At 38.0% G+C, this 144179-nt stretch overlaps 1 pseudogene; it reads right to left on the bottom strand.

The window, feature by feature from the left end:
- Positions 1-141689: 141689 nt before the first annotated feature.
- LOC101529456 (Y-box-binding protein 1-like) overlaps positions 141690-144179 on the bottom strand; it is a 6384-nt pseudogene continuing 3894 nt past the window's right edge.

The following is a 144179-nucleotide window of genomic DNA, read 5'->3' as shown; positions in this document are numbered from 1 at the left end:
ATCTAAAGATTTATTTTGTCTGTTCATTAAAGTAATTTTGTTTTACATTATTTCAAAAATTGCTGTGAAAAAAGAGGAGTTCTTGATTCCTTTTTGCTTTCTTCTCTCTTTTTAAATGACCATATTGTGGAAGCCCTAATGAACCAGCAGATGATTTATGAGCGGAGAGTAAAAGAAATTAAAGCCCTGGATAATTCATTCACTGGGTATAATGCCTCCTTTCCAAATCAGGGGCTGACAAAATTTGGTTGCTCCAAAGAAAGTTGTGAAAGTATGCCCAGACTTAACTTTTTTTTTTCTGAACAGGACCTGATAAGTAGAACTCAAAAATCTGAAGTGTTAGATAATGCTGATGAAAGGAATTGACAGCGTGTAATCCTGTAGTATTGCATGAGCTTTTATTTCCTTGCTACAAAAGCGTAAATAAAGATGTAAAGAGTGCTTTTCCCCCTCGCTAGATTTTTTCACACGGCCTAAGTCCCAGAAATCGATGACAATTTTGTACCTATAAATGAATAATCTAGAAACATCCATATACTTTTGTATCTATAAATAATCTAAAAACATCCATATACAGTGAAATTGACAATCTCATGTTGATACAACGTTACATGTCTTATTTCCTCTTTTTGTCCAACTTCTTAATGGCAAATTTATTTTGCAAATTCTGTTCCATGTTCTCTATGGTCAGGGTATGGATGTTTCATCAGATTTTTTTTAAAGATTTTTTATTATTATTGGAAAGCCGGATATACAAAGAGGAGGAGAGACAAATAGGAAGATCTTCCGTCCGATGATTCACTCCCCAAGTGATTGCAATGGCCGGTGCTGCACCAATCCGATGCCGGGAACCAGGAACCTCTTCTGGGTCTCCCACGCGGGTGCAGGGTCCCAAAGCTTTGGGCTGTCCTTGACTGCTTTCCCAGGCCACAAGCAGGGAGCTGGATGGGAAGTGGAGCTGCTGGGATTAGAACCGGCGCCTATATGGGATCCTGCCATGTTCAAGGCGAGGACTTTAGCTGCTAGGCCACGCCGCTGGGCCCATTTCATCAGATTTTTTTCAGTGGATGTCAAACAAGTCTTATTGGTCTCCAGTTTATCATTTCACAATTCAAAGGCGCTAATACCAAATAATGTTCAGAGAATATATAGTATAATAATCCAATAAAAAATAGTGATGCATTTTACAGGAGAAGAAAATACACCTCAAGTATTTAATTCCTAGAGGATATTCTCCATCATTAATGTGTTTATGTATAATCTATAGCAGAAGCTAGTTTGATTTTTAAAATATTTTTCATCTCAACATGCTAATGGCTAAGAAATTATAATACCCTGCCGTTCAATTCTTCATCTTACTGAATAAATAGGAAAAGTATTTTTCTGACGGAGAAATAACACTGCTCATTGTTGTATATTTAATGCTGAATTTTGGTTGAAAACTAAATTAGCATTACGCTCCAGGAGGTAATAGAAAAACCTGTAAGAAAGAAATGGTTTTGCTGATTTGTACAATGTATACCTGCATTTGTGGTTATATGACACACACACATCTCAGGACCAGACTGCCATAAAATCTGGTCAAAGCTAAGGAAAAGTACAGTTTACCATGCCAAAGAGTCTACTTTGATCACTTCTTACTATCTGGTAATATCTGGAAGATTATTACCTGACACAGTGTAACTGTCAAACAAACAATTTTAATACAAATTTTGAGTCAGAAAGTATTACCTGCTTAGCAAATTGTCTTAAAGCTAATATAAGACTGGTTTGAATAGGTGTGCCATCTTAATGCATACTATTCTTAAAATCTAAAAATTAACAGAGCCTCGTATTGATAGATGGTTCATAGGAAAAGCTAAACTTGCATTACTCCCATAAAGCTGTGGCAACAATACTACAAATTATTGCAAAACAGGTGATATTTTTTATGCAAGAAAAGCCGAACGTGTTTTGGAGGTGTGGTATTTTCTGTCTCAAGAACTCAGATTTATTAACCAGTCATTTACAAAACCAAACATGAATATTCAAATTTGCATTATTTTCAAGAGTTATGAAAATGAATGCTTATAGGCACCTGCCATTGTTTGGTATTTTTGCTAGGAAAAAAATAATGTGCTAAAGATAATCAATGTTTAAGTAACTCTCCTTGTTTTGTTAGAATTTGGAAAGAATTTGAAATTATTTTCTTAAAAATGAAAATATCTATGTTGGCTTAATCTGATACCTTCTTTCTCTTTCTAATAATTTCCCCCGTGACATACTGAAATCTTTCCGTTGACATAGAGCAACACTTTGAAAAATAGCCTGGAGTTGTTCAGTTTTGCTTTTAGATGAGAGAATGGCATATGAATAATCTGTTGAGTGACTGAATAAAGACTTTAAAAGCAAAAATGGAACACTAAATGGAGCAATACGCATCTCCTATAAGGAAGAAATTCAAAGTTGCAAAATTTAGAAAATTCCTCTACTTGACAAGTATTGTGGGAAACTGGAAGAAGGCACATTTAGGACCACTGCATATAAGCAGTTATTTGAATACTCCACCCTGACCCGGCGCCATTTCATCTTTCTCACAGCTGACGAAATTCGCGCCAATCCAGCCATCCACCAATCAGACATAAATTGGCATCTCACTTGAGAATCCCACCCCCAATCTTCCAGCCCATCCCCAACTCCGCCCACTTACCAATCATTTTTAGGCAATCACCTGTGACAGTCTCAGGGACCAATCCCATGGGGCCTGCCCTCAATCCCTCCCAATCCCCGCCCTCCACACCAAGCAGCCTCACCTGAGTGACCAAAAGACCCCAGGTGCGGCGCGCTCTCTCTCTTCCCCTTCCGGTCTCCCTTCCCGCCTTCCCGCGTTTCCTGCCCTTTTTCCCGCTGATCTCCACCACAGTCACCCTGTTCCTGCCCCGCTGGAATGAACCTCGTACGATACCTCCTTGCCTCTGGGGTTTTCAGCTCACGGTAAGAACCAGGTTGCGGGAATTAGCTGCGTGTAATAATATCGTAATATCGTATGAACTAGAACTCTAACTGTTTTAAATAACTAACACTACATACTGTGTGAGTTCTTACAGTGCCACGGTTTCACTCTGAAATGACTGTTACACATGCCATGAGAAAAATTAGGGTGAACATTAGGGAGGTCAAGACTAGAATTTAACGTAGATTCAACTTTCCTTTGGTGCAGTAATCTGTAGCAGTGAAGTGAAGGTAATTTTACCTAGAATCTTAGTATAGTGAACGGAAAACATTTTATGGTTACCCTGGCAGAAAGAAGGAGGAGCCATTAGTTAACACTTTCCCATGATTTCCTATTCAGAAGATGGGATTCTCAGGGATTCCACTATTCTCTGGCGTCCTGAAGAGGTGCAATGAGGTGTTTTTCAGCATCTTTGGTGAAAGAAAACTTCTTAGTGAAATGAGGCCACCTTTTCTAATTAGGAGATATTTTTGATATTTATCTTGAAACGAATATGCTTCCTTTTAAATCTATGTTACTTTGACCCTCCCATTGTGACTTACACAATTAACTTTTCTCAATAGCAGCACTTGAGATATTTAGCAGTTTGTCTTGGAGCTAATGTAAGGATTTACTTCTCCAGCAACATTTAGGAAAAATTGAAGTCCTTACATATGTAACAGGTAACATTTATATTCTAAAAATATTACAGGCCTGTTAATCTTAAAATATAAAGTAACTGCTATCATTTCACAGTTAGCTCAATTCCCACACATCTTTGATCCTAATAAATATGGATCTACCTGTAAATTGAGAGGTTTCTTTTTCTTTTTTTTTTTTTTTGCACCAGATTTCATGTAAATACCACTATGTAACATGTGCTCTTCTGTGTATGGTTTAAGTAAACAACAGTATGCTCTTTCAGAATTAGCCATGGTACTTTATGTGTCATTATGTCATTATTATTTTTCCCCTTTTTATTGCCAAGCTGCCTTGGATTGTGTAAGTATACTAAAGCTGTCTTTTCATCATCTGTTAGTAGATATTTAAGTATTTCATGGCCAGGAACTACCACACTGTAATGCAATGACAACAGCACCGAGGTAGTAGAAAGTATTGAGATCCTTTGGGGCATTGAAGACCCTGCTTTTAACAGTGACTTTCCCTCCAGGTAACAATCTTTGATGCAGGGAGTAACATTGATATACATTTCTAAGTTTTGGCAGTGGTCATTCTTCTATTATGCTAAGAAATAGCATTGCATTTCCCCTAAAATAAAGCTTATTGGAGGAAAGGTTGGAAACACCTTTAGAACTCTCTCTGGAAAATGATATTCATGAAAACAACTTGCTTAAGTAAATGATTTTCCAAATTTCAAGGTTTGCTTTTTTTTTTTTTTAAAGATTTATTTACTTTGGATAAGAAAGCTATGGTTCATCTACTCCATGGAATACTACTCAGCTATTAAAAAAAACAAAATGCAGTTCTTTGTGGCCAAATGGGCCAAACTGGAAACCATAATGCTAAGGGAAATGAGCCAATCCCAAAGGGTTAAATACCACATGTTTGCCTTAATTTAAGATGATATGATGTTATGTATAACATGTTATGTTATGAATGTTACATGTTGTGTATAAACTAAAATTGAAATGTAAGTGAGGTGGTCACAGAAGGTGGCTAGGAACTCGCATTTACTTTTAACATATTGGTTACTCATTACTATGTCAATTAATTCCATAGTGATGTAAATTTTTGCTGATGGTATGTTGGAGCTTTCAATTGACTGGGATGATACTCTGCTGGCTCTGTCTTCAGACCAGAAAGGGTATACCTAAGAAGCCGTTGAACTTGACTGGACAATAAGATGCTGGACTCTATGTTTGGTATACGCTTTCAATGGGGGAATCTCAACTGAACTTGAGCTGTGGTTATGCAACAAGGTGGAGGAATCCACCATGGTAGGAGGGTTTGGGGAGGGGTGGGGAGAACCCAAGTACCTATGAAACTGTGTCACATAATACAATGTAATTAATGAATTAAAAATAATAAATACTAAAAAAAGTAAAAAAAAAAGATTTATTTACTTTTATCACAAAGTCAGATATACAGAGAGGAGGAGAGACAGAGAGGAAGATCTTCTGTCCGATGATTCACTCCCCAAGTGAGCCGCAGTGGCCGGTGTGCGCCGATCCAAAGCCGAGAACCTGGAACCCCCTCCGGGTCTCCCACGCAGGGATGCAGGGTCCCAAGGCTTTGGGCCGTCCTCGACTGCTTTCCCAGGCCACAAGCAGGGAGCTGGATGGGAAGTGGAGCTGCTGGGATTAGAACCAGCGCCCATATGGGATCCCGGTGCGTTCAAGGTGAGGAGTTTAGCTGCTAGGCCACGCCGCCAGGCCCCAAGGTTTGCTTTTGTTTCAGCTAAAATTTTATCTTTGTATCTCTTTTTGCATTAAAGAGAAACAACATCATACCCTCAACAAATTCTGCAAGACTGCATCACAACGATGCTATTCTTCCAGTTGCCAATGTGTTGCTTATTCCCTGAGGGTCTGATCTTTACTAGGGTGACAGTTGAACTTAACAGGAAGGTAGAATTAGCCACCTGGGTACTTGTACAAGCAGGGTTGTGTACAGTGAGCACAGGTGGAGCAATAAAGGAGATGAGCAAAACCGTGAGTAGCAGATGGCACCTCGGTGTAATGACCTGATGCTTCTGAACGCAGTGGAGCCCATTTGATATGTGTGTATCAAGGAGCTCTATCTGACTCACTATCCTCCACATGTCAGAGAACTGAGTTATTTAGAAGTTTTTACTGAAGGAGTTATAATTATTTCAGTTGGAAGACCTAGCCAACTATGCAAAGCACTGCTGAAGCAGAAAGTAATATGAACATTAAGAGTAAATGTTGATGTCTGTAGTTGATTTAAGACAGTGTTGATTCTGGTAAGAGGGTATTTGATTAAAAGGTGTAGAAAAAGCAAAATTGTAATCAAATTGAAGAGGGAAGAGAAAGGAAATGGAGACTGAGGCATAGACATGTATTGAAGTATTTTGTACAGAAGAGCTGATTAAGAGGGAAACTAGTGACGTGGGTAAGAAAAGAAATTGAGGAAGCCCTTGAAAAGGGAACATTAAAGAAGTTCAATCAATGAATGGAGAGGTGGAACATGAACTGAAATACTTCTTTCCCTATAACAGAAGGTACAACTAAATGTGTGGAGAGGATTGTACTTTGGATACAATTGTTGATATTTTAAGATGGGATGTTTCTTATCTGCTGACTTTATTTTCTCTAAGATGTCTGTAGATAGTCATTAGCTGAGAATGCAGTAGAATGCGGTGTTTGAGGCGAGGTGTGAAACAAACATGCTAAAGAAGAAACCGTGAAGTTGCCAGAAGTAACACTGATTTGTGCTGAGTACCAAGTTAATGTTTGTATCCAGAAACTTGTCCAATTCAAATTTTTTGTTCAGGAACTTATCTTATGATGCATTTCCACAAACTCTGCTTATGTACATATGCAGATAAATAAATAGCTCATTTTATCTGCAAATAGTCATTGACACATGTTAAAATGTTGCCGGTGGAATATTTTTAGTGCATTAAAATTGATTTGTTATTTGAAAAACAGAGAAAGGGAGGATGTAAAATGAAGGGAAAGGAGGAGACGGAGAGAGATTAATCTTCCAGTCTTTGATCCATTCCTTATATGGCCCCAAGACCAGATCTGGGTAAGCCAGGTATCAGGGAGCAAAAATTCTGTCCTTGTTTTCCTCCTGGGTGAAAGGGACGCAAATATTTGGGATATCTTCCATTGCCTTTCCGGGTGCTTTAGCAGGAAGCTTGGTAGGGAGTGGAGCAACGAGGACTCAAATCCAATTCTGATAAGTGATACATCAGCCTAACCTCAACATCAGCCCCCAAAAAGTAATTTTGGTAATGTGTAATAAGCTGTGCAAAGAACTCAAAGAAGAGCAGTGGGGAGTGAGATGAATCAGAGTCTTCTTTTTTTTAAGATTTATTTATTTTTATTGGAAAGTCAGATATACAGAGAGGAAGATCTTCCGTCCAATGATTCACTCCCCAGGTGAGCCGCAGCGGCTGGAGCTGAGCCAATCCGAAGCTAGTAGCCTCTTCCGGGTCTCCCACATGGGTGCAGGGTCCCAATGCTTTGGGCCGTCCTTGACTGCTTTCCCAGGCCACAAGCAGGGGGCTGGATGGGAAGTGGAGCTACCGGGATTAGAACCGGCGTCCATATGTGATCCCGGGGCGTGCAATGCGAGGACCTTAACCACTACGCCATCGTGCCGGGCCCTGAAAGCAGTTCTAATAAGTAAGAAAGAAATGTCTCATATTAAATCTTTGGAACAAGTGCCATGCATGAGAACCTGAGAATTAGCCAGCTTAGAATACAAATTAGAGAAGATTTTGCAAACAAAAATTGAGGTCATAAGGCCGTCTTTGATGACAAACTACTGATTTTAAAAGACAGAATGTAAGGTTTGGAAAGAAGGCCATGACTAGAAATAGAATTCGATTATAAGACATGCAGACAAATGAGAGATGTTAATTTGATTTTCCCATATCACCTGCATTGTCTGGGGATTTTATAATAGTTTCAAAAACTACCAATATTTTAACGGTAGATAGTTGTTGAGAGTCACATGTGCCTATTTCACTAGCAAGTATAGTGTGATGTGACAATGTTTTTACAAATTGAATAATGAAACCCTTATGGTCTCCGGTTCTAATCCCGGCAGCCCTGCTTCCAATCCAGCTCCCTGCTTGTGGCTGGGAATGCAGTTGAGAACGGCCCAAAGCTTTGGGACCCTGCACCCATTTGGGAGACGTGGAGGAGCTCTTAGCTTCTTGCTTCAGATTGGCTCAGCTCCAGCCGTTGCACTCACTTGGGGAGTGGGCCATCAGACAGAAGATCTTCCTCTCTGTCTCTCCTCCTCTCTGTATATCTGCCTATCCAAGAGAAATAAATAAATCTTTCAAAAAATGACATATTCTAGATATAATGATTACTGCAATTATGTGCACACAAGTTCAACATAATTTCTAATTAAACAAATATTCCCATATGATTTGCTAAATATAAATTAATGTTTAGTCTCATGATATATTTACTGCCCCAGAGCAAAATAATTAAAAGCGCAGTTAAGTCAGCATAAGCTGATTTAAAGCACAATTTTGTTTTTTTTGTTTGTTTGTATTTATTTCTTATTGGAAATTCAGGTAGACAGAGAGTAGGACAGACAGAGAGGACTATCTTCTGTCTGCTGATTCACTCTCCAAGTGGCTGCAACGACCAGAGCTGAGCTGATCTGAAGCCAGGAACCAGGTCACAAGCATGGAGCCATTTGGGAAGCGGGGCTGCCAGGATTAGAACTGTGCCCGTATGGGCTCTGAGTTAGATCAAGGCGAGGATTTTTTCCACTAGGCTACTGCGCTGGGCCCAAGCCCAATTTTCGTAGAATCAAATAGAGTGATGTGGCACTAGAGTTTACTATGTGTGATTGCCTTTGCTCTAGATTTATTGGGTTTAAATCTCACTTTCACTCTTTACTAATTAGTGACCATTACCAAGCCTCTTAACTGCCCTTGACACGGTTACCTTACCTATAAAATGAGGACATAAGTTGGATTCAGTCTCCAATGAATAAATAAATAGAATGCCTAGAATTTTACTGGTAATGAAACAGTTTAATAAAGGGGTTGGATCATGCAAAATGACCAATGGTGCAGGAAGTCGCGACTTAAGAAGATTACAAATGAAGTGTTATAGCAGTGTCTCCAAGAGCTTCAGCCTGATGCGCTGGATGAACGGGAAAGTCGGTGTTCACGCCAAGGTCTGCGAGGTTGCTGCATCCAGTCCACACAGACGTGAGGAGGGAACACGCAGCAGCAAGAGAAAATACCAGACCTGGCTATTACAATCGCAGCAGAGAAATTCACGAAGAGATTTTGTAAGCGGGAATATGAAAACACCTGTAATGCCTACTATTTTCTTCTCAGCTGTAAATTCTACCTTGGAATCATCCTGAGAACAGGATTTCAAGGACTTCAGGCCAACATGGATGTTAGCCAGTCTAATCCACAGCTTGTTTATATTAGCTATTTCAGAAAATTCAACAGTTAAAGACACTTTTGTACTTGGAGATCCAGAATAATGAGTATCTTTAACACATATTCCTTATATTTTACAACCTTTTTTTACAACACTTGTGATCCAATTGAAGGTACTTGATATCTCTGAAATTTTTTCTTTCTTTCTATATATACTGCAAATCAGACGAAACCATGACTTCTATACAAGGAACTGCCATCCCGGCAATCCTCTTAGCCTTAGCTCATCCTTGGGACTGTGCCTATTTGTAGCCCTCACTTCACTTGTGACTTCTCTTCCCATGCATTTCTTCAGCAAATATTTTCTTTAATTGCACACACACACACACACACACCCTAAGTTATTATATCTTTCTGGGCATGCTGGATATAAAAGCCATGTGACTGTTACCATAAGACAGTGTTAAGACACAGAGAATTTTCTTGTCAAGGGACATTGTGCCAGTTATGTGCTCAATATCCTTATGGGGAAAAGCCAGCACAAGTTGTCCACTATGAAGAATAACAGGTCCATAGAGATAAGATTTTTCAAATAAACATTATTTAGCAGAGCAGTAATATGAAATCTGGAGAAGCAGTACATCTTGGTGATTCATGTAATTAGAAGTTAAGGTCCTAGGTACGCCACTTAGTCATAGAATGATAGGTAATTGCTTTATATGCTGCCTTGGACTCTGTGACTTAGAGATATAAATAGCAATCCCCTCTCAGTATTAAGGAGAAAAACCAGTATTTTTAGATCCTTAAAATAGGTGATAGCATATACAATTCTCCATTACAATATTCTATGTAAATTTACAGGATGAACTTACTTACATAAAATAAAAACTTATTTTCCCTAGGGTATATAGAAAATGCCATGAAAGAATGACAGTCCATGGGAATAATAAATTATGGTTGGTGTTAAGGGAGATTTTTCAATAAATTCTCAAATTGTTTAAATAGATGTTTCAGAATGTAAAGCAAAGAGAACATTCTGAAAGCAGAGCATTGGTTGACTAACAAACTAGAGAGAAAAGGGTAGTAAAGATAAAGAGGTAAATTAACAGAAAAATCATTCACGCTTTGTGGTGGGAAGGCTGGCGGTATGGACAGCTTTCAGAACTTCTCCTGCCTCACTAATCCTGCCACTGGGTAGATGATAATGACCCTGGTTTTTGGTGAAGTATGACTGTGTTATTCTGTAATTTCCAATTTTACCTTACTTTCCTAACAGCCTTTTTTAAAGAGTTCTTTTATTTTTATTGGAAAGTTGTATATACAGAGATGAAGATCTTCCATCTGATGATTCACTCCCCAAGTGGTTACAATGGATAGAGCTGAACTGATCCAAAGCCAGAAGCCAGGAGCCAGGAGCTTCTCCTGACTCTCCCACATGGGTGCAAGGTCCCAAGGCTTTAGGCCGTCCTTGACTGCACTCCCAGGCCACAGGCAAGGAGCTGGATGGGAAGCAGGGACCCCCGGATTAGAACCAGCATCCATATGGGATCCCAGCGCATACAAGGCGAGGACTTTAGCTGCTCAATATTGCTCTAGGCCCAACTTTCCTATCATCTTTATGCAATTTCTCAATTATATGTGATCAACTTAATACTTTTGCATTTCTAACAATATAGTGCTACATATTTTAAAAAGAAAAAAAATCTATGTGCAATGAACTAGAATAATGCAAAACAGATGGACAGAAATACTTATAGTTGAATACAGAGCCAATTTCATTTATCCTTTTCTATCAATCCTTCAGTCTCACTCCTGCCCCTCCATCAACAGTTTTAGTCAACATAGATGCCACAGCTATTCTAAATGCAAAATTTGAATTATGGAAACATTATTTGTATTATTTGAATACACAAAAAAGAATGTTATTGTTCAATGAACTATGATGCTCATAGAATTAGATACTTCTGCAAAATTTGTATTTCTATTAATTCATTATGACTGTTATTAACTTTATTATTTCCCCTGGGCTTTTCATTCTCAAATATCAGAGATTATTATAAATTACTTTCTCATGCTGATTCTACTACAAATATTATAAATTATAATCATGTAGTTATACGAGCATAATTATACAATTACAAAATAAGTTCTTCAAGAATGCGATCTAAACATATGATCATTTACAGAAACGAAGGCTTTGGATTATAGACTATAATCTACTCCAAGAAGAAAAAAAAAAGCATGTACTCTTTCACTGACTGGAAAAGGTAAATTACAATTGATTAGGGTTGTTAAAATTGTTGTTTAAAATGTTTAGCAGCCTTGACAATAATATACTCTCCTGGTTCATACATTACATTTAAAATGCATCCTAACTGGGCCCGGTACAATAGCGTAGTGGTTAAAGTCCTCACCTTGCACACGCCAGGATCCTATATGGGCACTGATTCTAATCCCAGCGGCCCCACTTCCCATCCAGCTCCCTGCTTGTGGCCTGGGAAAGCAGTCGAGGATGGCCCAAAGCTTTGGGACACTGCACCCATGTGCGAGACCCGGAAGAAGTTCCTGTTTCCTGGCTTCGGATCAGCATAGCACCAGCCTTTGCAGTCACTTGGAGTGTGTGTCATCGGATGGAAGGTCTTTTCTGTCTCTCCTCCTCTCTGTATATCTGACTTTCCAATAAAAATAAATAAATCTTTTAAAAAATGCATCCTAACCATTAAAGATTAGGTACACGATGATTACATAACTCAGTCTCTACTGTGCTCTCTCATAAATTCAACTTTGAAAAAAAAAAAACTGTAAGACCCACAACAGGAAAAGAAGCAATAAAAAAACTGTGCTCAAGGGACAAAGCTATAAATGAAAACAAATTCAGAGCAATTTGGACTATCAAAGATGGCTTTTTAAAATAGCCATGATTAAAATGTGATTACAATGACAATGCAAAGGCTCAGATGGAGAACAGCAGCAGAGAAATAGCAACTTAGAAAATAACCAAACAGAAATGATAAACTAAAAACCATGGCACCCAAGAGAAAAGAGATGTTTTAGGGACTCATCACACAGTGAGACTGTTAGAAAACATAATGCATAAATTACAATTAGGTTAACAGAAATAAGCTAAGAAACAAAGATAATAAAACAAATGAAATTGTATGGGCCCAGCGTGGTGACCTAGCAGCTAAAGCCCTCGCCTTGAATGTACTGGGATCCCATATGGGCACCGGTTCTAATCCCGGAACTGATGACACCTAAATGTGACTTGGGAATTTGTGGGCCATACCACACTGATGAGCGTGGGTTACACAAGTAATTAATCTGGTGGTTTCTTATCTATTTGCATCCTACAATATGCAATTAAATCGATTCCTGATGTTAAAAATTCCTGCAATGGAAAAAGTGTAAGATTGATATAAGGAGACATTGGTCCCACACCAGCTCATATTCATGCATTCATTTCTTTATCATTATATTTCTTTATTGGAGACTGGATTTTGAAAGTTATATCAAAAGCTCCCTTATCTGAAAAACAAAGTGTGCAAATAATTCTATCCTTGAAACATATTTATCAACCTAATTTTAGGAAAACATCTTTTATGATTCCTGGTGTACACCTAATCAGTTAACTCAAGTTCTTTCATTCCGAAGCAGAAATTTCATGTTGCCTGAATGTAGTTCAGTTTTGAAATTATGGCTAAAGCTCATGTTTGGAAGAATTTTAGTACAAAACTAACATTCATTAAAAAAGGACAGGTGAAAACAAGGATGACTTGGTTATCTGGTATGATGAGATTCAGCGTATCTGTGCCCTGATCCTTCGTGTGCTCTGCCCAGTATAGATTTACATATCTCAGGTGAAGTCTCCCCAAGCAGAGCCATGCATATCCTAACAGTTACCACAATATGATTGTTCCTAACATCCTGCCTTCTTTTCCCTTTGCTCATTTTTTTTCCTCTCATCACTCATTAAAAGACTGAGACCCAAGATAGAGTAAGAATGAGATGGTTATCTGAGTTATTCATTTTAATCTTAGACATTTCCACGTTGTCAAAGTTTTCACTTTTGTTTAGAACACTTTAAAATATTTCACTGATAGAAAATACAATGGCTTCCAGGGGCTAGCTGAGCCCAATTTAATTCCACCCCCCTCCTTCTTTAATAAATGGAAGAGATTAACTCTGGATGCCTGAAAATATTTTAAATGCTTAACTTTGATGTAGAAGCATCGATTTTCTTAGATCCAATAATCTACTAAACAGTGATTCTTCATTTATGATTTGGCAGAGAATGCACTTTAATTTTATAACTGTCCTATGTGATCCACATCAGTCATACTGCTCAGACTTATTTTATATCGCCAAGCATTTAAAAGGTGAAGGTCAGTGCTGTCTCTAGCACACAGAGCCCTTGATTCATAGCCTACAAAGTGCAAGGTCTTCTTTGTTGCAATCTATTGTTTACTGCCTTCAGCCTATTGACAGCACTGCCTTTAGTTTGGGTTTGGTTTCTTGAATGATGGTTCTTATCAATAGATTGCCTCCTCTGAGTTTGCCCTGTGGCTCTATCCTCAGTTGCCTAATTATGTAAAAAAAAAAATCTGCATATACACAACTTGATTTTGGTCTCTCAATATAGTGTTACTGCCGAAGGAAGAATAAGATATGTTACTCCTGTATGCCTTTCACTGAGGATTTCAATTTTTTTATATAATGACTCCCATCAGAGCAATAAGGTAATTTACACCTTTAAGGCTCTATATAATGTGTCTCTCCTTTTCCACAGCAGAAGTTCTGTGCTTAATTGTCATGTGCATTAAGAATTACATCCTCTTGTTACATAGGAGGATGTACAATGCAAATTAGTTAATTAATTCATGAAAATAGGCTTTATAATGACATTCCAATTACTTCTATGTGCTACATTTTCCAGTTAAAAGGATGGGTGGGGACTGAGATATGATTTGTTTTCAGGGAATCTAACTTTTTTTTCTGAAATTCTCTTAGCCTAATTTTCCTCTAGGAAAAGCAAACTGATTTTTCCTCATAGTTCACTTTTCAGATTGCTTCTTCACAAGAAAAAAAAAACCTTTCCCCAAAGTTCCACAGTTAACTTCCACTGATGTTTAATCAATTCCTGTTTTGCTCAGGGTATATTTTGCTTCTGTTATTGCAAGCTTTTGGGAGCAGGAACTCCGCTTTTGTGTTTCATTCATCTTCATATTCACAATTTAAATACAACAACTACTGCAGGGAAGATGCTCAATAAAATGAATGAATTTAAACTTTATCTTGATAGCACTAGTACAATCCATCGATCAAGAAGCTCTGGGGAATTGAAATCATTTGTTTCCAATGAAACATTATTAAAATAAATGCACTACTTAATAAAACAAGAATTTATAACATTCCAACTTTTTTGTATTATGAAGACCAGGGTGATTCAAATATTCTCTTGCCCCAACTACCTCATTTCAAGTTGTTCAATTTTCCTGCTCATTCTTGGACCTATTTTATGGTGGTGGATTTTTTTTATGTACATTATTATTTTTAAAAGATTGATTTATGGGCCCAGCGGTGTGGCCTAGTGGCTAAAGTCCTCGCCTTGAAAGCCCCGGGATCCCATATGGGCGCCGGTTCTAACCCCGGCAGCTCCACTTCCCATCCAGCTCCCTGCTTGTGGCCTGGGAAAGCAGTTGAGGACGGCCCAATGCATTGGGACCCTGCACCCGTGTGGGAGACCCGGAAGAGGTTCCTGGTTCCCGGCTTCGGATCGGCGCATACCGGCCTGTTGCGGCTCACTTGGGGAGTGAATCATCGGATGGAAGATCTTCCTCTCTGTCTCTCCTCCTCTCTGTATATCTGACTTTGTAATAAAATAAATAAATCTTTAACAAAAAAGATTGATTTATGTGTACATTATTTTTGATAATACAAGTATTAATTTATCATACATCTTAATCACATTTTAAAACACTTAAGTTATAGCACCAGTGAACTTAAAGCATAGTTATTGCTGTTACACTATAGCATAACAATAGGCATCATATGGCTGGCTGCTGCCTTCTGCTGGAGCCTGGCCATCGTGGCCATAGTGAAGCAGTAAATGAAAGCCCTCTTTCTCTTTCCTTCTACTTTTCTCTCCCCCTCTCTCTTTCTGCAACTCTTTCAAATAAATACCCACATGTTTTCAAAAGTAGAGCACAGAATTTAGCTAGAGGAAATGTTTTTAATTTAAATTAGATTGACGAATAGGTTGAAGATGCTTATATCCCTGAAATTATGTTTGAAATTATATGACACAGTTTTCAACAGTGTATCCCAAAATTTCAAGAACTACTGCCACAAAATAAAAAAAAAGTCTTGATATTTCCTTCCAGGGCACCCCCATGGCTCCCTGAGGAAAAATTGATTATATTCAACCTCAATATAATCTCATAATGAGATCTATTACACAGGTGATAACCATAAAAACATTTTACAGAACTATTTGATGTGTTAAATTTACTATAATTGACTTGAGAGAGTCTTTCTCGGAAATATCCTTGAACAGGAGAAAAGCTGCTGTCAAAATTTTTTTCGCTTTCATATACACTGCCAAAAAATGACAAAGATGGTTACATGCAGAAATATCTTATTTCCAATACTGTTTCTAAAACAAAAAATGTTTCTTGAACATCGGAGGTGACTCTTACACATTAGGGTTTACCGTGCAATAAGGAGCGTGTCTGTATCGTGGACAGTGTGGACGTCAGGAAGTGTGAACATGCCCGGGGCATGTGCCCTGCTCTGTGAGCTCCCTCTCCACAGCAGCAAGCTCAGGATGCCTCTCGGGCTTTTCCAGGGACAGCAGCCACAGTTCTGTGACACCTCCCAGAACAGCTGCAATTGCTCTCTGGTCCTGCCAACTGCACCATCTGGCTCTCAGGCCTAGGCTTCCTGCTCCTTGCTTGGAATAGCACAGGGTACGCTCACTCCAGGCTTCCCTCTGGGCTCTCTGTACAACACTCAGCCTGTTCTCATTGTGTACCTAACACTCCCCTTTGGACTTTTACAGATTTTCTGCCATCACATTATTTCATGAGAATGACTATCTTTTATCTGTGTCTGTTGGTAAGCACTCTTACCTATCTTTTGAAAGGCTGTTTGGGTGGTGACAAATTCTTTCCATTTTTGTTTGCCCTTGAAAGCTGCTTTCTGTTTAATCTTCTTTTGTAAATGAGACCTTTGCTGGGCACAGTGTTCTGAGCGTCTTTTTTTTTTTTTTCTTTTAGTACTTCAACTATGTCTCTCCATTTTTCCTTTGCTTCTAGGGTTTCTAATGAAAGAATCAGCTGTTAGTCTACTGATATTATCCTCATGCACATTTTAGAATATTTTCCTTGTTCAGAATGTGACTATAATGTGTCTTACTGAAGCTCTTTTCTGATCATATGCATTAAAAGTTCTATCTGCTGTTTGTACTGAGTCTCTTCACAGTGAGGCAGTAGTCTCTATTATTTCACGGAATAATAATCTTTTCTACACCTTTAGGAATTCTGAAGACAGTTATATGTGGTTACTTGATAGTATCTTGTAAATTTCAAACACTATTTTCAATTTTTAAATTTTTTCTCCTTTTTCTTCTCACTGAGATATTTCCAAATATATGTATTCTCTTTTGGATATTAGTTCTTCCGTCTCACTAGTCTGTGTTAAGAATTTTCAATGTGTTTGACATACTTAATTCTTAATTTCTAATATTTCACCTTGCTATTTCTTCAATATCTCTATCTCTTAGTAGATATTATATATGGATTGCTTTAACTCATTTATTGGTTCCTCTGTTTTTTCATAATTTTATTATCATTCTTTTGATTTCCTGTTCAGGGTGTCTGCCAATCTCTTTTTCTTCACATTTTAATACTGAGGTTGTTGCTTTGGAGTAGTCATTATCTTTGTTCATGTTTCTTGTATTTCTGCATGAATTTTAATGCTTTATAAAAACATTTGTAGATAGATACAGATATAATCAAGTCTGTTGTAGTCTTCTGAATTTTCTATTTTTTGGCCACTGACCAAGGATACTAAAGTGTCTATTTTTATTTATATATTCATCTTCATTTGTTTATTTTTTTCATAGTCACTACTTTTACTTTAATTTCAACGAAAAGATTATTAATGTGATCATGGAAAGATAGGAATATACAAAATAGCATGATTGATGTATGTGTGTATACATTGCATCCTCACAGTAAAGATTTAGTATCACCAATATTGTCATAAGTAAAATGTATATAATGCTTATGTAATTAATATTGAGGTTTTGAAGGGTCCAACTCTAGTAAGCCAAGCACTATCTGGTAACCTTGCAACAAAAGCAATACTGAAAACTGCTATTTGTATTATATACATTACATTAAATGATATTACATTAACTGTTTCTCAAGTAACACTTTCCCTCTAACACACTAAAAAGCTAAAGCCACTGATAACATTAGTTACTTATGCTTTTATCTTGACAAAAGTCTACTGATGCCATTAGTCTTACACAAAGAGTTCAAGGAAAAGAGGTCAGATTAATAAAGAATGCAGAATTCAGTATAGTTTGGACATAAGAGAAAATATGGGCTAAAGCAAGTTGTATTTTGTGGCTGAGAACAAATAATAAAAGCAAATCAAAATAGACATTTAAATGATAGGAAATATCTATTAATTTGCAAAAACAAAATCCAAGTAACTCTGTAATATAAATAGTATAAACTGTATCGTGTTTCAAGGACAAAGGCTAGTTAGAAATTTGCTCATTTGAAATTCCGGAAATGAAACAAAATGTGTTTTCTCAATGTTAAGTAGCTTCCAATTTTTTTCACACAAGGAGCTCTCTAGATTTCTTTTATTCTTAATGTTCTGTGGTGCAGATGTTTCTACCTCAGGGCTAAGATCACTGATTACAACTTTCCAGGGCACCATTGTCATCAAATATGGTTCAAAGTCTGAGACTGGTGCTATGTATGTTGTGTAACTCCTTCAATATCCCACACCAACTTAATTGCCTGAATATTCTAGTGAGGAAGAATCCAAGTTCTACGACAGTAATAACTCTACTATCTTTAACACTACTGATGCTCAAAACGGTGTATGTATTGCATTTATGTTTCTTTAAGTCTATATTAAGAAGCACTCACTGTAATCTTATGGCATCTTACAGAATCATGTTTAAATGATCCAAAATCATCTTGTTATTTCTACTTGTGATCCTTAAAATTAGTGATTCAACAAAAGAAAGTTTTACTCTTTTCTGGAGCCACTGAGTGTGTGTGTGTGTGTGTGTGTGTGTGTGTGTACATATATGTAATTTTTTCATTGTTCTTATCATTTCCCATGAAGCAGTTTGTAGGTAAAAGTGTTCCCTCCACTGCTTCTACTTTCTCCTCCCAATTTTCCCAACCACCATTTTTTCCCGACACTGTTACAATCAAATAGTCCTCCAGTAACTGTTGCGTGTTTAACATTCTGCTATGTAAGTTATTACGGCATTGTAGGTACGCAAGGTAGAAAATCAAGTATCATATTATCAAGATACATTTAACTGTTACATTGGGAATTCTCTTATCCAGGAGTAGAGACGCATGGTGCAGTGTGTCTTCACTTCCTGGCACCCACTATTTAGTTCATGTAAGAGAATGTATGTGTACACTTGTTTGCCTATATAACTATTTCTTTTGAATTTTCTAAGTCACTGAAGTTGCCTTATATGGTGGTGGCACCACTATGGAAGTCAGTATTGAGAGTATTCAGACAACTGGAAATTGATCTACCATAAGCACTAGCTATCTCACTCCTGGGAAATCTGCCTATGAGAAAGTGACGTGTAATCGTATTTTTACAGAAACACAGTTCTTAATAGCAAAAACATAGAAACAACCCAGATAGCCTTTGCAAGAGAAATAGATAGACACGAGACAGCTGAATAGTACCCTATAGCCATTTTAAGGTATATAGCAGCCGGTCCTGTATATAAACTAAAATTGAAATGTCAATGAGCTAATCATAGGATTGGTTAAGAACTTGCATTTTTTTCTTTTTTTTTTTTTTAACGTACTGGTTACTCAAAACCACGTCAATTCCATAATGTTGTAAATTGCCGTTGATGTTATGTTGGGGCTCTTAATTGATTGGGGTGATATTCTGCCGGCTCTACCTTCAGACCAGAAATGGTCTCCCCAAGAAACTGTTCAATTCATCTGGACAATAAGTTGCTAGACTCTATGCTTGGTATACGTTTGCAAAGAAAGAATCTTGATTAAATTTGAACTGTAATACTGCAACAAGGTGGAGGAATCCACCATAGGGTACGGGCATAGGGAGGGGTGGGGGGATTCCCAGAGCCTATGAAACTGTCACATAATGCAAAATAATTAATAAAAAATGCGAAAGATTATAGGCAGTCAGGAAAATGCAAATATAAACCACCATGAGGTTTCACCTCATCCCAGTTAAAATGACTGTCACAAGAAATAAAAATAAAATAAAATAATAATAATAAAAAAAGAAATTGTGGTGTATCTACTCTATGGAATACTACATGACCCTGAAAAAGCATGGCATTCTACCATTCACAACAAAATGGTCCCAAATGGAGAACATTACACACAGTGAAATAATCCAGTCTCAAAAGGAGAAATACCATTTGAGCATATCTTTTTAGTGCTTATCTATCTTTGTTAAATTCTGGAAATAACAAAAGAAACACAGTGCTATGTGGTCATTTAGAATTTTACTGTGAATAAGTAAATTTCCTGATTATACTGTTTGAACTGTTAATAACTACTGCTACTGTTCAAGTGGGTTTTTTTCAGCTACGAATGGTACCTGGTTATTTACATATATATATATATATATATATATATATATATATAAATATATATATATATATATATATATATAAAAGTGTATATATACTTAACAGTTTTTTGGGGAGTCCATTTGGGAGTCCATTTTTGCTTTCAAGGTAAAACTGCATACTGCATTTTATCTTCACATCTGAATATGATAGTCTGTATTATACATTCTCCATACCTACAATGTCAGGGTACACTATATCATCAGAATGGTGGATTTAGTGACAGTTTTCTGAAGGACTGTATTATTGTAATAAGATAGGGGAAATTAGTGGGGTTAGGGAGGGAAAATCCCAGAATCTTTGGATCATAAAATAAACTAATTTTAAAAAGAATATATGGATTTCTTCTTACCATTGAGAAATCATGGAGTGTCTTGATAGTTAATGTTGTTTAAAGAAAAGCTGAATGAAATTTTAAAATGGAAGTTCACCTTATTTCTAAAATGTAGGAAAAAAGAAGCATGAGCGGGCATTTGAGCTATTAGTTAAGATAGTGATTAAGGTGCACATTTTGGAGTACTCTGCTTTGCTATCCAGCTCCAGCCCCTAATCCTTGCTTGGCATTACTGGTTCAACTGGCTGGATCCCTGACACCCATGTAGGAGAGCTTTATTGAGTTCCTAGCTTTTGGCTTTCACACAGCCCTGACCAATTTGCTGTATGTATTTGAAAAGTGAACAACAAATGAAAATTCCTTCTCATTCCAATTATGAACAAGTAGACGAATGAATAGATCAATGAATGAATGAATGAGTGAAAGCAACCTCTGGTAGCAGAAAGTAAAAGTGAATGTTTACTCATTTCTAAAGTAGCACTGGTGTGAGGATTCAGTCCTGAGAAGAACAAAAAAAAATGTGTCTAAGTGCAGTAGTTAACAAATAAATTAAGCTTTTTCTATTCATCATTTTGGAAGAAGAAGTAGTTTCATTGAATAGATTATAAATTCTTGTGTTCTTTTATGATCATAGTCAAAATATTCCCAATAACATAGAATGGATTTTTTTTTGTGCTACTTCTGTTGTTTTTGTTTTTGTTTTCTTATTTTGTGTGTCCAAAATCTTTAATGCTCCACTTGATTAAATTAAAGAACAGATATTTTGTGTGTATCTGTTTTAATAGTTCAGTTTCATAGTGTGGGCTGTAGGCAGATGAGGGAGAAACAACTGATGTGGCTTTGCCGCATTTAAAAATAAATGTGCTTCTGAAAATTCACTTGGATAATCAGTGTTTAATGAAGGACAAATCCAATGTGCACGTCGAAAGTTTACAGCATATGTAATTAATTAAATACTACACACACAAAGAACACAACAGATGTTAATTGTGCAAACACAGCAACCTAGTAGTGTCAGAAGCAGAAGAAAAATAATTTCAGGGGAGTCCTGCGTATAAATTGTTAGATTGCATTGCACAAACTTGTACTCAGGATGTTAGGTGCTTTTTATCATATGGGTAAGACAAGTTTTTATAATAAAACTGTAGACAGAATCTGAGCTCTGAAATGTGGAGTCTTTATCCTCATTGGTGGGACAATTTTCATGGGATGGGTTGTGCAGGGTTTCTGGCCGGAAGGGAATTGAGATGTTACAGTTACTGGAACAGGGTATCTAGTGTAAGCCTGGGAGTAGTTTCAGACTGTAGGGAATGTCAGAGACAACTGCTGATTGTCTCCTAGAAGCCATATGTGTCCATCTGGGACACAGTTTTTGTATGCAAAAAGTTCTCAGAGGCAATACTGAGGGTATTGTTGCTTATATTTGATTATACTTAGCTCTGTGAATAAACTAATTGGAGGTCCTGAAACACTTATAAAAAGGACAAAGATTGACAAAGCCAGATGAGCAATTTTTACTGCTGTGGAGTATGGCAGACAAAGTGCTAACAAGAGGTGAGAATTCAAGTGATAATTTGGAGCACCTCAGTTCTTCTTTCTGTTTTGTAGTCAGCTGTATGTAAAGACCGGAAATCCATGTAAAAGGCTCCCCTCCACAAAGTATCTTCTGCATTTATGAATCTTCCAAAATTAGCAGGAGGAAAAAAAAAACTCAGCTTAATTACCTTTGTACATGATTTACATTTTCTTCTTATTTTTCTTTGTCTACATTAACAGAAGTGTCCCACCAATAGTAAATGTTCTATTCAGACCAAAGGGATGTGCAATTTTGTCCTAATCCTTTCTACCCAAAGTTGAGTCAAAATCAGCCATGTTTGCCTAACTCACGAGTTAATTAGAAGTGCAGAATTTCTAACCACAGCAGATTATTTATCTGCACCTAAAAGTGTGTGAATCACTGCTATAGTTCTAAAATGTGCTTAATGGTCTGTTTTACCTTTGCAGCAGTAGAAAGCGTAGAAAGGCATACTTCTTCAGGAGGATTGTTGAGCAAACTAGAGCATTGAAAGTCAAGGAACTAAAAAAAAAAAAATAGCGCCAAGGAGGTCACATTTCATTTTTGGTTCAATAATCAGTGTGTGTGTGTGTGTGTGTGTGTGTGTGAGAGTGACAACTAACTTGCACTATTAAATCATTCATAAGAGGAAGAATTGAACTACGCTTCTATCTTTATAGGGTCCACCATTCTGTGGGTCACTGACCAAATCAGTCTCAACAAGTATCAGTATGGTGGGATTCCAGGGCATGGTGGGGAGGGTACCCGCAGCAGCACATATGAACCTTAAGTGTGTTTCTTGTGCTGAATCAAATATCTTACACAGAACCATTAGATGTACTGTGTTTAAAATTTGAAAGGACACACACAGTCACACACTCTTAAGTCCACACAGTTAATGCACAAATGCTCACATAAACACCTCTTCCCAATGTCAAAAGCGAATGAAGGGCAAGTCAGAATAAGTTTGTTCTTCCTGAATTATCAGAGAGCTAGCATTTTTAAAAAGCATTATACATTCAACATATGTACATGCATTTATTCATGCGCATTCAGGGGTTGGCAGCTCATCAAATGTTCTAAACCTAACGGACTTTTTTTCAAATGAATTTAAGAAAGATTGTAAAAATAAGCTAGTGGTCCTTATGTTCAAGTTCTGATTGCTTTCTCTCTTGGGAATTCTTGAGACGTAATGTAATTAACTTCACACACACACACACACACACAGAAAAAAAGAAGACTTTCAGGAAGACAAGTTGATAATAATTTTACGTTTAGTACAGTTCAGGGACAGTTTTGTGGCATTGGGGGTCAAACCATCTCTTATGATAATTGTATCCTATATGGGAAAGAGAGTTTGAGGTTATATTTCTCTGCTTCTGATCTACGTTCCTGCTACTATGCACAAGAAGGTAGCAGAAGACCCAAGTATTTGTGTCCTTGCCACCCATGTAGAAAATTAAGGTGGAGTCCTGACTTAAGATGGAATTCCTGCAACAATTCCTTGGGGAAGGAACAAATAAAGATAGAAGATATAACTCTGTGTGTCTTAAAAAAAATAAATAAATAACATTTTAAAAAGTTTTTGCTGTAGACCTGTCCCCAGCATGAGTACAACATCAACTCCTCAGTTTCTGGAGTGCAGGAATATTCAGAGATAAGAGATATAACGGAAAGTTACAGGAAAACAATCAGTATGGTCAGCATTGCCCACAGTTTTGACATCTGTGCAAAATGGAAGTTACTATTGAAGAAACTTGCAAGGCAAAATAGTTGTTTATATAATTCTAGCAGTTTTCACATAGATATGAATCTCAAGATCACATAAACAATGAGATTCTAATCCATTTTACATATTCAAAATGTTATACAAAGGTTTGGTATATATGCATCATGAAGCAAATATGTTAAAATGATATACAGAAAGCACTTAATGACATAAAATATGCTCACAATATTGTTAACTTTACAAAAAAGCAATCACAAAAAACATACTGCGCCAGAAACCTAATCGCTTCTTTCCACCATTTCCTACACTACAGCCAGCTTGACTGGTTACATATTTCATCCTTTGGCATCAACAGACTGGAAGTAAAATATGGACAATAAAATTTAGATCAGCTTTCATTATGGCTAAACATTTTCAGAGTCTATTGTAATTGTCAGGTATCCCAAAATATAAAATCATTATAAAAATATGTTTAATTCTACTATTGGCAATAGTCTCAAAGGTAAATTTGAGGTCATTTGCATAAAGCTGAAAAAATGGAAAGTTAAATGAAACAAAGGATCTCAGGAAGCAACAGAATCTTTTCAATAATAAAGTGCAATTTTATGAGATAGCAGATAAAAACAACAGTAGGCATTGGTAAGCTTTCCATTGGGCATTTTGTCATGTAAGAGTTAAAAGAAAACGGAACTAGAAATAATTAATGTGTTCATATTTTTCTACCTATCTTTTTGATGCTTTTTGAATCTATCCACATTAAGACTATTGGGTCATTAGTGGAGATTATGGAACTATGACATCTAGTCTCAGCAACTGCTGTCATGAAGATTCTCCCACAGTAATGGACTTAGCATGGCCCTGCAGGTACCACTGTTTGATGCTTACTTATGATTATAAAGAGTCATCTTTTCTTTTACATTACTTTTTAAAATAATTTATCAGAGTATTTTTTTCATTCCCAAATTCTACATTAAACTTTTGCAGGGTGATTTTCAGAATTTAATAAATTCTGGAGCTTTATTTATATTTTATTTTGGAAAAAATGGCAAAATAACACTGGTTTATGTATCTAATGAGATATCATTGAATAATATGATCAGTGTTATATCACTGACAGCTATGAATTCCAAAATATTAATATGAATTATTCATGTAGGATAAAGTTAAAATGATAAGAAGATAATGAAATCTGAAACTGTTCCTCAAGTTAACTCAACAGTTCTGGAGCAGAGATAAAGGTACAGAAACAAAACTTGAACTGCAGTCTTGTCTGCGTTTTAAGACGCCTCACTTGTGCCTAGCTTTGATTAGCATACTCTCCAAAAACCTGTGAGTTGGGTTTGGAAGCACAACACCTGGGTGACACTGAGGCCCTGCAGGCAAGGATCTCCTACCTTCTGCATGATGTTTTAGAAGTAGAATTTACCAAATGCTGAGGAAATACCCACAGCCTCAAAAGTGACTTTCTGAGCCTTAATATGAAACAGTGGCAGAGTTATGCAAAGTTACCTGTTTTCTCAAGGATTGTATAATTGTTGAGATTTTTACAAGAATTTTGATTTCTTTCTCCCTTGCGTAAATGTATGAATTTGTCAAAATGAAATATTACCAGCTTCACACATGCATGCATACACACACACACACACAAAGTGTGTGCGAGAGAGAAGTTTTGTCTTTTTCTGCAGTGAAACGTTTCTGTGCAGGGAGCATTCACGGCCCTCAGAGTGTCTTTTCTGATGGCTTTCTTAGCCCTCCAAGAGTAAACCTATTCTTATAAAATTTAAGGTGTTATTTTCCCAGCTGATTGGGGTGATGAACTATGCCGGGCCCTGTACTTGCTAGTACACACAAGAATCTGGTCTGGGAACACCTCAGACAAAGTCTCTTTGGGGATCTCCCCAGTTGAACTGCCGGACTCAGAACCCTAACCATGAAAAGACAGAGGACAGAAGTAGTCAATCAACTACCTCAGCTACATGTTGGCACTGAAAAACTGGGCAAATGGAGACTCTTAAGATGGACTGTGTCAATCAGTGGATTCTTCAACGACTTCATTGTGCTTGGAGCGGCGAGGTTGGCAGCAATTCATAACTGTTGAACTATCAAGACCACTTGAGCAAGACCCCCGGAGCATGCCCTACATCCGGGACCTGTGGTGGGTGGGAGACTGGGTGGGGCTTCTCCCTTAATATCCCTTTCTACATCAGAAATATTAAGGAAACAATAAAAAAATTATATATAAAAAATTGAAGGTGTTATTTTAAAATGATTTAATGTGTTGCTTGTAAAATAAATGGTCCAAAGCTTTTTTCCTGATTTTTATTCATTTTTGCTAAATATGAAGTTTCAAACTTCGTCTCCCTTCAATCACTGCAATGATATTCACTCATACTTAAACCCAAATACTCATTTCAAAAATATGTAAATCTATGGACACATTTCTAATTCGTATGTAAAATGAGCTTGTAATGTTCATTATCCCCCGTAAAATCAAGGGATTCTTTAATGATGATTGTCAACACAACAGGGATCTCTCTTATCTGAAGGATTCTCTGTGTCTCAATTATTTCATGCATGTGTGTGCCAGTTTCTGGGAGTTCCACTGATATTAAGATTCTAAACAAGACAGAGGAGGGAGGTTAATAAAAGTCCTAACACTATATAGGCTTACTTGTTTACCAAGGCATTCTTTAATGCATACTGAGCTTTTTTCCCTTTATATCACCACTCATTATATCAAAGGTGATCTTGGTCCTATGTTAATAATTTACATAAATAGTCCTTCAGATTATACAAACTGAAGTGAAGTTAAACTTAGTAAACACACCAGGCATTCAGATTTCTGAAATAATGGTAGTAAGTGTTTTCATAGATTTATACTAAAGACTAATTTTTTTTTTATTCCATGGGACAATAGATGAATACTGTATTGCTGAAGCAGTTAAACTTAAATTATAATATTTTAGAATGGTTAAGTATCTGACATTGATCTTACTTAACATCTTCATTTTAGAGACAGTGAAATGAAGCCTACAGAAGTTAAGGAATTGGCAAGGAGATATAAAAGTCTACACAGAACCAACCTATAATGATTAACTTTATGTGTCAAATTGGGCCGTGAGAGTAACCAGATATTTGGTCACATGTTATTTTAAATCTTTTAATAAATGTGTTTTTAGTGAAAGTGAGATGGAAGTTGAGAGTTTGAATAATGTAGACAGCCTACTCTAATTAAAACGAGTATCATTTCAGGTAGGTTATATATTAGTGGCACAAGGACTAAGAATGCAATTTTACAGCCCTTGAGAAAAGAGAATTATTCTTGTCATGTAAGTTGCAGGGTGAAACTCTGGGTCTCCCGGGGTTTTAAACCTGCTGGCCTCCACAGTCCAACTGTCTTCTAGGGCTTACAGATTTGCCAGTACATTCTGATCATTCGGAAACTATCAATTCGCAATCACATGAGTCAATCATGTATAACAGATAAATATTCACATATAATTATAAACACACACATGTCCCATTGATTGTGTCTGTTACCACATGATGACACTTAACAGATTAAAAGATTCTTGCCATGCTTTCACTGTGTGCTTATCTTTGTTGGTTTTTTTTTTTTAAAGATTTATTTTTATTACAAAGTCAGATATACAGAGAGGAGGAGAGACAGAGAGGAAGATCCTCTGTCTGATGATTCACTCCCCAAGTGAGCCGCAACGGGCCGGTGCGCGCCGATCCGAAGCCGGGAACCTGGAACCTCCTCCGGGTCTCCCACACGGGTGCAGGGTCCCAATGCATTGGGCCGTCCTCGACTGCTTTCCCAGGCCACAAGCAGGGAGCTGGATGGGAAGTGGAGCTGCCGGGATTAGAACCGGCGCCCATATGGGATCCTGGGGCGTTTAAGGTGAGGACTTTAGCTGCTAGGCCACGCCGCCGGGCCCAATCTTTGTTGGTTTTTGAAACCCACCAGCCTGTATTCAGTCAGTTTCTCTCAGCTAAAGAGACCAGGTGTCCAAGGAGGTCTGAAGAAGGAGTGGGAGAATTTGGTAGTGTGATAAATGGTATAAGATTTATTTCATCTCTGTGATTGGGTTGAAAGTGCATGTAGAATCTCTAGCAAGAAGCTTCTATTGTATTACAAATCTTTAGGCTGCATCCCAGTGCACTAGTCAACATGTGTTACACTGTTGCGGTAGCACTGTGAAGACAGAAATATGGGGTGAAGATTTGTCTCACTGAAATGTGCACTAATTTTCCAATATTAATATTTAATTTACCATTAGTTTCAAAATATGTGAATCTACTTTAGTGCATTTATAACAGGTGTTACAGTAACATGCACACACATACAAACACAAGAGTACTTCAAACTGTTCACAAAAGCTAGAATTAAAAATATGCTTATTGTGACACAAAACATTTTGGAAATTTATTCCTATGGGGTGCTTCCAAAAGTGAATGAAATATGTCTGCTAAAAATTACACAGACTTAAATTATTTTGCAGGAAGACAAACTTATCTTTTAATTCTATTTTTGAATGAAAATTTCAAAACTCAAAGGTTTGATGCTCCACTAAAAGTTCAACAAATAAAAATGAAAAGGATCAGGTCTGGTGCAGTGACCTAGTGGTTAAAGTCCTTGCCTTGAAAGCCCCGGGATCCCATATGGGCACCGGTTCTAATCCCAGCAGCTCCACTTCCCATCCAGCTCCCTGCTTGTGGCCTGGGAAAGCAGTCGAGAATGGCCCAAAGCCTTGGGACTCTGCACCCATGTGGGAGACGTGGAGGAAGTTCCTGGCTCCTGGCTTCGGATTGGCATAGCACCGGCAGTTGTGGTCACTTGGAGTGTGTGTCATCGGATGGAAGGTCTTCTGTGTCTGTCCTGCTCTCTGTATATCTGAATAGATGTCAAATAAGCATCAACAGGTTGGGATGAAAAGAGGGGAGAGAGAGGTTTAAGAGGTGATCTCTGGTGAGGCAGCAGTTTACTCTTCAACAGGCCCAGTTTTTGCTTAGATTTAAGTGCCAGTTCAAACCATTACTTAAAAAGAAGCCCAACATATAGTTACCATAGCAACCAATACACCACATGACATTGAGATTTTTTCCTCCTGAGAGGAAGAACGTTCACTTTCAAAAGAACTGTCATACACAAAAAGTGCTTTTTGATAAACTTAAATTTTAAAATGCTTCAGCAAGGATAAAAAAAATAATAAATTTAACTTTCAGTAGTTACCCATATAGTTGAGATTGTGAGAGACCAAGCAAAAATTTCAGGGAGATAGCATTGTAGTGACATAACCATCATTATTTAGGTCATCATTAAGTGTAATAATTTACCAGGAATGAGTATTTCTCTTTTTTTGTGTAGGAATCCTATATATTTGTTTGATTATACTAGCATGTTTCTGATGCCTAAAATAAATATAAAAATCAGCAAAATCAGGAAAATAACTGAGCTATAAAATATTATGCACTACAATATGTAAATTCTCCCATATGATTAAACCGGAAGATAAAATCAACCCTTACTAATTTCTTAATAAAGGAAAAAACTTAGGGCCCTTATCTTTTAACAGATTACTGGTATACTTGAAAGTCTTCAAAATCTGTGACATCTACTTCTGCCATAAATACTTTTTTTTCTAAATGCTTCCATTTTACATGGACCGTACATTACGCTTTTAGCAAACTATCTCATTTAGCATAAGCTTGCGCAGAAATCAGAATGTTCCCAATTTCCAGTTATTCTGTTTGGAAGAAGTACAGCAGTAACTCAAAACTGTGGATTACGGGCGTGACCTGATAGTCTATGGCTAACGTCTACACCTCACATGCTCCAGGATCCCTTATGGACAGCAGTGCATGTTGTGGCCACTCACTTCCCATCCCGCTCCCTGTTAGAAGGCTGGGAATGCAGTCAAAGATGGCCCAAATACTGGGGCCCTGCACCCACGCAGGATACCCAGAAGAGGCTCTTGGTTCCTGACTTTTATCTGCTCAGCTCCAGGCGTTGCAGCCACTTGAGGAGTGAATCAACGGATGGAAGATCATTTTGTCTGTCTCTGCTTTTCTTTGCAAATCTGACTTTTCAATAAAAATAAATCAACAAATCTTTAAAAAGAAATTGTGGATTATTGCTGAATCATTTATATAATTATTTTGCTGACTTCTTTGCTCTGAGAATATTTTTGCTAACTTGGCAATCACAAAAAATAGGGAGAGAGTCTGTGAGTGAGAAACAGAAAACTGAGGACTGCAGAGCTTCCATCTGAAGAGGAACACACACAGCCTATCAGCCAGCAAAGGAGAGTGAGATGGAACCCAAATATTATGCAGAATATCCATTAGCAGTATTTAAAGTCGCTGAAAAAGACAGCACTCTCCAATGACATCAGCAACAGGGACGTCAATAGCTTATCCCTGGGGAGGGCAATAGACTGATCACAGTAATTTAAGAGAAAAGTAAGACAAAGTAGAGTGCATCTCATAGACATTCGTAGGCGTTGTTGCACATGGGATAAAAGTGATGAGCCAGAACTCATAGAATCAACAAAGGATTTATTGTTGTTGTTGTTGTTGTTGTTATAGAAAAGCAGATATACAGAGGAAGAGATACAGACAGAATGATCTTGCCTCTACTGGTTCATTCCCCAGGTGACTCAACAGCTAGGGTTGAGTCAATCCGAAGCCAGGAGCCAGGAGCTTCTTCCAGCTCTCCCATGAGGGTGCAGGGTCCCAAGACTTTGGGCCATCCTTAACACTTTCCCAGGCCACAAGCATGGAGCTGGATGGGAAGTGGACACAAACCAGCACCCATATGGAACCCCGGTGCACGCAAGCTGAGGATTTAGCCACAAGGCTATTATGCTGGGACCAGCTTTTTTTTTTAAAGGGAGATTAAAAACGTGTGTTCATGCAATAAACAATGATGGAAGGGATGAAATCTACCTATACTAGGAACAACTGATTTCATAGATAAGCAGTCAAACTCAAGTACAATAAAATGCTAAAAGTAAAAAAAAAAAATAGATGCTGGATAAGAATATGTGTTGGTGTAAATCTGGAAATTTCCATCTGTTTGTGGTAATTTTTTTGAAATAAGAAATTAAGTCACTACCTAAAAATATTTTTATTATAGGAAATGTTTTAGATTTTGAACTGAAGTGAATGGGTTATTGAATTAAGACAATTTCTAGGTGGCCTTAAGGACTCACCTAGGGTATGTTGTCATAGATACTAAACAAATGTGGATAGTATAGATGCATGTTCTTAAAAAGCAATTCTCAGCTAAGTGATAGCAGAAATGAAGCAAACCAAGTCAGATTTAAGGGTGTGAAAGTCAATTAAAATATTGGAAATAATTATCATAGTTAACTACAGAGCTAGCCTAATTTTAATGGAGATAAAAAGCATCTAGGTAGTGAGGGACAATGAAAAGTTCCAAGATCAACAGAATAAAATCCCTAATGAATAAGATATTGCAGCTTCGGATTTACAGAAAATGATTTTCTAACAGAAAACCATATGGCATGTTACATATTGATGTGGGGTGCTATAGGAATTATAGTGCACGATTTATAGAATATCTGCTTCAAAATCCAGAAGACAGTTATGGCATGGAAGATTATCACATAGTTGTAAACATTTAAAATACAGGTACTTCTTTGCTTATACGCACTCTGCAGAGTGCACAATTTTCAGCATGTCCCTCGTCAGGAATTAAATCGATGAATTCTTGATTTCTCTTTGCTTTTCCTAGAGAGTCTCAGGTCAGTTCAATATGGGCATAGATTCATTTAAATCTTAAACCATAGGCTATAAACTATAGACAAATGAAAGACAGATGATCAGATGGATTAATAAAGCAGCCAAAATAGCTAGTGAATTAGTTTCTAAAATCAGAATCCTTATCTAAGGCCAGGAAACAAACAGTATTTTTTTTTTTAAAAGAACCACTGGTGTGGATCTGTTTTTTTTTTTTAAAGATTTATTCATTTTATTACAGCCAGATATACACAGAGGAGGAGAGACAGAGGAAGATCTTCCGTCCGATGATTCACTCCCCAAGTGAGCCGCAACGGGCCGGTACGCGCCGATCCAAAGCCGGGAACCTGGAACCTCTTCCGAGTCTCCCACGCGGGTGCAGAGTCCCAATGCATTGGGCCGTCCTCGACTGCTTTCCCAGGCCACAAGCAGGGAGCTGGATAGGAAGTGGAGCTGCCGGGATTAGAACCGGCGCCCATATGGGATCCCAGGGCTTTCAAGGTGAGGACTTTAGCCGCTAGGCCGCGCCGCCGGGCCCCAAACAGTATTTATTTACCTAATTGCTATAAAATAAAAGTAAGGTGAGGGCCCAACACAGTAGCCCAGTGACTAAAGTCCTCACCTTGTATGTACCAGAATCCCATAGCGGTACTGGTATGTGTCCCAGCTGGTCCACTTCCCCTCCAGGTCCCTGCAAGTAACCCAGGAAAGCACTGGAGGATGGCCCAAAGCCTTGGGACCCTGCACCCACATGGGAGACCAGGAGGAAGTTCCTGGCTCCTGGCTTCAGATCGGTTCAGCTCCGGCACTTGCACTCACTTAGAGAGTGAATCATCAAACAGAAGATCTCCATCTCTGTCTCTCCTCCTCTCTGCATATCTGAATTTGCAATAAAAATAAATAAAAATCTAAAATAAAAGTTTTAGTAAGTAAGACAAAAGAAAATTTTACTTATTCTTTTCTTAGCCACTTGACTGACTCTCCCCCACTCCCCAGATGATAGTGTCCTTTTTTTAAGATTTATTTTACTCTTTCAAAATGAGAGTAACACAGAGATGGAGGGGAAGAAAAAGTAAGAGAGAGAGTGGAATGGGAGGAAAGAAGTTGGGAAAGACAAGAAATATTTAGAGAAATGTAACTTCCCTTTGCTAGTTCAATCACCAAATGGCTACAACAACCAGGACTGGGCTAGACCCAAACCAGGAGTTTTTCTTTGGTCTTTCATGATGGTACAGAGGCCTTAGTGGTTGAACAATCCTCTACTGCCTTGCTAGTCACATTCATTTGCAGCCTGACTCCAACCAGCAACCATTAGATATTCTAGTGTTGCAGGCAACCACACAACTCTGGTCATGCACTATGGACTCACAGCTATACAAGTTGTCATGAAGAAGTACAGGGTGTAATGTGGGGCCTGGCACAATGATTGAGTAGCTCAATCCTCTTTGCAACCACCAGGATCCCATATGGTCACCAGTTCACGTCCCTACTGCTCCACTTCCCACTCAGCTCCCTGCTTATGGCCTGGGGAAGCAGTGGAGAATGTCCTGAAACCTTGGGATGCTGCACCCTTGTGGGAAATCCAGAAGTCCGTGGGTGCTAGCTTCAGATTGGCTTAGCTCAAGCCATTGTGTCCACTTGGGGAGTGAATCAGCAGATGGAAGATCTTTCTGTCTTTCCAATAAAAATAAATAAATCTTTAAAAATAAGAAATAAATTAGCAAAGCAGTTTCTGTTTTGTCAAGATTTATATATATGTAAGTACATATGTTGATAGATATCTGCTGTCTCTTTAGAGGAACATTTATGTGTTTGTGCATGTGTTTACAAAGTGGAGCGACAGAGAGATCTTTTTGCTGACTTATTTCCAAAATGGTCTTAACACTGGGCCAGGCTGAGGCTGAAGTTAGGAGCCAAGGACTTGTCAATCATACAGGCAGCAGGTGCCCCAGGATTTGCTCAAGTCTCCTTTGTCTTCACGGACACATTACAAGGCATGTGGGTTGGAAGCAGAGAGGCTGGGACTCTAACTCTGATACGGCATACTTCAGGCACTTACCTAACGAAACTACAATGCTTGCTCTCAGTTTTCTCTTGTAGACAATGTTTTCAGGATTTTTATAGCTTTAATTTTTTTGACTTGATAATATATATTTTTTAAATTCAGGAAATGCGATTAGAACACATGTAGTTGGCTCAAGGTTTGGTCTAACAATTAAAATAACCATATCTTACATAAGAGGGGACTTATGCTTGATACCCATCTTTGCCCCTAAGCTCCATGTTTCCTTTAATGCATTGTAGGGGAAAGTAAAAGCTAAAGCAGATAGGTTCCTGCCACCCACCGGAAAGACCTCGACAGAGTTCCCAGCCTGACCCAGTCCCAGACTGCTGTGGGCATTTGGAGAGTCAACTGGCAGATGGGCTCTCTCTCTCTCTCTCTCTCTCTCTCTCTCTCTCTCTCTCTCTCTCTCTCTCTCTCTCTCTCTTTGTTTCTCTCTGTGTCATTGTTCTCATTCCTCTCCCTCCCTCCCTGAAAAACAAAATTCATGCAGACAGGTGAGAATTTTCAGATTGCCACTATAAAAACTAATGGAAGTGTAGCAATGTCCTTTATTATTTAGGAAGATTTTGAAAAATGACTCAAATGCACATTTTCTCTCTTTTTTTTACTGCCCAAATTTATTAAAACTGTTTTTGAACAGAACTCTTTAAATTTAACTCTAGGATCCATCTCCTTATGCATTTTAAGGAAACGGGTATAGCATTCTAACAGCTGTCCACCTCCTCAGCCTGATCTCAGCTCAGTAGGGTATTCAGTTGCTTTTCTGTCTACAGCTCAAATGCTAAAGAGACCGGTGATAATCTCAGAAAAGCTACAAAGATTTGGATGTGTCAGGGTTCTTGCTAGCAATTTGGTTTGAACAGAAATATATGCAGAAATCAGAACTTACTCAAGTTTTAGGGGACTTAAGGTTAAAATTAACTACTGTAAGGTTAAGAGGCAATGTGATAAAAAGGGGCTTTTAGTTCAGGCAGAGTTTTATGGAGGGAGAGAGTCTTATGGACTGACCTCTGGCAGGGGATGGCCAGGGACCACTTTCACATGCCCGGATGACTGCATGAGGGACATGGCCATCCAGGGTATAGAGCTGTGGACTTTTATACATCTTAGGTGTGGGAGATCAGAGAAGGTGGTTGCTCCTTGGTTTGTGCGTGCATGTGACATGAGATTGTAGAGCCAATCAAATAATTGGATTATAATAAAGATATTGCCAAATGCCAAGTGGGATAGGATTGTTGTCATATTAAAATACTGTTGCTGCAAATGTATATAAAGTTACAAAAGTCTGATTTTAATTTGTGCACTTTTTTTTTACCAATTCCAGTACAGAATCTAGCAATTATAAAATATAAATCAATAAGTCGATAACAGGTACATGTAATCCAGTTGTTCGCTGCATATTTTTAGGATGGCTTATACTACTGGGAAAATTAAAATTTAAATTTTCAGCTTAATGGGGGAATTTCACAGCAATACCTGTTTTTTTCCCCTCTCAGGACTTTGAATCAGGCCAATTAATGTAACTTTTCACTTACTAATTTCTGATAAAGACTGCTACTACCAAGCTTGGTTGATAAGAACCCTTTAAATTTCTAAAGTGTGTATGCATGTGGCCACGTATTTGTCTTTTGTAAAAAGCTGTTTAAAATCATCATCATGGTGTTACTCTATGTGTTTACTCATCAGAAAATCATTTTAGCTTGTGTAAATTAACTTTTAGTGTGCTTGTAACCAGCATGATTTTAAAAAGGAGGAGCCCACCCCTCCCTACACCTGATACAAAATGGTTTTAGCCTTTTCAAAGTTTAGACTTCAAAAAAAAAGAAGTCTCTAGTCTCCAATCAATACTTCAGACAACCGATGACTTCTACCTTCTCTCAGGGACCTCTAGATGAACGCTTTGGAGAATACCTTTCTGCTGTCTTTGGCCTTTCAAAGCCCCTAGTCAACATGAAGCAGCTAGAGAGGTCATTGATCCCTGTCCCTGGCAGCAGCTAGGATCCATTCTCCTGGGAAGGATATGAGGGCTCACATGGGATAATAGGCAGTTAGGGTCTCTGGTCCCTAGTGAAGTTATCTTTTAATTTCCACAGTGTGTGGCCTCCTTGGCCCCCTACGTGGTTCAAAGTGACCACTTGTGCATTTGAAATCATTTGATCATTGCCTTCACCAGTGAATGATGCCAGCACCTTGGATTTCAGTCCAGCTTGATGATGAATGGAAGGGACCCTGAAAACAAGTACATGACCAAATCCTCTCTTCCACTCAGCACCAGACAGCGCATGTACCTGACCTCCTCATCACTGCTGCTGTCTCCCTTGTGACCACAGTGGCTCCCAGTACAATTCTATGCTGGCTATGACTCAGACCATCTGGACTTCATGGACTGTAATTAATATAACCATGCTGGCCACCTGTCCCTTAGGACTCAAAATTAGGCCAATTACTTATAGATCCCCTGTGCTAGCTTTCCAACAGAAATTGGACTTAGATCAAGGACATTTAACATTGTTGTGACAGGTGTTCTGCCCGCAATGTAATGCTATAACAACTGAGGTTCTTAGATTAAATTTTGCCCTCAACTGTCTATACCAACATCTTACAATCATAGTACATAGGCCATCCCTTTGGTGAAAGTTATGGTGGTAGAATTTGTTCCAAGACAGAGAGGGGAGATGTGGGCAGTAACCCTCAGGTCTCTGCCTGCTAAATGATGGGCATGGCTTAGAGCTTACCTGCCTGGCCTGCAGCACAACTTCCAACCCTGCATGCAGAACATGACCTCTGACACAACTGGAAGGTCAACAAGATTAGGCATGCCTCTCAGCCAGTAACAGTGTCACTAAGGGGTGGTGGGGGGCAGCTGCCTGAAAATGCCCTCCTACCTTCCCTTTCATTAACCTATAAAATCATCATCATGGTGTTACTATCTGTGATTACTCATCAGAAAATCATTTTAGCTTTTGTAAATTAATAAACAGACATTGGGCTGAATAAACAGACATTCCTCACCAGCTTGCATTGGGTGGTTCCTTGACTGAAGAGCACTGTTGCCTCACCCTCTATGGCTTCGAGGCCTGCTAGCAGGCTTAAACCCTGACACTTTTAGTTCAGGCAGAGTTTTATTGGGGGAGAGAGTTTATGGACTGATTTCTGGCAGGGGCTAACCAGCGACCACTTCCACATGGTGGGGTGACCGCGTGAGGGACACAGCCACACAGCACTGAACTTTTATACATCTTAGTTGTGGGGGACAAGGGAAGGTGGCAGCTCCTCAGTTTTGGCATGCATGTGACATATAGCAGATGCTGACCTTCTGCCCACAAGAGGTCAGGGTGATTCAGCATTCCAGACATTCCTGGATGAGAGTGTCTGGCTTGACTTCAGTAGGTAGGTGGAGTCCCTTCTGCTCTACCCAATCTAATAGCTCTGTTCAGTGGGAATGTGTGGGAACTGAGAAAACAGCAATTTTCTGTTCAATTCAACAAAAGAAGCCTTCAAAAAACCTTTAAAATAGAAGTTAAATATTTTTTAACCTCAAAGAATTAATCCCCTCCCCCCCAAAAAAACCTCTCAACTGTTAAATTTAGCAAGAATGGAAGAACCAGGCCATGAGTCTGTAGAGAAAGATGATCAAACACAAGAACAGGCACCCCTGAAACAAGTAGCAGACAACTGGTGTTAAGTTTCACCTTTGTAAGACAAAATAAGATTTTCTAAGATATTCTATACTATGCATATGTGGAATATATGTGTATATTTCACAAATTAGGACTGTCCTTCTGCAAAGAACAGTTTCCTGCAATTTTTTATGTATTGCTGAACTAGCTTTCTGATTGACTTGTCAACTCCTGTAGACTACTTGGCTCTGAGCTCATTGGTGGATCGATAGCTGGGTGGTCATGCTTTTCTGTCCTAGCAAAATGGTTTTTTGTGGGTTTTGTCATTTATGAGTTAAGATAAACAATGCAGGGCACAGCACACTGCCGTTACAAGCTATTCCTCTGTCTACGGCACCAGCAGCATCCCATGTGGTCGAAGGTCCAAGCCCCAGCTGCTCCACTTCTGATTCAGCTCCCTGCTTATGACCTAAGAAAACAGGGGAAGATAGCTCAAGACCTTGGGCCCTTGAACCCATGTGTGAGATGCAGAAGAAGCTGCTAACTTTGGATTCCTTCAACTTGGGCAATTGCAGGCATTTGGGGTATGAACCAGTAAACAGAAAACCTGTCTCTACTTCTTTCTGTAACTCTGACTTTAAAATAAAAACAAATGTTTAAAAAAGATCAACAATGCAGAAAAACATGACATACATATGTCATTACTGGCAACTGACAAATATTTTGAAGGGAATTTCAGATGAATGAGTAGTGTTGCTTTGGAATAATTATTGTAAGTATTGCAGGAGCTATGAAAATGTGCAAAGGATATTGTGCAGGGCAAATGAGGAGAAAATTGGTGACAGTAAAAATAAGAACAGAGAGCACTGATCCAAAAAATGCATTTGAAATCTGTGTGACGTAAATAGAAACGCTGTTGTCTGACACGCCCTACAATAGAGAGATGTAATATCTAGTTCCCTATTCAGTGTGACTTCAGTTCACCCAACAAGCAACATTATCAGTAATTACAAGGAGAAAGAATCATTCACATTATGAAAATCCAAGATCTGGCAAAAACAAAAGGCCTCTGTTATGATCCAACCTGGTTCATCCTGAGGAAGGATCCGTGCCAGAGTGAAAGGGCTTTTGTATTTTTTGAATCAGTGCTTTCTTCTCTTGCCTGTGATGTGATGGAGAATGTTCTAATTGCAAGCTCACGGTGTCCAAGAATTGATAATTACTAAATTTCTATAAAATAAATGTTCTCATGCCTGAGCAATTTTTAGAACACTGTTCATATAAATTATTATTGCAACTCATTCATTCATTTCTTTAGACATTGCTCATCAAAAATGTCTCCATTAATCTATTCTGGGAATGCTGATCATCTGCCATTTTGTAAATGGTGTATTTAGTTTTTTGGTGCTACATTACAGACTAAACATAATTAAATAGCTTAAGTCAACCCATCTGTAAATTTCATTGGGTTTCCTGTTGGCCTTTGGTTTTCCAACACGACACAAACCTCAGAATAACACTGGAGTATTTTTTTCATTTACCTTCAAAGTTGAGTAAATGTAAATATTTACATTTCCAAGTTTATTTTGTCCCCACCAGCCTGCTCTCAAATACTACATACATATTGGCCATAGCTAGATATTCCCGACTAAAAATTTCCCAAGAAAGAGCTAATTGTGTTCACTTTTCTATCACATCTATGCTTTTGTCAGTGTGCACTCCTCTAAAAGCCCAAAATGAAATAAATCAACCCAATAATAGTAATGATATCAAACAGGAGAAAATGAAACAACTTAAAAAATTAGGAAAAACTTTTCTTAAAAAGTGAATATCCAATTCTGAAATTGAGATCTGAAAGAATGAACTATGAATGCTGGACAGAAGGAAGAAAATAAAAAACTTTCTTGCTCATTAAATATAGAACAAAATGTTCTACTGACGATCTTGTCAAACTTCACAACACAATCAGCTGAGTCCGTGTTGCAATTCATGATAATCTTTGGGTGCAGCCACTCATTGATTTCCAACATCAATTCAATGTTATCACATGTCTGTTCTTATAATAGTGTTGTTGTCCCAGTTGGCAATCCCATATATGCCTTTTCCTACCCTCTTTGATAAGCATAGATGTGCTGCCACTTATGTTACTATTCTGACGTTCTGTTCCACTAAATGGTTCCATCAATCTGAACTTCAATTTCCTTTTGGTTTTGCCTCCTTCCCCATGTCTTTATTATATCCCCGTGGGTTGATTCTGTTGCTATTAGACAGAACTTAACACATGATTAAGTACCTTTTCATCCATAGTTTTCCATTGTTTGTATCCATAAGGATCTAGATTATCAATCATTTTGGTTGATTGGTTTGTTTCTGCATTTCATGGTGAATCATTTCTTTGCTTGGATAAAGGCTAGAGGTTTCTTCTTTGAAGATACAAACTCTAGCTGATCTGTTGAAATTGCAGTTATTTGATAGTCTATGGGTCAGAAGCACATATTTTGTGCCCATGGGGGTATCTTAAGTATGTAGGAGTACAATAACTTGTAGGACTAGACTCATTTGTTAGAAGTAAACTGACAAGTTTGTGAACAGACGTCAAGCAGGAGAATGATCACCACATGACAGCAAGACACTGACTTTCCTGTTCCAGCAAGAACTTTGGTGTTCTGCTGCAATCAAATAGTAATGTGGATATACAATATCTCACATAACAAAGAAAGGGTCTGAGGGAAGAAGAGCTGAGAGTGTTGCCTCAGTAAGCCATTTCTAAATTAATTCCTGCGCATCTTTACGCTGGAAAAAAAAAAAACCTTTACTGGTTAAAAAAAAAATGAAGATTTCCCATTCAAAAGTAGTCAGCATTTATGTTGTGTTTGTTTAAGTGTGTTCTGTAAACATATATGCATCAGAAAGGAAGGTGTTGACTTTGTTTTAACTTCTAGGAATAAAAACGATGGATAAAAACAGTAACACTCTACTTGTTAAAACATCCCCCTACACACACACACAAACACACATGCGCACATGCACACATGCACACACGTGCACATGCACACATGCACACACGTGCACACACATGCTCACACACACACGCACGCACACACACATAAGCACACACACTCGAAATTTTGATATGGAACTGTGGCAAAAGATAAGCCCAAGGGAAAGCAGTGTCTTATGGGAAGATAGGAAAAGGATTATGCAGAAAGCAAGTGATGACATTCTAGAAAACATAAAGCTTTCATTGATCTCACTAGGAAAATGGAAAGGAACCAAGTGAAGTGGACTCAGCATGGTAGCCAAGGGGCTAAAGTCCTCGCTTTACATGTTCCAGAATTTCGTATGGGCACCAGTTCATATCCCTTCCCATTCAGCTCCCTGCTGTGGCCTGTGAAAGCAGTAGAGGATGGCCCAAAGCCCTGGGACCTCTCCTCTGTGGGAAACCTAGAAGCAGCTCCTGGCTCCTGGCTCAGGTTTGGCTGTGGGACCACTTAGGGAGTGAACCAAAGGGGAGTGAATGAGCAGATTGAAGATCTTTCTCCTGCTCTCTGCAAATCTGTTTTTACAATGAAAAAATAATAATTCTAAAAAAAAAAAAGAAAAAAGCCATGTCAAGAAATGATGGAATAACAATGAAAAGAGAAGACAAAAACATGTAGGAAGACCCTCTGCTAAGACTAAAATCCTGAATCAGGCCATAATCCCCAGGAAAGTGCAAAGTAAAACGCTGTCCAGGTTAATATACAGCATATGGACGTAGGCTGATAGGGCTGCACTGCCCTTTTATGGATTTATGTTCATCTTAAAAATCACCAAACTAACACTAAATGCATTTTAAGCATATGATTTTTTTTTGAAAAGATTATGTTGGTTGCTACCTGTAGAATGAATTTAGACTTCCACATGGGGCAACATGGTATAAACATATTATAGAAATCCACCCCCCTAAATGTGTTTGAAATGAAAACATAACTGAATGTATAAAACCCCAGGTTCTTACAGAAATGGATCTAAGGGGAACTAGAACACATATGAACAACTTGTATTAATGATGTGCATTGCTGTATGTGTCAGCTGCTCTGTTTATCATACAAGTTGGATGTATGTGTTAGCAGGACAGGAAATAAAACCTCTGCAAAAGATAGATTTGAAAATGGTAATTCATATAAAGGGAGGTTATTGGAAAACCAGTGTTATGTCCAAAGCAGATAATAGGGGATTATTTAAATGGGGAAGACTCACTCACTCATTTTTCTACTCTTGGATGTAGGAGAATATAAAGGCATGACCAGGTCAGAATCTATTTCACCAACTTTGAGTTGGAGGCTCAATTTTGTAGGGTTTGAATGAGTCATCATGCTTTAAACTTGAAGTGAATTTTTTTTTTTTAAAGATTTTTTTATTGTTACTGGAAAGCCGGATATACAGAGAGGAGGAGAGACAGAGAGGAAGATCTTCCATCCGATGTTTCACTCCCCAAGTGAGCTGCAACGGGCCGGTATGCGCCGATCCGAAGCCGGGAACCTGGAACCTCTTTCGGGTCTCCCAAGCGGGTGCAGGGTCCCAATGCACTGGGCCGTCCTCAACTGCTTTCCTAGGCCACAAGCAGGGAGCTGGATGGGAAGTGGAGCTGCCGGGATTAGAACCGGCGCCCATATGGGATCCTGGGGCTTTCAAGGCGAGGACTTTAGCTGCTAGGCCATGCTGCCGGGCCCAAACTTAAAGTGATTTTAAACTGATCACATTTTGGTAGTACCCTATATAAATGAAAGAAACAATTCTGAATTGTTTCTGCAGACACTTATTTCATCAGAATTGTCACAATATTTGAACAGTGAAGCAACACTCTGCTATGCTAAAGTACATTGTTCAAAAAATAAAAAGCTCACAACCTTGATCATAAGTACAAAGAAATTAAAGGTGGAATTTTATTCCTAAAATATTTTGGGGTTTGCACAAACAGAATACAAATAATTTAATTCTCTAGGAAACACATTAGTACATTTAATATGAGTGAAGCCAGAAACACACTATCAGTAAACATAAAATAAATCATAAGTATAAAATATTTTTGAAATATCTTGATAGTAAGCCAGCACATGGAATATCTCTGTCTCACTCTCTCTCTCTCTCTCCATAGTTCAGAATTTCATAGTAAATAAATAAATTTTTAAAAATAAGTACATCATTGATGAAGCAAAGTGATTTAGACAACTTCCAAGGCTATTGGTAGACAGAGGGACAAAAATAGGAATGAGAACAAATTTGTTGAAGAAAGCGTTTTGAAAAGATTGATATAAATTTAACTGCTGAAGTCAACAATTAGAAATACTATATTCCTGATATGTCTCCCTGATAATGTATAGGAAAGGAAGCTGAAGATGTCTCAAATGATCGGTCTGCTCCCACCTATGTACAAGACACAGAGGGAGCTCCAGGCTCCTTGCCCGAGCCACTGCAGCCATAATATTGGTATGTCTGTTATATGTGTATACACACATGGATATTTTCTAAGAATAGACCAGAAGAAGCAGATAGACACAAAGCAGTAGCTAAGAAACAAAATGATATGCTGGTCATAATATGATTCTACATATACAAATGAACAAGAAATGCTTACGGAGAAGGCGAATATAACAATCATTACAAAATATTTTATCCCCTTTCCCAATCTCTTTTTAAAAAAGATTTATTTATTTTATTGGAAAGGCAGATGTACACACAGGAGGAAAGACAGAGAGGAAGATCTTCCATCCAATGACTCCCTCCCCAAGCGAGCTGCAACGACCGGTGCGCGCCGATCCGAAGCCGGGAACCTGGAACCTCTTCCGGGTCTCCCACGCGGGCACAGGGTCCCAAGGCTTTGGGCCGTCCTCGACTGCTTTCCCAGGCCACAAGCAGGGAGCTGGATGGGAAGTGGAGCTGCCGGGATTAGAACCGGCGCCCATATGGGATCCCAGCTTTCCCAGGCCTTATGCGTTTAAGGCGAGGACCTGAACCATTATGCTATTGCTCTGGGCCCCCTTTCCCAATCTTTTTAAAGATATCTAATTATGTAACACAAAATCATCAAAACATGTTTTGTGTCTTCAGTGTATAGATATATCATGTATATTACAGAAAATGGGGAAAGAAATGACGTACTTAAGTATATATATTATACAATTCACTGGAGTGGATTTAGAATAAATCTGAAAGAGATTTTATAAAATTCTCTAATAAGGCAAAAGAAAAATGATATTGGAGCAAAAATTAGAAAATAAACCCAACAATTTCTGAAAAATTACAGTGAAATGTTTCACTAGACTTCGTACTGCAAAACAAAGCTGGAAGAACAGATGAACAACAACAACACAAAAACACAAGATATAAAACAAAAACAAAAACCATGAAATCAGATGGCCAAGGTGAATCCAAATTGTCAATATCAATGTTAGGTTAACTTACATTAACTAATGAACAAAAAATCAGATATTTTAATTAATGCATCAAAAAATAAGACTGAACAGTATATCTTCAAGAAACATCAATTCAAAAACATGAAAGATTGAAAAAACAAAAGAAGATGTCTCATGCAAATACATCAGTATTAGAAAGTCAAGGCTGATTTGCTGACAAATTGAATATTTTTGTAAAATATTTTTATTTTGAATTTTTGATTATGTGGTATAATTCTGTATAGATCGGGACTCCCCCTAAACTCTCACCCACCTGACAGATTTTCCCCCTTGTACTACAATGGTATAGTCCTTCATAAGGAATCACAATTCAGATGAGATATTCGTACAAACAAAATGAATATTAGAGACAACTATAAATTTTGCAATGATAAAAGAATCTATCAGGAAAATAAGACAAGTATCAACACATAATGCAATTAACAATAAATTATTCACATGGATGAAGCAAAACCTCCAGAGTGAAAGAGAAAAACACGTAAGTCAACAATAGTCAGACTTCAATGTTTCTTTTTCAATAATGCAATTCAATCAATTTGTGAAAATTATACAACATGTTAAATAACCAGTTCACAAACAATAACCAGTCAACGATTAATTAGAAATTATTTTGTATCAGTGAATATGAAAATACAACTTGTAAAAAATTATGAGATGGGGCCCTGCATGATAGCCTAGTGGCTAACGTCCTCACCTTGAATTCACCAGGATCCCATATGGGCTCCAGTTCTGTGTCTTGGCTGCTCCACTTCCCTTCTAGCTCCCTGCAGATGGCCTGGGAAACCAGCAGAGGGCGTCCTGAAGCCTTGGGACCCTGCACTCATGCAGGAGACCCAGAAGAAGCTCCTGGCTCCTGGCTCCTGGCTTCGGGTCAGCTCAGTACTGACCAATACAGCCATGTAAGAGTGAAACAGCAGACAAAAGATCTTCCTTTCTGTATCTCCTTCTCCTTGTAAATCTGCCTTTTCAATAAAAATGAACAAATCTTTAAAAACTATGAGATGTAGGTAAAGAATTTAGAGGAAATTTCTTAAAATCAAAAGTATTTATTTATATACTTATTTAATTACTTATCCCTTTATTTGGTTCTATTTTATTTTTAATTTTATGACATAATTCATTAGGTTCTTGGATTTCCCTTACACCCTCCCTAAATTCTAACCCTACCACTGATTTCTCCCATATTATTACAATAGTGTAGTCCTTTATAAGCAGTCACAAGTCCATCATTCTGCTATTTAAGTTTATCCTGACATTGTAGATACAGATAATGCCAGATAGTCGAGTATTGTATTGTCAAGATATATCCAACAGTTTCACTGGGAGTCCATCCTTGATTTGGAAGTAGAGTCTCTAGTACACAGATGCTATACATTCCCTTAAGGGAAAAGCCATAAAACAAAATTAACAAGAAGAAAGTTTTAAAAAAATCACAACACCACAGTGTTAAATAACATGCCAATGAATAACCAATGTGCTGATGAACAAATGCAAAAGAAAACAGAAAACCTTCCTGAGCAAAATGATGCTACAATAGGATCTGTGATTCAGTGAAGATTTTAATAAGAAAACAATCATTCATCGAGCTGTTTTGGAAGATGCATTTATTTATGTGAATGCAGAAAGAGTTACAGAGAGAGAGAGGTTAGCAAGAGAGCTCTTGCACGTCTGGTTCACTGTTCTGATGACCTATAATAGCAGGGGCTGGGCCAGGTCGGAACCAGAAGCCTGAAATTCCAGCTGGGTGTCCCAGGCTAGTTCAGGGCCTGTATCGGGACCCTCGGTGTTTACTCAGACACATGAACAGGGACCTGGATTGCAAGTGAAACAGCCACTTGCACTGAACTAGCATTCATATGGAATGCTTGCATTGTGGGAAGGGGCCTATCCCGTGCACCACAACACCAGCCCCAAGTTCTTGGTATTTAATGGGTAAAACACCAGGCAAAGTATAAGGAAAGGGGTTTATTACATCTCTGCATTTTCTTATTTTCAGTAGTCAGAATAAAAAGACCTACTTATTCACAAGCATACACAAGCTAACCATAAACTGAACTTATCATCTTAAAAAAATTATTTATTTGAAAGTCAAAGTAATAAGGGAGGAGAGAGATATCTTCCATATGTACTGATTCACTCTCTCCAAATAGCCAAAAAAAAATGCCGGGGCTGGTACAGGTGGAAGCCAGGATTCCATAGCTCCATCTGGGTCTCCTGCATGGATGCCAACGTTTTCTATTGTCTTCAAAGGCACATTAGCAGGGAGCTTGATCAAGCTAGTTCCTTTCCATGAGCTTTCTCTATTGCTATCTCTTCACAAGAACTGTTATTAGTTTCCTTAAGTTACAGTAGTTGCTTTATACCTGAGCAAGCATCCTGAAGTTTGCGGCAGAATGGAACCTGTATCCCTCCGACCTATCTCCAACATCACAGAGCATTCATTGTTTAGAACAATCTAAAGTTCCTGCTTAGATTCATTCATGGGGAGGGACTAATCAGATGTAACTCAGGAGCATCAAAGTCACATGGCAGTCAGGTTCTACTTAAGAAGGAAAGACTGTCACAGACGTTTAAGAAAATAAATTGGCTGAACAGCAATTGGCACAATCACATTTTTAAAGGAAACAATTTGAACGGTGAAAATGATAAGAAATTCAAGAAAGGTGTTCTCTTTGGTGACATGGTAGGGAGCACTCATGGTGGAAAGCAAATGTCTTGTTTCTCAATGGATAACATAGATATTCCTTATGGTACGTTATGATGTATAGAATTTAGAAAGGGAAACACCAATAACACATCCTAAGTATGATAAACACAGGTAAATAGATGTTAATACTCTATATTAAAAGAATACAGATTTTGTCATGGAGGAAAACAGACCTGTCAATAGCAGATATAAATTTGGAGGAATAGAAAAACATAAAAATACATATGTAGATGTATTGTCTCTGCTGAATCTCTGAGTTCAGGCTTCTGTAACTTCACTGGGATCCTAAAATGAAATCACCAAATTCCTTGAAATCATTCCAGATTTAAAAATATTGTAGTATAACAATACTGTGTTATTATCAAGGCAATTTGACAAAGTTTCTGCTGCAATGAGCAAAGATAAATGGGTGGCTAGTCCATCAAATTTGTTTTATTAGAGCAAGTTACACTCAAAACCCACACAAATATTCCTGGGTTCAAGTGCAGGCACAGCTGCTGTGTTCAGCTTCTACTGCCCGAATACTTCAGGAGGCAGCAAGTGATGGTTCAAGTGTTTGGATTCTTATGAAGACCCTGGATTGAGTATCAGCCCCCAGACACTTAAACAATCCACAAATGGATTGGATGGGACTCTTTTTTCTCTTCCTGCTTCTCTCTCTATCATAAATAAAATTTAAGAACTGTTTTATTGAAAAAAAGATGGTCAGTGTTTATGTGCTTACATCTAATGGCTATGTGCCCTAAGTCATTACCTAAGCAAAAATTTATTTTTCAACTCCAAGCATGATACTAAAAATGTCATCATCAGAGATTATTCCCTTTGGATACCCACATTTTTTTAAGTTTTTCTTTTAAGATGCAGAGTTGAAACAACACTTAAATGTGATTATTGTTTCTTTAGATAAGAGCGACAATGGTAGAAATTGAAGATTAATGTTATCAAAGATAGGTCTTCAACGTGAAATGACTGAGGATATATGGTAGCTCTAAGAAACGCAAGGCCACAGATTTCAGACAGAGGAGGGATAACAAACAAGATCTTCCCTTTCGTAACTTTCCTTATGGTGGACTGCACAATATTAAACTATGTGGCTAGAACTATTTGAAATGCTCAGCTCAAATTTTAAAACTTGGCTTTAAGAGTGTGGGCGATGTTATTTCTAATATGTACACACATATATATGTATAAATGTGTTTATACATATGTATAGAGAGGGAGAGAATAAGAGTGTGTGTGTGCAATATAGAAATATTGAGTAAAATCTTGGAAATCTATTTCAAATGATAGATACACATTTTGGAAATTATTCATGGAACCAATGCAAAGTTGTATGAACTGTTATGTTACTTTAAAAAGGAGAGAGGGAGTTCAGAATCCATTATGTAGGTCAGATATCAGTATTAATTGGTTTCAAAGGGGATTATGCTTTCAAATAGAAGCCATCCTTTATAGAAAATAAAGATATTTGGTCTGCTTACATGGAAACTGGGGCAGTCAGTTTCCATTATTAAGGATATAAAAACTGGAATAAATAAGGCTACTCAAGAAAAGAAATTTTCATGTCTTATTTTCATTGTTTCTTTTAATTCAACACATAGAAAAATTCTTTCACCATAACTGAGAAGTAAAATAATCCTCAAGGAAGTCATTGTGATGTAGTCCCTTAATTGTATTTGTGCCATTTGAAATGAACTTCATGTGGAAATGTGGAAATTTTCAGCACTAAAGTTTGGTTTCTGACCAAAATAGAAAAGAAATTGAAGAAACGCAGGTACTTTAACACCCACATAGACAACTACAAGCTGGCTGGCCAAACACTAATTAGACATAAATGAACTGCTTTCATTGCATGATATCTACTATTTCTGTCAAAAATTGTGGGGTGTTGCCGATTATGAGTTAATTAGGCTTCAATTTCAAAGTATTCCCACTTTCAAAAGAGAGTATATGTTTATATGCAAAACTTATGTATAACTCCTGCCAATTACCCAGACATCCCTAAGGAAAAATAAAATATTATCTGTAAAATGTTTATTCCGTGATTTTTTCTGGCAGCTTAATCTCCAGAAGTCTGGATGATAGTGTTGATATCTGATGTCTGAGAACAAGTCAGTTGTGTGGATAATGGGTGTAGCTCAGGTATGCTTTTATGGAAAGAAATGGAAGGAGAAAACTGGATTTAGGTTAATAATTTGTGTTACTCAAGGCCAGGATTTAAACTCACAGCTCACACTGCATGCAATTCTGTACCTACATAGATCTAAGTGCAGACAGACATATGTGCCCAAACATACAGCCTGGTCTTCCCCATCCTTTGGGGGTGTTCTGTGGTTAATCCAAGCTACTACCTCTACCTCATAAGATCTCCTCTGCATGGCAGAAAAAAACAATTCCAGAAATTACATTTTTATAAAAATCATTATCCTTGGATGTAGTTTGTCCATGAGAGGAGACTGCTTGACTCTTGGAAGATGGAGGTGTGGGCAGAGTAAGATTTGTGACAGCCTGATCATGAGCTCCTGGAAATTACTTTCCACAGAGAAGACAACTAGAGAGAACGTGTCAGGGTCTATGTTGGGGTTCTTGTTACTAATTGTTAATGACTTTCCAGCATGCTTTTAAGAACAGTTTCAGAGTTTGTGGCTGAAATCTTAACTGTTGTATACTCTGTCGATTAATATCATTTCCATAACATCAGGGTCAAATTTCCTTGATTTCTGCCTCTCCAATCTTTCTAGAATCATCAATTCTGTATTTAATTCTTTGACTCAAAGCATGTTGAATGCTGTTTCCATTGCTGAAAGTATAGCTACTTGCAAAAGCTCTAACAAGGATGTATTACGTCTGTCAGGAGCCATGCTCAATCCACACTAAGACACCACCAGCTCTCAATATTTATCCACCCAATGTTGAGCATCACTCATGACCTTATATCAGATAGCGTCTAATATCTCACAGCTCCGAACAGGCTCATCTGTATTCACCTAAGTATCACTAGTATTAAATCTTGAAACTACTTTTCTTTTAATGGGCTGTAATAATGGGAAATGGAGGAGAGCAAGAAGGGGAGGGCCGATTTCCTCCTGAAGGAAGTAAATCCAGAAATAGCAGCAATGAGAGGGTGCTTATAAGTGGCTGAGTTCTTCAGTAAGAACTTTTTTTTTCCTTTCTAGTTATGGGACCACAAGTGTGGTAAGTACTGATACTGAGCAGTAGTGGCACCAAGCAGGCTGAAGGACTCCAGGCACAGCATCTGTATCATGCTTTGGACTTAACTGCTTTCTTTGCCTCTTTGTTTCTAAAACCCTCTTCCTGTTTTTAATTCTCTTTCAATTCTCCAACATCTATGTTGAATCCTCCCTGTTGGAAATATCTGGATTGGTTTGGTTTTCCCTTGGAAAACACCGGCAGATAAAATTAATACGCTTTCGAGGTGTTAACAAGTATACCCCAATATTAGTGACTACAAATACAATGGTACAACAAAACATTTAGATATTTGTAAGTCCTATTGGGAGATTAAATATATAAATACAAATATGCATGCTATACATTTATTACAACTTTGCATTTAAATAGCACAGTCACATCTATCAGATTTTAAATCTGACTAAATTATGTCTTAAATATTTTCTCTAATTTAAAGGTAAAACAAACTTTTAATTTAGGAAAAAATGCATAGGATTAAATACCAAATAAATGATGCAATTAGGGGTTGATTCCCAAGTAGTTTCTTTTGTAATGAAAGTATCTTACGATATATATATATATATCATTTATATATGTCATTTATATAACATATATATGTCATTTCAATTATATATAATATATATTATATATAATATATATGTATAATATAATATATAATAGATATATTTCAATTATATATATAATTGAAATGGATGAAGGCTAAGAGTTTTTATTTTTATGTTATTTTGAAGAGCTTAATTCAAGTATAACTTAAACAGAACATATTTAAGGGATATAATTTGATGCTAAAATTTACACTTATATTTATGAAATGGTCATCAGAAATCAAGGCAACTGTCATCATATACTTCACCTCTCACGTTCATCATTGCCTTTTTCTCCTTTTTCTTTCTGTGGTGATACTACTTAGGAAGATTTTAGTCATATCTAGATTTATTCTACCAAGCACACCAAAGGCATTGAAATAGCTCAGTTTACTATCTGTCTAGCCAAGTGATATGATTCACTTACATTTGAATGTTTAATATCTTGTGAACATATGAACAAATTCTGAGAGTATAAGATCTTAGTTTAAACAGGTCATCAAACATGTGGAAAGACTATTTTCCATCTTTGTCTTAAGATCTAAAATTTATGGTTTTATTGTTAATTGACTTTTTGCTTCTTTGGTACTTATCTGTTTTTAAAATTAAATTTATTCAAGGTTATCCAGAATTAGGTGTTGAAAGCATATTGTGTCAGAATATGTGGCAAGTATAAGTTACCTAACAGTCATCGTGGGATGTTGCGTGCTTGTATTTCCCAAAATCAGAACTGGGAGGAGCAAACATGACCTAGAAGAGCTGGAGTTCCTTGAATTCTGCTCAGATTACGACAAGAGCATGCACCCCTGACCAAGGCCCATACCAGAGAGAACTTATCTTCAATTCCAAGTAGAAAAAGCCTAGCTCTCCAAATTCTAGTGATTACAATTCTAATGGTAGAATTAATACAAACAATATCCTGGGACTTAAATCTATAAAAGAAACAGTGCCCCTGATTATGATTTGAAACTGTGACAACTTTTAACTAATAATATCCTGGCAGGTTTTTTTTAAGATCTATTTATTTTTATTGGAAAGTCAGCTTTAAGGAGAGAAGAAGAGATAGAGAAAAATATTTTCCATCCACTGGTTCACACGCCAGGAGCTAGGAGTTTCTTCTGGGCTTCTCATGTGGGTGCAGGGTCCCAAGGCTTTGGGCCATCCTCGACTGCTCTCCCAGGCCATGAGCAAGGAGCAGGGTTATGAACCAGCACCCTTATGGGATCCCAGCCCATGCAAGGGCCGCTAGTTTACTGCACCAGGCCCAATAATATTCTGACAGTTATACTTTACCATTCTGCTGTATTATGCAAGACCCAATCTCTGTCTTTTATGTTTCATTTTTATTTTAAAGCCAGAGGGACAGTGAGAGTGAGAAAGAGATCTCTCTCATGTGTTGACTTACTCCTTAAATGCCTGCCACAGCCAGGATCAAGATGGACTAAAACCATGACCCTGGGCCTCATTGAATCTCCCCCTGTTGGTGGCAGGAACTCAGGCACCTAGGTCCTCACCTTATGCCTCCAAGGAAGTATACCAGCACCCAGAAGTAGAGTAGATGAGACTGCGGGTGGACACTTTGATAGGGCACTTCAGAGTCTCTCCATTACCGTCTTTGAAGAACTAGCCTGCCGTAAGTCCTACTTTGGCATTAACACACGATATCTGTGAGCTTGAGTAAGCTTGGTAAATTTTTCCCTAACTTATTCTGCAGATGAGCATCTGTCCTTTGCTGAAACTTTCACTGTAGACCAAGAAGATTCAGATAAGCATATCCTCACTTGGAATCCTAAAGAAACTATGAGTTGCTGAGTCTAATATTTCAAGCTACAAAGTTTGCAGAATGTATTGTTAAGCAACAATAAGTAATACAGTAACACAAGTTGGGAACAGAACAAGTCAGCTCCCACTCCTTCAGATCATCCATACTCCATTGGAAACAAGCAACAATAAAAACAGCTTAAATGGTCATCTTAGAAATGTGATTTTCAGGTTCTCACTCAAAACAGCAGAGAGCAGAATGTACAAGGATAGGCCTGAGGCTCAGCGCAGGCACAGTCCGTCGTTAACTGCTCAGCTTCTATACACATGCTTCCAGAAAATGTATATTCCATACAATTACAAGCCACCATTTTCTGCTTCTCTCATCAAGATACAACAAAGTAATAACCCATGCACACTCTTCTGTAAATTATGCCTTTCTAATATTATATAAATCAAGGCTAAAGAAAAAATGGAAAGTTAATGTGGCCAATATTTTATATAAATCAAGGAAAATAGAGGAGTAAACAGAAAAAAAAATCTATATTCATGGAAAACACTATGCAGATCTGACAAATGCTGCCTGTCTGTGACTGGTTAACAAGATGAAGTCCATTTACATACCATTTTATGTTGTTCTTTCTAGTTTAACTGAACTGCTGATTACACCTTAGCTGCAAGGGGTCATTTTCATGACAGAAGAAACAAAATTTGCATACCTGAGTCATCTGAGTGTGCGGCAGGCCTCTGTGGGTTACTATATGTTTTGTCCCATTATGTTTACTTTAGCATATGGAAATATTAAGACAAACATAAATTTTGCACTTAATAGTCGTCACCTACATGGTCGATTAGAATAGTCCTTGTCCACATGATGATTAGCAATCCTATATACCTTTAGGAATTGAGATCTATCAGAATTTATTTATCTGCAAGAGCATGTGCATGAGGAGCACAAACAGACAAGTTATACTTTTAATTATCAATTCTATTTATTTTTTTTAAAAGATTTATTTTATTTTTATTGGAAATTCAGATATACAGAGAGGAGGAGATACAGAGAACAAGATCTTCATCCAATGATTCACTCCCCAAGTGAGCTGCAACGACCGGTGCTATGCTGATTCAAAGCCAGGAGCAAGGAACTTCTTCCAGGTCTTCCACATGGGTGCAGGGGCCCAAGGCTTTGGGCCGTCCTCAACTGCTTTCCCAGGCCACAGGCAGGGAGCTGGATGGGAAGTGGGGCTGCCGGGGTTAGAACCGGCACCCATATGGAATCCTGGTGCGTTCAAGGTGAGGACTTTAGCTGCTAGGCCACGCCGCTGGGCCCTAAGTATCAATTCTTTGGAAATATTCCTACTTCCTTGTGGTGAAAACATTATTCCATTGAGGAAACCAAATCTTAAAATGAGTTGCACAAAATTTTCTTAACCACAAGAAGCAGGAATTACTTTATTTAGCTATTAAGTATTATTATAAGGGAATCTACTCTCATGCTTTCTCATTAGTCCCAGCACTTGAGTACACTGGCTATGATAGAATCCTTTATTTCAAAGAATATCTACACCTTGTAGAGCAATGTGCAGAATTTTGCATGGAATTTTTTTCTAATGGTGTTATAAGTGATTCTTCATTGTATCACTTAAGCATACTCTTATGCCTGCTTATGTCACATAATGATCAAAATCGAGGAATTCTATGGGCTTGATCCCTTTGACTTATTAATGACCTAAAATAATTTATTCAACCAGAAACAGCACGGCCTGAGTTAGTATGAGGAAGAATGAGACATCATAACATTCCAATAGGAGAGAGTCTGATATTTGATCAACAAGTCAAGCTGTAGTTTAGGATGCTGGCATCTCACACTAGCTAGATAATAAATCTGAGAAAATAATGAAGTAAAGAATTTAATGTTAATAAAACTCAAAATTACACTAAATATTCATAGTTTTTTTTTTTAAAGATTTATTCAATTTATTACAAAGTCAGATATACAGAGAGGAGGAGAGACAGAGAGGAAGATCTTCCGTCCGATGATTCACTCCCCAAGTGAGCCGCAACAGCCGGTGTGTGCCGATCCGAAGCCGGGAACCTGGAACCTCTTCCAGGTCTCCACGCGGGTGCAGGGTCCCAAAGCTTTCGGGCCGTCCTCGACTGCTTTCCCAGGCCACAAGCAGGGAGCTGGATGGGAAGTGGAGCTGCCGGGATTAGAACCGGCACCCATATGGGATCCCGGGGCATTCAAGGCGAGGACTTTAGCCGCTAGGCCACGCCGCCGGGCCCTAAATATTCATAGTTTTAAAAACATATAAAGGTGAAACATATTTTAAAATAGACGAAGATATCTATAATTTATGTAATCCTGGACTACATTCAAGAATATGCAAAGGCCTAGATCACTTTATGTAAATCAGAAGACACCTGGATCTAATCAGTCTTACAAGGACTTCAAATTACCACAAATATCTAAAAGATAGTTTAGTTATCAATAAAAGGAATATTTTACAAATCTCAGTGAGGTACCTCTACAGATCCAAAATAATGATAAAATCGTATCAAAACCAACAGCCACAGTATTACACACACATATGTAGAGGACGAAGCTTTACAAAGGCTGAAGAGGCAGTCGGGAACTTGAACAGTGAAGATGGTTGTAGCTCCTTCTCTTTGATACTCGTTGGCCTCCTCGCTCAGTTCAGTTTTTAAATTTTCTTTTATAATCACTTACCTAAATGTTTTAGACTTACGTCTGAGCACTTTGTATTCACACAGCCAGTGATTCATTCTCTTAGAAAAATGGAGTAATAGAGTTACAAATGTGCTTTCTGCCACCCGACAATTTTATGTTTGGGAAGACTGAATTCCATATAGGAGCACTTAGATATATGAAAAATAGGTACACTAATATTCACTACAACACACTTTGGAAATAATTAAAATTTTCTAGTCATAAATTAGTTCTATTGTAATGTACTCATACATTGAATATGAAGTGAATTAAAAACAATAAAATTATTAACTTGTAAATATGTGTGCTTAAGAGAAGTTATAAGTATCTTTTTGTATTTATATGAAATTTTTAAAGAAGATTGAATTTTATAACAGTATTAAAACAAAAATTAAAAGGATCAGAGATAGAATCACAGATATATACATATGTTAACTTGTGGTAGAGAGAGAGAACAGAAGTAAAAAGAGATGTTCCAAGTGGAGGGTATTGGAATGTTTAGTTCTGATTCATTCTCTGACTGTTGTTTATAGAGGCATTTGCTTTATCAACCTGATGTAAACTATGGACACATCCCTGAACAGCTAGCCTTCCATATCTGCAAGTTCTGCAAACCATGAAGTCAGTCAACAAAAGGTCAAAATATTAAGACAACATCACAATAACACTACAAAAACAATACAGATAAAAACTCAGTACAATCTAATAGCTATTTTACAACACTGTACTGGACACAGATGCATTGAAATATGCAATAGAGTGTACATGTGTTATATGTAAAAACCATGCACTTTATAGAAGACACTTAAGCATCTGTGGTTTTGAATATCTACACAGGGTCCTGGAGCCAATACCTTGCTAATGGATACTCCAAAGGACAACTCAACAACTCTGTGTGTGTATTAAAGTATTTTATTATCAGATATATAAAACATAAAGTAATAAAAATGAACCCTCAAAATGAGTTGGCTCATAGTATACAGCATTGCTTTTTAAACTTTAGTGCATTTACATTATGCCTTACAAAATGTACTCCTGAAAACACCTTATAAAATTTAATGCTGATGCGATAATGATAAAATTGCACGACAGCTGACCTAGCTCTCATTTCATCACTTTTTCTCCATAGCACAGTTATGAAACCTGTGATTAAATGCAACAATAAAATAGAGTGTGTGACACTTGGGAGGAAATATATATTGGCCCTATTTCATCTCCTCATTTTAGTAAAATATCCACACTTCATGAGCATTAATGAAAGTATGTAACAAGCATAATGTTTCAGCCATATTTGCTAAATCTCAGATTGTTTTATCAAAAATGCATTTAATATTTCTGACTGAAGGAATTGCTGTCTTGAAGGATATATTGTGACACAGAAGTGTCCATCAATACTTTTCAGAGACAGGATAAAGAGTGCTAATTATAATTAAAATCATTGCAATCCTCTTCACAGTACTTCCTAAGGCTACAAGTTTTTAAAATATTTGCAGTTTGGAAGTAGTGTTCTTAATCGACTAAAGTTCTATATCCTACCTCATCAATCATTTCTAATCATCCCCAACAATTTAATTTTCTGGCAAAGAGTTGACTCTTCTATATCCTTTTAATAGTCTTAATTCCTGGAGCCACTTTAAAGTTACACATTATTAGTGTAGTTAGAATAATTTCTGATCATTACTATACTCCTAAATATTTGGCAAATACATGAAATGATTCTTTAAAGGAAGGGGGGTTGGTGTGCAACGGCTTAATTGGATATTCTCCTTGTAAATGCCAAGATCCCATTATGATGCCAGTTCCTGTCCTGGCTGCTCCACTTCCCATCCAGCTCCTTGTTTATGGCCTGGAAGAGCAGAGGAGGATGGCACAAAGCCTTGGGACCCTGCACCCACGTGGGAGACCCAGAAGAGGCTCCAGGTTCCTGGCTTCACATCAGGTCAGCTCTGGCTTTTCCAGCAATTTGGAAATTGAACCAGGGATGAAATATCCTTCCCTGTCTCTATAAATCTGCCTTTCCAATACAAACAAATAAATCTTTAAAAATAATTTCTAAAAAGGAGATTGGATTAAAAAGACATATTCACTTTTGTTTCCAGATTCCTGCTGCCTGCTAATGTAACCACATGGGAAGCAATTTTAATCTTGAAGTAATTGTTTTCCTGCCACCCGTGTTCCCAGCTTCTGGCTGGGGTATCAACCCAATCTCAGCTTTTGTGAGCATTTGAGGAGTAATCCATGGCCGTGTGTTTCTGTGTGTATTAGCCTGCCTCTTCTTTCAAGAAGTAAATAAAAATCTTAAGTACAAGAAGATAAAATAGTCATATAACCTGCTAGGTTTAGACTCTGTAGTAAGAATAAAATGCAAGTACAGAGATGAGACAGAACTCTTCCTTTCCTGTTTTGGATCTCTTGTATCCCCAACCACAATAAACTGACTCAAACTATTGATTTTCTTGGTAATTTTATCTCCAACACTACCACATCTCTGTGATTTAACCAGATCTTCCCTTACTTCATCACCAAGAGCTTTCCTCTCTTGTGTCTTCACTCATTATCTTTTCATGATTCTTTTCCTTTAGCTTTAGTATAAATCTTTAGATTCTGTCTCCAGAGGCTACTCATCATTTTCTTGCTTTTCCATACCACAAAATCCAATAGAAAAATATCACATATTCTCTGCTGTAACTTTCCAGTTTCATCTAAAAAAGCTGTGTTCTGTGATTCTCCTATGCTGAAATTTGAATTCTAGTGTTATGGATGAAATCCTAAATTCCTATTCCAGAGATTTATTTTCATGCATTCTATTATGAAGGTATATTAGAAAGTTCATTGAAAAACAAGGTTAAACTTAAGTTTGTCTTGGGTGGAAGACAATTTTGATTTCATCCAGGTTTCTCTTTTCATAATATGCATTTTCTTTTTTTTTGTTTCTTTTTTTTTTATTAATTTTATGTGACACAGTTACATAGATACTTGGGTTCTCCCCACCCCTCCCCAAACCCTCCCACCATGGTGGATTCCTCCACCTTGTTGCATAACCACAGCTCAAGTTCAGTTGAGATTCCCTCATTGCAAGCGTCTACCAAACATAGAGTCCAGCATCTTATTGTCCAGTCAAGTTCAACGGCTTCTTAGGTATACCCTCTCTGGTCTGAAGACAGAGCCAGCAGAGTATCATCCCGATCAATTGAAAGCTCCAACATACCATCAGCAAAAATTTACATCATTATGGAATTGATTGACATAGTAATGAGTAGCCAATATGTTAAAAGTAAATGCGAGTTCCTAGCCACCTTCTGTGACCACCTCACCTATACTTCAATTTTAGTTTCTACACAACATATAACATTCAAAACATAACATGTTATACATAACATCATATCATCTTAAATTAAGGCAAACATGTGGTATTTAACCTTTTGGGATTGGCTCATTTCCCTTAGCATTATGGTTTCCAGTTTGGCCCATTTGGCCACAAAGAACTGCATTTGTTTTTTTTAATAGCTGAGTAGTATTCCATGGAGTAGATGAACCATAGCTTTCTTATCCAATCCTCTGTTGATGGGCATTTTGGTTGCTTCCATGTTTTTGCAATTACTGATTGTGCTGCTATGAGCATAGGAGTGCATGTTGGTTTCTCATAAAACAAGTGTTCTGGATATATTCCTAGGAGTGCTATTGCTGGATCATACGGTATGTTGAATTTGAGTTGTTTGAATATTCTCCATACTGATTTCCATAGAGGCTGTACCAGCCTGCAGCCCCACCAGCAGTGGAGTAGGGATCCCTTTTCCCCGCAACCTCGCCAACAAGTGTTGTTGGTGCTTTTATTCATGTGGGCCAGTCTTACTAGCGTTAGGTGGTACCTCATTGATGTTTTAATTTGGATTTCCCTTATTGCCAGGGAACTTGAGCATTTTTTCATATGTTTATTTGCCATTTGGGTTTGTTCCTTTGTGAAGTGTTTGCCCATTTCCCGTGCCCATTTCTTGAGTGGCTTGTTTGTTTTGACATTTTGGTTGTTTTGTAGCTCTTTGTATATTCTGGAGATCAGCCCTCTATCACCTATGTCGTGTGCGAAGATCTTCTCCCATTCTGTGGGTTGCCTTTTTACTTTGTTGATTGTTTCTCTAGCTGTACAGAAGCTTCTTAGTTTGATGAGGTCCCAATTGTTTATTTTGGTCTCGATTTCTACTGCATTTGGAGTCTTTTTTAGGAAGTGAGGGCCTACCCCTAAGTGTTCCAGTGTGTTTCCAACAGATAATATGCATTTTCTATTAATATTTTTGAAGACCACTTATATATCATTTCTTAGAAACTGTTGGCCTGTGTGTCACTTGGAAGCCTTCTTGCTTCACTTAACGGTAGTTACCTGCAGTCCTCCATCCCTTTCATAACTTGCGTTTCTCATTGCTTTAATTTACTCACTGCGCCAATGTGTAAAACGAATTAGCAGTTCAACATTGTGTGCTTCTTGCTGGCTGTGTCTTTCTCTCCCTTCCCTCAAATAGATAATATTTTTTAAATGAAAGCCAGGACCTTGTACTTCATAATTTCATTTGTATGAAACACTGGAATTGAAAACAAAACAAAAAGCCCTCAGGGAAAAGAAAGAAACAGGTCCCTATTTACTTTTGACAGCTGAGACAGTCTGGAAAGAAATGTGCAGAAATTGCAAGCAGTTCTAACGATGTTCTTTTTTGAGAAGGGCTTGCACATCCAGATGCATGCGTTTTTCAAGATAAGATTCAATGACTATATATCTAATATGTGCTCATTTAAAAATGTTACAAATTCCTTACTTAAAAAGCCATAAATATAATTTTTTATCCAATAATATTCATGTTTTAATATTTAGAAGAGATACAGAGGTGTCAGATATTTAAACTCCAAGACACATGAAACAGTAAGGAATGGGTAAAAGGATGGATTGGTGTCTCTAAAAATGATAAAACAAATATTGTAAAATAGAAATGGCACAGTATATGTTGCCAGCATCTTTTAAATGTTTAAATACAACGTTGTAAAATTAAAATGCCTTCATTTGATGTGTCTACATATTGCAGAGATAAAAATGTCCAGCTCAGTTATCGAAGGCCACAAGAAAATGCCACACAGCTATGCCACTAAATTACGTCTCTTCGCAGGTTACTTTCCCTGCTTGTGAAAAGAAATAGAATTCTGACTAGAACACCAATGTATGTTTCGTTCTTTTCCATTTAGTATATGAAAGACAATTGTCACATTGAAGGATGTTTTAGTTAGCACAGTATAAGAGAATGTAACACCTGAAGTCAGACAATAATGAACTGATATTTAAGCTGCACCTTATAAGATTAGGGCCTGGTGCAGTAGCCCAGCAGCTAAAGTCACTGCCTTGCACACGCCGGAATCCCATATGGCGCTGGTTCTGATTCCAGCAGCCTGGCTTCCCATCTAGCTCGCTGCTTGTCAACTGGGAAAGCAGTCGAGGATGACCCAAAGCCTTAGGACCCTTCACCCATGTGGGAAATCCAGAAGAAGCTCCTGATTCCTGGGTTTGGATTGGCTCAACTCCAGCCATTGTGCCCACTTGGGGAGTATATCAACAGATGGAAGATCTTCCTCTCTGTCTCTCTTTTTTGTATATCTGGCTTTTCAAGAAAAATAAATAAATCTTAAAAAAAAAAGAAATTGAAACTGTCAAGATCCGAGATCAGGACAAATCAAGTTGCTATTTTCTCTCTCTCTCTCCTTCTCTCTCTCTCTGATTCTCCCCCCTCCCTGCCTCTCTCTCCCTCTCTCTTATTCTCTCCCCCTCCTTCTCTCTGTAGGCTTTATTTATTTATTTTTTTTATAAAGATTTATTTATTTTATTTTCATTACAAAGTCAGATATACTGAGAGGAGGAGAGATAGAGAGGAAGTGGAGCTGCCGGGATCAGAACCAGCAGCCATATGGGATCAAGGCGAGGACCTTAGCCACTAGGCCACGCTGCCGAGCCCTCTCTGTAGGCTTTTTAGACTGTGGGTAATGGGTGTGACAATGAAATGTGACCATACATGGAAGCATTTAGTATAGTATCTGGCATAGAATAACGGTATAGTGAATAACTCTGTTCTCTTTTGTTATGCTTAGTTATGCTTTGGAATTACAGACCATCTTTTTCTTTTTACTGTTTATATTATCATTACTGACAATGTGGACAAAATGTACTTCAATGGATCCTCTAACCACAAAAATTTTCTTTCTTGTGTTGAAAAATACGAAACACTGTGCCTTTAATTCGATACTATCATCAACATGGTAGCACTAGTACTGAGTCCCTGAAAAGAGTGCTATCACAGAAACCCAAAACAGCTTTCAGGAAATAGAATATAAAAATAAATGTGCTGGGAACTTTATTAATAGTCTCATCATTGTTTCATTAATGGTGTTTTCATTAGGTTAACGAGATCTCTGGAGCTTACAACGCTGTGTTCAATAACAGTAAGAATGCATTTTGTACTTAACTGAATATTTTACTGTTTACATAGACGTTCAGATTTAAATTTAGTCACACAGATCCTTTTGACTGATAATGTGAATAATATAACCAGGAAATTTTCAGTATAGAAACATACATCATGAAGACTTGGGGACCCTCTCAATCCTAGAGTCTCAATCAGGAGTTTGTCAATGCTTTGCGGCAAGAAACATCAATTCGTTCCCAACTATTAAGATATGAACCTAGGATTTGTAAATTAACATTTCTTTTCTGGTTTGTCACCCATGTATACAGCCACTTTTCTTTGGCTCACTTGACTTGGGAACACCTATGGTGGATAATTTCATGTGTGTTGCCACTCTCTTCAGCTGAAGCAGGTTGTTCATCCATATTCAGACAGGAAGCTGAACATATTTAGAAAGCTATGGCTCGCATGTTGTATAATATGATTAGTGAGCCCTGTGGTTATGGACTGTCTCATGCACCTCCTTCCATGTGAAGTGAGTCTCCTGATCTTATGCTATGTTTTCTGGGAGTTCTTGAGTATGGACTAATCATTCTTCAAGTCTCTAGATACTGGAACTAGCTGAGGCTTTGCTGGCAGGAAGGGCAAACTCCATGTGAATATACAAAACAGATACCCATAGTGGTGAAGATGAGCTACTGGATCTTCTCAAGGAGTTGCTTGGTTGATTTCGTTAAGAATTAGTAATAATAAGTGCCCTGTTAAGGTCTTGGTATGGATATCTGTTCCACAAAAAGTGGTATGACAAAGTCTGCAGTAATGTGATAGGTTTTAGTGAGAATGTATACTTCATGAATTCACAAATAACCTCCATTTCTGCTGTCATGGATGCCACCTTTATGAGTTCAGAGTTCCATGTCCTTGGCAGTAAATGATGAAAATCAACTAATACAAACTTCCCAACCAGCTTCTGTACTTTGTTGTTCAGTGTCACATCTATAGCAGATGCTTTCGTGTGGGCACTGCAATGAGAAACGCTTCTAAGTTACTCCCAAACTTATCCACATACCTTTATTAAAGTAATCTTGTCTCTCTGATGTCCTAGTGTTTTAAATATAAGACACACTTCACTGAGCAAAATGGTCTCTAGTTGGGACCACCTAGTTGTAAATGGCATAATTTCATTCTTCTTAATAGCTAAATAATATTCCATGGAGTAGATGTACCAGTTTCTTTAACCACTCTTCTTTAGAAGCACATCTGGGTTGTTTCCATGTAGTTGCTATTATAGATTGTGCTACTGCAAATGTAGGATTACAGAGCCCCTTCTCATAGATTTCATTTATATTGGGTATATTCCTAGCAGCAGGTTAGCTGGGTCATATGGCAGATTTATTTGCAATTCTCCAAGCACTCTCCATACTGTGTGTTGGATATTCAGTGGCACTTTTTTTTTCATGGTGCTGTGATTTGTTGTTGTCATGGCTATTGCTCTAATTCATGCTAGTTGTTGTCCTTGTTTCATGACTTCTCATTTATGGAAATGTATAGTAATGGAGTACTTGGGTCTACCATATCCAGATGTGGGGGTACAGTGCAACATGAATTTCTGCTTCCAAACAAAAGATGGACTCCTAATGAAACTGTTGGAAATGTGTAGACAGTGGGATGCTGGATTGTCTGACACTGTCTGTACCAGCAATGTTGGGGCACACTTAAATAAGAGATTGATGGAATTATGACTCCTTATGAAGGACTATACTATTGTAGCAACGTGGGAAAAACCTGTCAGGGGTGGGAGTTTGGGGGGAATCCCAAATACAAAAAAATTTGAATAAATAAATAAATAAATATCCCAGATAAGCTTAGCTGGGTTACTGGCAAATAGTCAGGTATGTATGTATATTCCAATGTAGCACACTTCTTCTACACAAAGCTAATTATCTATGAACTGTTAAATTTTGACCTGTTGTTAGGTTTTACCACTGTCACTGTCTTTCAAGATCAACCTACTTGTGACTGCAATGTAGGCAACTAACTTTCACACATTTTCAACTTACACCTATTTCGTAAATCTTGCTTAAGGCTTTCTCTCCTCATTCAGCTTATGATATGGAAACCCTGAAAAATCACAGGTATAAAACTAGGAAGAGACACTGGCAGCATAATAAGTACTAAGATACTTTCTACTATATTCTCAGATCATTTATTCAGTCTAATCATAATCATGCTTGATAGCCAATGTATGAATTCCATTTCACAGTGGAATTTTCTTAGGCCAAGTAAGTTTGTATCTTCTCATACACAAGGGGCAATTAATCACCAAGGCATAAATAAAGTTGCAAGATCATTTGTTGCTTCCTGCTAAAGAAACAGGGACCAATAATAACCCAAAATTTTTTTTTTCAAAGACATACACTTTCTCATTCATTTAGATTATGTATCAATGGGAATACTATTTGACTCCAATACTTTAGGAACTATCCTTATGATTTTACCAATGAAACTTCCCATAAGCTCTACACATCACATTTACACCACAAGCATACTCCAAAAACACAGAGCCTGCAGGATTTATAATCTAACTAACTGAATCCACCACAGCCAGCATAGCTATATGGGCTTTTCCTACTTCAAGTTTGAAAAAGCTGGCGGTCATTCACGTCATTCAGTTTATAGATAATAGGAAAACACCCAGGTGCAGAATTAGATGCCATTAGAACCAACAAAGGCCCACTTCTTTAGATATCAATATTGTTTTTATGTTAAGGAACATAGATGCAGCAATTTGCTTCTTATTTTGGATTGGAAAGTGTGCTAGATTACTCATCATTAGACTTCTTAAGTGGCAGGTCCCCAAATCATCATTGCACTGAGACCCCAGAGGTAACAAGCATCTCATTCTTACTGTCTCACTAGCATGATGCCATAGGTATCATACATCAATATTTTTGTACTATAGCCAGAGTTTTTTGTAAATTATATCATGAAAGAAAAGTTAACCTTGCACTAAGGATAAGTGAAAATATTGCTAACTATTCCACAAGAATGAAGATGATCTTTAATTCTGTTTCAAAAGACTACAAAATAATACGTTCATCAAATCAACATCCCATGCCAACCATTAGAGGTCTGATTAATCTCCTTTAGCCAGACAAAGCAATTACAAATAAAGTTATGATTTAAACTTTTAGTAATCCACTGGCATTCTCCAGGTTCTATCCAGGTGTGTACTTGTTAGATTGGCAAATTCCAATGGGGAAAGTTAGAAACCATCATCACTGTATCATTCAGGTCTTTGGTAACAGGCATCACTTTTGCCATCCCCCGAGATGAAATATCACTGTATCTTAATTGTTAGTGACTGAGTGGGGGGCACAGTTTCAGAGGTTTTTCATTTGACCTTCCCTATCATGATAGCATTCGATACAGGGGTTACTTCAGTAACCAACTATGCTGATATTTGTTCTTGGGTTCCTATTTAGCCAAAGGGAAAACGACTAGGAGATGTGAACTTAATGAAGTTGGGAACAAAACACCTTAGACATGGCTGTCAGCAAGCCCAGACTGTGACCTCTCTGTTATCTTCAGCCATGTTGTGCAGAGGGCCACAGTACATACATTGTAACCTTAGAAAATACTATGCCACTTGAAGTTTGCTGCAATATAACAGGGAACTTGCTCAATGAAAGATTAAATTACAAGATAAATTTAATTTGGGGACAAAAAATTTTAAAGCCATGCATTTTTTTCACAGTTTGCATTCCAGAGCTTATTGTAGCACCCGAGAATAATCTGATCTTCTTCCATTTGAGGGACTGGCACGGTAGACTACTACCTAAAGTCCTTGCCTTACATGTGCCACGATTCCATATGGGCACCAGTTCTAATCTCTGTGGCCCCACTTCCCATCCAGCTCTGCTTGGGAATGTAGTCAAGGATGGCCCAAAGCCTTGGGACCCTGTACCTGCATGGAAGACCCTGAAGAAGCTCCTAGCTTCTGGCTTTAGATCAGCTCAGCTCTACCTGTTGCAGCCACTTGGGGAGTGTATTTCAGCAGATGGAAGATTTTTCCTCTCTGTCTCTCCTCCTCTCTGTATATCTGACTTGCTAATAAACAATAAACAAATCTTTTCAAAAAGTATGTCCATTTCAGGATATCAAATTTCCACAAGCTTTGTCTTTCTATGTTCCTATGTTAACTTAGAAATTATTCTCTGACTAACAAAATGTATTTTCTCAAGATTTCCAAAACGCAAACCAGCAGAATATTTCCCCATATCCCGGCACCCACATCAGGATAGTAAATGGTGTTATTAGAGAGCGTGTGCAAGTCAATGAATTTGTGCTTATGTGGTTTTCATTGCAGCCTTATCCACACCCCCTCAATATTAAGTACCCACAAAATTCTGTAGCTTCTACTAGTGTGTACTAGAAAATATCTCCATCTTATTTCATATGCAGTACCTTCACTCCTTTATCCTTTCTAGTCAAGTCATGTTTGGATGTCATCCTCTTTAAGGATCTAACAGCCACGGGAGTTGGGGGAAGGTTGTAAAGTAATAAAACACCACAGATGGGATGGTGTACAACACGGAATTTACTCTCCGTTCTGGACACAAGAAGTCCTGGATCAAGGTGTAATGAGTTATTCGAATATCCCACCCTGGACCTGGGGCCATTTCCTCTTCCTCACAGCTCGTGAAATTCGCACTGGTCCAGCCGTCCACCAATCAGATGTAACCCGGCATTTCACCTGAGAATCCCATCCCCAATCTCCCACCCCTTCCCCAACTCTACCCCTTTACCGATCATCCTTAGGCAATCACCTGTGACAGTCTCAGACACCAATCCCCTGGAGTCGGCCCTCAATCCCTCCCAATCCCCACCCCCAACACCTTGCAGGCTCACCTGAATGGCATAAAAGAGTCCTGAGGTGCAGCTCTGCTCTCTCCTCCTTCCAACCTACCCCACTACCACCCTCCATCCCTCCACCCCATTCCTGCCCTGCTGGAATAAACCTCCTGAAGTGCTTCGTTGTGTCTGGTGTTTTCGCCTCATGGCAAAAGAACCAGGCTGCAGAAATTAGCTGTCCATAATAACATAGGAACTAAAACTTTAACTTTTTAAAATAACTAACACAAGGTGCTGGTATATTTATTTTCTTCTGAAACTGCTCTCTCCTGGAGGGATCACTTCCTTCTTCCTCAGTGTCCTCACATGTCATTACAGTCTCACATATGTTTTTGAGTTACTTTCTCTTCTTAGAAGCCCATGCGATTATTATTTCATGCTGATTACTCACTTTTTAAGAGATTTATTTATTTTTATTAGAAAGTCAGATATATACAAAGAGGAGGAGAGACAGGAAGATCTTCCAGCCATTATCTCACTCCCCAAGTGGCGGCAATGGCCGGAGCTGAACCAATCTGAAGCCAGGAGCCAGGAGCCAGAAGCTTCTTCCAGGTCGGCCATGCCGGTGCTGGGTCCCAAGGCTTTTGGTCATCCTCACTGCTTTCCCAAGTTACAAGCAGGGAGCTGGATGGGGAGTGAGGCCCAGGGATTATAACCAGTGCCCAGAAGGGATCCTGGCTTATACAAGGTGAGGACTTCAGGCAGTAGGCTATGGTGCTGGGCCTGCTTATTACTTCATTATGTCTCTCTACTTTGTATCTATTAACATAATCACATTGACTATGGGATTTGATATATGAATTTGTGGATGGTGTGGGCGATCACCCAGATCCCTGCCCTGTTGCCTGGAGGGCGTGGCTTAAGTCTAACCTTCTCCATGGCTTGAGGCACAGCTTTCAGGCCTATACGTGGAGTGTGACCTCCAACACAGCTACAAGGTCAAGGGGAGTACATGTGGAACATGACCTATGACATGCCCGGAAGATCTGGGGAAATAGACATGTCATACAGCCCATTGCAGCGTCTTTGGTGGGTGTGGGATCTGCTGCAAGGCTCCTGCCCTCCCCTTACTTACCCTTTAAAGCTTCTAACCTGTGCGTAATAAAGCAGACATTCCTCACCAGCTTGTCTACGCTGGTTCTTGAGGCTGAAGGCCACCGTCTGCTTCACCCTCAGTGACCTCAGGGCCTGCTGGTAGGTCTAAACCCGAAGAGGATGGGGCATACGTTCAGTCTATCATGAGGGACAGTTCTGAAGAACCATGTGAGCTTACCAAAACAAAACAGGGGAAATGATAGCTCCTAATGTGAAGAGGTGTGGCAGGGGAAGTAGTTCTATTTTAGGGGTTCACATTTTCCCACTAGGCTGCTAATTTGGCATAAGATTTATCTCAGTTAAGGTTTCTGGAATGTTGCTAATATTTCTAATATCATGTCTGATTCTCAAGTATGTATTTTCTTCCACAGAAGGATCTAAACACGTTTTTAAGACTTTTAAAACCCCTCCTCTGATTTTCAGATTGGCCTCTAATCATTAGCAGTTTTCAGTTTGTCATTGTTCCTAAATAGAGACAATTTGATAATGACATTTCACACCCCATAAATCACAAAAGGACTAAACCATACAGCTTGACTCCCTCTACCTACAAGGGCATTTCTCATTTTCTCTGATAATCTGTCATGAAATCATTAGAATCATATCTTTACCTAACTTCAGAGACTATCTATTCCTAGTATAATACAGAAAATGGTGCTCTCTTTGCTTTCTGGAAAGCAACAGATTTAATTTTCAAGCACTACTTTTTTTTTAACCTATCCGCCCATGTTGCACCGAGAGCACACCTGTTAACTCCAGAACCTCCAGGAAGTAGATACCAAAAGAACAAGGCAAAGGGCAGGGATCATACATAGGTGCTGAGATCTCCAACATTTCCCACTGTAGATGACAGAACGATTGCATGAGTGGTCAAGCTGATTCAGGGATACTTAAGCCAAAGTTCCCCTCTAGGCAACTCATATCCAGTATGAGAGCGTAATCATCCTCTGGGTAATTCTGACTCAGAAGAACCTGCACAGGGAAATAATTTTTATGTTAATGGATCAGTAGGGCTGCTGGTGAACTAAGTATACCAACTCTGTTGAAGAGAACAAAGGCATAAATTTCTGTGGCAGTCACAACAATTCAGAAAAAAAAAGTCAATGATACAAGGAAATAAAACTTAGACTTAAAGAAATCTATCCAAAAGAAAATTGGGATGAGAAAAATAAGATTTAACTCAACTTAAAATTAGTTGGAAAAACTATTCCATAAAACCTGGTTGGCAAAAATTTTGTTCTAAGATTTTACAATAGTAACAAAGACAGACATTTAAGCAGTTACATAACGTGATGTAGACAACAACAACAAAATACGCATAACCCATTCAAGTGAATCAATCTATCCCTAAAAATATGAGGTGAGATGCTATCTTGAAAAAGCATGTCATATACTACCATCATCATCTTCAGAGTAAATTGCCTGATAATAATAAGTCAAACTTCTTTTGACTACAGGTGTACAAGCAGTATACATTTTAAAAGGTATACATGTAATACATAGTATCATAGTATCAAGTAATGTAATTTCATCAAATAAGATTTTTAAATTGCTATAGATCTATGGATGATTCTATAAATGAGCTTCCAAGAATACTATTAAAAATATTGTATAGTAATAATTACAGTGAGAAAGTAGTAGTCTCTATTGAGTAGTACTAGTCTCAGTGAAAAACACTTTTGTCTGAGTGTATCAACAGCCACACAAGGGTCACAAACACATTTGAGTAACTTTTCCAAGCATGGAGCATTTGATGTAATGTTGGCAGACATAGCCAAGACTTTCTCAGACAGAAATTCAAAGTTCACATGATCGAAATAACTAACAGGCAACTGAGCTCTTCCTCTTCTTCTTCTTTCTTCTTGTAAACATCAAGTTGAAAAACATTAGTAAATCAAATATCACCCAAATTTAGTCACTTAAACCAACCAGTTACCAAAAGTAGTCCCAGGTAACTGAATGGATTAATTTGTTCTGTGGAATTGTTAACTCCAAGCTGAAGCACACTTACTAAAACATTATCGTAACCTTGGAGCACATCATTTTAAATAGGTATTTCAAACAGTAATTATGTAGAAGTGCCAGTTATCTCAGGGCTACTCCTAATTTCTGGTAATGAAATTGTATACTCTAACTACAATCAAATGCTTATTAGACTGTTTTCTAAGGGGACTGAGAAGGACACTTAGTTTATCCAAAAGTGGAATCAAATTATTAAGGTTCAGAAAAATAAGTTGGGGCAACAACCTATTTGTCTTTATTTCATGTGAGAATTATTATCCAGTACATTAGGAAATTATTCCAAGTGAACATGATTGTTGAAGGTATCATTAAGGTAATACCTACTCAATATTAAATGTCAGAGAGCTCATGTGAATGTACAGCTTTTTCAACTTACATGATGACTATGTTAAGAATGACAATTCTCCATTGCCTGTGTGCGTGCTATGCCTTAGGCATTGTTTTAATGGCAATGGGCAACTTTCTTCCTCAACAATGCTGTGTGATAAGCAATCTTGCACTCATTTTATAAAAATAGTAGACTAATGTACAGGAAACATCCTTCCCAGCCACCCAAGCACAGTCATAACAGTGGAACTGTCCGCAGCCAAATTCTGTCTGAGGCCAAGATTCTGTATTTTTTTTTTTTTCTTCCACCTTTCTAAGTCTTCAAGATAACGATGACATTTCTGGAGAAATATATCATTTTATTTAATAACATGGTCACATGTTTCCAATTATAGATTCTGATTTGTGTCAACTTCAAAACACAATATAAAATTATGTAATTCCCATTTTGAAATAACTTTCTGTTTGTGGGAGATACACACCTTTGACATCTTTCATAAAGGTGTTCCAATATTGTGATTTTGTGCCAGAGCAGTGTTAAAGTCACCAAATAAAATATTTTTGTCTTGGGTCATTCTATAGGTCCTATTGATATTGATGTCCATCTCAATCAGTATCAGTTTTGGCCCGCTGCTTTCCAAAATAAGCCAACCTGTGTGGAATCTATCTTACTCACTGCTGTCTGTCAAACTACCAGTAACAGATGCTTTCATCACTTGAAATGATATGACTTTTTTTTTTTGCCTTCCTGCAGATAGTTCTAAATGAGTTCGATGCTCAAACAAAGCCAACACTGCTCTCATCAGTCATAGCCATTATCTTTTACCACCATCACTAAGCCTTGTACCTTGACACAGTGTACTTGAAATAGGTATGGTAAAAGATGTTAAAATGAATCCACGCTGACCGTTTCATGTCTGATTCTAAGCTTCCTTGTTGTTCTCTATCTATTCTAGATTTTTTGTTTGTTTGTTTGGTTATTTGTTTTGAGGGGTGTCCGGAGCGATCCTGATGGTCATTGTAAGAGAGGGTAGGGACCCAAAGTTGGAACCAAGCGAGGACCAGAGAAAGCTCCCCTCCCTAGTCCCGAAGGAAGTTTACTGTTCTTCTGTTTCTGCGGACTGCTCAGGGCTCCTGGCTGTTGTTCTGATGCCCTTGGATCCTGTGAGGAAGGATGAGGACTTCTTCCATCCCAAGTGGTAGATCCAAGCAGGAGTGGATGACCTGAGAGCTCTTGGCCTCCGAAGGCACTCCAATTCCCCGTGGTCTCCTTGGTAGTTGGGATGTAGTCCTTGGTGCTCCTACTGATAGTCCTTGGTGAGGATCTAGGAGTCTTCATGGTTGGGATACAAGCCTCCTCCTGTCCACCTGCTCTGCTCTGGGGTCTCCCGCTGCTCTGTGCATATGACCTCCTGTTAAGAGGTTGTCAGGATCGCTCTTGATTCCCCCTATATATCTTTGTAGTGTAACTATTGTTTAATGCTGATTCGAGTCTGTTGTCTGTGAGTTACCAATTATGATCCTGGTAGGTTATATTTCACGTCTTCCTCACACATTCTAGGGAGATGGAAGATTTCTTTGCTCTCCCACTCCATTACGGAATAACATAGGATATTAAAAGTATATTAGGTTTTACAATTCTTTGATGTAGATCATAAGCAGTCTGATTCACATTGATTGTTGGTTCATTGGTTACTTCACAATATCGTATTGCATCTGAGATAGACTGTTTGAGGTTGAGATAATATTACATTTCATAGGTACTATTTTTCTGATTGACATCCTTTCATCTTAAATTAAGGCAAACATGTGGTATTTAACCTTTTGGGATTGGCTCATTTCCCTTAGCATAATGGTTTCCAGTTGGGCCCATTTGGCCACGAAGAACTGCATTTTTTTTTTTTTTAATAGCTGAGTAGTATTCCATGGAGTAGTGTGGATTCACTTATACCTTACTAGGTGGGACACAAAGATTAGTTACTCCTCACTAGGGTATTGAAGATTTCTCTGCACACCCCTCCTAAAACTGTTCTGCACTTCAACTGTTGACATATCTCTTGTTATAGTTATAAGCCAGTCTAGACTACCCCCAAAAAAGCCAGGTTCAGCAGAATTGTGCTTCAATGCTATAAAATGCTAAATACTATAATGAGGATAGACACAAGACAGCTGAACGGTAATCTATAGCCATTTTAAGGTATATAGAACCCGGTTGTATATAAACTAAAATTGAAATGTCAATGAAGAAGTCACAGGATGTGGTTAAGAACTTGCATTTTCTCTATTAACATATTGATTGCTCAATACCATGTCAATTAATTCCATAATGTTATCAATTGTTGCTGATGTTATGTTGGGGCTTTTAATTGATTGGGATGATACTCTGCCAGCTCTACCCTCAGACCAGAGAAGGTCTCCCCAACAAGCCGTTGAACTTATCCGGACAATAAGATGCTGGACTCTATGCTTGGTATATGCTTGCAATGAAAGAATCTTAACTGAACTTGAACTGTGGTTATGCAACAAGGTGGAGGAATCCACCATGGGGGGAGTGTTCGGGGAGGGGTGGGGGGAATCCCAATACCTGTGAAACTGTGTCACATAATGCAATGCAATTAATAAAATAAATAAATAAATAAATAAAGGGGAAAAAAACTCCGAGAAATAAAGACATTGAATGATTTGCCAAATGTTATCAGCAATAAATGGTACAGTCCTTGTTTTAATCTATGATCATCTATCTCTTGTGTTGTAATTGGTACCATAACATTTAAGATGCATCAAAGTTAAATAAAGAGCATGCAAGTGTAAAAAAAAAAAAAGATGTTAAAACGTTCACAGTGGGAGACCTGCTGCTCCTTTCTGCTACCAGTTAGCATCTCTAACAGTTTGTTTGTTTGTTTTGAGTATGGGGGCGGTTCTCAGAAGAACAGGGTAAGATCATCCTGTCTTCTTTGTCTTCTCACTTGATTAAAAGCATCCACTTTTGTTAATGATCTTAGCAAATGAGTATTTTATTGATAATTTCTTTAACTTGAAATTTCTTAATGATCTATAACATTTGTGATCATTGCTTAGTATTTGACTCTCTCATGTCCAAAGGCACTCCTTTATCTGTTGGCAATTGCTGTATTGTCTGAAACAAAAGAACTTGCTTTCCTCCACAAAGAAAAAGGAGAAATTCTACAGGGTTTTAATATGTTGTTTTTGCCCCATGTGCTAATAGTTGAGCACAAGTACAAGAGTTCTGCAACTTTAAAATTACTTTGACTGTTATTGGACATTCAATATACATTATGAAATATGTCTAAAACATATGAACACCCCACTTATAGGAATTTTATGTTATCTCATACATAATCTCTCAATTGTAAAAAAATTATTATTTTTATTGCCAGGTCAGATATATAGAGAGGAGGAGAGACAGAGAGAAAGATCTTCCCTTAGACATCCTCAACTGCTTTCCCAGGCCACAAGCTGGGAGCTCCGGGATTAGAACCAGTGCCCATATGGGATCCTGATATATTGAAGGTGAGGATTTTAGTCACTAAGCTATCACGCGGGGCCCAATCTCTCAATTCTTAGAGCAGTGGTGACTTGCATGACTTTGTGGGTACTTCAGAAAATCATTGAAGATGAATGTAAAGATCAGTTTATCTTCATACAACATTTTGAAATCTATAGTTTTTCAGAATACAAATTTTCTATGAACTTTTGAAAAACCATCACATACACATTTACATAAATCAGGTAAGATGTAAGTGAAAAGCTTTTTGCCTTTAAAAACAAAAAATTCATTTTTAAAAAGTGAATAACATGAGTCCCATAGAAATTAAACAATTTTGTCTAACATAAAGCTAATACATTTTAGATTTAACAATATAATGCATGACTGCAAACCTTTAAGATAAATTGGGACATAATGAACTTTGTGTTCAAGATAGTATCTATTCATGGATTTATAAAAAGGACTGGAATAGAAGAAACATGAAACATTATTCAAATTAAAATAATAGCATCGATTTTATATGAATATTCATCCTTGCCCCTATAATGTTCTTAACATTTTTTTCCATTCCTGGCATAAGGCTATCTAGAAAAATAGCTTACACTATATAATATATTAGCTTCAAAAAACACAAAATATTATCTGAATTGTAAAGTGAAAATGAATATGTTTGGATGGGAGAAACTTTACGAAGAAAGGAGCTTTGGAGGTGGGCCTTCAACTGTAGGCAAGGTTTCCAAATGAGTGGGTGAAGTGCATAGAATCTACCCATAAAGTAAAATAATTTAATGGGCTGTTTCCACTGGGCAATTAGAATAATTTATAGGCTATTTCAATTCCCCTTGCCCTTAGCATGGTTCATCTAAATTAAGTGCTCTTTAACACTGCTGCTTATTAGAAGTTACAATAAAGAAAGGTTTTCTATTCATTATGGATGTGGAAATGATAAAAAAAAAAATTGGCAACAACTCCCAAAACAACAATTTCAATTCTACAGAAAAATATGTAAAACATAGGCAGAACAAATGTGATCTTTTGAGTATGAGCAAGATCTAACAATCAAAACAGTTTGCTCAAGTTCACGGATTGTAGCTAGTGACACATTTCTTCTATCCTAGATCTGAGCATATGGAGGAAAGAGGTTGAAGCGTTAGGTCAGGTCTTGGACACCCACAATTGGAGGACATGGACTTGGCAGCAACCAGAAGGCTGGTACTCTGAATTTGCATTATGCTCCTTATGTCAATTGTGTTATGAGAATGAGAACAGAATCTATGTCTCATTGTTCCTCTTCTTCAACAAATCAGATGTGTATGGTCAACATCAATTGGATTATTTCCCCTGAAAACTAGAAACAATCGCCTTATCTAATTTAAAGTTTTGTATCTAATAGAGCTGACCAAATTTAAGCTGGAATGTTCTATTGATCAATATAATCCATGTGAAAGTGTTAAAGTATAAATCAGAGAAACACAATATGTTAAAAAGACAATGGAAAGGCATTAAAACTCTGTGTGTGTGTGTGTGTGTGTGTGTGTGTACCAGGAGGATAACCAACTAAAATGCTGCAACAGACAGATAAACCAAGCAGCTTGGTTTAGTTATCACTGTAAATCAGGTGATGTAGAATGCAGTCCATGTGTCTACTCCTGGGACAAACTATGGATAGGATTTACGTGAGCCACAATGGAGCAAAAGGAAACAGCTGATAAAACAGCTGACTTTGTCTCCCTGTTTTACTGATGGATGTTTTCTATGTCCAGCGTGTCAGCCACATCCTGAGCATCAACTTCATCCACCTGTTGCTCAAGGGTTTGTAGCTCACTCTTTCGCAAACTCTTACCATTAGGCCATCCTGATTATCTGTGCTTTGCCTTTCCACAGCAGACTATGACCATGTAGATTATCACAATAATAACTATATAGCTTTTACATTCATTTGGATCTAATTTGTACAAATTCCATTTGGAGGAAACTGTTCACCTTGATTGGTTTCTCCTCACATATCTTGCAACAACTCTTGCCAGCTTACATCACTCTGTTCTACATATTAGTTTATCATCAACTCTCATAGCACTTTTAGCCAATGACCTCAAATTACTTAACAGCTTAAACAGCGGCCATCTGTCAAAGCCTCATCTGCCATCCTATATCATGACTACACAAGAATTCTTACCATAATAAGCCGTTTCTCCTTATAACTAACATGTAGGACAGGTATCTGTCCTTCTTCCAAACAAATTTTTAGGAGAAGAATAGCCCTTGAGTAAGAATTTGAGTAATTCCTTCTATCAGACTAAGAATGTGGAGCTGATACCTTACTAAAAGAAACATTGCTCCATATTAGCAATCATTCTTTTCGAAGCACCCAAGTGGCCCAATTATAAAAGTTGCAGTGGCAGAAAGGAAGAAGGAAAAGTACTAACATTTTAAAGCATAATAATATATTCTATTGGAGAATAGTTGTCTTCTAAAACAGTGAGGCATTGAGCAGCTCCTACAGGTTATCTCTTCTAATGGGTTTGGGCAGCTTTATCTTTGATCCTTGGTAAGGAAAGCTCCATGTGTGTTCGCGTGTGTGTGATGTGTGTTTCTGAGAGATTCTTTTTACAAAGAACCATAAGGACATACAGCATGAGCCATGTCATGCTGTCCCACTCACTTGTTCTTTAATATATCTGGTTTTTTTAGAGTTATTATTTTTATTAGCAAGTTAGATTAACAGAGAAGGAAAGACAGAGAGAAAGACATTCTATCCCTGGTTCACTCTGCAAGTAGTCGCAACAGCCAGCATTGAGTTGATAGGATGCCAGGATCACCTTCTGGGTCTCAAGGCCCTGGGCCATCCTTGACTACTTGCCCAGGCCACAAGCAGGGAGATGGGTGGGAAGTGAAGCAGCCAGGATTCCAACCGCTGCCCATAATGGATCCCGGAGCATGTAAGGCGAGGCCCTTAGCCTCTAGGCTACCATGCCAGGCCCTATTCTTTACTTTTATAGGGTCCACATCTCATTGGTATGCGTGTTTCCTCTCTACATTGTGCCTACCACAAATGATTCTTTAGGATATGAATTTTCACAGATAATTTGCCCTATATCTACTCTATGATTGACTTACATGAAAGAGTAGAAGAAATACAACAGACCTGGAGAATAATTTTTCTTGAGGATGACATTATTCTCTATAATAATGCGGAGGAGTATGAGTGAGGAATCGCATGATGATAATGAGAAAAAGTATTTCTACAAATGGGGAAGTATCAGGTAATGTATGGAAGACCCACAAAGACAATGAACTTCCTAGGTGTTAGTTTTGAACAAGGAGAAGAATTATGTTTATGGCATTCTCAAGGATTTTTCCTCTGTTGATATATTATAGTTTTTTTCAGTAAACATTATACTTTATCCTTATGAGATGGTAAAATAAAGTAAGGCTATTTATTCAATTTCTGACTGTGTTTCTGGCAAGAGACTCCATCCCGTTGAGTGGGTTGTAACCTGAAATGTCAAATAAAGAGCAGTAGGAAGACGAACAACATGTCCTAAGAGAGTTGGGGTACTTCATGGAAGCATGGGGGACTACTGTAGGCCACTGCAGAGAAAATCAGGAGAAATTTCACACTGAAAACCAACAATATTTTTGACTGAAAGGAAAGTCAACTGGAGTTTGTGGAGGCATATGGCTCTGTTTTCATATATAAGAATCCATTACTCAGGTAAACTATACCATTACTTACAGGTCAACTCACCTCTTCCTACTGTTCATATTATGCCTATTACCCATAAAATTATCTTACTTTTTATCTCATAGCTTTTGGAATTCAAATAACTATATATTGGGACCAACACCATGACTCATCAGGCTGATCCTCTACCTGCACGTGCTGGCATTCCATATGGGCACCAGTTTGTGTTTTGAATGCTCCACTTCTAATCCAGCTCTCTGCTTATGGCGTAAGAAAGCAGAAGAGGTTGGTCCAGGTCCATGGGACCCACGTGGGAGATATGGAAGAGGCTTCTGACTCAGTTCTGGCTGTTGTGGCCATTTGGGGAGTGAAATAGTCAATAGATGACCTTTGTCTCTGTCTCTACTCTCTGCCAATGTGCCTTTCTAATAAAGATAAATAAATCTTTATGATAATATTTTCAATACAAATAAGCAGTAAGAATAAAAGTAGGAAGTCAACAGTGGCTTGACCATGGCTCCTTGCCAGTAAAAATTCTAAAAGGTTCAGGTAACCATTCATCCTCCACTAAAGCAAGAGAATCATGGTGAGTACCAGAATCAACTGAGTAGATTTACTTTCTTTCCAGATTCACTCCCCATATCATGTATTGCCCTAAGAGAGAGTGCCTTTTGTGTGCATAATGTAAATCCAATATCTGCAAATACATGTGAGGAGTCAAGTAGTCTGGATCAGGCCAGGGATTTCATCTGGGTTCAACACTCAGTCATGTCTACCACGCCCTCTTAGCAACTGACTTTTCAACCCATCATAGCTTCACGTTTACTGTTTCACTAAAATTGCACTTGCTAGGATAAATAGAACACTTTAACAACTGTTTTCAATAGTTATTTTGCTGGGGTCCTTATGTTGATCTCTCTAGATTCTCGGTTCATTTGCATGGGTACAAAGCAATCAAGGCATGTTGTATAGTCACTCATTCAAATGACACATTTTAAATTAGCTGGTGAGTCCTAGGGCAGACATTTGATCTAGAGATTAAGATGCACAAGAAAACCTGACATCCATGTTGAAGTGCTTGGGTGCAAATCTAAGCTCCATTTCCAATTCTAGATTCCTGGTCACGTAAATTCTTGTGGGCAGCAGGTGATCGATCACTCAAGAGGTTGGATCCCTGTCATTCATGTGGGAGACCAGGACTGAGTTCCCAGCTCCTGATTTCAGCATGGCTAAACCCTAACTACTGTCAGCTGTTGATGCCTGATAGCATCAAAATATGAAATAGGTACATATAAACTGACTCACAAGAAAGCGTTATAGTGAAAAGAATAATTTGTGAACTCATACTACTCTTAAGATGTATAAGGCTAGTTTTAACTAAATGTTTGACACTAGTTATTATTCATGATTCATTTCTTATCTGCTGACAAATACAGTTTATGAGATTTTTGGCTGGGATTCAGCATTTAGCTTGCTAAGACACCCATGTCCACATCAGAGGACCTTGATTTGACTCATAGCTCTGGCTCTTGACTGAAGCTTCCAACCGGTATAGATTCTGGAAGAGAACAGTGATGGCTCATATGATGTCCCTGCTGCTTGTGTGAAAGACCTACTTTGAACTCCCAACTCTAACATTGCCCTTGTTCCCATCCAGAAAGGGCCATTTGGAAAGTGAAAAAGCCAACAGAAGCTCCTTCTCTGGCTCACTCTAGCTTTTTCTCATGTGTTTCTTTTCCATCTTTCATTCCTTCACCACAACCACTAAGGCCTTCTCTCATGGTACCTCTCTCGTACCCTACCCCTTCCTTTTGCTCCCGTCTCTTCTCCTCCTTTCTCCTCCTTTCCCCACTCCTTCCTCTTTTCTCTCTTTCTCTTCCTCTCTCTCTCAGCCTCCCCCACAGTCTTCACTCCCTCTCTCCCCTTCCGTTCCCGTCCCTTTCAAAGGAATACATTACAAAAACCGTAACTGCTTACTTACTACCTTTAGAGATAAACTTTCCAAAATGACTACAAAGTCATACACTTATGCAAATGAAAACTGTGACATGGTCTGATGTTAGGAAAAATATGAAGAATTTTAATTTTAAATCTGTGAATTAAGATTTCAGAAGGTTAACCAAACTGAAATTTTGCATATGTTGAAAGATGAGAAGCTGAAGTTAAATCGTCAAATGAGGTGATAATTCTAATGATAGTGGGTGAACTTCAAAATTATAAAACTTACAAAAGCTGCTGGTTCAAACATATGGTTATGTTAGGAAGTTAGAGGGCTCTGCTGCTCTGAGTACTAAAATATGTTAACCATTTGAAAAAGAAACATAATTTGTCTTTATTAAAAATGATGAAGTACCCTTGAGGAAAGCTTCATCAGATACATAACATTTATAAAGAAAACGATTTATCTTTAGCATTCTCTGATTAACACTACTTGACTGGGATCACTCCCTCACTTCGCATTTTGAGTACTTACACAAAAGCTAATTTGTGCTTGTTTGTATATTATTTTGTAAAGTGTTTTAAAACCATTCCTGTAGGTTATTTTCTCTGCCCAAGACTGATTTTGAATCTTTATAATTTTATTTTCTAGTTTTCAGTCTTTCACTCTGTTTTAAATGTTGTAAATACTTATTTGCAGCTTACTATGTGCCAAACATAATTATAAGCAGTTGGAAAAGGCCCAGCACAGTAACCTAGTGACTAATGTCTTCGCCTTGAACATGCTGGGATCCCATATGGGCACCTCTTCTAATCCTGGCAGCACTACTTTCCATAAAGCTCCCTGCTTGTGGCCTGGGAAAGAAGTTGAGGACGGCCCAGAGCCTTGGGACACTGCACCCATGTGAGAAACCCAGAAGAAATTCCTGGCTCCTGGCTTCAGATTGATGCAGTTCTGGCCATTGGGGCCACTTGGGAGTAAATCAATAGGTGGAAGATCTTCCTCTCTGTCTCTCCTCCTCCCTGTATGTCAAAGTTTCCAATAAATATAAATATATCTTTCAAAAAACAGTTGGAAAATGTTTTAGCACTATAAAAATAATAAGAGGTAGGAGCTATTATATTCTTTTGATTAATAGATAAGAAATTGAGACATGATGACATTAAATATTGCCCAATACCATGAAGGTAGTGACTGACAGGCCATAGTTCAACCATGCCTGTGCTCTTCAACACCATTCTCTACATCCCTTCTGTGCCTCGGAGGTCAACATAAAGGTCAAACTGACTTCTTCAGGGTCATGAGGACAACATGGTTTGCGGGTCTACAGTGATACATTTTTCTATAATTTAGTGCAGCACTTTCTACCCAAAAGATAATGAAACTTGTGATTATTTTTTCAACCTCAAAGAGTTAATTCCTACAATTTCACAGAATACATCATATTAATACATATATTCCACAGGCATTGCTAGGAAATGTCCTGGTTTCTTATAAAATTATATGGTGACTATGCTCACATATGAAAAAGTTCTAAGTAAAATTTTATGTCTTAAAAAATTAAAAAATACAATGGATATATTATACTCCATATACTCAGCATTCTCTAATGGTAAAAAATATTGATACCAGCAAACAAGAATAATATTTAAAATTAAATGTCAATTGGCATAGTAAAATTAGCTAAACATTGTATTTTAGTTTACATTTCAAAAATATTCCACCAGTATCCTGTTACTGTTATTGTTGTTCCAAATTTACATCCAGGGTTTGGCATTGTAAGTCTTTGTGTTATCTTCTTAAATTCCTGTAATTTATGGTAATTCCACAGTATTTACTAACTGTTCTGCTTTATACATAATTTATTTAATAAGTTATGGGGTTTTTAAAGATTTTTTTAAACATGATTATTTATTTTTAATGCGAAATCAGATATACAGAGAGGATTTTCTGTCCGTTGATTAACTCCCCAAGTGGCCCCAATCGCCAGAGCCGATCAGAAGCCAGAAGCCCAGAGCCACTTCCAGGTCTCCCATGCAGGTACAGGGTCCCAGGGCTTTGGGCAAACCTCTGCTGCTTTCTTAGGTCACAAGCAGGGAGCTGGATGGGAAGCTGGGCCACTAGATACAAATCGGCATCCATATGGGATTGCAAAAAGGAGGGGAATCAGAGAGGAAGATTTGTCCTCTGATTCACTCCTCAAGGGCACCAATTTGCGGAACTGTGCTGATATGAAACCAGGAGCCTGCAGTCTCTTCCAGGTCTCCCATGCAGGTGTAGGGTCCCAAGGCTTTGGGCCATCCTCGGCTACTTTCCCAGGCCAAGGCAAAGTACGAGCAGGGAGCTGGATGGGAAGCAGGCCTACCAGGATTAGAACCAGCGTTCATATGGGATTGCTGTGCGTGCAAGGCAAGGACTCTAACTGCCAGCCTACATCTCCGGACCCCATAAATTATGGTTTTATGGCGCCCATCATTAAATGAAACATAGGTGCTTAAATCTGTACTGTTTGGGTAATCTGTAAGAAGGCTCATGCTGCCACTCTGAACACAGAGCTTAGTCTGAGTGATGACATCTACACAAAGGAAGTGGGTGCTGATAAGTCAATCCGAGGAGTATGGCTAAGTACAACCACGTGGATGAGTAATACTGCTGGCAGAATTTGTTGATATCCAATATTTGTGTAAATAATCTGTACCAAATAATAAGTAAATTGTCCTGAAAGAAATAAGCCTTGTACAGGAATGAGCAGATTCTTTTTAAGATACCAGGCATGTCTGGTTACACAGGCCAGCCCTCACCCACAGCAGGCAGTGATCAAGTCCATTGCTTGTGAAGACAACAATCCTAGCCATTTTTTTTTCATTCCATGAGCTTACATGCTGCATTCCAACTGCATAGTGGATTACACTTAGTGGCTATTTGAAGTGCAGTGTCTCAATGTGAAGCACATTGTTTTGAAAGTCATTCATGGAATCAAGTCTCATGTGCACCAGCACAGCCAATTTCTATGATTATTGAACATTCTGAACTGCACTAGTACTCTCTCGGGGTAAACAAATTGCGGGCATTATATTGCATCTAAGCTGATCAACATTTTGGACAGCAGCAGTTCTTAAAATGACAACCGTAGGAATGATGCAGTTTTGAATGTGAAGATAGATGAGATATCAAAACTGACTTATTAAATAAATTAGAGGAATTGGAAAAGCTCACACTATTTATGTATGTCACAAATAATTTGCAAGGGCCTGGTGCAATAGCATAGGTTAAGGTCCTCGCCTTGAACGCACAGGGATCCCATATGGGTGCCGGTTCTAATCCCAGCAGCCCCACTTCCCATCCAGCTCCCTGCCTGTGGACTGGGAATGCAGTTGAGGACAGCCCAAAGCTTTGTGACACTGCACCCGCATGGGAGACCCGGAGGAGGCTCCTGGCTTCGGATTGGCTCAGCTCCAACCGTTGTGGCCACTTGGGGAGTGGACCATGGGAATGAAGATCTTCCCCACTGTCCCTCCTCTCTGTATACTTTCCTTTCCAAAAAAATTAATTAATCTTTAAAAAAATAATTTGCAAGATAGTGTTTGCGCAGACCTTATATCAGTAGGATTTCTTTGAAAACCCCGTCCCATAAATTTGGGCTAGAACAGGGATACAAAAGGTACTTAATAATTTTTAAAAAAGCATATTTTTGCCTTAATTGTGTTAATATGGAAAGAAACATTAGGTTATGACATTTAGAAATTTCCCCTCTTGCAGTGAATAAAAAATAGTTTTCTAGGGCCCTGTGTGGTTTCCTAGCAGATAAAGTCCTTGCCTTGAAAGCACCAGGATCCCATATGAGAGCTGGTTCTAACCTTGGCAGTGCCACTTCCCATCCAGCTTACTGCTTGTGGCCTGGGAAAGCAGTCGAGGATGGTCCAAGGCCTTGGGTCCCTGCATCCGCGTGGGAGACCTGGAAGAGGCTCCGGCTTCCTGGTTTCAGATCAGCTCACCTTCAGCCATTATGGTCACTTGGAGACTGAATTAGTGGATGGAGGTTCTTCCTCTCTGTCTCAACTCTCTGTATATCTGACTTTGCAGTAAAAATAGATAAATCTTTTTTAAAACAGCAGTTTTTCAAAATAATACCTTGATGAGATTTAGAGACCTTGGTAGTAAAAGATGATTGCAAGACAGTAACTTAAAAAAAAATTATTCTGGAGTAATTAACACTGAGAAGTCCCACAAAAATGTTCCTGTCTGTTATAATCTCAGCAAAGAAAGAACAATTGTTTGTCTTCCATTCTCCTCAACTGCCTCTCAAAACACAGCAGCTTTTCTCATCACAATTATATTTCACAGGAAGGGTGCGAAAATAAGTGAGTCACTATTTGTAAAATGCTTTAAAGTCAGAGGTGCTATACTTGATGATAGCGAGAACGTGGAGGGAACGTTGGTGACAACTTGCTGAAAAGTCTGTCACTGTCCATTTATGGATGACTTCAGGGTAGACACAGAAAAGCCTTCACCTGAGGGTGTGTGGATCTATTTGCACAAAGTAGCATGCTGAGCATCATATGAAGCGTGGGAAACACCTTTTTTTTATCACTCTTTCAAAATGGCCACAGTGTCACTGAAGAAGATAAATAAGTTTTTGCTGCCTTGCCAGCATATCTAAAACACAACTGAGAAAAACTATGCGCGGAAAAATGGAAACAGCATTAATATATACCCAGTGACCACAGGAATTATACCTTCGTACATGTGTTGTAAATTCAGTGCGTCCTAAGATAGTTTTTGCTGGTGCTCTGGTGTTCAAATTGTGAACAGTTTCTGCATCACACATGAGATTTTCAAGGGAGAATAGAGGAGTAGACTGTGCACTTTTTCTGGTTTTCCTATATTTGTCACTAAATTCTGATGTGTAAGTCTTCATCAAACATCTTCAATTTTTTATTTACAAATATCTTACATTCAGTGTATCCTAATTGACATCTTTGCCCCTATATCTATCCCAGGATTTATGAATCAGGCTTCTCCAGAAAAAAAAATCTGTAGAATATGAAAATGCTTATTCATTATTCCATATATATGCATATGATATTTATATATGAGAGGATTTGCTATGAGGAATTGGCTCACATGATTACATAATCTGAGAAATCCAAGATTTGTCATCTGTAAGCCCCAGACCCAAGAAGCGCAGTGGAATAACTCAGCTCGAGTTGTAAGGCCTAAGAAACACAAGAGACCATGAAGCTTCCAGTATGGATGCCATAGAAGATAAGCTGTCCTAGCTCAAGCAGAGATTAAGATTTTTTTAAAAAGATGGAATTATCCTTCCCACATTTTGTTATGTTCAGGATCTCAGTAGAAGAGATGATGACCATAACACTGAGGAGCATCATCTACTCGCGGAATCTTCCAATTCTAACAACAGTCATATCCAGAAAACCCACATACACATCACATTGCAACTTTTGACTAGGCACCTAGTTGGACAACTTCAGTTTGCACAATATGAACCAACACATTCCCTCAATATTACAACTTATTCCAATATGTGTTAACCAGAATTGTATTGGTATACACACACACACACACACACACCAGTTCTGATGTTGTCATTCCTCAAAAGATGACTGCTATTATTCCAAAAATGATGTTTTCAACCTCAGAACTCAGGAACCCTATTTGTTAACCTTCCCATTCTGGGTTCTTTCAAGGAAGGGTGGTTTATCTAATTTCTTAACCCCTAGAACCTGTCGCAGGCCATGGTATATAGCTCATACTGAATAAATATGTACAGGGAAAAGATTGTGAAGGTGAAGTGCAGAGGAGTTGGGTGGAAGAAATAAGGGAAGGAAGGAAAGGTACTGAAAAGAGAAATTCAAAATTATTTTTCCTTAGGAATCACAATTATTATGGTAGACCCAAACTGATTGATTATGTTACAAAAAAGTTAAGTCCACAAAATTCATTCAAATTTTCCTGCTTTTAAAATAGCATTATTTTATATATTTCACAGTTTTGATGCTAATGTCCTTGGTCAAGTGAGAAAATATGTCCTGAAAATACTTACAAATGCATTACATAGAATCAGTCCCACAAACAAGTATGTTTTGAGCATGAATTATCTAACAAATGATTTTTGGAGCATATCTTATTTGTAATTTGCACGAAGAAATGCAATGCCCAACAGCAGTTTTTTCTTTTGTTCGATAAGGTCCCAAGGTTTACAGTCATCCTTGATTTAACATTTAAAATTGATGCACAATGCAATAAAGAAATTTGAAAAAATAATTAAGATAGTACACATGAATATGCTTCATTTCACAAGGGAAATATTTTTGTTGCATTTAATCATGTCGTATTTGTGTTGTCTGACATGATAAAGGGATAAATAATCACTTAGAGTCACCCTCAAAGTCTTTTAGGGGTTTATAACACGTAATGTGAAGTACATAGAAAATGTAACTAAAAGGTATATTTATTTTTGTTGCAAGCATTTTTATCATGTATCCTTCTCATGTAATACATATTTTCTATGAAAATTCTTTATTCTTTTTCCAAATCTTGGGTACCTAAGGCATAAACAAATATACACATTCTAAACCTAACAAAGCTCCCTTTATCACTGACAATCGTGATGCTGCCACAGGGATTTCTTTTTAAAATACACAGAACATGAAACTAAAGACCTCACTATTGATATTTATTACCAGTTTCTGAACTTCAGTAATTATGTTCCTTTGAGATGATGGGATATTTTGACATAAACAGCAGTCTATCGTGTAAAATTTATGAAGATTAATTTTTGAAGATTAATGTTATTACATCTCTCACCATTAAAATAGTGCTTGAAACTCTTCCAACTATCTTTAACATAATTCTAAGGAAAGATTATGTTGGAGAAACAGCTCTTTTCCCTTTAACAAGTTACAGTTCCTCATTTTTAGTTCCTGTTCATCAATGTTACTCTCCAGAAATTTAGATACTGGCTGGCCTACTCCAACAACTTCTCATCATGTAAAATTCACTTTCACGATAGAGGAAGCTGAGAAGCACCATTATCATCAGCCCACAAGCAGGATACCCTAGAAAGTCAGTGTTATCACTAACCTAATCCCATGAGTGAGAGCCAGCATAGCCAGTAGTGCACCTATCAGTAACATTGAAAAAGAATGGTATATCAGAAAATTTTCCTTTTCTCTGTCTCATTTTCTCTTCAGGCCTTCGTCAGATTAGATGACACCTACCCACAATGGAAAGTACCATCTTGTTTACTAAGTCCACTGATTTATATATAAACTTGATCTGGAAGCACATTACAGAGAAACCCAGAAGTAATGGTTGCTAAAATTTCTGGGCACCCTCTAATGCAGAGAATACTAACCATTACACATGAGGTGTTTCAAAATAAAGCAACCACGGTTTATTCCCCAGATCTACTATTAAAAGTGCACTGAGCATTAAAAATGACTGAAAAATTACATACCATCTTCAGGAAAATCAAGGAAAAAGTAATCTCAATACTAAGTATCATGAGTCAGAAATTCACTAATATCCTCAGAAATTCACTAATGTCCTTTTTCTCATTCATCTTTTAAATTATGATGGTAAAAGAAACAATGTAGCGACCACAGCATGACCGTTTTTATGACAGAATTCTTTGTACCAAGCAAGTAGCCCAGATCAGCACAGAAGGTATATGAGGATTGGAGGGATTTAACACACAGGAGGCTCAATGGGGAGATAATCAGCAATGGTTTATAAGCTCCTGTTGGAGAGGACTTCCAAAGTTGTGGTCTATTAGCTTTGCAGCCTGATGCCGCCTTAGAAATCATGTTCAACTAAAGGAAGCTGCCTTACATCGTTGCTCACCATCTCTAAACACACACATGCTGAATGGTTACTATCAACATACAAAATACCACCCTTTCTCCCTACTTAAGATAATTCTGAAAGTGTGATCTCATTCAGGCATTAACCATGGGATTGTTTAAGCTCCTGCTCTGAGTCCACCAATGCTCAATGTCTCCTTCTGCCCAATCTGTTTTGCTCATTTTCTAGAAACCACCCACAAGTAAGCCTTAAGCAAAAATCGATTTCCTGGGGAACTCTGACACACACAGGGAAAGGGAGGAGATAACCGGCACCTGCATGAGAGTCAAAGAATGATTGTACATACAGTTCATATTGATCGAGATGGGAAATTAATATTGGTAAGACTAATCTTGACTACAAATTTCTGTCCTTTCCAATAAGCTCTAAACTCCTCATTCATCTCATCTTGCAGAAGACAACAATGACATACAGAGGACATAAAACATGATTAAACTCAATAGTACTTTAGAGAAAAGCTACATCCAAAGAACCAGCTGGCTTTTGTTGGTTGGCTTTGTTGCAGTGGCGATTGTCTCTGCAGTTGTGGTTGTGGCTCTGGTTTCATTGCTGAATTTTAAGTGGGACAAATTCTCCAGATTGTCTCTGAGCAGCAGTTTGTAAGTCCAACTCTGTATTAGAATCACAGATCACGTGACGGGTCCTGTCATGGGGACTTTCACCAGAATCTGTATCTTCCAAAGCTAAACAATGACCAAGTCATTAAGGAAACATGAAGTGTGGAGTCTGTATCCAGATACTTGTATTAGTCTTCTAGAACTGCATAATTGTACCATAAACTGAGTGGTAAAACAATAAAAAGCATCTTTCCACAGTTCTGGAAAGCAGAAACTTGAGATCAAGCTGGTGGCAGAGTTGGTTCTTTCTGAGGGCTGTGACAAGTAAGTCTGCTCCATGTTGTTGTTCCTAGCTTCTGATGGCTTGCAGTCTATCTTCAGGCATGTGTGATGTACCTGATTTTCCACTTTGGGTTTGTGTGTGGGGGGGAGGTGGGGAGAGCAGTTTTATTTATTTACTCAATTATTTAGTTATAAAGATACATTTATTTTACTTGAAAGAGTTACACTGAAAGAGAGAGAAAGAGAGAGAGAGAGAGAGACTAAGAGATATTTCATCCACTGGTTCATTCCCCAAATGGCCTCAACAGTCAGATCAAACCACTGTGATGGGGATCCAGGAGCTTCTTCTCACAAGTCGTACAGGATCCCAAGGTCTTGAACCATGTCCCACTGCTTTCTCAGGCCGTTAGCATGGAGCTGAATGAGATGTAGGGCAATGAGGATTTGAACCAGTACTCATATGGGACGCTGACGTCACAGGAGGAATTACCCTGCTGCACAGCCCCCAAGTTTCCACTTTAAAGATAGACACCATTCATAATCAATAAGGAGCCCATCCCACCACAGGAAGCATGGCTCATCTTAACGAATTACATCTCAAACGCTCTATTGACAATGAAAACTACATTCTGAAGTAGTGTAATTTGGCATTTCAACATAAGAATAATTCTGGGGAAAAATAATCTAAACCTTCACAGAAATCTACAATTTAAAACTACCTCACATTGATTTTAGCTGAGAGAGCCAGACACAGGGAGAAGATAAATGAGGGGGAAGGAGAAAAAGAGAGCGAAACAAGAAGAGAAAGAATGGATCTGAGCAATTACCCAAAGAAAAATGGAATTGATCTTCAAAAGAATTTCCTCTTGCACTTTGCCTCTTGAAACACGCTTTACCTGTAGTGATACAAGGTTGTAGGAGGGCTGAGCTTCATCTTGGACTTGATGATTTTAACTCTGCTCTCTTATATATGAATAGATGTGCTTCATTCCCTTTCATTGCTACAGCCATCCCTTTAATGGCCAGCACCATCAGAGAGGCCCTCACTTTAAAATCAGGCTCCCATAAGCAAAGATTCTGTCACTTTGATCATTTATATTAACAAACAACCATTCTTTGAAGTTGTTATGTTACTACTATTTAGTGGTGTATACTATTCAGTACTTAATGATGTTGCACTAGATAATACAGTAATACAAGTAAAAGATCAAATCTTAATCTAATCTCAATGATTTTACTAACTAAAGCAAAGGTTTAGGGCTAATAAATATTTATGCAGTCACAGTACTGATGCAAACGATTTTAATGACAGATGCCACTAGTTTAAATATTAGCATTTGTGTTTTTTCCTCAAAGTTTTCTAGACTGTACTTGTGAATGTCACATCAGATAAGATAAATTTTCATTGCCTTCCAGACATATACTAATAAAAGAGAATGGTATCATATTTTGAAGATAATCAATACACTGACATTTTTAAAGAATGATGTTTCATAGAGATTTAAGACCTAAAAAAAAAAAAATTTAAACAAAATAAAATAACCAAAGCCTAAAATGTGAGAGAACCTCTATAATTTAAGAGGACTTTTCGGAGGATTCCCAAATGAATTAATTTTAATTAACAGCATGTTAGAGATTTAAACACCAACAAAGAGCTACTAAGACTTTTGTGCAATAAAATCATTATTTTGTTATTTCCTCAGAACTGAGACAAATAGCCACCTGTGTTTAAAAAACTAAAGTACAGGGATATTTTAAATTTATTTTTAAAGACTTACTTGTTTTCATTGGAAGGACAGATTTACTGAGAAAGAGAAAGTGAAACAGATCTTCTATCGACTGGTTTGCTCCCCAAATGGCCACAACCAACAAAAGCTTAGCCTTTCTGAAGGCAGGAGCCATGAGCTTCTTCTGGGTCTCCCACAAGGGTGCAGTATTCCAAGGCTGTAAGCCATCTTCTGCTGCTTTCCCAGGCCAACAGCAGGGAGCAGGATTAGCAGTTGGGCAGCTGGGATATAGACTAGCACCCATATTGGATCCCAGCACTTGGATGTGGAGAATTAGCCAGTTGAGCCAAGGTGATAACCCCACAGTGTGTTTTTAAACTGTTGTTTGTTCAATTAATAAATTCTATACAAAAACTTGCGTTTCTAAGAAAATTACAGTAAGATTGACAGATTACTGTGAACTTATAAGAAATATATTTTCAGCATTGTAACCACTTTGTTCAGTTCAGTCCCAGAAAAGATAGTCAATCTCTTTGGGGGTTTATCTGCTTGGTCTTCAAACTGGAATAGTTCAGCCTGCCGATAGCCTGTTACCTCTGAAATTGTTTTGTTATCTAATTCTGCAAAATTGGCGAATGATTGTGAGAAATAAGAAGACAAATTTGAACAAGTGTTTTCACAGCTAGAGTCACCAATCTCCTGGGACCATACATTGTTGAATGTAAAAGGAATCGAGAGGGTGAGTGAACCACATCAGAAGCCAGTACTACAACCAGTATGTTTTCCAATCACCATCCCCAAATCTTCTTTCCATGTTTCCATGCATTTTCCTGCATATGGATTTTATTATATAGACCCAAGAGATCAAAAAACAACAAAAAAGGTAATGAAATTAAAAGATATGTTTTATATCTTTATTTAGCAATGTCACTTGGTTCATGTTTCTATCAGAGCATGTCAAGTTCCTGCACCTATTCAGATTTTTGGGAGAAAGTGACAGCTTTGATCTGCGTGATTCTTGGACTTCTGTTTCATATTTACAAATTTCTTTGGATATGAATCACCTGGGACTTCAGAGGCACTGTCACTCCTGTCTGCACCATATATTGCCTTTTAAAATATTTTCCTCTGATGTCTTGAAAACACTTCCAAAGATCTTGCTTTTCCATTCAGAAAAGCTAATCATGTTTTTTGACATATATGCAAGAGAATGAATTTTTAATACATGCAGTGTTTTTTTGCAATTGAGAATTCTCATTCAGACAATTGAACTATTTGGGATGGAATAACAAAATTCTGAATAAATAGACAAGTGTCAGATGATGACTTTGAATTCAAAGTAAAGAAGCAGACTTTGTTGTAGGTGATGAAAAGGCAAGAATATTTTTTACAAATACCAGGAAATTGCACAATCACATACATATTTTAAATGAGCCACATTATGACAATAGGAGGAATGTATCTTTTCACAGACTTAGAAAAAAAGTGATATTTTTGATCTTATCTACTCTCTTCCTTATATCTTTTTTGTCTTTTTCACAATGGCATACATTCAATTCTTGACAAAAAGAAAACATAATAACAGACAATGTCAAATTGATGAACTCTGTACATTTGAGTAAAAGGTTAGGAATGGCAATGTGCAGAAAAGAATTGAGGAATTACCCTGGTATCTTTCACTAAGATTTAAGGAGTTTAAGTAGGTGCATACCTTAACAGTAACTTCTACTTTGAACTTGAGGTGTTACTTCAGGATAGTAGATAAGCTGGGCCCTGGATAGAGGTATCAGAGAAGGATTTTGAGTAAATTAACTGGAAAAGAAACCTCAAAATAAAAAAACTTAACTCAGCAACAATGTCAGAGACATAAGCGGAAATCAGGAAGAAGTGAGGATGCTGAAGAGCAGGTGACTAACAGCTGATGTTTCCAGCAAGGCAACAATTGAGAGCAGTGATGTTATCGTATACCTACTTCCTGTTTCTTAGAAAAACTGACAAAATCAAGGTAACAATTATACAGTTAAAGTGAAAAAGTGTGATCTATGACATAAACCTCTGTAAACCTCTTGGTGATATAAATTACATGGGGTGATAGCAATGAATACTTACAAAGAGCCCATTCCAAATCATATCACAGTACACAAACAGGGATTTTTATAGAGACTAACAAAATTCAACGATCAAATTAAAGATAAAAGCATTAAATTGGCCAAGAAATGTTGAACATACCCTCCAAGTTATTAAAATAAATTTTAAAATGTAAAAGTTGAAATCATGCGTATTATAGATATAGATTAATTTACTAGTCAGCACAAACGAATGGACAGTCCATAATCAGAAGAACAGGTTAACATTTCTAACAAAGTAATATTAACAGTCACTGAACTATAAAAAGCAGTTTGATGAGTAGCTTAGGACAGTGTCTTTCCATTAGGATAAAAATATCGGAACATCAGTTAGCAAAACACACACATATACATATACGTTATTATACTAGCAAAAGGAATATTTAAGAACTAAAGTCAAAAATATAGTAAAATACAATGTAATGGTTTTTTACCTTCAGAATCAAGTCACATAGTCTATACTATACAAAAGAAAATAATGTTACACATGATTCTATAAAATTTTTGAAACATACTACACAGGACATAGTAAAATATTTTAGCAATCAACAGCATCATCAGAGAAAAATTTTAAATACATAAAAGATAAAGGTTCTTGATTTTAAAATCTCTTGTAAACCAAGGAGATAATCAAGTCATTGTATAACAAAATTGAGAAACATCTGACACCCATCTCACTGGCTGGTACAAGGATCCAGGCCAGGAAATCTGGGTCCCGTCGGATACCCCACCCTCAGGGCTAGAGAACCCAGCACCCACCATGAAGGTGGGTCCAAGGATTTGCGCCAGGCGACCCAGGTCCATTGGGCCCCTGCCCCTAGGACTCAAGGAACAGCCACCCACTGCTGCCAGGCAGTCATGGCTCAGTTCATCTCAGCATCCACCAGTGTCATGTGCAGCACGGCTCAGTCCAACATGCAATCAGTTCCAGCTCCTGCTGGTGTGTGCTACAGCCTAGCCCAGCCCAGCCAGCCATCTGTCCTGGCCTTAATGTGAACTGGCTAGTGTTGCAACCTGATCTGGCTCCTCCTGTGCCCTGACCTGGTTCTCAGATCTGCCAGTAGATGTTATCAACTGGCCCAACCTGGTTTGTCCCCAGACCTGACCCACATGTATGCGCCAGGTACTGTAAACTGACCTGGTCTGGACTGCTCCTTGCCTTGGTTCTTGCACTCACCTGCAGAGACTGCATCCTGACAAGGCGTTTCATAAAGCTCCTCTCAGTGCCAGATCTTGCTTACAACAGTGGGTCTTTGGCCCAGGTTGACTTTGTCCACCTCCTGTCCTAGCAGGAACAGTGGCCTTGCTCAATCAGCTGGCACCCATTCCAGTTCTTACCGTTGGGTTTTGCAGCCCAGCCACACCTGGTCCACACCTAGATACAGCTTTCACATGGTTCAGCATGAGCCAAAACCTAGCCCAGCCTGTTCTATATCTACCCGGGCTCTTAAAAGTACTAATGGGTGCTGGAGTCTAGCCCAGTCTGTTTCTCCCCAGATCCACTCATGCTGAGGGAGGCTATTACCATGTCCATCCAGGCCCACAGCTACAATTCTATCTCTTATGCTCACCAGTGGGAACCCTAACCCAGCTGGGGCATCCTCTTAACATCCCAACCAGGCCTGTTTCCATCCACAGCTTTTGGGTGTGCCAAAGAAGATTGCAGTTCAATGAGGGTGAGCCTACATACCTCCCACAGATTCTGCTACCAGACCTGATTCTCTCACATGCTGGTTATTTTCATGGCCCATTCTAACATCACCTGTCCCCTGTTCCAACTCACGGGTGAGTATTATGATTTAGCTCAGCAAGGTAGGCCCCCAGCTTTAGCTTTGGTGTATGCCAGTGAGTGGTGCTTGGTGATGTTCAATGCTAACTACCCCAGCTCAGGTCTCCCACATGTGCTGGTACTTTGGCCTGAGCCTTAAAAGTCCTCCAGTTCCCTACTCCAAATTACTCAGTGTCAGCCCCCTTGCTTACAAATGCAGTGGCTTAATCTATGGAAGTCCCTCAGCAGTAATTCTTCACCTGGACATGAACCCTCAGGTCACCACTCACCTTCATCTTTGCCATCCCTCAGAATCCCTGTAAGCCCATGCCCCCAAGTCCCCAGAGCATGCTGCCACGCAGCCTGAAGGCTTTGGTCAGCACCTGTCCTAGAAGGAACAGTGCAGGAATAGCACCCTGGGCTGCCCACCTGCTGAATGGGGAGAGGTCCCAGAATGATTTTACTAGAAAGATATTTTGTACAATCAGATAGTAACACAACAGTGTAGTATAGATGCAGGTGCAGGTGTGTGTGTGTGTGTGTGTGTGTATTCTCACTGCTTGTTGTAGATTTGGAAAGATTTTGGTAGGTACTTGGTAGAATATGTAATTTAAAAAAAAACACCTTTATTTGCTTTAAAAACATAAGACTTCTTGTACAATAAAGCATAAGCATGTTTCATCTACAAAGTCAGAATATCTTCCTCATGGAACACACAGGAAGAAAGGAAAAACACACACATGGCAAAGTAGTCACAAATTACCTCTAAAATAATTAAGACTTTCGGCCAGAAAAATTAATCTTTTGAAAACAAAAGTATAACAATAATAAAAAGCCATATTTCACACCTGGTACTAACAGTAAACATTCATAGTACAAAATTATCTGTTAAAAATCAAATTCCTATATATTGAAAGTATTAATATCATCAAAATACCCATCGTACTTAAAGCAATTTACAAGCTTATTGCAATCTCAAAATACCAAAGACATTTTTTTCTCATATCTAGAACATTTTTTTAACTATTTTTCGGATTGACATCATTTCATAACAGCCACATCAATCACAGCATAAATAACAACAGCAACAACGTCAACAACAAATTGTAGCACCTTGATTAAGTAATGTGCCACTGAGTAGGCAGCACATGCTTAACTAAAAGGAAACACAGAAGTCTCTTAGGAACTATGTTGCCATTGCATACTCCATGGGCACTTGATGAACTCCGCTAGAGAAAAGAAATTATTTGGAAGCAAACAGACTGACATAAAAACATCAAAACATCTGAGACACAGCCAAACAGCCAATAGACGCTCAATGGACTATTGGAGTTACCCTTTCCATGTTGGCTTCCTTATATGAGAGAGAATATATGGTAGTTATTCTTTTGTGATTGACTCATTTCGCTGAGCATAATGGTTTCTAGTTGGGACCACCTGGTTTTAAATAGAATAATATCATTCTTCTTGACAGCTGAATAATATTCCATTGAGTAGATGTACCACAGTTTTTTTAACCATTCTTCTTTAGACGCACATCTGGTTTGTTCCCATGTCATTGCTATTGTAGATTGTGCTGCTGTAAATATAGGATTACAGATTCCCTTCTCATATGCAGATTTTACTTCTGTTGGGTATATTCCTAAGAGCGGGATTGCTGGGTCATATGGCAGGTTTATTTGCAATTTTCCAAGCACTCTCCATCTGGATTTCCACAATGATTGTACTAGCCTACACTCCCACCAGCAGTGAAGGAGGGTACCTTTCTCCCCACATCCAAGCCAGCATGTGTTGTTTTTCGAATTCTGAATGTAGGCCAGTCTCACAGGAGTTAGGTGGTGCCTCAAGGTGGTTTTCATTTGTATCTCTCTGATGGCTAGAGAGCCTGAGCATCTTTTCATATGTTTGTTAGCCATTTGAATCTGTTCTTTTGAGAAATGTCTGTTCATTTCCTTTGCCCATTTTGTTACAGGGTTTGTTTTTTCACTATCCCTGGGTTTCTGAAGCTCTTTGTAGATCCTAGATATTAGTCCCCTGTCACTTGTGTAGAATGCAAAAATTTTCTCCCATTCTGTTGGTTGCTTCTTCACTTTTTTAATTGTTTCCTTTGCTGTACAGAAGCTTTTTAGTTTGATATAGTCCCATTTGTTCATTTTGGATTTGATCGCCGTTGCTTTAGGTGTCTTTTCTAAAAAGTCTTTCCCTGTTCCTATATCTTGGAGTGTGCTTCCTATGTTTTCCTTTAGTAGTTTAATGATTTCTGGGTGTAGGTTTAGGTCCTTGAGCCAATTAGAGCTGATTTTTGTATAGTGCGACAGGTGCGGGTCCTGCTTCTTTATTCTGCAAGCTGCTATCCAGTTGTCCCAACAGCTTTTATTGAATAGACCAGGTTTTTTACCTGGATTGTTTTCTGTTTTCTTGGCAAAGATTAGTTGACTATACATGTGTGAATTCCCTTCTGGTGTTTCTATTCTGTTCCACTGATCTTCTCTGTTTCTGTACCAGTACCAGACTGTTTTGATAACCACTGCTCTGTAGTATGTCTTGAGGTCTGGAATTGTGATTCCTCCGGTTTGATTTCTATTTTTCAAGACAGCTTTAGCTATTCGTGGTCTTTTGTGATTCCAGATGAACTTCTGTATCATCTTTTCTATTTCTGAGAAGAATGTTGCTGGGATTTTGATTGGGATTGCGTTGAATCTATATATTGCTTTCGGTAATATGGCCATTTTGATAATGTTGGTCCTGCCAATCCAAGAACATGGTAAGGTTCTCCATTTTTTAAGGTCTTCTTCTATAGAATATGTAATTTTTTTGTTTATTTTCAATTTTTCGAAAGAGTCAGAAAATCAGAGTTCTACGATCTGCTAGTTCATTCCCCAAATGGCTGCAACCATTATCCCAGAGTCATCATCTTTTACCTCCCAAGGTGTATGTTCATGGGAAGTTTGCTTAAAAGCAGAGGAACTGGGACTCAAACCAGACTCTATGAAATCAGATGTGGGAATCCAATGAGCCGAGTACCTACTCACAATATCTGAATTGGTTAAAGTGTATTACCTGTGGCTCCACTCAATTCACCAAAAAAAAACCTTACAAATTCATCAAAGCATTTTTGAAGTGTTAGCAATTCATCATAAACAGCATTGTAGACAGCGTGGTTTGTCTCCACACTAGTACTCCCAGACGGAGACTGCTGCTATGTGATTGAAAGGCAGTGGGAGGAAAGCAGTTTGATTCACCCATGGCATGTCTTCATACAAATAAATGCACAGGAAAAACAGAAATACAAACATCAAGTGATTGGCAGAGTTTAAGAGGAATAAGACTATGAAGGGAGAATATCCTTGATTTATGTAGCATTAGCATGTTTGTACATCAGGATATAAAAATCTAAACTGTACTTAGCAAATAAGTCATTGAATTTTAGCTTGGAATATAAAAGCTAAACTGCAGCAGATTGAAGAATACAGAAAAAAGTTAGGAACTGAAGAAATGAAGACATCTTCTCACAAACTATCTGTAAAGGCAAGAATTATAAACAAGGGCATTAAGCAATAGATGCTACTGAGTTTTTATAAGTCATTATATTTTTAATGTGTATTTATATTGCATGTAAAAGCTTAAAATATAAGTCTTGAATACATTTTCATTATTATTATTACATGTCTAACTTAATGCAAAATTCCATTTGATTATTCACACAACACGCAAAATTGAAGTATAGAGTCATGGAATGAGCCTGTGATACAATGTTTTATTCTACTACATCCCTCTCAGACTAACATACAAGGTATGCCTGCTTAATATCTCTGACTCTTCAATGCCTTGCTTTTCTCAAAGGCAGTATCAGACTTGGCTTTCTAACTTTTATACTAGCTTACAGATCTCTATCTCAGCTTCCCTTTCTCTGACATGAAGCATTTTAACAGCATACATTTGTCCATAGAGAGTGTGCAAGGTGGCGCTGAAGGGAGGATTGTGCTCTGTGGAATGAATGGTTCCCTGAACCCTTTGGGATAGAATTTGTTCTCTGTGTGTGAAATCCTTCTTCGCCTGACTACGTTCTTCCCTGTTCACAAGTGATTTTGGTATTTGATGTCAGCTTTGAGAAAGAAAAAAAAAGGCTAATTTATGATTAGTATGCTTAAATAAGATTGATCTGAGAGAAGAGTACTCTAGTTTAATCTACTTTTTTGTTGTTTACTGTAGCTATGTTTTTGTTGTTGCTGGTGGTGGTGGTTAGAGACACACTTTTAATTCTTGAAGAATATTAACCGAGGGACAAGCCCACATTTGCAAATGCAAGAAAAAAATTAGAATCTAAATGCCAAAAGCAGAGGCATGCGGAGTAAAAGGTTTGTATTTTGATCTCAGGATTTTGATTTGTGGATGTGTTTTCCCAATCCAGCATGCATTGTATGACTTGGACAGTTGTTAGTAGCATGTATCATTCACAGCCAATAAGCAGCATTGTCTTTTTGCCACATGTAGCTGCTCGGTCAGATGTTAACCACAGATTTATCGATGATGCACCATGCAGAAGAGCAAGACTGCACTTTCTCTGGTATTCTCCACAGCATATTTTGCTAATCCACACGGACGTAGCTTTTACTGCTTACAGGGCTGGGAAAGCCAAAGTTCTAAACTCACAAGTGAAGATGGAAATGCTGATATTGTTCTCCCCTTGGGTGTAACCCTCTGGCCTCAAGGCAGTTCTTTTAAAAGTAGCTTCTGTCTACCTCTTGCCATTATTATCACAGATACAATTCCCATTCTGACTGTCCATAAGAAAAAATCAGTCTTCTGTATTCAGGAGCAGTTCATCTGTGCCTGAGTTGCTTTTATGTAAGTCACTGTGGTATATGTCAGCTTTACTGGCTGGTGTTTTCAAAAAAGTGTTTACTTTAGGCCCCCATTACATGGTATAGAAAAAGTGGCAATAAAAAGAATGCCTGTGCACACTATCATACCTCTTCTTAAAGCTATCATCCCTGGTGATTTGTGAGCTCAAATAAAAACCAGATGATAGCCTATTTTATTCATCTAGGAAATGTAAATATATCATGGGGTCTATGTATAAGTTGCCCTTCTATTTAAAGTGATCAATTGTTTGAATAAGAAGAATAAACAGTACTATCTGAAACTCTGGATTTTCAACTGCACAGAAAGAAATAGTTTAAATGAAAAATAAGGATGTCTGTTAAAGCACAAATACTTTCTGAAATGGGATATGGTAACAAACACATATTATTCCTTAATATGTTGTTTTTATTGACCTACACTAGTACATTCCCACTAGGAAACAAAGAAGAAATAAAAATTCTTTTCTAATACAATTATATAACAAAAGTGAAAAACAATTTAAATTACATGTAGAGATACAGTTGATTATTTAAACTACTATAAGATCAGCTAAACTCAGATTTTTTACTCATTATTTGCCAATAAAAATACTTGGCTATTAGAGATGTAACAAAAAATCCTAAGATTTTCCAGTGTGTTTCTTTAAGTTTTACATCCAAAGAAGCTATACAAAGACTTTCAATAGTCCTACAGAAAGCCAGGACTCTGTTATCTGTGAGTCTTGTGAATAACTGGATGACTATGATTCAAGGACTTTGATGTATCCTAAGCCAGAGATGCTATCCATCCTTTTGGCCACAAGCTGTTGGCCAGCAGGAGACACACTGATGCCTATGAAGGGAAGGAAAGAATGCTGACAAATGTGGTGAGTTGTGCTTGAGGTCATGGTCACTTTGCTTAAAACTTTTTTATATCAAGGAGCATTCATGGCCATGATGAGAACTTCTATCAGTGACAATCACTGATTTATTCCCTTTAGGATGTTATCTTTTATTGAGTGTATGTAAGTTACGATTTAGCTGTGTGAAATGAAAATATCATGAAATAATAATAGTGGTAAACAGCAAACTAAAGAAAACCAGGCCATAATGTACAAGTTACATGCAGGGGAAACTAAAATTTATTCTAACATGCTGTTTTTTTCAGAACTTCTTTGGTATCTTAAGACATTTTTCAAACAAAAGGTCCAGAAGTATAGATTTTTTGTTACTGGATGAGTCCAGTTTAGACTTCAATGATACATTTTTGCAACTAAGTCATTCATTCTGATTTTACTATTACACCTTGATCCTTACTTTACACCTACTCATATATTAATATGTGAAATGCATGTCATTTGTCACATTCTGTCGGCTGCTAGTGATGCTTAATGGTACAGACACAGACAGAGAGAAATAGTGTTCCCATACCAAGAGTTTACCGTTTAACAGAAGATTCAGACCAGAACCATAAATTTTTAAAAAGTTACAATCCCAGAAGGGAAATCACAATGAAACTCTTGTATGTATCCAAGACACCTGTTAAGTTGGACCACTTACCTTTATGTAGAGATTTGGAGGATGTACAGGGATTGACTATAAAGTGAGGAGAGGACAGAGTAGATAAATGTCGTATCCTTTTCCTAGGTTCTGAGTTATCAGACATTACATTAAATCTGAGGGACCCAGACTTGATCCAAGGTGCGAAACAGCCGGGCAGATGAAGCAGAAATTCTGAATGTTTGTTGTTATAATTGGGAATTTCTTGCTTGTTGATTCAATTATTATTACTGATTGGCTTAGATTTCCTAGTTCTTCATGATTTACTCTTGGCAGGTTGTGTGTTTCCTAGAACTTATCAATTTCTTATTTTAACCAATTTGTTGCTGTCTAATTGTCCCAAACAGTCTTTCGAATTATCTCTTCTTTCACTTCTGATCTCAACTGGCTTAGTATTCCCTAAATCTACTATGCTTATTGTTATTAAACCAGTGGGTTTGTTAATATTTTTTTAAAACATTTATTTATTATATTACAAAGTCAGACATACAGAGAGGAGAGACAGAGAGGAAGATCTTCCGTCTGATGATTCACTCCCAAAGCAGCTGCAATGGCCAGAGCTGAGCCAATCTGAAGCCAGGAGTCAGGAGCCTCTTCTGGGTCTCCCATGCAGGTGCAGGATCCAAAGGCTTTGGGCCATTCTCGACTGCTTTCCCAGGCCACAAGCAGGGAGCTGGATGGGAAGTGGAGCTGCCGGGATTAGAACCGGCACCCATATGGGATCCCGGGGCATTCAAGGCGAGGACTTTAGCTGCTAGGCCGCGGCGCCGGGCCCAATATTTTTAAAAAAACACTTGAGTTTATTGCTTTTTCCCATTTATTAAAAATCCAGTATTTATTTCTGCTTCACTCTTGCTTTTTTCCCTTTGCTATCTATGGACTAAGCCTCTTCCTTCTCAACTTTCTTCTGCTAAAAGCCCGATACTAGTGTCCAATTATTTCTGTGTTGCTTGTTAGTTATTCTCATTTTTTATATTGAGGTAATCTGATGTTTGATGCCTATATATTTGTAGTTGTTGATGAATTTCTGATTTATCACTATTTAGTGAACTTCTCTGTTGTGACAGTTTGGGTTTGTTTTTTTGGGTTCTATTTTAAGTCAATCTTGTTTCATGGAAGCATGGTCACTACTTTCTGTTGATTTCCATGTAGATGGATACCATTTTTCTTCTGTCATTTTCAGCCTGTGTGTGTTTTTAAAAATGAGAAGTCTTTTATAAGTATCACCTTATAGGGATTAGGTTTGTTGTTTTTAAATACTTTGTGTTTTCTGACTGGAAAATATAATCCATTTACATTTACAGTCATGAATGATCATTCAGAGGTTATCATAATCATTTTGTATTCTTTTTAAGATTTATTTTTCATTGGACAGTCAGATATACAGAGTGGATGAGAAACAGAGAGGAAGATTTTCCGTCCGATAGTTCACTCCCCATGAGGTCACAATAGCTTGCTGAGCCAAAGCCAGGATCCCAGAGCCCAGAGCCCAGAGCCTCTCCTAGGTCTCCCGGACAGGTGCAGGGTACCAAGGTTTTGGCCCATTCTCAACTGCTATCCTAGGCCACAAGCAGGGAGCTGGATGGGCAGTTGGACCTCTGGGATACAAATCAGTGCCCATATGGGATCCTGGCACGTGCAAGGCGAGGGCTTTAGCCACTAGGCTACCACTCAGGACCCAATTTTTTTTCTTTCCTAATTGTATTACAAACACTTTGTCCCAATATTCATCTTGTGCCCTCTTGTGTGAGGTGCTGATTTTGTGTGTGTATGTGTATCAGTTTGGGTACATGTGTGTGCATGTGTTCTGGTTTTTAAAGTCTGTCATGACAGATGAAGAGGCTGCGTTTTTATTTTTCTCCCTCATTTGCTTCTTTTAAATTTCATGTCTGACCGTGTCTTTATTTCAACATTATTGTTGATAAAGATGTTGAGAAACACAGATCAAATTTATATCTTTACTTTTAAGTGTTTTAAAGACATTTCTTTCTTTTACCCTGGACTGTACTGTTTATAATGCAATTATAACATTTTATGTCTTTCCCTACTTTAACAATTATTGTCCCTCTGTACATTATATGCCTATTTTCTCTAGCTGCTTTTGAAATGTTGTCTTTATTATCTGTTTTAAAAGGTTTGAGGTGATGTTTCTTAGTGTAGATTTCTGTTGTTTTCTTATGTTTCCATTCCAATGAATTTATTAAAAAAATATACAACTGGGCCTGGCATGATACATTGTGATTAAAGTCCTCACCTTGCACATGCCGGGATCCCATATGGGCGCCGGTTCTAATCCCTGCGGCCCTGCTTCCCATCCAGCTCCCTGCCTGTGGCCTGGGAAAGCAGTCAAGGACAGCCCAAAGCCTTGGAACCCTGCACCCACATGGGAGACCCGGAAGAGGCTCCTGGCTTCTGATTGGCTCAGCTCCAGCTGTTGCGGCCGCTTGGGGAGTGGACCATGGGAATGAAGATCTTCCTCTCTGTTTCTCCTCCTCTCTATATATCCACCTTTTCAATAAAAATAAATAAATCTTCAAAAAAAAAAATAGAACTAAGGGCCCGGCGGCGTGGCCTAGCAGCTAAAGTCCTTGCTTTGAACGCCCCGGGATCCCATATGGGCGCCAGTTCTAATCCTGGCAGCTCCACTTCCCATCCAGCTCCCTGCTCCTGGAAGAGGTTTCTGGTTCCCAGCTTCAGATCGGCGCAGTACCGGCCGTTGCGGCTCTCTTGGGGAGTGAATCGTTGGATGGAAGATCTTCCTCTCTGTCTCTCCTCCTCTCTGTATATCCAGCTTTCCAATAATAATAAATAAATCTTTAAAAAAAATAGAAGTAAGATTGACGTTAAGTTTGAAATGTAGCAGCCACTATTTATTCAAGTGACTATTTTATCCTATGCAATTTCCTTCACAGAAAACAGTTACATAAATATTGATGTAATTTATCCTATACTTCTAAATACTCTGAACTTTGAATTAGGTTTGCTCAAGGTGAATGCTGGAAGTGGAACCAGGCACCTATTAAAATTATTTTTTCGATGTTTTTATTTTTTGTTGAGTTCCGATAGTTTCCTTACATCTATGAAAGCACCAGTACTCGGGCAAAGACTTTAAAATCAATCTCTTCAAATCTCTGGAATATTCATTCAGTCTCTTCATCTCTCTCTGTGTGTATGTGTGAATATATTCTGGTTCTTGTATTCTCCCCTGTTATTGTAACCAATGGCCTCCCCTGAAGCCCTGCTCCATCCAAAGACCTGCCAGGGTTTGCACACAGCCTTATACTTCTGACAGGATCTTAAGTCAGGACAATCATCAAGTTGGCCTTGGTCATGTAACTCTCATTACAGATTATTATACAGCAACTGTTAAAGTACACGTCTAACAATTGCTGTTTTGTGTTGGTTGTCTGGCATTTTCACTGTTCTGCTTCAGAGTGTAAATCTAGCCTGTCTTCCTCTCACTGAGCCTGAGGAAGTCATCTTTACTAAATATGCAAAAACAATCTGATATGTCAAAGTCTTTGTTTAATAGATTTGATCACAAAATTGTATCATAGATAACGGTTACATATCACAATCAAATGTCTAAGAACTACTGGATAAAATTGGGTATATCCAAAAATGCCAGTTACATACATTTCTAGCTCTTACATTGGCTTAAATATAAAATAAATTTTTAAAAAATCTGAGAACGTACATGAGAATATATAAACATGTATAAATATAATTATCTTATATAAATTCTTCCTATAAGTATTACATTGAAATGAGACAGTCTCAAGTCTTTCTTTAACTTGGAAATTTTTTCCCTTCTTTATGATTTTACTAAGGTGACTTACTTAGTTTAATTTTTTAAATTCAATGTACAACAGCTTGGCAGCTTGGTCAAATAATCTTTTCTGCACTACACTCAAAGCCATAATACCTGTCAAGATTTAAAACAAAGCTTAAAAAGCGCATTAGTTCTCAGAACATCACAAAAGGACAGCTTAAGGATAATGAATAGAAATAAAGCAACTGGTTAATTATTGCATATGTCCAAGCTTTAGGCCTGGAGAACTATTATACTGAATATATTTGGACAACTCTGTTTTACTATGCTCACATCACTAGATCTAAAATATGTCAGTGAAAAGTTCAAACTGTCTCAATCCCTAAATACACACATCTACATTTTGTTTTAATTATTAATTATTTTTATTTTTGATTATTTTTTTACATGGTTGATTAAGGTGATTAGGGTTAAAAGCTACAGGAAGGTGGGTGAGATCACCATTTTCATATTCTCTCTTTTTCCTTCCTATATCTGGGGGAAAGGGGAGACAAGGAGAGAAGTCATACCCAGCTTCCCAAACACCTCTGCACTCTGAAATGGTGGGCAGCCACACTGGAATTGAGGGCAGCAACCCGAAACCACCCCATGTTCCCCAATGTGGAACATGCTCTGAGGGTCCTGCTCATGAGGTTTTGATAGTTTAACCATTCTGAATTACTGTTGATTTCACCACTCCAAGCACAATGAAATCTCTCCAGAATCCATTGGTTGACATAGTCCACTTTAGAGTCTCCATTTGCCCAGTTATTCACTGCCAACGCTTGTCTGGGGTAGTTGATCAGTTTCTTCTGTCCTCTGTTGTGTACCAGATGTCCTCTGTAAACTCCAACATACTGCCATATCCTCCACGTGAACCTGGATATGCTGTCACTGCTCCTACTAACCCACTGAGGAGGACTAGCTCTGACACTTCTCTCCAAGGTCAGATCATGGAACCTGCAATTCTCTCCACGGTTGGGCTGCTGAGTCCAACAATTCAGTTGGGGGGATCTCCATAGAAACTTCATCTGAGGTAATCCCAGACCTGATTCTTGTGTGTGCTTGCCAATACAGGGTCTGGCACAGCCCATTGCCCCAATCAGCTTATGCATATGCTGGTGGTTGCAATTGCTGAGTCAGTTCTGTTTCCAGCCCTGCCTTTTACACAAACCAATGGGTGCTGCAGCCCAGCCCGATCCTGCCCACCACACACTCAGCCCTCAGACAAACCAGTGGGAGCTGCAGCCTAGTTGGAGCGACCTGCAATAACTCCCACCAGGCCCACCACTTGCTCTGGTTCCCATGCCAGTATGTACAGCTGACTGGTCCAGTCTATCCCATATCCCATTCAGTTCTCATATATGACAATGTGCATTCAAACCTTGTTCAACCCTACCGGCCCCACTGTCCAGTCCATATACCTGCCAGCAGGTGCCACTGTCTATCTAGCCCCATCCACATTTGCACCGAGGGACACTGTAACCATGCTCAGACTAGACAGCATTCCCCACTCTGGCCTTCACACTCACCAGTGGGAACCACAACCCACCCAAAGTTTCCCCTTTGCTCCCCAACCAGGCCTGATCCCAGCCACAGATCTCATGCTTGCCAGTGGTTGCTCTGACCCAGCTTGGCGTAGCCCCATTCACTGTTTTGGCCTTTGCCTTTGGATGCTGTAGCCTGGCCTGACCAGGCCTGCCTCCTGTCCTGATTCTCTGGCAGGTGCTGGAACCTGGCCCTGCTTAGTCTATTCCCATCCTGGCTCATGCAGATCAGTAGGTGTGACAGCCTAGCACAGCCTAGCACAGCATGACCTCTGCTCCAGCCTGATTTCTGCACTTGCCAGTGAGCTAAGGTTGCTCAGCTCTGCCTGGTGCACTCCTTTCCAAAACCAGCCCACATGTTGGCCATCAGTTGGAGCTACCTTGCCCAGCCTGCCCAACTCCCAGGCCTAGATCATGTGCTCACTAGTGGAAGCTATGACCCCCCCCCCCAGCAGAGTTTACCAAGTTCCCCCATGTGGCCCACTCCCAGAACCAGATTTAACATATGCCAGTGGGTACTAGGCTCTTTTCTGGCATAGCCTGTTCCTCCATCTTGGACTAGTATGAGCTGGTGAATGTTGGGGCCCGGCCCACCCCACACCCTTGTAGGATGCACATGCAGGTGCTGCACAGTCTATTATCAGTCCCTGTACCCGTGAGTGTTGGCAGGTGCCATGGTCACATCTAGCACAGCCCATCACCACCCCAAATCTAGAGCTAATCAGTGGGACTTGCATCTCCACAGGGTTTGGGACACATATTCACGACAGAACCTGCAACAGACCTGGTTCTTTTGCTTGCTAGCTAGTGTCATGTTCCTGCATAATGTGATCCATCCCCTGTTCTGACATCCTGTCAGGTACTGGGATCTAGTCCTGTTAGACAAGCCCCTAACCCTAGCTTTCACATGGACTGGTGAGTGGTGGCCAACAATGTTCCATGCTAACAAACTCAACTCCAGATACCCATGTGGGCTGGTGCATGAGTCTGACCCTTACAGATCTTCCCATCTCTCTCCTCCAAACCACTAGATCTCAGTCCCCTTGCTTACCTGCAAGTACAGTGGCCCTGTCATTGAGTGCCACTCAGGATTCAATCCTCACCTACAAGCACAGTGGCCTTATCCATGAATATCCATAGGCAGTAATTCCACACCCCAAGACCTCACTGCTTGGCAGTGGTGGATAGGGAGCTAGGATCCCCAGCAGGAAGCTGGGCATGGGCTTTCCTAGCTACATGGTTGTGGCCGTGACTGGGAAATTCAGACACCGGCACATCTGAGCAGTTACCTGGGCTCCGCCCACCAACATTCAGGCAGTGGTTGGAGTTAGGATCCTGAGCATGCCAAGAGCCATCACACAGCTACATTTTAGAGGTTAATAGCCCATATCACTTAAACAATGAGAAATCAGGGGTAAACTGATTTAGTTTACTAAACTGATGTAGTTACTATCATAATGTCATAATAAATTATACTGTTCTTCAAAATACATTTTAGTTACAGATGTACTTTCATTTAAACAATCTGAACAATTTTTGGATCACATCTCCATGCTGCATGTCCTACAGGGTCTGCTTTCTCATCATGCTACTTTCACTCAGGTTTATACTATTGCAGCCAAGTTTAACATGTATAATTCACTTCAGTAAATTTACAGAGGGCAAGCTCAGTCCCTACTAAAAAAGAGCTTACATTCAAGGAACAGACACCCAAAAGCAAATAATCTCAGTGCAATCTATTTTATCCCATAAGAGAGGTGAGCAAATGATGTTACAGGAGTTTAGGGATATGCTGCTTCTAAGATATGCTGCCATGCTGCCAGTGACAAGTAGAAAGGGGCCCGATAAAAAGGACATAGGGTGCTGCACATTGCTTTTCTGTAGAGCACATATGCTGATGAGAATGTAGGGATTAGTCAGAACACAACACACACATACACACACGAGAAACAGCACAGTAGCAATTACGTATGTCAGTGTATGCAAGGAAAGTTAAGAAATAGCATTAAAATCTCCAGAGAAAATCATAAGGGCATAGAGATAATATTACAGCACAGAAAAAAAGATGTAAAGTTTTATAGTATGGTGTAAGAGACTGGTGTGTCATTGAAAATGCTTAAGCTTATCGTAATACATAGATTGAATTCTTGGCTGAATGAGACTTTGGTGTTAAGTTGGTTATCTAGAATTCACAGAGTAAAAGCCGTTGATTTTATGGCTTCCAGATAATAAGAAATGGTTTTAAGAGAAACTCAATTTGAAGAGTAAAGATTGAAAAAATTGTTATGAGAAGACATTTGGGAAGCTTTTTATTTTTCTAGTTTAGAGATGAGAACACAGAAAAAATTAATCAACTTAGTTACAATCAAAAATATGTCTAGGTAAGTACAGATTCTATTCTTCCAATTTTACATAATATTGATTTATAGAACTATAAACTTTTAAGGACTTATACATGTGAGTTTAAGACAAGCAAACATAGATATTTTATTCTTTCCAAATCTAAAATAAATAACATGCACATAAGTGCTTATTACATCAAATATAATAAAAATGGGTTACAAAGAATAAAATATATGATTACTGACAATAAGAAGTAGGTATGTCATAGAGAAAGCCTAGAGGGAAAATTCTGTGTTTTAAAATTACAGAAAAGGTCAAAAACAAAAATGTTAAAAGCAATTTTAAAGAAAAACTAACAATCCTCAGTTTTACTGGAAATAGACACTGTTATTTTTCCAACAGTTTTACCTGAATAAATTTTTATATAAGCATTAGTTTCTGCATATAAATTATGCTAGACAAGCTACATCTATCTTAGCAAGAGCAGCATATTACAAATCAACAGAAGCACATACTTTACATAAAGTTTATATAATTAGATATAATCACTTAAATTACGCAAATTCTTTCATACACAGAGTGTGCAGAAAAATAAAAAGTAAACAACCTTATAATAATTGAGCATATGTTCATTGTGAAAATACATACATTTTTATGAAGTATAATAATAAATTGATATCATATGAAAAAATGCAGTTATGGTGAAAAGCTGTCAGAAGGAAGGAAATAGGTTTTCTTCAAATGTTAAAGAAGCCCAATAAACTCAGACCAAAGAGAGTTAAGGAAGGTTAGGAGAGAGCAATATGGAACCTCTATATGTGTGTGTGTACACACAAGCATTTAGGTAAAAGTGGTTTTCTGACCTTCATGATCTTTTTTTTTTTTAAGTTTACCAATGTGAATGCAGCTCCAGATATCACTGATCACTACAAAAACGGGTAATATCACTCAGAAAGACACAGTCAGGGTGCCCAAGAACGTCAGTGGCAGTGACTTCAGGAAAGAAATAATAGTATACACCATTGCTTTATTTTTGGTAACTTTTTTTTGTGGATATATATGTATTTTTAATTATGTTGCACTATGTGACACAGTTTCATAGGCTCTGGGATTCCCCCAACCCCCCCAGCCCCTCCCCCCATGGTGGATTCCTCCACCTGCTGCAGTGTTACAGTTCAAATCCAGTCAGTTACAAAAGATATAAGCGTCTGTTGTAAGGCCAATTTTGATGTGATTCCCTTAGTTTTAGCTTTTTGAGGAAAGTCTTTTATTTTCTTTGACTTGTGAAGAATATCTTTCTGGGTTGTCAGCTTTTGCTTTTGGATCTGGGAATTTATCATTCCCCTTCCATCCTGGCCCATCCAATTACTGTTAGGAACTCAGCTGTTAATCTGATGAGGATTCCCTTAGAAGTGATCAGGCCCCTTTCTCTTGCAAATATTTGAGTTATCTTCTGTCTTTTTTGGTAACTATTTATAAATAAAATAATCTTGTAAAATTCTGCTTTATGGATATTTGCCAATTATAGTGATTCTGTATAGTCCTTCAAAGTAAAAACATTCTAAATGCCAATTAATATTAATCAGATAGTTTTACTATCTAGTTAGCAGAAAGGAAAATACATCATCACTTTTGAGTAATGTTGCCTTTAGATTTGTCTCTGTTTGCAATTGGTTTGGAAGAGAACAAAAGCATAGTAAGCTAAGCTTTACCCTAAAATCCTTATCTATAAAATATCTGATTCCTAATTTCAACTTATAAGCATATAGTTATTTTACAAAAATAAATGTAAAGATGTTGTAGTGGACAAATCCAGAGTTTTATTTTCGATGACTCTTGACAAAATACTTTTGAAATAAAGGCATATGATAATAGATGTATAATGTAAAAGCATTTATGACTGATATAAATGATTGGAAATCCTGCATTTAATGAAATTAAAGCTGTCAGTGCCAATGGTAAGCCTCTACTCAACTTAACAGGCATATGAAGAGTCAGGATTCTGTCCATAGCAGGTGGTTGCAGAATAAGTAACTTGATAGAATATAAGATTCTTTTCTTTTGCCCTGCATTTTGAGTTCCTTTCAAATTAAAAATGGCTGAAATGCACATTATTATATGCTTTATAATATCTTAAAAAACTAAAATGTGTATTTAGAAAATAGACAAGATACAGAAAAACTATTTACTCTGTAGTTGATTATTGCCATCAGACATTAAAAATTCTCAGTACTGCTTTTGCAAAATGCTCTTCCATTTGTGGAATTCAATATTCCTACAGAGTTGAGCCCTAGTCCCACATTCATGCTTGATCTATTCTCTACAGTATACCAATAGGCTCTCTTCTCTGTGACCAGAAAAACCCTACAGTGTAATAACTGAGAGCAAGTCATTCATGTGTGGAATTGAGGAAGATTGACAATGGCAAATACAATTGGGTTTAAAATGAAAATGTTCACATTGTTCTTTTTAAAGTTTAATTATCCCTAAGATGATGCTTTTAATTGTATTTTTAGGTACTGCCCTCTGGCCTAGCACAAGATGTATGGTTTTTAATATCAGTGATACTCTGAAGTTAAGTAATCACCATCATCATCTCCTTTGCCCTTGCCCAAGGTGTTCACAGAATTCTAAGGCACAGTTTTGTAGTTAGCCTCAGAATGACCTTCCAAGGAATGGAGCTCTGGACATCTGGGAAAGATCATAAAACAGAAGAGGATACAAGTCATGAAGAAATCATTATTATTTTTCTTAGATTCAGAAACTCCTAGAGTAAACTTTGGCTAGTGAAGACTGAAGATTACCACTATAAACTTTGATGGAAATAAAGCAAAAAGGCACACATGCAATGACTACTCATATAATTATTTCCTTTAAACAATGGACAAAAAATAGTTTATAAAACCTTGCTTAAAACAGAGAGAGGCAAAGTTATTCAGTGCCCCACTCCCCACATACTCAAAATGCCAGGGTTGGGTCAGGCCAAGCCAGGGGCCTGGAACCCAAGCCAGGTCTCCCAAATGGGCAGCAGTGACCCAGTCACTTGAATGACCATGTATGACATCAAAGCCATTGAAGACACTAGGAAGCCAGAATCAGTGTGAAAACGGAGACTCTGGAGCCCAGATACTGTGATAGGAGATGCCAATCAGGATCCTAAACATTAGCCCAAATGCTTGCTCCAAGGAAACTTAATTTTAAACTCAATTCAATACCTTTTAAGTGTTGAGAGCAATACTGAGGATTGAACTCCGCCAACTCCCAAGAGAATCATGTATTATTATATCATGTATAATGCAGACTTGGCACCAAGTCTATGTTCCTAGGTTGTGCTTAAGTTGTAAATGAGTGGCATAAGGAGTACCTTATACTGGGCAACAGCATCTGAAATCCCATCAGCCAGAATTAGTAGATAACGTCGCAGAGGGAAGGAAGAGCTGAGCTGACTCTGAACAATGGGACAGAGATGGGTGTTTTAGGATAAGCAGTTGCATGCTCTCATTGCCCATAAATATCTCTTCATTCCTTTCCTACCTGTTTTGGCTGTGCAGCATTTGATTTTAAAACAAAATTTTTAGTTAATGACACATAAGCAACTATGAAGATGAAATTTGGAGTTAGAATGTCTCGGAAACACCACTAGTCTTATAGATCCCATCCATAAATAACTGCATTTGGAGGAAGATGGTTCAATTAAAAAAATTGTCTTAGTGGGGATTCTTCTGGATATCCGTAGATACTCAAAGAACATTTTCACCCAATTTAGGGAAATGTAGACACAGCAAAAATTTCATAGGTATAAATCCAACTAGGAATTAAGATTTGGATTTTACCAGAGGAAGTTCGAGACTCCACTTTCTAGGGATGGAAAAACACTGCCGAAAAAGTAAAGAAATGAGTCAATAAATAAAGGCAGCCAATAAAATAACAGAATCAAACTTAGTGTTACATTTACAAGAGAATAACCACCGCAGAAAAAAATGAATGTTATCCTAAACTGGGATTCCTGGAAGTCAGTTGTTCTCTGTCATTGAAATAAGTCACATAAATAATAAAACTTTGGGTTATCTGCATATTGACGTCTAGCAGTCACTGGTTGAGGGATTCTGGTGGGATACATCCAGGTAAAGGTACTGATGGTGTCTGCTACAGTTACACTTTGCTTCTTAGATTTATTTATTCCCCTAGTGCACTTCACATTGTCACTGAGTTTTCAAGATAATGGTCACACATGAATTCTTTTAAAAAGTAAAAAGAGGAAAGTTATAAAAAAAGAAAGCTTTTGGGATACTCAAAGGTCTTATTGGTAGTACAATGAATATTCATCATCCATCTAATCTCACATAATTCTGCACTCTGTTCTTCACTGGACAGCATTCCTGGGAGTCTAGTGTGCTTATTCAACAGCCTAAGGTTTCCGCATTTGCTGATTTATAGTTATCAGCAGGCACACAACCACTTCAATGAATCTTTTGTATTCCAGACTTCTTCATTTCAGTCTCCATAATGCAGCAGCAGTCCTATCTTCTCTTGCTAATCAGAGTCAATCATCCCTTTCATTATGGTAGGCTTTTTTGTATAATAATGTTATAGCACAAGAAATGCAAAGTGGCTGGTTACAAGCATGAATTCTGCTTTAGTGTAATTCTCTCATTCTGGAAGGAATACATATTGGGAAGAGGAAAGTAGCTGCTTACAGAAAAAAAGTCACAGATTATAATGCTGAATGGGGTTAACCTTACAGGTTTTCATTTCTGGACTTATACAGAATAACTATTGGGAAAACAACATCATAAAAGCAATAGTTCAAAGTGCACATTACCTCTTGAAGGCCAGCATCTACACTCAACAGGGTATCCTCTATGGGCTGCTGTTTTCACTGTACCTTTAAAAACATCTCATTTTTTTTATTAATTATTATGCATTATGTGACAGTTTCATAGGCTCTGGGAATCCCCCCACCCCTCCCCACGCCCCTCCCCCCTGGTGGATTCCTCCACCTTGATGCAGTATTACAGTTCAAATTCAATCAAGATTCTTTCCTTGCAAACATATACCAAGCATAGAGTCCAGCTACTTATTGTCCAGATGGGTTGAACAGTTTCTTGGGGAGACCATTTCTGGTCCGAAGTCAGAGCTGGTAGAATATCATCCCAGTCAATTAAGAGTCCCAATATAACATCAACAGCAATTTGTAACATTATGGAATTGACATGGTTTTGCATAACCAGTATGTTAAAAAAAAACAAACAAAAAACAAGTTCATAACCACAACCTATGATTTGCTCATTGACAATTCAATTTTAGTTTGTACACAGGACCTGCTGCTATATACCTTAAAATGGCTATAAGGTACCATTCAGCTGTCTCGTGTCTATTTCATTTTAGTATTTAGCTATTTGTTGTGTTGAAGTATAATTTTGCTGATCTTGGCAGATTTTAGGATAATCTAGACTGGCTTGTAACTCTAACAAGACATTTGTCAACAATTAAGGTGCAGAACTTTTTTTTTTTTTGGGAGGGGGTGTGCAGGAAAGTCCCCAACACCACGGTGAAGAGTGACTAATCTTCATGTCCTACCCAGCGAGGCATGAGCCAATCCATGCCAGCTCTTTCCTGTCAGATTCCAAGCTCTACTTTTTGTTGTTTGTCTATTTATTTTAGGTTTTTTTAGTTTGTATGATTGTTTGTTTGCTATGAGGGGTTTTCGGAGCGATCCTGATGGTCATTGCAAGGGAGGGTGGGGGTCCAGAGGTGGAGCCAGGCTTGGTCGAGAGAAAGCTCTCCTCCCTGGTCCCGAAGGAAGTTTATTGTTCTTCTGTTTCTGCAGACCACTCAGGGCTTCTGGTTGTCTTTCCAATGACGTTGGTTTCTGCACGGTAGTGTTTAGACTTCTTCCATCCCTAGCGGGAGCTCCGGTTGGGGATGGGTGACCTCAGAGTACTCGGCCTCCGAGGGCATCCAATTCCCTGTGGCCTCCTTGGCAGTTGGGATATAGTCCTTGTTGCTCGTATTAATAGTTTGTGGTGAAGGTCTGGGAGTCTTCATGGTTGGAATCCAGGCTTTCTCCTTGCCACCTGCTCCACCCTGGAGTGTCCCCCTGCTCCACGCACATGACCTCCTGTTAAGAGGTTGTCAGGATCTCACCCGATTCCCCCCACATGCACTGGTATAGTAGTTTTACTATTGTTTAGTGCCGCTTTGAGTCTGTTGTCTATGAATTACCAGATTTGATCATGATAGGCTATATTGTACTTTTTCCTCACTTTTTTTATGGTCCTGAAAGGCTTCCGTGCACTCCCCCCCCATTGCGGATTGACATAGCGTATTGAGGGTATAGTATGTTTTACAGTTTTTCGATGCAGATCTTAAGTATTCTGACATTAATTGTTAGTTTATAGATTATATCGCATTATCTTATTGTATTGGATACAAGTTGTTAGAGATTGCAATAATATTACAATATACAGGTACTATCTTTCAGGTTGTCATCTTTTCATCTCAAATTAAGGCAAACATGTGGTATCTAACCTTTTGGGATTGGTTCATTTCCCTTAGCATGATGGATTCCAATCGGGCCCATTTGTCCACAAAGAACTGCATTTCGTTTTTTTTAATAGCTGAGTAGTATTCCATAGAGTAGATGAACCATAGCTTTCTTATCCAGTCTTCTGTTGATGGGCATTTTGGTTGCTTCCATGTTTTCGCAATTACTGATTGTGCTGCTATGAACATAGGCGTGCATGTTGGTTTCTTGAGTAGGAGATCTTTTGGATATATCCCTAGTAGTGCTATTGCTGGATCATATGGTATGTTGATTTTCAGTTGTTTGAGTATTCGCCAAACGGATTCCCATAGGGGCTGTACCAGTCTGCAGTCCCACCAGCAGTGGAGAAGGGTTCCCTTTTCCCCACATCCTCGCCAACAAGTGTTGGTGGTTTTACGTATGTGTGCCATCCTTACTGGAGTTAGGTGGTACCTCAAGGTTGTCTTCATTTGGATTTCCCGCATTGCCAGGGAACTTGAGCATTTTTTCATATGCTTGTTTGCCATTTGGGTTTGTTCCTTTGTGAAATGTCTGCTCATTTCCCGTGCCCATTTCTTGAGTGGCTTATTTGTTTTGACATTTTGGTTGTTTTGTAGTTCTTTGTATATTCTGGAAATTAGCCCTCTGTCACCTATGTCGTGCGCAAAGATCTTCTCCCATTCTGTGGGTTGCTTTTTTACTTTGTTGATTGTTTCTCTAGCTGTACAGAAGCTTCTTAGTTTGATGAGGTCCCAATTGTTTATTTTGGTCTCGATTTCTACTGCTTTTGGAGTCTTTTTTAGGAAGTGAGGGCCTACTCCTAAGTGTTGCAGTGTGTTTCCAACATTTTCTTCCAAAAGTTTGAAGGTTTCTGGATGTAGGTTTAGGTCTGTTATCCATTTAGATTTGATCTTAGTGTATGGTGAGAGATGTGGGTCTATCTTTTTGTTTCTACAGGCTATCAACCAGTTGTCCCAACAGCATTTATTGAACAGACCTTCCCATTTGCTTGGATTGTTGTCTGTCTTTTTGTCAAAGATTAATTGACTGTATCTATGTGGATTCCTGTCTGGTGTTTCTATTCTGCTCCATTCATCTTCCTCTCTATCTTTGTGCCAGTACCAGGCTGAAAAACATCTACTTTTTTTTAGGCCATCTGTTTTCATGTGACAGTGAGTAAGTAAGAGTAACTGAGCTTCATGGTAAAATGTTCACCATTGCAGCTTTGATTCTTTGCACATAGGCTAATGTTGTATACATTTTATGAAGAAAATTTAGATGCTTTTTAACCTCCTGAATGGCGCTGACCCAGGAACTGTGAGCCAGAATGAAAGATTGTACTCAAAGCATGCACGAATCTCAGTAATGACTCTACCAGAGAAGATGATGTCCAGTGTGCTTTGCCATCAAGTGACTGTCGCTTTTCTTAAGGCACGATATTAAATGAAAGGATCAGTTTTAGTCTCTACTATTATGTGTTGCTATTCAGCTGATTGAACAGCTAGGTAAACCAACACGAGAAAGATGAAGGCTTTGGATTACTATGTTTATTCAAGGGACTTTGTGTAAGTTGCTGGGCACAGCTGACTTTCACTGTAAAAACCACCCTGTTCGTTTGACTTTTCTGTAACTCCTTTGCGGTGAATCACTTTGACATGGATTAAAGCGAGACACAGAGAATCACCCATTGTGCAGCACAAGGTTTTGCATTCATTCATATTCTAGGCCGCTTCTCTGCATAACTTTTAATGTCCTCTAAATGTGCTCTGTGACTTAAAACGTTTGTTATGATACGATATTTACTGCTCTGTTTGCTCAATCTCTGCTACTGCAAAACTCAAATTCTTCAAGGTCACTTTAGTTTCTTTCTCACTTGGTGACCCATATACAAGTTATTTGGTTGTTTTGTTTCGTTTTATGTCTACATGCTTCCTTGATAACCTACCAGACAGCATATTGGACAGTTTTTGAACTGTCCTAGGCCGAAAAAGTATATATCTGAAAAGTCACGGACCTCTATGTCTCCCTCCTATTTGGATTTCCCGAGACTATACAGTTTCTTTAATTCCTCTATTAAATCCAGAAATATTGGGGGTTCCATTGCAGATTCAAACTATGGACTAATTCTCCTTTAATTCTTTTGCTTTTGGTAGGCTTCAGGATATTTGCTGATCTTCCATTCTGAATTTTAAAAAAATCTAATAAGTACTGTGGATGTATCTTGGCTACAAGACTTAAATAATGAAATAAGATTTCATTTATCTTGTAGGCAATGTTCAAACATTGACCAAATCAGGTGACCCATGATTAGTGTCATGGGTCAATATGATGATTATTTTACCAGGTAACTTACTGGATCTCTGACACCTGTGTAACTAACCAAGCTTTTTGGGGGGAATCAATGAATTCCTTCTTCCAAGATATATTTTATATTATACCATAAATATTCACTAATGATAATATAATACATAAAACGGAGAAAAAACCCACAGTTTCACAGGAGTATAAACAAGGGGAAAGAGGGAGGAAAGTAATGTGATTATCTTAAAATTGTACTTATGAAATACATAAAATTTGTTCTTTTCGTAAGAAAAAACCCTTTAAAAGAACATTATACCATCAACGTAACAGAAGAGTGCAATGTTCTATTATCAAACAATCCGGTTCCCTTCATTCTGAATTATGTCAGAGAGAATTAAATTCCCTGAAAATTCAATACCTCTGGGCATGATTGTTCAAAGTGAAGTAAGAGTTGTTTTTTTATGCATGAAGGTTACTGAAAAGAATTTCGCATACAGGTTTTATAAGCAGCACTTATGTAATACAGAATCAAAATTAAACAGAGCAGCCCAGATTATAACTATCATTTGTTGATTTATCACTTCTAAATAATATTTTAAATTATATTTAATACAATCTGTTTTTGAGTTTACATAATAAAATTAATATTTATGTTTAAGCTATATTAAATCTACAGTCCATTAATTATTAAAATGTCAAAAGATTTCTAGCCAAATCTTTTGACTTTTCAACATAATACTTATAAATAAAGTCTACAACTGAAATTTATTCATTCTAAAGACTTGCGACTGTTGTTGAGGAGTGAAATTATTACAGTATAGGGGAGCACGGTGGGTGGGGCAGGGATGGGAGGGTGGAAGGGCAAATCCCCCACCCTAATGAACTGTATTATGAAAAATACATTTATAATGTTTTAAAAAGACAGAAAAAAGAAAGAAAGCAATTTCATCTGACAGCAGGAGAGGAAGAGTGTGAGAGAGCTGATGGATTTCAGACATCCTGATTCGCTGGTGGGGCAGAAGGCAGGAGAGCCATGTGGTCGTCTCCTGGCTGGGAGAGAAGAGGGAAAGAGGGAAAGAAGGGAGTAGAAAGCCGAGCAGAGGGGTGGCGGGGGGGAGGCAATCAGACACTAATACCTAATGTAGTTTCCCATGATCTGAGGACCCACACTAGCTCCAGGTCTGACCCCTGTCCCCTCCCAGGTTAAGACGGAACCTAGCAGATGTTGCTGCAGTAGGGACAGTGGTTGGACCTTCAGTTAGTTTGCCAAATTCCTGAAACATTTTTCTGAAATTTCTTTGACCTTTGAATTACTTTTGAAAATGTTGTACATTTTCAAAATTATTTGATACTTTCTAGACATCTTTCTATTATTGTCTCCTAATTTAAATCTATTGTAGTCTCAGAATATACATTATATAATTTCTACTTCTGATTTGTCTGATGATACTAGATGTATTATGTCCTGAGTAATTTTTCATGGAAACTTAAAAAGTCTGTGTATGATGGCATTGTTGAAGAAAATATTTTATACATACCAATTAGACCAAGTTGTCTAAGTGTGCTGTTGGGCCACCTGCATCGTTATTGTTTCATTTTTTAATCAAACTAATAGATCAATTACCGACAAAAGATGCTGATATCTTGAAATATAACACAATTTTGTCGTTAAAAAAAAGAAATTTATTCATTCTATTATTTTATTTTAAAGGCTGAGAGACAATGAGACAAAACAGAAAAGCAGTGAAATAACTCCAGTACACTGTTTCACTGCTTCAAAACTTGAAGCAGCAGAGCTGACCAAGGCCAACAACAGAGCCTAGAAGTGAATCTAAGTTTTACACAATGATAGCAGGGAGCAACTACCTAAGTCATCCCCCGCTCTGTCCCAGCATGAACATTAGCAACAACACGGCTAGGGTTTCAACGCCATGACACAAACCCAGGAACAATGATGCTGGGTGTGGGGATAACTACGCACTGTAACAAAACACCAGGCAGGAGCGGTCTGTTATCTCAAATTATTTCAACACTTTCATGATTAATACAGTATCTTACAATTAATAAGTAACTCAAATGAATGCCATGAATACAGAAAATCTTGACATTCTTTGGAATAAAAGAGAACTTTAGTATCACTATGTTATATTAAACTTTAAATGTGTCTCAGGACACTGGATACCCACCTTTTAGTTAGAATTGTGAAGTTATTATTCACAGAGGAGGTAAATCACATTGAAGTTAAGACCTGGAGGAAGTTCCTGGCTCCTGGCTTCAGATCGGCACAGCACCGGCCATTGTGGTCACATGGGGAGTGAATCAATGGATGGAAGATCTTCCTCTCTGTCTCTCCTCCTCTCTGTGTATCTGCCTTTCCAATAAGAATAAGAATAAGAATAAGAATAAGAATAAGAATAAGAATAAGAATAAGGAAGAAAGAAAGAAAGAAAGAAAGAAAGAAAGAAAGAAAGAAAGAAAGAAAGAAAGAAAGAAAGAAAGAAAGAAAGAAGGAAGGAAGGAAGGAAGGAAGGAAGGAAGGAAAGAAAGAAAGAAAGAAAGAAAGAAAGAAAGAAAGAAAGAAAGAAAAGAAAAGAGAAAGAAAGAAAGACTTGAAACTGTTTCAACACTAGAAATTGGGCTATTTTGTAAGGGATAGTTATTACATTGTTAAAAGTTTGTAAATAAACTACAAAAGTTGAAAACCCCAAAGAAAAATAATACAATTTAAACCAATGTGACCAATTAGCTTATATATTGTATCATCTGGTCCTTTAAAGAAAATGTTTGCCATATCCTGTTCTGAAAGATAATCATTGAAATCATCTAGTAAATGTTTCATTTTTTCCTGAAATTATTAGTTTGGTGCTTTTTAATTTTATGGCTGATTCTTAAAGTTTTTTTTTATTAATTTTATTTATTTATGTAAATCATTCTTCAGTTTTCAAGTCACTCAAAATTTTCAAACTCTTCTATTTATGCACTTAAAATTTTTCTACTTCTGTCATGTCTCTTGTTTTTAAATTATTTTTCAAAGTTAGGTAAATGTGTATACCTGTTATATCTGTTACAATTTTATAAGAAAGAAAATCTACTATGATAATAGAAAATTATACATACATATATGTGTATATATATATAAGCATACATACATATATGTATTTGACATAAAGAAACATTTTCTCTAGGAATTCTGGAAAGTGGTTGAAAAAATCAATGGAAACCTGATTTTTAAAACATTTTTCTTTCATCTTTATTGCTATTTGGGCTTTTATTAATATAAAGAGAACAGATTTTTTTCACAGATGAATCTTTTTAATTTTGATTAAATTTTCATTAGTTTTTCACGGATTCAATATGGTTTGTAGATACAATTCTAAAAACATAATGATATTCCCTTTCTTCCTCATTCACTCATTCTCATCCGCATTTCCTTTTCCTTCACACAAAAGAATCAGAAAAATTCAGTGGTTTGTAAATAAAGCTTGCCACCAAGAAACATGAGTTACATATTCCATTTCTATTCCTGGATCCTCCGCATGGGTGGAAGGAACGCAAGTACTTGAGCCATAATCTGATATCTTTCAAGGTGCATGCTATTGGACCTCTGCTCAGCCATCCCAAGTAGTGGTTTAACCACCATACCACATGCCTGCCCAGACACACTCATCTTTAATGTTCTCATAATGCTCAACTTAAAGATAAGTTCAGTTTTGTGCTATCTTCTAGTGAATTGTGTGTTTCCTTTTAAAATTATTATTATTAATTACATTGCATTATGTGACACAGTTTCACAGGTATTGGGATTCCCCCCACCCCTCCCCAAACACTCCCCCCATGGTGTATTACTCCACCTTGTTGCATAACCACAGTTCAAGTTCAGTTGAAATTCTTTCATTGCAAGCATATACCAAGCATAGAGTCCAGCATCTTATTGTCCAGATAAGTTCAACGGCTTATTGGGGGAGACCATCTCTGGTCTGAAGGTAGAGCTGGCAGAGTGTCATCCCGATCAATTAAGAGTCCCAACATGACATCAGCAACACTGTATAATGTTATGGAATTAATTGACATAGTATTGAGTAACCAATATGTTAAAAAATGCAAGTTCTTAACCATATCCTGTGACTTCTTCATTGACATTTCAATTTTAGTTTATATACAACCGGGTTCTATATACCTTAAAATGGCTATAGATTACTATTCAGCTGTCTCGGGTCTATTTTCATTGTAGTATTTAGCATTTTATAGCATTGAAGCATAATTTTGCTGAACCTGGCTTTTTTTTTGGGTAGTCTAGACTGGCTTGTAACTGTAACAAGACATATGTCAACAGTTTAGGTACAGAACACTTTTAGGAGGGGTGTGCAGAGAAATCTTCAATACCTTAGTGAGAAGTAACTAATCTTTGTGTCCCACCTAGTAAGGTATAAGTGAATCCACGCTGACCGTTTCCTGTCTGATTTTAAGCTTTCCTTGTTGTTCTAAAGAGAACAGACTTTATGCATTCAATAGGTGTAATTCCAAAAAGACAATCACACTCTCCTTATTTCCCATAATCCCCCCTCCTTCTTTATCTGTTTTTACAAAGACGTAGTTTTAATCCACACCGTCTGCACAGGTGTAATTCACCATTAAACATGATATTCACCAATAGAAAACGTAGAGCCAAAGGTGTTTAAGCACAGGCTAAAGTTACAATCATATTTTAGTGCATTTTAGGGGTTGTAAAGTAGTTGTAAGGCAGCAGAGTCGATGGTCAGGAAGAAAAGCCAGAGATGCATATGTGGTGGCCAGAAGTATGGGAATACACAGACTGCAACTCACAAGAATCAATGGAAACTCACAAGGACAAACTGAAACGCACATCTGTTTCTCACCACCTCCAAACAAGAAATGCACATACTCCATGAAAGAAGCTGGGAGTTCAGCCATGGAGTTACTTGTGCATCTGTCCCAAGCCTCAGGGAAGCAGAAGGAGATGACACACAGGTGTAAGAGGAGCTGTGGAGTTGGCGATTGCCCCAATCCACAAGGTGAGCAACAGATGAGTCACAGCGTGCATGGATTTCATGATAGCTTACAGCAGTGTGAGTGCCATTTCACTTTCACCTTCCAAGTCGCATATAGATTTTTCTTTTGGCCAATCTAAACCAAGGCACATACGTTAAAAAGTTCAGGAAAATGTGATTTTACTTAGCTAAATGAATCCATTATGAAGACGCTGTAGTTCATTCTTTTTAAAATGTTATCTCTAAATTTGCCTTTAATTTATTTATATTTAACATCCCAGGAAGGTGAGAACTAAAATGATGACTTTGCCAATATGATGCAATTATCTTTAACACAAGTGTGGACATAATCCTTTCCTCATAATGACTTACATGTCCCCATGCCTCCTTTAATCCATTCTAATAATTTCATTAGGTCTACGTCACATTTTCTGTTTATATTTTGCAACATAAATCCTGAAATATAATATTAAAAGCTACAAATACAACTTATGTTAAGTCATGAAGAAATGGAATACTGGAAAACAGAAAAGAATTTGGGGCGGGTTTTTGGCTCAGTAGTTGATGCATCAGCTGGAAAGCTAGAATCTCAGATCAGGATATCTGGCTCAAGTGCTAGCTATGACTCTGATCCAGCTCCTTAGTATTGCAGATTCTGGCAGCAGATGATGGCTCAAACCCCTGGATCCCTGACAACAACTGGAGAGGCTGAGACTGGGCTCTGGCTCCAGGCTTCAGCCTTGTCCAAACTCAGCTGCTTCAGGCATTTAAAGAGTCAATCCACAGATGGAAGAGCTGTCTTTTCTTCTCTCTCTACTTTTCAAGTGAACTAACAATAATTTTTAAAAATAATTTGCACCAATACTATATGTACGACTATATTAAAATAAGAAATACACTCAATCATTATTTCCTACTTCCGTCAAAATTCACCAGGTCATACTTAAAATCTCCTCCTTGTATGGTTGATGAATAGTTCCTTTGCTTCTAAGATACAGTTACTTCACATCTTTATTCCCTTAGGGTGTGGACAATTGCACTACTCTGTTGTACTTGTCCATTAACTTTTATCACAAAACACTCCAGTGCCAAGTTGTTTTAAACTGTGCACAGGGAATCATTTTCATTTTCAATCACTGTTTCTCACTTCCATGGTGTTGCGGCAATTCAGTGGTTTCTCTATAGCGAGGATCCAATTCCTTCAAGTTATCCTCTCCTTTCCCTGTGATTTTCTTGAGTGAGGCATCCAATACAGGGAGGTTTCACATCCCACTAGTTCCACTACCTGGCATGATGTTTTCCTTGACAGTGTCCTTCTCCTGGAAATAAAGACTTCTGGATCATTAAAAGTGCGAACCTGCAGAGATCGGGAGCTGTATAAGACTGGGTTTTATGAGGCATTAGAGGAAAACTTTACAGTGCCACCTCTTGATTCCCTGGATTATAAACTTATTCCAGTCCTACAAGATGCTGGCCGAGATGGGATCATAGTTTGGTCTTCAACAGGCCTCTGCACAATTCTTACTTCGGGATGATGAGGAACCAGCTAAAACTAGTCAGTTTCACAGACATCATCTCACTCTCTGGTTTGATGGTCCTTAAAAGAACTTTATCTTTCAGAATCTGTGCTGTGACAATCACGATGACAAGTGAGGCATTGTATGTTTACAAAGGACTAACAGAAACATTCATGGCAGCAAAACAAAAATTCATATCTAGAATCAGCGTGTGTTCCAGTAAGAATAAAATGTTCCCATTCCCAATAGTACAAATAGCCGATGCCAACAGGTGACTTATTTGTATCAGTAGAACACATCATTAAAGGCCTTCAGAGCTGATTGAAATTGAATCATCCTTGAGAAGTGGAAGTCTGTGCTGTGGAGTATACACATTATGCCCATCCCTGCAGCCATGCGCACTGAGCTTATCAGCTTATTCAGCACTGGGCCTGAGAAAGAGGCTAACTGACATATACATAAGATAACTTGTCTTTTCCAACTGATTATTGCAATTATACTCCTCTAAAAATTCAGCTGGGATATTCACTTGGGGCACAAGTACCTTCACATTCAACATCCACTCAGAGAAAGTCATCCAAAACTCAGAGCTCATCTTTTCATCAGTTTTCCAATTGTTTTACTTACTATGCTTGATCTTGCAGTCAAATCATTAGCCGTTCCCTGTGGACTGCTACAGATTCATATTTTTACCCATGTCTCCTTTCAACTAAAGCTAATAATCAAGATGCTTTTTAAATATTCAGCTGACTATGATTCGGATTTGACTTTAAATCAAACCTGGAGAGCAGGATGGAACCTAAACAACCACCTTACTGCAAAGAATGAATTCACACTGCTAAGTTCATCAGTTACGACAAAACTGATACTTGCATCCACTCATCTCCTAAGCTCCCAAACAAGTTTATGACATACACAATTAATTGTTACTAACTGGCTGCTTCCTTCTGATATTGAGAAATGTGATATTTTAATGCCTAGCACCATAATTTGTATAGAGAAGAGATCTTTGTGCTTTTTGTTCAATTATGAATAGAACATTTGCATTACATATTTAAAATTATTCTTAGTTATAAATCCTGCTGTTACATTTATACATTTTTAAAGAAATTATTAGAGTTTATCCCACTGCAAACTTAACTTATATGTCATTAATAATTAAGTCTTATCTGTAAGCTAAAGGTAGTCTTATTTTCAAGTACTCCAATGATAAAAGTAGCAAAACTAACCATATACTTACATAATTCTACTATGTCTAAGACACTAACTTATAAGTATGGAAAACCAGTTCTGTTTAATATTCAACTTTATAATATTTTACTGAAACATCATATTTTAGGAAACTGGAAATTTGAATCATGATTTTAGCATGTTGAAACTGTGTTAAAGTAAGTGAGCAGAATTCTAAACAGGCACTGCAATTCATGTGAAAGTACACAGTAAGAATATGGGTTTGAGGGCAGGCTTAAGTCATCAGTTAGGACATTTGAACCTCATACTTGAGTGCCTCATGGAAGTCCCAGATTTTCCACTTACAACATAGCTATCTGTTAACGCATACCTACATTCTCTCTTTCCTCTGTCCCTCACCCCCTCCTCTTTTCCTGTACTTCTTCCTCTCCTCTCCACTTCTCCATGCCTCCCCCCACTTTCCCTTAAAAATAAAATAATGTAATTTTTAAAAATTATCAGTTTACGTCACTAAATATCTCTATATTGAATTTTCTTGGGGTTAACGGAAGTTAGGCTTCCATCATGTCACTATAGGATCACCTGCCTGTGAATATTTATTAAACATTGTTTATAATGGCTATCACTAGATACCTTCAGGATCTTAATGCAGCATGATATACTTTCCTTGGTGTCTGACAATCAAGGGGCCACTGTTCCTAGTCCAGCCAAAGATTTCAATTTTCTAGGCTTGTAAGGCACTTGAATTTATTGCAACTCCATTGACTTAATGATATTTGCATCTGCTGGAACCCTGCATATTCTGCATATCCATTATATCTTCTAGAATACTACAACTCTAGCCAATATTAAGTTACATCTAAGTAGAACCTAAAATTTTCAGAAATTCTGTGAATCATTAAAAAAAATGAATTGTGTATTTGAAAGCCAGAGTTATGGAAAGAGAGAAGATAGTTCACTCCTCAGATGGCCAAAACAGCCAGAAATGACCAAGACCTAAGCCAAGAACTAGAATTTCATCCGGACTTGGGTGGCAGGGACTCCAGCATATGGGCAATCTTTCTTTGCTTTTCCTGGGAGATAGAAGGATCATAGGTAGAGCAACTAGGATAAAAACTTGGCACCCATATGCAATGTTAGCATCAAAGGTAGTGATTTAATTTGCTACACAAGAACATCCTCAGTGTGATTCTTAATTTTATAATCATTTGTAAGCAAATGCTCTAATTCTAGTAATTGAGCACTTAGTAAAATGTTAAGTAGTAATACTCTTTATTGATTTGCACTTTTGATATAGAGAGTTAAAAGGATTGTCACTCCCAAAAAAAGAGTGAGAAAAAACATTAAATATTTAGCAAAGGTAATTCTTAAAACTATATGTTCTCAAAGAGCAATTAAGGACTCTAAATCACAAGGCTGAAAACTTAGGAAAAGTAGGTACCGAGGGCGAGTTTAATGTGAACACCGACTCACGGAGAGAGCAGGAGAGAATGGCATAGCTGCTCCAAACCTTGCAAGAACTCAGATAAGGAAGTTAATGAATTATTGAAGACTGAAATGAAAGAGACACAAAAATAACGTTCATACATTTACAGATTCTTTTTCAATACAAACTCTCTGAGCACCACCGAGGAAGAGTGGATTGAATAAACCAAACCCAAAAAAAGCAAGAAAACACAGGGAAAACACTTAAAACCACAGTTGCCCTGTATTCATAAAGAGACAGAGAATCCAACAGCCCACATAACAAAGCATGTGGCATATGAAAAAGGAAAGAAAACAAATAGATTATTTTTTTTCAAAAGAGGCGGACAATCCTTCTTTGCTTAGACCATGCCAAGTCAATGCTTTTTTCAGAATGACAACATCCAATAAATGTAAACATCAGAGATTCTGAAGAGTGGCAGAAAATGTCCAATGGTTCACACACGATACCGGACTACATACAGAGAATAGCAAATGAAGCAGAAGAAACATAAGAAGATAAAACAATCCAAAACATTCAGAAGCCAATAGACACAAAATCCCAAGCTCCAAAGTTCAAAGAAGGACTTCAAGCTAGTCACACACACTTGCAAACACTCTCACACATACACACGTTGATGCAACTGTTTGTGCAGCATCCAAACAGCTAGAAGCCAAAATTAAAGAGAACATTTTGAAGGCAGTGAAAAAAAAACAGATTATAGATCAAGAAACAACAAAGAATAACTACACTACACTTACAAACCTCATAAGTGTTTCAGTGCTGAAAGAAAAAATGTATCAGCCCAGAATTTTATATTTAGTAAAAATAACTTTTAAAAACAATACAGACGGTTGTAAGGAAACAAGAATTGATAGAACTCATTAACAGAAATGTAGCACAAGAAATGTTTTAAGTTCTCACAGTAAAATGAATACATCTGGCAGGCATCTAGCTCTACAACAGAAGTTCTGCAAATATTTAAAAATAAAGACAAGTAAGACTTTTACTTATTGAAATTCTTTCAAAAATAGCTGTGTAGTGTTGAACTATGAGTATTAAACATAAGTATATTGGAAGTTCCACAAAGGATAACGAGTGGATTTGGGGGAGTGACAGCACGCTTCTCTACCTTAGTTGTGGTGACATTCACTTGTTTTTATATTTGTGGGGAGCAAGATGGTAGACAACGATGAGAACATGTTAAAACAGAGAAGGGTTAGTGGAGGAGAAGCAAAAAGTACACTCTCCCGGGAGATAGGAGTGGTCAGGCCAATGGCAGAGACACTTGAGAACCAATGGGACGGATGTGGGGAATCAGCGAAGAGAGCAAAGGAGCACTGAGCCAAACATAGAACCCAGAGGCATTCAGAGCTCCAACGACAGGTAGGGAGGGTGAGATCACTGGCTTTGAGGACAGGTGTGGGAGTGCGATGCCTTTATGGCCCAGCTACATTGGGAATCATTTGAATACTGCAACAATGCCTCTGAGGGACAACAGTAAGCTGCCACCATGTGCTAAGCCAGGGTAGAACTCACTTCTGGCTCAATGCAATTCAGTGGTCCCACCAAGAAATTAATACTAACATGACATCCTACAGGTTCCATCCAAAATAGGTCTGTGTTGCTCTTACACCTACCTGCTAGGCAGGTTCTGGCAAGAAGAGGGGGAAAAAAATCTATACACCACTGACAGCCTTGGAATCCTGCTTGAAGTCACAGCCAGGGTCTCCCTAATCACCAGTACTGCTGGAACCACAAGCAAGAGAAACAATGAACAGACAACAGTGCAGCTACAACACAGGATCACAGAGTGGACAGTGATGACCTGGGAGCCCAGCTTCAGGGGCTGTGCAGAAGCTTAGCACAGTAGCCCAGGACTAAAACTTGATGGAGGGAGTGGTGCAAGTGATACAAATGGAGAATCAGGTAATGAACGGGAGCAGCAATTGTTTCCTGTAGACCGTGGATGACAGTGCTTAAAAAGCAGTCCCAAGGAGAATTGATTGATCAGATTTGCAATGACTAATGGCAAAAGAAGAGGTTGAAGTACAAAGGAGTAAAAGACTATTTCAGCCTCCGCAAAGGAGTAAAGGATTATTTCAATCTCAGAATTAACTGAGAAAGACATCAGGAATTGCTGAGTAAAGAATTTTAGAAATTCATTAAAACAATGAGAAGCACATACAGAATTTCAAGAAATTTAAGGAATACATTACAAAAAATAGCAACACTGAAAAATGAACTAAATTATTAGAAGTGAATAATTGAAGTTTAATTTTTAAAGGTTTATTTATTGTTTACAAAGTCAGATATACAGAGAGGAGGAGAGACAGAGAGGAAGATCTTCCATCCGATGTTTCACTCCCCAAGTGACCACAACGGCCAGTGCTGTGCTAATCCGGAGCCAGGAGCCAGGAACTTCCTCCAGGTCTCCCATGAGGGTGCAGGGGCCCAAGGCTTTAGGCTGTCCTCAACTGCTTTCCCAGGCCACAAGCAGGGAGCTGGATGGGAAATGGAGCTGCCGGAATTAGAATCGGCACCCATATGGGATCCAGGGGCTTTCAAGGCGAGGACTTTAGCCGCTAGGCCACGGCGCCGGGCCCTAAAGTTTAAAATTTTAATAGAAAGCCTCAATAATAGGAGTGAGGCAGAAGAAAGAATTTCAGAGCTGGAGGACAACTATTGCTAAAATAAACAGTCAGAAGTATGGCAAAGGAACTCAGTAAAGCTGAGAAAATCATCCAGGAATTAAGTGATAAGGCCAAATATAAGAGTCTAGGAGTTTTTGGAAGTGTGGAAGCAGAAGCTGTGATAAAAGATGTATTCAATGAAATAATGAACAAAATGCCCACAACATGAAGAACAAGGAAGCCAAATCCGAATTGACCCTAGCACAAGCAATCTTTACCACCATATCTAATAAACAAGCCTCAGCAAATTTTAAAGATGTAGGATCATACTGTTCATCTAATCAGATCACTATGGCATGAAATTGGAAATCAGTAACTCATATACCAAAAAAAATGTGCAAATACTTGGAAACTGAACAACATGATGCTAAATTAACAATAGGATATAGAAAAAACCAAGAGGGAATTAAAAAAAATTCCTAAGATGAATGGAGGCATCAATGTAATGTCTGAAAACTTCTAGGACCGTGTCAGGAAGTGCTAAGAAGAAAGTTCATTGCAATCTCATGGCATTTCTAAGAATCAAATATTATGGATATAGCTTGAATAACATTGTCTACCGAGCATGCTTTTTCTGGTCTCTTCTGACATGTTATAGACGCCAGACTAATACCAAAAATTTACTAAAATAAATATTTTTAGCCAATCTTATGCTCCAGGGAACAAATTCAGTTATAGATCACTTCTTAGACCTAACTCTGTTTTGAGCCAGACAGCTCACCTCTCATGGACACAGAATGGCCCAGATTCAGAAAATGTTTATTTTACTTTTCTCTGCTACATTTTCATGTGCTTTCGTTTGTTCTTATTGTATCTCCAATACCAGCATGGCAATTTACACAAAGTAATTATATATATATATATTTGAATGTTGAGTAATTAGATGAACTGAGAAGAGTTGTCAACCATAGTCTTTGAGATTAATATGTACACATGGTTGTCAAGGAAGTAGCCATTGTCACTACATCCCTCTGGTTTTGCTGTAATTCACCAGTGGTCTCACACAAGATAGTCACCACTATGAAACTGTGCACTAGAGCTAAGTGCTATGTTCAGAACACTTTGTATGTCTCTGGTTTCTAAACATCACATGGAATTATCAAAAGTTATCCTGAATGATACAATTACTTTTAACAGAAGTATCTGAAGGCATTTTGGCTCTTTTTCAATGGGATAGACAGAGAAAAATCTTGTTTTTCAAACAGCATACCAAAGTTTGAATCCTGACACCACTAATTTTTTAAATGAAAAGAAAAATGGCAAATCTTTCATCCTTCATTCTTGGCTTTACTCATCTAAAAACTGGAGCTGATATTGTCAACTTGAACATGATCAGTAAGTTGTTTCTCTTTTCTATTCCTTAATTCTGCTCCTCTATAAAACTGGAGGTATTAAAATATCAGAGTACTGGTTTAAGTTCCAGCTGTCCTGCTTCTATTCCAGACCCCTGTTAATATGCCTTGGAAAGCAACAGAAGACAATACAAGTACTTGGGCATCTGTCATCCATTGGAAGACTTTCATGTAGTTTTTCACTGATTAGCTTCTATAGTTGCCTTCGATGGCTAAGCTATGTCAGGCTAAAGCCAGGAGCCCAAAATTTAATCCAGGTTCCACAAGGTAGGTGGCAGGGATCAAGCTACTTGACTCAACATTGCCACTAAGAGTATGCAAAAAATAAGCAGGAAGCCAGAAGTGGAACTAGGATTTGAACTCATGCATTTAAATATTTGTTGCAGTTGTACCAATGTTTTGACCATTACACCAATTTACCATACCTGAATACTTTTTTATTCCAATTAATGTAAGTTTTATGTAGTTTCATATAAGACAGTAATTATCTGTGTCATACCTTACTCAATGTAACTTCATATGAAACTAAGCTTTATTCCAAGAGCTATTATTCATTGAGCCTACTTGCTTATTCAAATATAAGAAGCTGGGGCCCGGCGGCGTAGCCTAGCAGCTAAAGTCCTCGCCTTGAACGCCCCGGCATCCCATATGGGCGCCGGTTCTAATCCCCGCAGCTCCACTTCCCATCCAGCTCCCTGCTTGTGGCCTGGGAAAGCAGTCGAGGACGACCCAATGCATTGGTACACTGCACCCACGTGGGAGACCTGGAAGAGGTTCCTGGCTCCTGGCATCGGATCGGCGCGCACTGGCCTGTTGCGGCTCACTTGGGGAGTGAATCATCGGACGGAAGATCTTCCTCTCTATCTCTCCTCTCTGTATATCTGACTTTGTAATAAAATAAATAAATCCTTAAAAAAACAAATATAAGAAGCTGGAAAGGGAATATTAATGGATTTTTTTATACTACTGAGAAGAACAAAGTCAGCATTAATAAAATTACATACTGAATGCAGTTTTTTCCCTAAGTACTTTGTATTAGACACTATGAAAACAAATATAAGATATAAACTCTGCTCAAGCAAGCATACATACTAGTGAGAAAACAGCCACTGTAATGCAGAGTATTAACATACTTTAGTCTTACGGCACATCCGATGCCAACTGTCACTGTAACAAAGAAAGAAATAAATAAAAATTTCCTGAAATTTGTATGGTGGTATTAGGTAGAGAATGCTTACAACTAGAATATTCAAGACAGCATAGGATGACATCAGATTATGAATTTTGCTACTTTAGAATTTTCAAAGAATTTTGGCTATACTTGATGGTTGATGGTGTAAAGAACATGTATATGGTTGATTATGACGGCAACCACTTTTGATAATATTTTCAATACCTAATTTACAAAATCAGTGCTACTTGTTTCGAGAAATTAGAAAATGTTTTATTGTTACTGAATTCACAGTGAATATTTTTAAATGACCTTACATGGAAAGTGAACACTTGAGCATGAGGAGAACTCCAGAAATTTATGGAAAAATGGAATTGAAAGATAAACTGTTTACTTTGGGACATAAAGATAAAGGCTTATGAAGTCTAGGATAGAATGCACGCTGGACACTTGTTTCTGTAGTTGCACAGGCATGGACCTCATGTGTTTAAGTAAATGATAATACATACTTCCATGAACTTTCTGAAGTCCTTTTGTATACATAATGTTAGCAACTTGAAGAAATTTACAACTGTGAGAAAGGAAACATTTCCTCAAGTTTCTTGAGGTAAAATTCACCAGAAAACTCATCCGTTGACAGAGTAAAATTTAATACATTTTGCAAATGTGTTTACTAATGACTCCATCCCTACAATGCAGTTTCAGAATTTTTCCAACTCCATCAACATTTCACTCAAACATGCTGGCAGTGTGCTCGCATTCTTTTAGCTCCCACATTGGACATTCACTCATCTGAGCTCAAACGTTTGGTCCCTTGGGCTATTCAATATAAATGGTACCTTCAAACTATTTTGGAATTTTCTTGCCTTACCAACTTTTCCTTGGTTAATTCAGAAAAATTTGGAATCACTGACAATTCTTATGAGACCAAAGGAGGAATGTTATGATACGAGGAAAGGATCATTAGTTAAGAGCAGGGTTGTTTCATCTTGCTCTGCTCGTGAGAAGACAATAAATTGAATTACAGATTGATTTCTTCCACCCAAGGTTCAATGACTATTGTTGCAGATACACAGCGCTTCTGTACGTGCAGCCTTCTCAAACAAATGCCTGTTTTCTTCAGATGATGTCCTGCTTTGATTTAATAGCATTAACAATCCCCAAATGCTGAGTCAATAAGTGGGAAACAGGAGAAAGAAAGTGGAAAACCGTAGTTTGCTGTATGTTGTGCAGTTTCCTCAGCATATAATTTTTGCCAGGGAGTGCTTTTTTGATGAGGTATCTTTAAAAGCATTGATTGCTCACACTGCATACATGTGCACACCCACAAGAAAAGTCAAGTGCCACTTACATAAGAATAGGGACTTAAAGTTTGCTTGAGATTAATTTTTTTCCTCATTTCTGCATTAAAAAATGCAAGCTATGTGAAGCCAATGTGTTCTGCTGTGCGTTTCTTTGCATTGTTTATTCTTTTTAATCATTTTGGGAATAAGAAGAAAGTCATGATTAGTGATTTGTGATTTGGCTGCATTCTGATTAATGAGGATTTAAGCTGCAATTTCTGCCATTATGAATTAAATGTCACAGTTCATTAGAGTAGAGCCAATTCAGTCCATTCTCAGTTTATATCCATATTTCTAATATTAAATTCTTCCCTCAAGATTTACTAACTTGGCATCAAAATGTCCCAAGTGCATCTTTTTTTCAATTAAAGAAGAAAATATCAAAGCCTATTTTTGTCAGTTGCATTAATGTTCAACAAGACAGGTATAAGTTACAGAATCAAAATGATCCTTGGTCTAACTGCAATGATTTTCAAAATACTTTGTGATAGATATTAGGAATTGACATGTTAGGAATTACCAAAAATAAGCCAGTTTTCACTTGTGCTTACCGGTGCAGAGCATATAATGTTCTAGACTCCTGTAAGATAGCTCCTTCTTATATGGGGACACATATACATTTTTAAATTATTGGTAAAATGTTGGCTTTAACCCATGTGAATTTTTCAATTATGCTAAAATATCTATTGTCATCCTTGTGTTAAACGCCAAATCTTTTATAAAATGAGGCTTCCATATATCCTTAAGGTAAAACGTAAGTGTACAGAAATTATTTTAAATGGCTGACAATAAGGCGAGGTGATTATTTGTATGTGCACATTTCCTCGTGTATTTCTAAGATGTAATACATAGAAAGAAAAATATCAGCTGTTCTATCTCGATGACTTACACAATGCACTTAGCAAGTGCTAGTTGAGAATTGATATAGAAAGATTATGTAATCTTGCTATAAGATCTTATCATTTAATGCTATGATAAAGTTTGTTAAATGCTTATTAAATCATTCCTTGATCTTTATAAACTTCACCTCAATGACACATTTAAGTTTTTCCTGGAATAACCCGACATTTTACTGTTTATAAGAGAAAAAGAATATTTCTACTGCTACCAAGGAAATAACTCATAGGTGGCTTTATATGGTATAAAAAAGATGATATTGGGGGTAATTATGGCACAACCCAGGATAAATGACAGTGCTTGTAGAAAAATAAGGTATATTCAGGTTAGCAGCAGAGCTAGATATAACAAAAGTAGATGGTTTTTTCACAAGTCTGAAACCTTAGCTAGAACACAACGCAGCAGTACCCTTGTGGAAAGCAGGAGATTACTTACATAACAACATCACATAACAAGATCTGATCAAAGAATTATGAGTTTGTCCTATTAACATTAGCACACTGGAGAACATTTATCGTTAATCTTATAACAACATGTAACCATCACAACTCTTGATGACAATGTTTTTTCATAACTAATACCTTTAATTGACACAATCATAAAAAACAATATTCTAACAGTTTTGCTGGGGGACAACTGATTGCTTGCAAAACAAATTATGTTATTGATTTCTCCTAGTCAATAGCATAAAAGAAATAGTGACCTTTTCTTCCCTTAGCAACTCAAAATTATTGGTTGTATCCTAAAAGAAAATGACTGAGTATGTGGCTCCATATTAATCTTATTCATGATATCTATTTTAAAGCTCAAAGCAATCATGAAAGGGTCAAAACATTAGAAAATTACTAGTAATTTTAAAATGAAGTGAGGTTCTTAGCATTTCTTTCCCTTATGTGAATTAGTGCTGTTGATTAACCTACATATTTGGCCTTGAGTGTATTAATGGGACTTTTCAGAAGAGTGAGGTATTAAAATCTAAGAATATAATTAATATGTTAACTTTGTGTTCTGTGTGTAATCACTTTTTCAGATACTTCGGTTATATGCAATAGGTAATCACAAAGCAAATATATTTAAAACCACCATAAGTATCAAAGACAGGAGTTTAGAAACTCCTTTAATTCAGCTTTCTTACAACTTAGTATTTTCTCCATTTCATAGCAATTATCACGATAATCATGCAATAGGCTGTCATTCATAGATTTCCCAAGTAAAGCTTATATCCCAAAACAATATATCCTAATTTAACATTTTTTTGAACATCAAAGATATTGATATGCACAGAATATCTTCTTTAATTCTCCTTTTCTCAGTATTATGTTCAAAGAAACAAATGTCACTTTTGGAAAATTGTTATGCTCTAGTCCATAATTATGACATTTGATTTTCAATACTTATGGATGATGCAGGTTTGGATTTGTATCAATTAAGATTGGTCCAAGCAAGATGCAATTCTCAATTGATTGACATGAGTTGTTTCTATATCTTAGCTATTGTGTACATTTTCAAGAGTGTATTACAGAACATTTCCATGAATATCTTCATCAGCATTGTGTATATTTTATTTTTAAGTGATAGACATCTAACTGGGTGAGGTAAAACTCCATAGGGGTTTTTATTTTCATTTCCCTATTGGTAATAATCCATAGAATTGTCATCTACCTGTTTGTTGGCCATTTTTATTTTATTCTTTGAAAATTGCCTATACACTGTTTTCCCATTTCTTAACTGGATTATCTCTTCTGTGGTTGAGCTTATTAAGTTCTGCATTTATCTCAGATAATTGTTTCCTAGTTGTTAAAAATGTTTTCTTGGGCCCAGCAAGGGGGCTTAATGGCTAAAATCCTCACCTGGAACCAACCGGGAATCCATATGGGCACTGGTTCTAATCCCGGCAGCTCCACTTCCCATTCAGATCCCTGCTTATGGCCTGGGAAAACAATTGAGGATGGCCCAAAGCCTTGCGACCCTGCACCCACCTGGGAGACCTGGAGGAGGTTCCTGGCTCCTGGCTTTGGGTCAGCACAGCACTGGCCATTGCTGTCACTTGGGAGGTGAATCACCACACAGATGATGTTCCTCTCTGCTTCTCCTCTTCTCTATATATCTGACTTTGCAATAAAAACAATGAAATCTTTTTTTAAAAAATGTTTTCCCCAATCTGTTTGCTGTTTCTTCACATTTTTGAATGTTTTCTTTGCAGTACAAAAGCTTCTTAGCTTGATGTAACCCCACTTGAACATTTTTTCTCTTTATTTCCTGTGCTTTTGAGGGCTTTTGGAAGAAGTGGTTGTTTATGTCAATGTCTTACAAAATTTCTCCTGTGCTTTCCTCTAATAATCTGGCATTATCAGTTCATAGTCTTAGATCCTTGCTCCATTTAAAGTTGATTTTGTTAAGGGTGTAAGGTAGCGTTGTATTTTCATGTGTTTTCATGCATAAGTCAAACTTTTCTGTCACTTTTTACTGAAGAGACTGTGGTTTCTACAAATACTGATTTTAGCTCATTGATAAAAGAACACTTGGTTTCAGATGTGTGAAAAAGACAGAGAAGCCTTATCAGTCACAGAATTCCAACACCCATAGTTTGTAAAACTGCTACAAAGAGTAACAGAGAATTTACTCTAAGCCCCACAAGCCTGTTCTATGTATGGAAGGTGCAGAGGTGTACACAGAGTCAGCTTGAAGTGAGTTCTCCAGTTTCTAAGTTGAGCCTGGAGCCCGTGATAGAGCAGGGAATTTGGAGCACTTCACAGTGTAAAGTGGATGAGGAAACCTTGAAGCCTCACAGGTCAGACCTCAAAGCCAATGGAGAAATCGGATGTATGTCCCCGACAAAACTCCCTAGTAGCACACACATGAGCGGTATGAGTCATCATAGCCTCTACTGGCAGTAAAACCATGCTGTCTTCCGGTTGGTTACTAGATGCCTTTGTGGGGGGAATGCAAAGAAAGAAGTGCACTTTAGGCCTAGCACAATGGCCCAATGGAGAAATCCAAGCAGCAGGTTTTCTTTTTCTTTTTTAAGATTTATTTATTTTTATTGCAAAGTCAGATGTACAGAGAGGAGGAGAGACAGAAAGGGAGATCTTCCATCCGATGATTCACTCCCCAAGTGAGCCGCAACAGCCAGTGTTGTGTCGATCCGAAGCCAGGAGCCAGGAACCTCCTCCAGGTCTCCCACGTGGGTGCAGGGTTCCAAGGCTTTGGGCCGCCCTCGACTGCTTTCCCAGGCCACAAACAGGGAGCTTGATGGGAAGTAGAGCTGCCAGGATTTGAACTGATGCCCATTTGGGATCCCGGCACATTCAGGGTTAGGACCTAGCCACTAGGCCACACCGCCGGGACCAACAAGCACCAGGATTTCATATGGGTAGTTTCATAACCTGGCTGCTCCACTTCCCATATATCTCCCTGTATGTGGCCTGGGAAAGCAGATGAGGATGGCCCAAATTGTGAGGACCATATACACATACACACTGGGAGACCCGGAAGAAGCTCCTGGCTTTCATCTATTCAAAAAGCTTCCATTTTTGCTACCATTTAGGGAGAGAACCACCAAGTAAAAAGTCTTTTTGTCTCTTCTTGCCATAAATTGGGTCTGCCTTTCTAACAGGAATAAATAAGTTGAAAATGAAACAAATAAGGAAAGGAAGGAAGGAAGGAAGGAAGGAAGGGAAAAAAGAAAGAAAGAGAAAAACAAAGAGAAAGAAAGGAGGGAAGGAAGGAAGAGGGAAAAAGGGAGGGAGGGAGGGAGGAAAGATGGAAGAAAAGATGGGAGGAAAGAGGTAGATTTTCCAGGGACTGGTGTGGTGGCCAAACAGGCTAATCTTTAGCCTTGTAGTGCTGACATTCAATTAGGGTTCTGGTTTGTGACCTGGCTGTTTCACTCCTGCTCTAACTCCCTGATTATGACCTGGGAAGCTAACGGAGGATGGTTCAAGTCCTTGGGCCCCTGCAAACATATGGAAGACCTGGAGAAAGCTCATGGCTGTGACTTTAAATCAACCTATCTCCGGCTACTGCAACCTTTTGGGGAGTAAATCAGTGGATCAAAGATCCTCTCTCCTTTCATTATAAAATCGCCTTTCAAATTAAAAATATCACGTTAATTCTGTTTTGTTTGTATTTTTGGGTCCAGGGTGGTAGCCTAGTGACTAAAGTCCCCTCCTTGCATGCACCAGGATCCCATATGGGTGTCAGTTCTAATACTGATGGGCTCACTTCCCATCCAGCTACCTGCTTGTGGCCTGCTAAAGTAGTTGAGGACGGCATAAAGCTTTGGGACCCTGGAGTTGTGTGGGAGACCGGGAAGAAGCTCTGAGGTCCTGGCTTCAGATCGGCTGACTCTGGCAATTCCAGTCACTTCAAGAGTGAAGTGGGCAAAGATCTTCTGTCTCTCCTCCTCTCTGTATATCGGACTTTGGAATACAAAATAAATATATCTTTAAAAATTGTTTTAAAATGTTACTTTTCCTTCACAGTATTAGGAGGGTACCTTGTCCCCTAAGTAGGACTCCAAGCCAGGCTTAAAGTGTGGTGCACAAGGAAATATCACTGGTGACATGGCTGCACAGTCTGCATACAGCCCACTCTCAGAAACTTTTGGACATATAAATTGCATAATTCACAAACCTAAATGTTTAAACAGTTTCATGGTAATGGTTTCTTTCTGTTACCTGGGACATTTATTACCAGTACATTTCATAGAATAAGCAAATTATATTTGAACTTTCTCTTTCTGTTTGATCTTTGGCTCATTAGTTAATGTGTTACATTTTCCCTTTATTTCTGGTTTTCTATGCAATTGCATATTTTTGTTTCCATTCTTTATTGGGTTTAAAGTGAAAATTGTATGCTAAAGCACTTTATTCATCATTACCAATAAGTACTTGTCATTTAGCAGAGTCAAAATTTTATGGGCAATATATTCTATCCTTGGACAATATTAAACACTTTAAATCCATTTATCATAATGTTCTTAGCTTTCATACTTTATTCTATTATACTCCTGTGCTTTAACTGCATATTTAAACAAAAAGTAATAGTATGTCCTAATGTGTATTCAGTTAGATATATAACTATAGATAGACACTGTGTTTGTTCCTCTATATTCCTTCTAAAAACTTCGAAATGCCTCATGGACATTTTTGCAATACTTGGAAAACCTTCTGCATTATATTTACTAAATGTCTTCTTTTATGAGTCCTTCCATTTTTATCTTAAATGCTATCACATCTTTATTATTAAAGAAAATATTATTTGTAAGTGATTTGCTGTATTTCTATTGCCCATGTCATTCATCATTTCTACTTTGCAGTCAGCTGTTCACCACAATGCTGCTGTGTAAAAGTTATCTATCTTTGTAACTATCTTGAAATTCATAGGGGATTGTGCATCTGCAAAATGCTGTCTGTCTTCAGTTTTAAAAAATTCATAATTTTCATTTTGGTAAATAATATATTTAAACAATTTTCCCTTATGTTCTAGCACTCAAACACAAAGACTAGAGCTTCTAAATCTGTGTCCTTTATCTCCAAATCCTATCACATCTTCTACATTTCTGTGTCTTCATTTTTTATTCTGATTATTTTCTTTTCACTTCTTTTTTATTTCATGTTTAATTTTAATTTTAATCTAATTTTATTTCAATGTGATGACACATTTTAATTATTTTAATTGTCAGCAAGACATGTATAATTTAGTTATTGTGTTCCTAAGAAAAATCTTTTTCATCCGTTATCTTTTTGGAAATAAGCTAATAATTTAAATTTGGATTTTATAACTTCAGCATCTACAATTCTGAATGTCTCCTAATCTCCCCTCATGTTTTTGTTCTCTTAAATGCCTAGATTTATTATACAAAAGTGGCCATATACAAAAACACTACCTTTCATAACTTGAAAACTAAGATGATTTTTTTTATCTGGCCCCAAAACATTTTAGTTACTGCAAACTAGCTGGTAGGTTAAAAATTATAGGGAACTTTAATAAATGACACAGTAAAATGAGCCACAGCAAATTTATACTGATTCCAACTTGCCATACTTTTAGGTACACCTTGAATTTATAAATTTTTGTGAGGCACTAAGTTGTAGGTATTATATAACATTTCACTCATCTTCCCAATTAGCACTCAAATTAATGGTTTAATGACTGTGCGAATATATCTTAATTCTACAAACAGGTTTGTATATCTGCTACTCCTAAAAACATAATTCTTCTTTAAAAAACTAATTTCTCTTTTCCTGAGAAAGTAAAGAAGGATGCCTTTGTAAGATTGCCTTTTCCCTGCTGAAACGATATTTACTGTTACTTTGTTTCTCTGTGAGGTTCATTTAACATTACGTAGCAAATCTCTTCAGATCCAGAAAAAGAGAACACCAGCCTTGGGCACATTCCTTGAATAGCAAGATTTATAACAGTTCAGGGTTTGGAACTTAATGGAGTAAAACTTCTCCCACAGAACCGTTTGCTGAGAAGCAAGTCTGCATCAAAATGATATTCTTAAGATGTCTTCATACATTAACAAGCTTCATTACTTCGGAAATTTTATATAGGATTCTCAGAGCAACAAACAAAAAGCTACAAGCTGCACTAAGCTTGCCATTCCTCACTAAAATGGAAAGCAGTATTTAACTGAAAGACATCCTTGTTACTAAAAACCAATTAATTCATTGATTGTTGAGAAATACAAGCGCTCACTCTAGGAGTTATGTCCATTTTGTCCATGTGGTGTCTCCGTTATCTGGCAAAAGGAGATTCTCAACAAATTACAATGACTGGTGGAAATCCCTTATTGCTCTTGTTCATTAATCAGCCAGCAGAGCAGGCTTCCTAGCTCAGACCGAAGGGTGGCCATATGATCCCTAAAGACCTGCAGGAAAGCCGTGCCACTGCTACCCCTCACAAACCTTTTTCTCTATCTCCCAGCATCCAGCGGGGCCCCTGCAGGTTGTCTGCTGCACGGACGCTTCTCCTCCACTGATCTGACAAGAAACAGACTGGCTATTTCCCATTCCAGCAGGCTCACTCCTTAATAATTTCTAAAACAGTAAAGGGGGGGTTGGAAATACTGTAAGTTCTGATGTAATACTTAACTTTCTAGAATTTATTAATTGAACTTATATATTTGAAAACATTGAAGAAAGAAACATGAAACGATCTTTCAGTGAAGTTTGTCTGATGTAGGTGTTTTCACAATGAGTTTTCAAAGAGGTAAAAAATATGATTTTCATGTAATTGCTTTCAGAATATCCTGCTTTTAGATTCACATTATTTTGTTTCCGACTTCACACTTTTTATCATGACTATTAAAAGTAGCACACCCTTTCTTGTATTAGGGCAAAGGAAGTTTTACTGTTTGTACACTAAGACTGAAATAGAAATATGCTCTCATTTTAAGTAGAAATAAGTTACTGTGACAGTTTCTTTGCTGTGGAAAACATAAGACCTTTTATCCAGGAAACTGAAAGGTAATTCTAAAGGTTTACAGAAATAATCTATATAATATCTCAAAAAGGAATGTTAATATCTCAAATTATGGATACTAAATCTGAGAAATTTCAGTTTTTACCAGTATCATAATTTCTTTTGTAAACAAATACAGTGAGATGTAATAATTTTTAGTGAGAATAAATTATTAATATTAAAAGAACCCTTTTCAGCTTATGTTTTTTTATTTGCTTACTTACAATAGCAGCTCCAGGAATAGAGGATCTTTCTGTTCATTGATATATTTCTTTTTTTTTTAAAGATTTATTTTTATTGCAAAGTCAGATATACAGAGAGGAGGAGAGACAGAGAGGAAGATCTTCCGTCCGATGATTCACTCCCCAAGTGAGCCGCAACGGGCCGGTGTGCGCCGATCCGAAGCCGGGAACCTGGAACCTCTTCCAGGTCTCCCACACGGGTGCAGTGTCCCAATGCATTGGGCTGTCCTCAACTGCCTTCCCAGGCCACAAGCAGGGAGCGGGATGGGAAGTGGAGCTGCCGGAATTAGAACCGGCGCCCATATGGGATCCCGGGGCTTTCAAGGCGAGGACTTTAGCTGCTAGGCCACGCCGCCGGGCCCTCATTGATATGTTTCAACTCTTAGGAAAAAGCTGGCCACATGACAGTAACCACACATATCATTATGATTGTTTTGTCAATTTAGTTCTCAAAAAATAACAATTGGTGTTAATCTCTCACAAGACAGCGACTGGGCTCCTGCAGTTGTCTTATTAAAATGAATACCTGTGACATATATCTGCCAAAGATTATTTTTATTTAAATAACAGAATTATAAAAGCCTTAAAAATATTCTGCCTTTATAAGGGTGCTTGCGTGTGTGAACGCAAAGAACTATTAAAATAATTATCCTGCAAATGGCAGTTGGCTTTTGAATTAATGGTTGAGCCATTAACAAATTTCTTTTTCATGTGAATAATAAGCATTCACGGGACAATACTGGTCTTTGCCGTTAATATGCTGCTATGTCACTAATAATAAGCTATGGAATATGATAAACCCATTTTTATCACCTGCTTGTATCATTACTATTTCAAATTCAGATTATGGCAAATTTTGGTGCATTTGAACATAAAACTAGGCAAATCCTTAGTGTTAGGTTTATTATTAAATCATAGATAATGATTTAATCTTACCAAATATAACTTCATTTACTAATTAAAATGACATGAGGCATTAATAAAAATTTATGTTTAATTTCCTTTTATTTTATCATAGACAGAGCTCCAATCCACTGATTCACTTCACAAGTTATTGTGATAGCCTGGACTGGATGGCCAAAGTCATGAGCCAGTCACTCAGCTAGGTCTCCTGGGTGGATGGGATGCTGAGTACCCAGCTACTTAAGGTATCAAGCTGTCTCCCAGGGTCCATATTAGTAGGAAACAAATAGGAAGTGGAGCCGGGAATTGAACCTTGGCATTCCAACACAAGATAAAAGCATCCTGCTAAACACATTTTGCTCCCCCCTCTGCCCCCGGTAAGAACATACTCGTCAATTAATTTGTTGAGTATACCCTCTGAAGAGAGTATTAACAGTCAATTTTGCATACGCAAATTTTGTTTTGCCGTGGTGTCGGTTGTCTGTTTTTGCCTTTTTCACATTTCAATCAATAATTCCAGATATATTAAAAATGACACTTCAATAGTGAATTATAAATGATACAGAAAAAATTTTTTGCAATCACAAATTGTTCATGATCATCTTTTTTATTATTATTATTTAAGACCTTTATTAACGGGTGCTTGCAATTTGTTGACTTTTTGGAAAAAAATCAAGTTGTAAACTTTTATTACAAATTAAAAATGAAGTTCTTAAAACTCTCAACTTGACCAGATATGAAAGAATGTAAAAACTTTTAAAGGTGTATTGAGAAAAACCAGGCTTTAAAAAAAAAAACATGTTTGTCATTATCAAAAAGAGACATCTTTAGGTAAAAATAATAAAAACCCCATGCTGCATAGATAATGCAGTTAGTTCTATTCATCTGATCAACAGGCAAAAAACAAGCACTTAAGGTCTTCAGCTCCAATCTTTCGTTCATTTCTTATTGTTGGAATTTCAGATTCATTTCTTCTTGTGGGATGACTAAACCGGATGATGGCAGAGATGTTAAACCGGCATTTTTTACTCAGCCCCGCCCTGCTCAGCCTGGAGCAGACGAATTCTCAGCTGGTGGATTGGCTGCTTTCGTCTCTTTGCCATCTTGTGGTTTAGGGTTATCTGGGCGTCTGTGTGGGGAATTGAAGTTCCGGCGGTACGGACGTTGAGGTGGCTGCTGATCCTGGGTCTCACCTCCTTGATTCTCCTGATCCTCTTCAATTCGGTGCTCTCTAGGCTGTCTGGCGAGGAGGACCTTTGCGGAATCGTGGTCTATAACCTCGATGCATGTTCTGTCTCACAGGTCTACCTTGTTCTCCTGCTCCCTGGCTGTCAGCACCTTCCATCACTTCTCCCTGCACAGGAGGGTTGGAATACTGTGGTCGACGCCCACAGGGTCTCCACATGTAGTAAGGTGGGAACCTTCGCCTGCGGTGGGGCCGGCGTTGTTGGGTCTGGCCTTCAGGAGCGCTCTCCGACCCCTCACTCTCTTCCCCACTCTCACTGTTCTGGTACTGCTGCTGGTAATCGCGTGGAGAATCCCTACTACGTGGATAGCATCTATAATGGTTATGGTCTGCTGCATATTAGTGGCACTGCACCAGGGCCTGTAACATTTGCAGCCTCGGCACCCTTTCCTCCTTCAACAACATCAAACTCCAAAGTCTCTCCATCTCCTCCACTGAGAAGGTACTTCCTGTGGTTATTCTGATTTATGGTAGTCTGGTATACAAATACATCTTCTTTGGTGTCATTCCTGTTGATGAAGCCGTATCCGTTCCTTACGTTGAGCCATTTTACTGTTTCCAAAACCTTCGTTGCAATGACCTTGGCCGATGTGAGGCCGCCCGGGGCCACCACTCGCTGCGCTACTGCCCCTGGTGCAGGGCTTGGTGTGGGCAGCGGGCAGCTGCTGGGTCTCGCCTCGCTGCTCCTAGTTGGGGTGATGGTGACTGGGGCTGGCTGCGGCGGTGGGGCTCTTCAGGGCTCTCTGGAATCCTCTCTCTGATCCCACTACAGATCGAACTCTCATGATCATCTTAACTAAGGGATGGAAGATTAGATAAGGAGAGATGAATCTACCACTTGTGAAATATCGTATTGTACAACACTGGATATTAGTTTAAGAGAGATGTAAGACAATCAGTGTGGTTCTAAAGCATTTAAAATATTTTATAGCTTTCACTATAATTCATTACACCAGATTCATGAAAGTATACATAATATGTAATTATAATTTTATTAAAAGATTTATTATTTTTTATTTCAAGGGCAGATTTTATATAGAGAGAAGGCAAGGAAGAGAGATGTCTTCCATCCACTGATTGATTTCCCAAAGCATGTAATGATTGAAGCTGAACTGATTCAAAACTGGGAGCCAGGAGCTTCCTCTGGGTCTCCCAAACTGGCGAAAGATCCCAGGACTTAGGCCAGCCTCCACTGCAAAGAGCTGGGTCAGAAGTGGAGCAGTCGTGTCCCAAACTGGCACCCATATGGGATGAAAACACCATGGGGTGGAGGATTAGTTTTTACGCCACTATACCAGCCCTATACTACACAATTTTATACATTGTATATACACATTCATGATTAATTAGTGAAGTTTTCTTGAACCAAGTAATATAAATACAATATAAACCTGGCTGACATTCTTGCAGAGTGGGTAAACCAGCACCTGAGCCTCAAGCATCCCATACAGGCACCATGTTCCAATACTTCTAATCCTGCTCGTTGATAATGACCTGGAAAAGCAGCAAAATATGGTCCATGTGCTTGGGCCCCTGCCACCCATGTGGAAGACCTGGATGAATCTCCTGGCTCATTGATTTCGCCTGGTCAGACACTGGCCATTGAAGCCACCAGAGTGAACCAACCAGCAGTGGAGGGAAGTTATGTGCCTTTGTGCATGTGTGTTCTTGCACACACAGGTGTGTAGAAGGAAAGGTGTATCTCCCTCCCTAGAGCTCTGACTTTCAAAATAAATCAGTCTCTAAAATTAAAAACAAAAAATAAACACAGCATAAACCACCTTCAACAATTAAATGAGTATTGCCTAATTTGGTTTAATTAAAGACTAAAAACATTGTATGTATAAAAATTCCCTAATAACTTCCACATTTTTGTCATTGTTTTGCTTCCCAATATTAATAACTCAGTTTCTGAATACCAAGTCATGGGCACTGGTCATTAATTCTGTTTTTCTTGATTTTTACACTAACTTCCAGGCACTAAAGTCTAGTTTTCTTTTTATTGTCATTATGAGGAATTCTTC

This window comes from Ochotona princeps, chromosome 10, assembly GCF_030435755.1.
Source record: "Ochotona princeps isolate mOchPri1 chromosome 10, mOchPri1.hap1, whole genome shotgun sequence".
Lineage (NCBI taxonomy): Eukaryota > Metazoa > Chordata > Mammalia > Lagomorpha > Ochotonidae > Ochotona > Ochotona princeps.
Note: the sequence above shows the minus strand (reverse complement) of the source record. Positions and strands in the feature narration are given on the sequence as shown.